Source organism: Hippoglossus hippoglossus, chromosome 19 (genome assembly GCF_009819705.1).
Source record: "Hippoglossus hippoglossus isolate fHipHip1 chromosome 19, fHipHip1.pri, whole genome shotgun sequence".
Taxonomy (NCBI): Eukaryota; Metazoa; Chordata; class Actinopteri; order Pleuronectiformes; family Pleuronectidae; genus Hippoglossus; species Hippoglossus hippoglossus.
Window position 1 is genome coordinate 14,107,944 of NC_047169.1, and position 103,810 is coordinate 14,211,753.

Sequence of the window (103,810 nt, forward strand, 5' to 3'; positions counted from 1 at the left end):
ACACACAGTACAAGTATGCAAAATCCGGTTGGTGACACTTCCCGGTCAGCTCGCTCGCTCTCTCTCGTTATTTGCGGGTTTCTGTTGCAGCCAAATATAGTCAATAATCGGGGAGGCACCGACTCAATATGTATCATTAAGATTATTTTGTAAACCCCCTCACACTTCAGGATTATTTTGGCAGATAAACGGCACAGAGTGACCTCCAGTCGGGAACGCCCCTGCGATTGTCGGTAGGAGCAAATCATTATCCTCTTGTGTGCAGCAGGTGATGGTGGAAACACTTCCACTTTTGTCAACAGAGGTGCCCAAATCAACGAAAATGAAAAGTTCTGTGTAGGACCTTTAATAAGGTGTATTAAAATGTAGGGCCCCAGCTGGCCCCCAAGAAAGTTAATCCGGCCATGCTCAAATCAACAGAAGTGAAACTTTCCAAAGAAAGAAAAGTTTTCTTTCAAAAACAATTCGGTGCTGCTGTAAAGTGTGCTTTTTTATAACACCCTTCAGTAATGTGTAACATATATCTTCCGTTATAAATCACGTCTGTGTTTAACTGGGTCAGTGTGATCAGGCCTCAGATCCAACACTCAGCAGAGAACGGTGTTAATGGGCCTCAGGGTGGAAACGGTCAGGAGTGGATTGAGTAACAATACATTTATCTCTAAAATATTTTATTAACCAGAAAGTTTGAAAAGAATCCACACTGACTAATGAACTGTGAGAACTTTTTACGCGCGGTGTAACTGTGCGTAACGGAGAGGTTATCACCGACACTTACCTATTGCTGCTTATTAAAGCTTCCTCCTCTCTTCCACGGGACTCACACGTCACTTCAATGTCCCCATGGCCAGCGTCTCGGAGTTGAACTCAAACTGGTTGCTGGAGGACGCAGACTTCCCCCACGAGTAGAGGCTGGGCGGCCGCTGCTTGAAGGAGGACGTGTACCTGTAAAAGCTCCGGTGCCGGTTCTTCAGGTACTCCCTGTAGTTCTTGGTGAGCAGCGTGTAGAGGAACGGGTTGATGCAGCTGTTGGAGTAGGTGAGGCTCGCCACCAGGTAGTTGATGCAGGTGTGGGTCTGCGAGGCCAGTCTCAGCGGCTTGGTGTGGTACAGAGGCAGCAGCTGCCAGATCCAGAAGGGCAGGAAACACGCCCAGAACACCAGCACGATGGTGAAGATCATGATCAGCACCTTCTGTTTGGGCGAGCGCTTGCTGCCTCTGCTGATCACAGAGTTGCGCTGGGACTCCAAGTAAGTGCGCGCCAACTTGACGTACAGGTAACCGATGATGAGCCCCGGTGCCATGATGCTGGTGCCAAACAGGACCGTCACATACACCTTGTACGCCAGGGGCGCCCAGGTCGGCGCGCACATCCTCTTCATGCCCCCGTCCGGCGTGTTCTTGGTGGTCTGTGTCACCATGACCATCATGGGCACGGTGAGCACCAGCGAGAGCAGCCACACGCCCCACGCCAGAGTCTTGCGGTAACTCTTGGAGCGCCTCACCGTGTCCAGCGGCTTGATCACCGCCAGGTAGCGCTCCGTGCACATGACGGTGAGCGTGAAGATGCTGGCGTGCATGGTGAGTAGGTCCAGGCTGAGCAGGATGCGGCAGCCCACGTCCCCGAAGTACCAGTCCTTGAGGAAGTACGTGGACACCACGAAGGGGATGGTGGAGAGGTAGAGCAGGTCCGCCAGGGCCAGGTTGATGATGGAGATGTACATGGAAGTGGCGAAGCGGATCGAGTGGCACATCACCACCAGCGTGTACACGTTCCCCGACACTCCGATTATATAGACGAAGGAGAGAAGCGTCCCGAAAGTGGAGGTGATGGCGAGTTCATGGTCCACAGTCCCGGAGCCGCCGCCGCTGCCACCCACCCGCGGCTGACTCGTGTTGAGGGACTTGTTATTCATCGCTCGCCCCCGGACGATGATCCCCCTCTCCCGGTGTTTTTGTTTGGGCTCCGCGCTCCTGGTCAGTGCCGGTGAAGTTTGGAGAGACGCGCACCGGCACAGGTTGTCTCGTCCTCCGCCTCTGAGCGCGCTGCCCGCGGCTCTGTGCTCCTGACGTCACCACTGTAACACTCACACCGGAGAGACCTTTACATCAAACATGTGTAAGATGTTTCATGTGTGTGCAACTATTGTTCATTCATAGGAGGAAACACGACCCATGGCCCAGAGGAGACAAAAAGGAGAGGGAAGCTGACGCGCTTTTACGCAGAAATCATGACAGATTCCAATGTTTTATTAAAAGTTTGCTGATCATACACCTGAGGGCTGCATCTGAAACAAGGCTACATCTTCAAAATCAATTAAGGAGTTTGTTAAAGCCACATATAGAGTGAGTTTTACGCACAGACTTGCTGCATAAATGATTTGAAAAAACGTATTTTTATCTCCCAATTAATGTCCAATGTGTCACGTTCTCGCTGCAAATGAGACTAATGAGGATGAGTCGAATCAGCGCAGACGAGTAATCTTCCCTCTGGCTCTGACCACACAGTGAAAGCTTCAGATCCAGTACCACGGATCCAACCCAAACGAGCTGGATCTTTAGAATCAAACACTTCTATGACTGTTGTGGAGTTTAAATAATTCAATGATGAATTCATAATTACTAGCGCAGCGCCTGTTCTAAACCTGCCTGTTCTCTTGTCCTGTGTTGATGCTCTGGAACTACTTCAGAATTATTCTTTGTCATCAGTGAGTCCTCCTCAAACAGTTCTACAATATACTGTCACTTTTTATTGTTTGTGTGCTGGACGTTGTGTGCAGAGCTTTTTATAGTCTATGGAGCAGAGGGATGTTAGAAAACTGTGTTTATCCTACCATGTTTATCTGCAGTGAAGACTGTAAAGTCAGTGTTTTTTATAAAATCTAATTGAATTTGCTTTATTACTGTTATCTTGTGTGGATTATATATAAGTTTGAATGATTTACTAAACTGGTGGTTTTTTTTATACATTACATGGCAGCTATTTCAGAGGTCTGTTAACAATCCATACAATCTTCAGAACAAAGTTCATAACTTCAGGTCGATGTGAAGCATTGCAGCAACAAAATGTATGTTGTGATTCTACTTTGAAGAGAAATTTATAAAGAGGAAGTAATTTTTTAAATGTTGATGCCATGATGGAGATGCAGCACCCATGGCACCTGTTAATGTCTGTGTCAGGCAGATATTGTGAAATAAAAATGATCAAATTATCTAAATTGATCTGGCGGCGAATTTGACCTGTGGTTTGAGCCAGTTGCAAACCACTGCTGTAGTTTATCAGAGGACGGAGAACAAGTAGAACAAGACACGTTCAACTTGGTCCACAGACTGAAGTCACACCGCCCCACCCCCACTGGCTGCTACAGTGTGCGTGTCACCTGTTTATTCCTTTTTTATTAATATTGAACATATCGAATGTCCAAATCGTACCAAACTCAACACTGCACTTCCCCGGGCCATTAACAATACACATGCCAAGTGTGAAGCCGATACGATACACATACAGACATTTGTGGAATTTGCTCTCTCTTCTTCTGCACAAACATTTATTGATGCTGGAGCTTCAACAAGTTAATTTTGACCTAACTTCAAGGACAAAACTCAAAGCCACTTTGCAATCAGATGAGTTATTTGTTGCCAAGATTAATTTCACTCCATCGACTCAGCCTATTGGGAAGCGAAACACAGAAGCAGGCACATACTGTATGTTCTTTTAGTGTTGACAAACAGACAGCACCAACATTATGTCCCCAGCATTATCCATTAAGTCCTCGTATTGTCCCATGGATATTTCAGTGTTGGACTCTGCCCTCTTGCAGCCCTTCCTCTCCTCTGAAATCGATATGTATGTTCTGAGCCAGCGATCGTGAGCCAATAATCTTTCCCAGACTGCATAGCTGTTCTCAGCCTCATCCATCCACGGGTGATTGATCTCTGAGTCTGGCTACGATACCCTACCATCCATCCTAAAAGCTAAAAAAGACTCTCTGGCTCTTTGCTCAGAGACGGACTGAGTATCAGTCACAGTTTTTGTTTCAGCTGATCAGAGCAGCACTGGGGTCAGAATAAAATGAGATGTTCGACTGGAAGTGCAGAGGGGTTCAAACTGTGAAACCCTGTGTATAGACCGTGGGCCCTAGTTTATACCTAGCACAGCGTTGAGTGTGGCGCAGAGGCGGATCGAGGATTGATCTAAGTTAAGGACCATAAAGCGGCCACAGTTTACACAGAGGGGCCAATTATAGTGCATGTCCAACATCCATACACAATTCCTGATCGAGCAAGGTGCGCATTAAAGTCAGCCCTTGTTTACTTTTAGCTCTATAGCTTTAAGCAAAGCCACACTTCAAAATGTTGTTCCTTGTTCAAGCTGATTTTGTTCTTCAAAAAAGCTTAGAATATATAAATTCCTAACAAATGTAATATTTATTGTCAGTATTGTTAGTAAGTGACTAGTTTATTTAAAAAAGAACACTGACAGGACAGGGGCACTTCAGGGGCCAATCAGATTACAGCTGGATCTGCCGGGTCTTTGCTATATTCAGATGGATGCAGTTGTCATTTTTCTCTCCATGTTTTAAAATAAGGTGTATTCAGACGTATTTGCTATGAGAGTGACAGTGTCAAGAATCAATGGCATTTTTCTGTTCATAAAACTAATGTTGCTTTGACCGTCACTCTGGCGCGGCGTCCTCCTTACATGTCGCTGGGTTGAGCCAAGGGAAATTTGGATCTTGTGGCCTTAACAGCCATGATTCGTTTTGAGACAAAGTTCAACCCTTTAGAACCACACACGTTCTGCCATCCACAGTTAAACTAGCTAATGTGGATGCGGAAACAAAGTGTGCTCGGATCACGACAATGAGCCCTATATGTCTCTAGTGTGTGTTTTCCGTTGTTTGTCACAACCTCCACACGCACAACCACACATCCTAGACAGATGACTGAATAAGATGCCACGAGACAAATATAAAACTGAACAAGCATCCGTGGGCTGTTATAGTAAACACATCGCAGGAACACTTGAAGTCAGATTCTTAAAGTTGAAAAGACAAATGATATGATAATAAAAAAAGACTGACCCTTTTTGATGTGTTACATAGTAGTAGTCCCTGTCCTTCACATGCTGCTGTTGCAGATGAGCAGGGCCATTATAATGGTGAGTATGAATGTGGAGCACAGGTGTGAATATCAAAATTGACTTTTCATTGAAAACATAATTTTATTCTTTTGAGCGGTTGTAAAGCAGGGCTGTTGACAAAATAAAGGATATACAGAGGTGGGAAATGCTGTATCTCACGATTATGCTGATCACTGCCAGCTGACTTAAGGAGTGTTAAGATAGAAGGTGAGGGGGGGTTTCAGTTAAGGTGGAGACATGCCACAGCAAGATGAAACTTTTGAAATTCTTTATAAAAGGTATACATTTTATTAAATAACTACTGGTTTGTGGATGATCCGCCCTTCATTAGTCCTAATATTGTATTTCATTCAGTTTTGTATATATTATACATGTTAGTTATTGGGATTATGCAATAAGTACTGTATGGATTTCCATAAAACCTGAGTGAAAGATGTGGTATGGGTCAAGGAAGAAACTATTACAATCTGGTGTGGATCTGAATCAGGGGGTGGATCCAGAATGTTTTTTCCCACTTTCTTTCAAGTTTTGATGATAAAAGCGAACTCCACACCCTGCAGTGCAGGAAGTAGATCCCACGGCCTCACAAATGTGGGGCACGTATACTGTATTTTACACAGCATGTCACTGCAGCTGAAGCACAGAGATCATGTGAGTGCATTTTTGCCACGTATGGACTTAATATGCAAAGGACTGAATTAACAATAAGCAGGATTTGAATGATAGGAATAAGGGTGACAGGTCAAATGAATAAAGGAAAGGAAAATGAGAAGCTGGGTGCAGACCAGAGAATGTCAGCCAAGTAGAAATATCAGGTATTTTTACTGGTGAGGAAGACGATGCAAAGTCACCTCGATCTGCATGAATGAGAAGACAAGGACACAGTGTATCCGTCTCTAAGCAGAGATGGTTTGCACTGCTCTATTTTCAGCCCTTATAATCTTGAGAAGTCTGATGCAAAAGGAAATAACATTCTGCAAGTTACACCCAGGAGCAGGAGAGTGAGGGGGTGTAAATGATAGTTGTGTAATTATGTAAAAAAGTTTTGCTGTATGAATAGAAAATTAAGTTTCTATTGAGAAATTAAAAATAGTAAATGACTTCACTTCAAGTGCTTCCTCTGAACTATAGTGACTGTAGAAAAAGTAACTGCTGTTTAATCATGCAGGGTACACTCAGTGTTTGACTGCCAGATATTAAAAACAACATAAGGTTTCTGATAGAGTATGTGCATTAAACTAGTTTTGTTTTCTGTAGTCATCAGGGGGATGTCCTACAAATACATATGTAATACACATGTCAATCGTGACGTTTACAACTAAAACAAATTTTATGAAATAATTTAATCAAGCATACATTACTGTGATGAGAATGATCTAAAATAGCAGAAACCATCTTTGAGAAAAATGTACTTTGTCATTTTTGTTTGCTCCATGTCCAATTCCCTAACATGGAGGAGCCAACTTCTATGAGCTATACCGCAGCCAGCCACTAGGGAGCGATCAAGACATTTTGGTTTCTCTTTTGGGGAGCTGTCTTTATCAGTCTACGGCAGTGTTGTGCATGAACGCGTTGAATAAACACTGTTCATGCACAACACTGTTCATATTTTTGTGAACGATGAACTGAACAAATCAGTTTACATATGATGAACGTGAACATGAGCGACGTTCACTCCAGCCAGAGCTCACGTTCACGTTCATTTTTTGATCATCAATTTAGGCCATGATGTGAAATACCAGGAGGGGACGAAAATGTGTGTGTGTGTGCTCCCAAACAGCGCGCGCACACACACACACACACACACACACACACACACACACACACACACACACACACACACACACACACACACACACACACACACACACACACACACACACACACACACACACACACACACACACACAGGCCCCGGGGCCTGCCATGTATGGCTGGACCGTCTGTACATTCACCGTTGTTATGGCTAACAGCCTCATTTGTCCCATCATTGCGCCTTTTGGTGAGTAGTTAGCTCGACACAAACATGCACCTGTACACATTCAACTCACGTCATTCTCTTGATTACTCCATTATATCAGACCAAACACCTCAATGTCCCTGTTTCACTTTCATGCATAAGACATATATCCAGTCATTTCCATGGTGTGGTTCTTAATGGTGTGTGTGTGTGTGTGTGTGTCAGACTCAATCAGTTCAACTGTGCATGCTGCTGAAGCACATTGTGGACTACCTGCCTCCCCGCCTAGACGGCCATGTCTACCTGGGGGCTGCCAGTAAAGCTATGGCCGCCGCCAACAATCTGCCTAATATGGCTTTACTCAGGTGTTAGAGTGGCCGTCCTCTAACCAAAAGGTCAGTGGTTAGATTCCAGTCGCATGCCGAAATATCCTTGGGCAAGATACTGAGCTTGAACCCTTCTCATAGAGAGAGGGCTGCACATAGATGCACTCTATGAATGTGTGTGTGAATAATGTAAAACTGGACTGTAAAGCGCTGTGAGTGGTCATCAGGATTAGAAAAGCGTTATATAAATACTTACCATTTACCATTCTTCTCTATCCTCAGAACAGGTGAGAAACAAACGTGGGATTAACCTGAAAAAAGTAATCAGAGTCTGTGTACTCGTCACATGAGCTACACAAGGGCTGCATTGGGTGGTTTACTTCCCCTCACCTCAGGAAGCATTGCCACGTTGTGTGCTGTGTATTGCTATTATTATTATTATTATAAAGAGACCCGACTATCGATTTCTAAATTAGTGAAATCCAACTAATTGATTAGATAAATTAATTAGATAGCCCCACTCATTTTCTAGTTGACCTTGCACTTTGTTTGTTTAAATGTTAGTATGTCTTAGTCTATCCCCCTTTGTGTTTGAATGGCCTGATCAGCCACTATATACACGTTTCCCCTGTGTCTCAGTTGAGGAGCCAGTTTCTGCCGTTAAGTTCTCTTCAGTTGGTGCCTGAGTTTAGTTCTGTAAGATTGACCTTTTATGGGCCCAAATTTATTGTAAAGACTATTTTTGCCTTTTCGTAAATATAATAAAAAAATGATCAGGCCTTTGATCTTAGATCACTTGCCTTCGATGATGCTTCTTGACTTTGATGGAGGATAACAGACATTGTGTGTACACTTGTGTGTACACTTGTCAAAGGATTTTAAAAGATAATAGGATTGTCGTAGAAGGAATATCCCTGAGCATTTCCAGACTTACTTCAAACCAAATTCACAAGTCTACTTTTAATGAACCAGTCAATCTTCAGAGCTTCATCTTTTAACCAGTGCTTAGACAACGTAAACAATTTGGAGATTCCACCTTGGACTCTGTGACCCACATTTAATGGAAAGAACTGTCACACAGTTCATGGGTGAAAAATAACAACATTTTTATATTTTTCTTCAAGAACAGTGGTTGGAGCAGTTTTGGCTCTGGGAGGTCATTTCTCACCATTTCTCCTATTTCCTGTCTCTGTGTATATGTTCTTCTGCTTGAACAGCAGGTTCCACTCCAGTGATGCCCCACATACAGTGGTCGCAAAATGCCACTTGCCAGGTGCCAAAAAATAATAACCCTCTCATCCCACAAAATGGCCCCTGCTACTCACATGGCAACATTATCAGTGGAATCCCCTTTGGAGGAGTGCCGGTCATTTTCTTGCTCAATTTTGGTGGCGCTCTGGTATGTATCTTACTTCTGATGAGGCTCTGATCAAATTAATATAAAGTCCTGTGATCCCAGTTGTTTGTATTTTTATTCTGTCCTGTCTTCAGAGGCTGAAATTTGTCTTTATTCGTACCAATAAATACATCTTCAAGTATAAAGAAAGTCATAGAAAGAGACAGCTATAATGAGCTATCATGACTTTTCTTGTCATCTACAGCTGCTGCTATTATTGTTCTGCATCATCAGGAAGTCTTGGGACCATGGACGTAGAGCTATGGTCGCAGACAACGAACGGTCAGTTTACAACTCAACAAACATGAGGCTTGAGCTACGTGTGGTAGACACAATGACAAGTATTGTAAACCAATTGAACTTTGTGTTTCAGGGTCATGGAGGTAGAACAAGCCAATGGAAACACTCCATCTGGGTCTACTGAGGCTGAACAGGTATTTTTTCCCAAAAATTGTGTGTTTGCTATAACTTCTGTGGCAAACAATGCATGGCCAAGGGAAAACACACTGCTAGACAATTAGCCAGACGTCTATCAATCAGTGGTGGGAAGTAACGAAGTACAAATACTTTGTTACTGTACTTAAGTAGATTTTTCACATATCTGTACTTGACTTGAGTATTTATTTTCCTGACGACTTTTTACTTTTACTCGATACATTTGAACACAAATTTCTGTACTTTCTACTCCTTATATTCTCAAAACTGGCTCGTTACTTGAGCAGCGGAGGTTGGCGCAACGCGCGCCTTTACGCACGGCGCAACTCTCTCTCGCTCACTCGCATGCCCCCTGCCTCGGGAGATGCGCATGGCCCGGCGGCGTGTTTTTAATTTTTTTTCAGTCAGTTGAAATAAATCCTGAAGAGAACAATTTGGGGTTGTTTTGTGTCTGTATAGACTATAAAAGCATTTTGCATTTTTTATTTTGGTACTTGTACTTTTACTTTTGATACTTAAGTACATTTCAACACCAGATACTTTTGATACTTAAATACATTTAATATGAGCTACTTTAAGACTTTAGCTTTAAATGACTCAAGTCATTTTCTTACGGGTGACTTTTACTTTTACCGGAGTCACTTTCAGGTAAGATATCTGTACTTTTACTCAAGTATGGCTTTTAAGTACTTTATACACCACTGCTATCAATATTATTGTGTGTGATCAAAATATCTGTCTTTGTCTTTAGGGATTCTTCTCTTGGATTTGTTTCACCATGAAATTGACGTGAGTGACTATGGTTTGATTCCTCCTTTGTTGATCAATGTTTCTCAACTTGTGGCTCATCTGTTTTATCATCATTCATATACAAGATGTGTTGGCTTCCTCTAATCAGTGTCTCTGTGTGTTACAGTGATAAACACATCGAAGCCAAATGTGGTCCGGATGCTGTTTACTACTTATCCTTCGAGCGTTCTCTGATTCTCGTGGGGTTGATCATGACTACGTTCTCCATGGCATTCATACTGCCTCTCAACTGGATCGGATTCGTACATGGTGGGTTAGGAATCACTGTCTCTGATTACAGCTCAAACTGTTTACACTATGATAAATGACACAATGATAATAATAACCAGTGTCTATTAATGACAGTTCCTTTACATATGTTGTATACTGATTCAGGTGTGTATTTACTAAATAGTTCCTGGTGGCTTCAAGTAAATCAAGCAATCAACATGGAGGGGTTGAACCGTGTCCACTTCCTAATCAGTGTCTTGTCTCTAGATTGTGACTTTTATATTGTCGGTGGTTTGGACTGAGCCCTGGCTTAGGTTGCCTGTATTTTTCTCTTCACGTTCTTGTATCAACCACATATTTATTCAAAATGTGCTGTTTATCTCTTTCAGATGCCGATGCATGGAATTTCGGAAGGATAACTATTGGGAATCTTCCAACTGGGTAACTGCTCTATCAGAGTATGAAATAAAAAAAATTATGTATAAGGATATATGAGTAAAGGTTTGTATTGCAGAGGATCTTTGTGGTTTGCTCAAACCTAAATGTTTCTCTGTGTCTTCTGTTTGCTTCTAGATCCGTCCTGTTATGGGTGCACGTACTTTTTGCAATGATCTTCTTGATCGTGACATTTGATGTTATGCAATATCGCACACTTCACGTAAAAGACAGAAGCAAAGAGACGGTGAGTCTATGACTACTCAGGACTAGACTGTAAGATTTGATGTTATTATTTAGAACGATCTGATTATCTACACTTGATCTGGATCTCACTGATACTTACATTTATAGAATCCAGAGACTTAAAAACATAAATAACGTTTTCTATTAATTACCTCTGCCTAGGACGTTATGTCTGCATGTTATTAAGCAGGGTGAAGCAAAAACGACCTATTTACATTTTATTTTGCAGAGGGGAGGGGCATGACTCAAAGTAGAACGATTGACTGATTATAGTGTCGTGAATCACATTTATTTGATGTCACTGACCTGTGAGGAAACGTCACTGATGTGTCTTTCTGTTTTTCACTTTGCAGACCAGAAACACCTTGTTGATTCGTTCGGTTCCTAAAACAGCGACAGAAGAAGAAATAAAGGCCCATTTCACGTGAGTGGACTGAACTGTTTCCTTCCACATCCTCCATCTTGTATAAAGTTTATATTTTGTGTGGATGCACTGCACTTGCATGTTACTATCAATAGTAGCCACCTTCTCCTCTCCTCAATGTCCTGTTTTTCTACAGAGAGGCGTACCCGACCTGCGAAGTTACCGCTGTGACCCTGGGCCTGGATGTGACTAACCTCTCAAATCTTGTTGAGGAAAGGTAAGAAATACCAAAATAACTAAATAAAAGAAAAAATGTCTCTTGCCCTCAATGGCAATGAGAACATACTAACATGTTTAAGTGAGCAGGGAAATATTATTAATTTTGATAAGGAATGTGTGAAATTGGTGGCTTGCAGCTACAAACCCACATAGAGAATTGTAATAGATTCCGGCAACTCTACTGAACGTTGTAGCAGTATATACTGTTCAATATTTACATATATGCATGTGTGCAAAGGAGATTGTAGCAAGCACCAGCAGGTTGAGAAGTATGTGTTTAAAACGGTTAGGTTAAGCCAATTTCTATGTGTTTGTTTTTTCACCAAGGATTGAAGGAGAAAACCTGTGCTTCTACAAGGATGTCCTAGAGATAACAGGAAAATTGAGGAAGATCAACCCTTGTGTGTGTGGCCAGCTCCGGTGCTGTCGCAAATCTGAGGAGGTGAGATGGAAAAGATTATAATACTGTATTTTTCTCGTTGTCTTGATGGTTTTTATCTTTTTTACGCCATGATTTATGGTAAAAAATACATTGGTCTAAAGACAGTTTTTGTAGGTTGTATCATTGTTTACTTATCTACAGGCACGGTAAGTGAAGCAAGTGTGCAAACTACACTGATCAAAAAATTAAGGTAACACTTAAATCACACATGAGCTCTTGATGAACGGATTTTTCAAGTTGAAAATCTTTACTGATCTGTACATTCTATAATTTGTTTAGAACAAAATGAACGGTCAATGAAAACCAAAATCATTAACCCATTGAGGGCTGCATTCAAAACCACAGCCAAAATCAAAAAGAAAAACTTAAATCACATGGTGATCCAACTTGCGTGACTTTTATCACAGCAACTCTTAATGTTCCGGCCCATGTTTTGTATGGGCCCCACGTGCCTGTATTCCCCCCCAACAACATCTGGGCATGCTCCTGATGAGTTGGTGGATGGTGTCCTGGGGGATTGGATTCAGGTCAGGGGAACTTGAGGGCCTGTCAATGGCATCAATGCCCTTGTCATCAAGGAACTGCCTACACACTCTGGCCACATGAGGCTGGGCATTGTCCTGCACCAGGAAGAACCCAGGGCCCACTGCACCAGCGTGAGGTCTGACAATCTCTCTGAGGATTTAATCCCGGTACCTAACAGCAGTCAGGGTACCGTTGGCTATAACAGGGAGGTCTGTGCGATCCTCCAAGGATATGCCTCAGGCCATTACTGACCCAACTCCAAACCGGTCATGCTGGATGATGCTACATAACGTAGCATAACATTCACCACAGCTTCTCCAGACTCTTTCACGCCTGTCACGTGTGCTCAGTGTGAACCTGCTCTCCTCTGTGAAGCAAACCGGGCGCCAATGGCGGACCAGCCAATTCTAGTGTTCTCTGGCAAATGCCAATGCACTAGAGGTCGTCGGGCCCTCATGCCTCCCTCATGGTGTCTGTTTCTGACAGTTTGGTCAGAAACATGCACACCTGTGCTGGAGCTCTGGCAGTGCTCCTCCTGCTCCTCCTCGCACAAAGGAGCAGATACCGGTCCTGCTGCTGGGTTGATGCCCTTCTACGGCCCTGTCCAGCTCTCCTCATGTAACAGCCGGTCTCCTCCATGCTCTTGAGACTGTGATGGGAGACACAGCAAACCTTCTTGCGACCTCACGTATGGACTACCTGTGCAACCTGATCGGGCTTCAGATACCGCCTCATGCTACCAGTAGTGACAAGGACACTAGCAGAACACAAAGCTAAAGAAGAATTAGTCAGTAAGGATAAAGAGAGAGCAGCTGTCTGGCCACCACATGCAAAACCATTCCCTTTTTGGGGGTTGTCTTGATTTTGCTTCTCCATTGCACCTGTTGTCACTTTTGTTTGCACGAAAACAAGGGAAACTGATTCACATTCACTTGTGCTTCCTAAATGGACAGATTGATGTCGCTGAAGTTAACTGACGTGGTGTTATTCTGTGACGATTAAGTGTTCCCTTCATTTTTTGGAGCTGTGTATTTTACAGAAAGAGATTATGTGAAGTTGTAAACATTTAAATCATTGTGTCTTTGTGTGTTCGCTCAGGTTGGTGCCATAGAGTTCTGTGGAAATAAAGAGCAAGACCTGCTACAAAAGATGAGGGAGCAGCTGGAAAAGGAACCACCACGCCCCCTGGGGATGGCCTTTGTGACCTTTAAGACCAATGCCATGGCCAAATCGTGAGTGGCTATTTGTTTGTTTGATCCAACTCCATTACTTATTTCTTTGACCATTCTACTGTGCCACTGTTTCCATTTTTCAAATTAGCTTTGCTTTTTTGGAGCAACGCACAGGCTGACTGTGCTTGTCCTCTGGCCTGATCAGAACAGTTTTACGTCAGTTTTATTGTCACAGCATGACTTTTTACTGGAAACAGACCACAGGGTACATGCTAGTGTTGAGAGTTGGTTAATGTGTATCACCGACTGCTGTCGTTTTCTCACCATAGAGTTCGAAAAGACTTCCACGCTCTCAAGTGTAATAAATCAATCTTCTGCTGCGGAAGGAGGCCCAAGTCTTCATCCAGAAGCGAAGGTCTGAAGGTGAAGAAGTGGAGAGCCGAATTCGCATCTTTGTCCAGATCCATCAACTGGTAAGCTCCTCCACACCGACCCCTCAGTATGTGCTCCATGCACTCATCATTCAGTGAAAATGATCATGCTAATATATTAGTTACTGTGAATAAATGTCATCTGCAAATGTCTAAATCATCTTCAGCTAAATATCAATATTAAAACCTTGTGGTTAAGTTGCCTGATGTAGAGGAATAGAGAGGAATAAGAGTTTTTCTATATGTTGTGCTGCCTCTTTGTGTGTAACTGTCCTGTTGCTTGTGTTTTTCCTACAGGAAGAATCTGCCAGTGAAGGGTTTCAAATGGATGGGGCGATTTGTTCTAGTCAACTTGGCCCTCTTGGCCGGGGTCACCTTCCTCACAACTCCTGCCATGATGGCGAACACCTTTCACATGTTCAATGGGACAGCACCCATCACTGACCTCATGGTGAGGCTCGCACATGCAGACACACATTTGTCATGAGTTTGTGTTGAAAGCTGTGAATCTACAGTTTGTTATGTTTTGTTTTCACCTTAGAGCCCCATTGTCAGGCAGTTTGTCCCGAGTCTACTGCTGTTGAAGTTGTCTGCATTGCTTCCTGCCATAGTTCACTGTTCTACAGATTTCGAATCACAATGGAGCAGGTATCACGCACACACGCACGCAAACACGCACACACACACGCTCACTCACACGCTCACATGCACATGGTTCCTGTTAGCTGAGAGGAAAAGTTTTGAATCCAGCTGCTTCTGTCCCCCAGGTCCAGTGAGCAGCTGAGCACGATGCGGAAACTCTACTTTTCCCTGATCTTCATGGTGCTCATCCTCCCCTCACTGGGACTCACCAGGTCATTTGTGTTACCATCAGATTAAATAAGCAACAGTTCCCAGCATCTACTTATAATATATAGTTCATAGGTTAGCAATTAGTGCATTTTTGCAATGTTTTGTTGTTGTTGTGTCTTTTCAGTCTCCCAGGCTTATTCCAATGGCTGTTTCAACGCTTGTTCCACGGCGTAGGGACACTGAGGCTTGAGTAAGTACATTTCTCTTTTCTGCTTCTTGCTATTTTAAGCTTTAATCAAAAATGTTGCATGTAATTTTAAGCAGACAGGAAGATCCCTTTCCTTCCTGTAGCAGTCAGGTTTTAAATCAAGTTTCATATTTTACATTGTCTTCTCAGGTTTAGTTGCTCATTTACAACAGTTCTTCTACAGTTGTGCTATTCACACGATCAAAAAAAACTGTTTTTCTTACATTTTACCTGTTGGTGATTAATGTTTGTGAACATAATTCAAGTTTCTTAAATGTTCTCATTCTCTTTCATGCATTTTTGCACTGTTTGTTTTCCTTTCCTTCCTTACACCAGGTGTTTGTTTATGCCGGACCAAGGAGCGTTTGCTGTCAACTATGTGATCACAGCGGCTTTCATGGGCTCTGTGATGGATTTGCTGCAGTTTTCTCAGTTACTGCGTTGTATCATTCGTTGGGTATACCCACGCTCTGCACCTGTAGGGAAATATGTCAAACAGGTTTGTTACAGTATTGTCCACTAGAGGAATTTTATACGTGATCTCTTAGGGAAAACAGAAACGGGTATCAGTATATAACAATTACAAGTTATAGTTCATAACTTATTGTTAATTGTATTCTAAATGTTACCATGTTCAGAACGGGCTTTTTCCATGAGGGCATGTAGGCATGTCAGGTGTTTCAGGCTGTGCCGGACGTGTATATAGGCCTGTAAACAGGTGGGCAGTAATGTAAACATCTTCAATTATTAATATTATTCTAACTAGTCAGATTCATGAAGTATTTTTAAAGAAAGTTTAAACAAGAATGGAATGTTTTTCTGTAATTTACTTTATTCTCAGCCTCATTTTAACTTTCTCTTACAGAACCAGGCCAACGAATTGGAATATGGACCCATGTATGGCTGGACCCTCTGTACATTCACCGTTGTTATGGCTAACAGCCTCATTTGTCCCATCATTGTGCCTTTTGGTGAGTAGTTAGCTCGACACAAACATGCACCTGTACACATTCAACTCACGTCATTCTCTTGATTACTCCATTATATCAGACCAAACACCTCAATGTCCCTGTTTCACTTTCATGCATAAGACATATATCCATGTGTGTGTGTGTGCGTGTGCATGTGCGTGTGTGTGTGTCTGACTCCATCAGGTCTACTGTGGATGCTGTTGAAGTACTTTGTGAACAAATACAACCTGTACTTTGTCTACCGTCCCAACCCCATCGATATCCGAATCCACATGGAAGCTATCGACATGGTAATGGCGGCGGCCATCACCTGCCTATTGTGGCTTTACTTCACCTTCCTCTTCACAGCAGGTGAGAAACAAACATGGGCTTCACCTCAAAAAATGAAACCTCAAAAAATGAAACCTCAGCACATTCACTAATGGAAGTTAAGCACAAGTGGTGAACTGTATCTATTGATGTGAAAAACCTGATGTTAAAATTTAAAAACAAAGCAAAATGTCCATTTCTGGACGTTGCATGTGGTCATTCTACATTAGTTTAAAGAATTTTACATCCACAGAAATTATACTCCTTCAGCTTGATACTGAAAACAAATAGTATTTCTTCCTCCATTCATTTTAACTGTGGACCAAATAAATGTAATTAGAATGTGCTGTTGTGTCCTGCAGCTACATAATGAGGGAAGTCCTCATGTCAGTATATCTGAATGCCTGTGTGGTGTTTTAAGGTTTCTGGAGCCCCATAGCTATGTCCACCATGGTGTTAGCGTTGATCACGTTCCTCGCCTGCATCGCACACAACTTCTTTGGCTGTTTAAAATACAAGAAATATACGGTGAGTGTTTGCTTGTGAGTGCATATGTCAGACACATCGTCACCATCCCTCAGACCGAGCCAGTCCTCATATTGTTTGTGTTCTTATGCAGGTGACAGAAGAGGCAGCTGAGAAAGACTCAGAGGTACTTGTTCTTTAACAAATTCCACAGCATTAATAAATATAATACTTTAACTTATCTCAAACAATATCCACAGTAAAATAACAATGTTGCAATATTGCTTAAAAAACCCTCAGGGGAAACAAAAGAAACCACAAAAGTGAGTATTCAGAAGCACAGTTTAGTTTTTCCAGTTCTCATTTCTCTCTTTTGTGTTGTATAATTACAGGTCTACCTTCCCAGAGTGCTTCATCCTGAAGGCCCTGCCCACGCCATGATGCAGGAAACCATCAGATCCAGTCTAATGGCAACTGATTCAAGGGTAGTCATAATTCACGACATTTTTCCAGATGCAGAAAACGCCCTGACCATCCGAACCAGTCCAGTGGCGGAATGCATGTCAACTGATTCAGTGGTGGTCATGATGCAGGAGACATGTGAAGCTGCAGACAACGGTCCAGTGGCGGAAGGCAGAGTCCTGCACGGGTCCAGTTTTGCAAACCCACAGCCGCAGAACTCAGTACCAGAAACAACCTGTTACCAGCAGTTACCTCAAACTCAAGTCCAGACCCACACAGACTCATTAATATGAGCCCCCGCGACTGACTATATATTATACGATTATACACAGAGGCGAAACAGTCACTCACTTCAAACTGTTTTATTTTTACTTGGATTGTAAATAGCACAGAGGAAAAGTGCGCTGTCTTTATGTCTTCAATAAGACAAGAGAATAAACATTTGTATCAGTATTTCAGGATTTTTGTAAATAAGTGTTAGAATGTTTCACCATCATGTTGCTATATTATTTTTTATTGTTGTTCATTTTTTTTCTTTTTGATGTGTTTGCAACTTTATTGTTCATTTTAACAAGAAATAAAACCTGAGAGCAAAACTGTAAGTGTTGGGTGGTTGATTGTTTAGATATTTTGTATCTTAAAATGCAGCTGCACCGTTCGGACTCCTTCTTCTCATGTTTTTGCAGCTTTTTTAAATGTGCATTTGAAGGGTTTGGAACTGATATTAGAACCAGAGAGAACTCGGATCACTAACCTACTACTTGGCATTACATTTGGATTGTAGACTAGAGAAAACAATTTGGAGACACAATGTAAGTCTGCTTAACAACAAAGGAGTCATACAAGAAGTTTAGTCTGAAATTACATTGATTGGTGGACTAAATTGATCTTAATGACAATGGGGAGGTAAACCCAATTACACTATGGGATGCTTTAAAGGCGGTTATCAGGGGCAAACTGATGTCCCTTGGTACAGCAATCAAAAAAGAAAAGGAAAATAAACTGACAGCTTAAAGAAAATTCAAAAGAATTGTAAAGGGGGGGGGGGGCTCCTCTGGTCTCTGCTTGTATCTGGCAGTCTCTTTCAGTCGATAGACAGGTTTTAACTATATCTTTTTAAAGGATCTACAGGTGTGCAGTTGAAACGGTTTGCCTGGCTCTGACACAGGTAAGAAAATCTGCCTATCTATCACTTATTAAGATTTTATTTCTCATTTGTTCCATTGGAAAAAAAGAGAGGAAAGTAAAAAATGAATTCTGACCAAGAGATAGTCACCGAGCTGCAGAAATAAGTCAGCTCCAGCACTCATGGAGATCAGATTGTTGATGTAAGTGAATGTCAAATACCAAGAGACATCAATCCAGGCACGTACAAGTCTCTATACCCAGAGGTAACTGCATTCATTCATATGTGGATGACACAAATTCACAAACACCACTTCTGTCTCCTTGAAAGTTGCAGAGGTCTAGAAACAGACCTGCACTGACTCTCCGTACAATCACATCCGCTGTCTCCTATTTGTTTTTCTATTTTCTTTAAAATCGGCTTAAATATAATGATGGAAAATAGAGAGGGATAATAGTGACGTCCAAATTCAAATAAAACAACATGTCCGAATGCTTCAAAATACAATTTCGTCAAGTAATAGTAAATAATGGACTTAAGCTGTAAATCAGGAAATAGAAATAAATTCTTCAATTGAGATGACACCAAACCTAGATCGAGCGGTTTTCTGAACACACGGCCACAATCACTTATCGGCTACGAAAGAGTTTGCAGCTTAATCCATGTAACTCTGATCACCGCTTCCTGACGGACCTGGCATGGTGATTACATATGAGTAACTAAGCAAATGTACCAAAAGCAAATGTTGCTCATATGATCTGCTTTTTGAGGACTTCTGGAACTCCCCATCAGACTCTGTAAAGTTATCAGATCCAGCACGTCCGAACTTTAAACTGACTTTAAACTAAGTGGATGCAGACTCTTTCTAAAACCTGCATCCAGCTGGAGGTGCCTTGTGAATGACGATCAAATAATCAGCTGCAGAGCTGAAGCCGACACATCTTCACTCATCTCGCTCTTCACTCATCGAATATGTGGCCTTGATGTGCCAAGTAGCAACCCTGCTTCTCAGCTCCTCAATAAGAATAATTGTAGATTTAATACAAAATATTTTTCTTTCTATGTAAGGCATCACTCTAAAACCCAGCAGGAAACCCTGATTACTATTGTGTTCGTCTACTATAGGCGATTACTCCAGTATTACCCCTCCCTGTCTGTAGCCACCACGCTACAGTTTCAACAAATGTCCCGTCCACAGCACCACCTGACTGGTCAGATGCCATGAGTAATGAGCCTATCAACACCGAAGGCATGGACACAGACAGATGCTATTTGCAGACAGGAGCAGCTCCGGTGAGGAAGTGGAGCGGTGTGCCAGAAACTGAGGCAGCAGATGTTACCAAAGACGCAACAAACCCCAGGATCCTCTACGCACAAACACCGACATCATATGAGCCAGTTCATTTTCATTCATTTTTCAGTGCATCAATCACGACTGAGCTCAAGGAAGTAGCACATGTGAGCGTGTAAACAACTGTGGGATTACAGTGAAAATGTTTATTAAGAGAAGGCAGGAGCTGTGAACAGCAGGAAATCGACTGCAGGCAGAGACAGAGCAGCAAAAAAATGTGTTGTTTACAAGTGAAATTACTTAAGTAAGAATGTACTCAGATTAAAATACAAAATACTAAGTGAGTACTCTGAGTTACTCCTTTGAAATGGGGGGTGTTATAAAAATGGTATGTGGTAATAATAATGTATAATAAAGATATGAAATTAAAGTACGACTACCTGGTGTAAAAGCAGATGTATTGGTATTTTATATAAGACGAGGTGAGAACCTATGAGAACAAGGGTCATTCATGACTTTATTCTGGATTCTCCGATTTTTTTCTTCCCATTTCAGTGACCGTAAAACTACAGCCAGTGCCAGTCTGACACTTTGCCGCCTGTGCACACGACTGATTATTACTAATATATGTAACTTGTGCAGGTTTGTGAGCAGTCATCCTCCTTTCTCGTCTCGTCTTCTCCGTGTCTTTCCTCGATCTGTCCTTCCTGGTGGCTTGATGCCGCACGTCGTCCTCTCAGTCCACTTTCCTCCTCTCTTTAACACCTGTAGTGCCTCCTGCCAGCTGCCCTATTGGTGGACAGGTAGATGGCTTTGCATGTTCAAATCATCACATCACTAGGGGAATGCCCCGGCAGGCAGTAAACAAACACATAGTTCACAATCAGATTCAAATTAAAAGCAACACAAGATATAGCATGCAGATAGAATATCATGCAGAATATATATGTATACATACATGCACACCTATAAATAGAAAAAATTTAACTGCCATGCAACATTTACACTCAGTTGGCAGTCTAATGCAAAGGTCCTGTAATAAACCCACCCTTCAGAAGGTTACAATGTTCAGTTTTTATTTAAAAAAAAATTACATTTTACACAGGGATTTTAGAAGATATTTAAATCGACCTTCATTGATACAAATCAGGTGAACAACATAATAGAGCCTGGACACCATGGCAGCTGTCAGTAGATTTTAAGTAGCAATATTAAAGGTACATAAATCAAACGCTCTCTCCCTGTCTCTCTCTCTCTAAAACCCTCCTTGCTGATGGATGTGCTGAAGAACTAAAGGCCTTTGGGAAGTTAATGTGTCAGCATTGGCCGCACTTCCTGCTACGACCAGGAATGAGGCTCGCTGAACACTTATTGCAACTAGTGGTGAATGATGGTCTGTCGATTCCTGCTATGCCAAAGCATGTGTCACCCGTTTCCATCTCAGGGACATTCAGAAGGACCTTGGCCTTCCAGGATATGAGCTAATCCCAACAAGGGGCAAGTAAAACCGGAGGAAAAGTTGCTACAACCTGATTTGTCTTTTCAGCAAGACAACAACCCTGAAAATAAAATTAATCCTGAACAGCCATTTCAGCTTGTATTCTATTTCGCCATCATAGACTGTATATAAAGATGGATGGCATGACATTATGTACACAACTCTAAACATTGTATATTGAAAGGCCCATTGTGGTTTTACAATGCATGAATGCAGACATCATCATTCTACTGGGTTATATAAAAGAGCATTGTCTTGCTGTCCTTGACTTCAACGCCAACACAAACTCATGTTGAACTCCTCACACCTGAGTGGGCTCAGTTTGTTTCTCAGCGGAAATGTTCTCCACACATTAATGTCACGGTGAAAACACATTGTGAGCCTGTCCGTGATGTGAACACTGAATACAGCGTGAAGCTCTGGACACACACTCTCCCAGTCACTCTCAGCCCCGGGGCGAGCAGCAGGGGATTTGTGTTCCTCTCCACCCGAGGGAGTCTCCCCTCTATGTTTTATTCGTTACCTGACGTGTGTTGCTGTGGCCGAACTTCTCTGATGAATCACTACTGTTCACTGGAATGGAAAAAGTGACTGCTGCGCTAGAAGGAAACGACAACAAGCCTGGCCTTTGAAAATACCAATAGTCCATCATGTGCGGAGGACAACAATTCTTGAAACGTTTGTAAGGAATATAGATTTTTCATAAATTGCTCAGCTCGTAGGAAATTATAACAGATCAAGGATGTTGTGTTCATGTTACTTTTTTTTTTATATCTCCTGAGAAATCGGTGCAACCTTTTCACTCACCCATAGCGAATGTGTGGAGTGTCCTGGACTGGACTGGCCACCGGGCCCGTTCCCGGAGTACCGACGTGCCTTTTGGGCCAACACAGTTTTTTTTTTTGTCTGATCGGCCAATAAAACAGCAAAATCGCCCCATTGTTGTTTTTTCACAATTGAAACTGGGCTGGCCAAATCACATCATTGTTTGGTTGTTTGGATGAATGGGCAGGTCTGGGCCAAAATGCCAGGGCCGATTAGTTGTCCCACTCCAGCCCTGGGAGCATATATTCTCTGGGCTCATGGCCGTATGTTGAAGTAAATCTGTGTTGCCTCTGTTTGATTTGATTTATACATTTCTACCGCATACATATTGAATATAACCAAGAGTTCAGAGTACCTGTTTTTGTGAACTTTGTGTTCAGAGAACTTTTTCTCTTCAAGTCTGTTCACACGTAAAGATCAACGAGGAAACAGCGATACTTCAAACTGAAGTCGAAACTCTTGAGCGTCTCAAATTCCCAACAAACTGAATAATGATTGAGCATCTCAAACTGAAGCAAACAATATCATCAGGGCTCCTCAGGCTTCTATTATGAGAAGTAAGACAAATGTTGGAGGTGGATACGAGATGAAATGGAATCATTTATAGGCTGCATCTTGAGTCGGTGCACCTGTCTCAGTGATGCATACTCTCCTCAGGTCAATCAGCAGGAGAATGTATTATTACTCCTTTTGGAGTCTTAAGTTTTATGGTTTTGACAACTCAGAGTGAACTGTCAATCACCTTTTCTTTGCTCTGAATGTCTTAGCAACCTTCCTCAGGTAGAACCTGGCATCACTGTGAATCACCAAAAAACATTTCTGTCAGGAGCTACAGTAAGTGCCTAGAAAGAGTCGGGTACTTTATGTATAAACTGTATATCAAATAGAAATGGCTTCTCCACCACTTTGGTGCAGGCTGAAAGTTATTGAGGAATTTTACTTCACTCAATATGTGGCATATTTGAAGATATCTCCAAAGCTGTGGTCTAGAAGAACAGCACAGTTGTTTTCAAATTATTTAAGTTGATTATCACAGTATCTAATGTAACAGTATATTGTGCATAAATAATTGGCTGTTTATTGCTGTGTAGTTTTAGTGGAAGCTTTGTGTAGAAAGAATACAAATACTGTACTTGAGACTTCATGTTTAGAGTACCTAAGGAACTGGTGGTGTACAGTAAGAGACATAAAGGAGAAGCATAAAATAAAAATGTGTAATATCATTTAAAATATGTTTTGAAAATGACGATTATTATTTCTGTATTTTCAGTAAATCATGTTTGGCTCAGACTGTAGGGTACCGATACTTGTTGAATTTAAAAAGTGCTGTTTTCCTGCAAGGTGCTTTTCTTGTAGATTACATTCAATTCAAAGATGTTTCTTACATTTCTGGTTGTATACGGTGGCTCTGAAGTCTCTGAATTCGTTGTGAATTGATGCACAGTGGCAATAAAGAACCTACCTACCTAACGACCCACCCACCCCATGTATTTCCTCTCCTTTATGGTGCAGCAAAGGTGGACTTAACCATTAGGCAAAGGTCGGCAATTGCCTTGGGCCCTGAACTATCAGGGGCCCCATAAAACACCTAATAAACCTATGGCTAAGATTTTTTTTTTTACTCTTCGTTAATTAATTATTTCATTCTAAAAATCCATACGCTAAAATGGCATCAGAATGCCTATTAAGGGTCTCAGCAACCCACTGAGTCCTGCTGTTCACGTCACGTCTTGTGTTGTACTGAGAGAGAAACTCTGTGTGTGTAAGCACACACGCACACACACACACACACACACACACACACACACACACACACACACACACACACACACACACACACACACACACACACACACACACACACACACACACACACACACACACTTTCATTCGCTCCTGGTATTTGACATGATGCCTTATACATGATGATTTAAAAAAAAGTGAGCGACTTAAGAGAAAGACATGAAAATAAAAAAAACATTCAAGGGAGAGAAAGAGAAAACAGGGACAAATGAGGAGAGTAAGAGAAAGACAGGGACAAATAGAAATGGTAATCATTTTTTAAAGTATAATTCGTTACTATTTTCTTGTCTGTTATCTTCTCACTTAATTAAAACAAGATATAAGATAGAGGCCCATCATCAACATCAATCAGATATCCTGCTGAAAACCAAGGTAATAGATGACAGATCTTCCATGTGAATGGACAATACGGTACATTCTTATTGTACAGAGATCATATGGTTTATGAAAATAAGATTTTAATGTGAGTGCATTTGTTAAACTATTAATGTGTTTTGGGGGTTGGGAAGATTTACAAGTAGGACCTTCTTAGATAAATAAGGATTAAAAAAGGTGGAGAACAACGGATGCAGAGGGCCCCATGCCTGTGTTCGCCTTGGGCCCCCAAATTGCTAAATACGCCACTGTGGTGCGGCAACATTTTAGAGGGACACAGATACTTTTTGGGGTCAGTCAGTCAACATTTGCATTCCAGTGCACCTCAGCATGAAAGTAAAAACAGTGAACTTGTCTACACCATCATCCAGAGGTTGTCGTCCATCATGAAGCTGGAATGGTTGTGCGTGAAATGCTTAATGATGTGTATAATGTCCTGGGATCTGTCAAAGTCATTTCCCCCTCTCAAACAGGGTGAGCTGAGCAATCACTCACTGTAGGAGATGAATTTGACAGCAAGTCTATAAAAAATGTAAAAAGCTATAAACTGAAATTGACCTCATGTCTCCTTCCTTGTGAGCATTTCCCCCAGAAAAAAACAACACAAATAAACAGCAGCAATTATATGCAACCAAAAGCCGAAGCAGCTGGTGGCACTCACAGGGTCTTCAGTGAAGTAAGTTTCTTACACAAACTCTATTCTCTGTCTTTCTGTGTGAAGGAATTTTTGAGCATCCTAACAAAGCACATCTGCTATTCTTCTGCTATTTTCTACCATTTGGAGAACAGAGTCCACCTCATCCACATGCACTCCCTTCTCTCCTAGCAGTACCTAAGGCCAGGTTATTGCTTACCAGCAAACTAGCGGTAAATACTGTAGTAACGTCTACGCGCAGGGACTTTCATATCTAATTCAAACGTGTCCGGGAAATAACGAAGGGACACAACACGAATTAGGTACGTGTGCTTTAGGTTTAACTATCCAATAAGATGCTGACACATACATGTAACATGGAGATTGACAGCAATTCTAGCCTTTTATGGACATGTCACTGGAATGGGTGATGTGAGGTACGGAGGGAAGGAGAAAAGTTGAGGTGCTGTGTGAGACTTCTTCAGACTTGGGGGTTTCAATTGCTCATGTTAATCTGTTAATGTTGATATATTGTACCGCCTTCTAGTCTCCTTGGTGCATCAAGTCTACATTAAGCTCTTCTGCATAAGACATCGGCTGCAGCCTGAACTCTCCTTCACCAGCTCCAGGAAAACCTCCATCACAATCTGTTCTACTTGAGTGTTGATGTCACTTATGTTTAAAAGTTTTCCTTTTCTTGCAAATGGACACAAATTACAAATAAAATGTAAGAAAACTGGTCTGGTCTTCAGCAGTCGGTAAAATCCACCACAGCAGAGACCCTGGGCCGGATTCCTGATGCTGTAAAGACATAGCTATGTATTCTGGTACATTTGATTGGTTGTCTTTGTGGACAGGAAACAGGCAAAGGGTTGTAAACAACAGACGCCTGTGAGATGCAACAGATCAGGAAGGCAGCTGTCACGCACTGCACATACACCTAGTGTGGACCAGGCATAATCACAACACTGAGTAGCTGTTAAATGTTTGGCTGCCGGCGAGAGAACTGTGCGCATGCTAAATAAGGTGCAAATCAGTTTCTACCCCACCCACTTACCAGAATGTCCACATTATTTTTCACATTCATGCATCTTTCAAGAAATTGCATGTTGACTAAAAACATCGTTAAAGAGAATAATTCTGTTGTCAGGTATAATTCAGTTTCATCTGACACGAAGAGGAAAAACAAGACCGATCATAAAGATTACATTACAATAATTACAGTGGTCGCTCACATTGTGGAAAGTACTTATAGAATAGAGATTGTGTTAGTGACATGGTCATTACTATTATTAGTGTAACACAGTGAGAACTTGGCTCCACCTGGAAATCATATGATGATTGTTAACCTCCCTGTCCTCCTGTCTTCATATCATCAGTCAGAATAGAAATAGAAATAAGGCATTGACTGTCGCTGTACTATAATCTGTCATTAAACAGTCCCACATGCTTCATCCCCATGACAGGACCACTCATCACTCTTTGATTTGACTTCAGGAAACAGAAGACACAATAAACATACATAAGGATTCATCATGTAACAAAGCTATAAGTGATGTGTTGAGTTATGCAGGCAGCTTATCAGCCAATCAGAGGAGGGCACGGACGGTTGAGCGTGATCGCAAAGGCACGATGAGAATCTTTTTTTTTCTCTAAGAAACGTATCTTTTGACGTGCGTTCCAAAGTACCTCAGATGTTTTATTCTGCTTTTATTGAGAATGTTTTGATGTTCCATATCATGTGTTGGTTTGGTCATGCTAATGAAGACCAGCAGGACTGTTGGAAAAGCAGTAACAATAGCCAGTTATCTCTTCGGATTTAAACGACCAAGTAATGTATTTACAGAGACATGAACAGGGCAAGAACATCTGCTGCTCCCATCTGTCCGACCCTTAAAGTAGTTGATCTGGAGCAAATATCTACTTCTGTTTATCTTTTTGTGGTTACAATGTCCCAGTGTTAGCTCAGGGTTGACAGTATTATTTGAAAACAACATGAGAGTGTGTGTGTGGTAAGTGTGTGTCTGTTGATTTATATGTTTGTGTTAACAAAGGAAGAAGGAGGACAGTAATTACTGCATGTGGCAGGACATTATAACCTTTATCCTCTCATGTAATGATCTTGGGGAAGAACATGAACCTGAACTCCATTAAGACTCCATTTTGCAAGTCATTACTTTGATTACAATGGAGGACAAATTGAGAAAAAGCCTGGGTCCTGAAGAACTAGGTCTTGTCCATAATCATCAATTTACTGTCACAAAGCTTCACATTCAATAAATATCCATTTATTAGTCTGGCAAATCACAGCAGCATGACTATGCTGAGCAATCATCGATATTGAGATCGGAGTCTGCTCTTTGGGGAGATGGATACTGCGTGTGCTCTTTAATGACCTTGAAGTTAATCATTAAGCCAAGTATGTAATTTATCTGCAGTGGCGCATCGGCTGTCCTGATGTCTGCATTGGAAAAACATTTTTTATGCATCATAATAAATCCTCCTTAATCCTTGCTGTTATAAGTGGCATACTCCTATTTGTGAATGCAGATTTGCCAAAATAATGATGTAAGCTTTACATAATTCTCAGTTTCTGTGCCCGAATTTCATGCATCAAGAGAAACCTCAGATGCAGGCAAATTGTGGTCATTCGCAGGTGAATGGAAAGTCATTGACGAGAAGAATTATTTCGTTTTTGGATGTGACTTTTCTTTATTGAAATCCTGGATCGGTCATTGTATGGTATAATTCTAAAATTCCATCTTTTAGTGAGTGGTGTCGGGGTCAATGTCCCCTTGTGAAATTTAAATGGACTTTCTTTAGTGCTAAATATAAAAGATAATGACTCTCTGAGTACTTAGTGTGTGTGTCCATGTGTTGCTCTCTGTGGTCCCACCGATCAGTCATGTTGTACTGAGTGTAGTCTCATTATCATTCCCCTCACTCCCCTCTTCTCCACGTCCTCTTTATAGTTATCTCCTTGAGGGAGGTGTCCGTGGTTTAAAAAGAGAGCTGCACCAGTGCACCTCCATTGATTTAAATGCTCACCCTGGCTAACCTCGCTGTCAGATAGGTTTCCAGTAGATAATTTATGGAATGGACAAGTAAAGGAGACCTGGCGTAGAATGAGGACAGAATGCTTGGTACAACACAAATTTAAGATGTGCATCACACGTGGCTTGTCAGTAGTGATGATGACTTAATTTAGATGGAGTCAGGAAGGTGACCAGTTTATTCCCCACCTGTCAGTAGGAGATTAACTGATAATTGTGTCCCCTCTGCATCAGAATATGAACCATGGATTAACATGCTGCCTTTGAGCAGTTGTGCAGTGGTCGGAGGGAGCTGATGGACATTTTCAAAATGGCATATTTCACAAGAAAACACTGCTCACAGATACCAGGAATAACATCAACACCAGTTTAAGCCTGTCAATCAGTTTAATCTTTTCACAACTGGACCAAATACTAGTGAAAGAAGTCATCCTCAGCTATGTTTTGTGCGCATTAGCATATGTTAGCATGCTAATACGATAAACCAAGATGTTGACCATGGTACATATTAGCTGTCTCAGTTAGGGGCTGCATGCTTCAGAGGACGCACGGACCGCAAAGGCCGAATCAAAATGAGACGGTCTGGTCTAAAGAGGCTTACTGTGATCGGTGTCACCTGCTCGTTCTGTTGCGTAGCGAAAGAGCTGAAGTTGGACACGCTGGGAAAGTGTTAATGCCGATAAGTCGTCTTATCTCAGGTATGTCTGCTATAATTTATCGGTTTCAAACAATTTGTAGAAGCTCAAGTGAGGACGGCCACCAAAGTCAAATGCTTCGACATTTTTCAAACCAGAAAAAGGTTCATCCGTAATAGTTTCTCTTGGTAAATCCAAACTCCTCTCTCCAACGCTCTCTCATCCGCACAGTGCTGCCAGACTCTCACCAAAGACCCAGAATAACAATTTGAGTCTTTTATTGGCAAAAGAAGTGGTGGACATTTCGTGGACTGTTGCAGTTGCCCCATTAGATTACATGGTGGCCAATGTTGCCATGTTGTGACTGCTGGCAGAGGTGATCTACTAGTCCCATTCCAAAGTTTTTTGTATGTACCATTCATTTATAAACATATGGTAAACAGTTTGTATTTATATAGCGCTTTTCTAGTCTTGATGACCACTCAAAGGGCTTTATAGTACAGTTTGCCATTCGCCCATTTACACACACATTCATACACTGCAGCACTTTTCTGTTCTATGAGGGGCAATTCGGAGTTAAGCATCTTGCCCAAAGACACTTGGGCATGCTGATGGGGAGGCCTGGGGATCGAACTGCCGACCACACCTTTTATGTCAGGTGATATCTTGTGCTTGTGGTGCTTCTGTAAAGTAAGACATACCGCCGATATGCACCCAGCCCTGCCATGCTCCGTCTGAGCCCTCTGTTTACATCCTGCCTCTTTATCTCTTGTTATCAGATTCTTTAAGACCATTGCTTCGACAGTACCTCCCTCCTCTATCAGATGTATTAGATGATGTTTTGAATGGAGAGATTGCCTTGAGCTTATTTTAAAACAAAAGCAGCAGTCCTCTGTGGACATCGTTAAAATACATTTTAAACACTAAGGGATCAGATTGGAATGAAAAAAGTTTTGATCTTATAGTTAAGAACTCCCACATTAATAAGTCCTACTGTAATTGACCCTCCCTCCAGGCATAACAAACAATTTGAGCAGTCCTTACATTGTTTTATCAGAGCAATATATGTTACTTACCCTCTTTCCAAATACTTTACAACAACTCTGTTATTGTACAGACAAAGTGTTTCTTCTCAGTTCGTTGAATCTTTTTTATCTTTTGGGAATTGGCCTGAATTTTTACCGAAGTCATCTTAAAGTCACTAGTCATCTATTTTACCTTATACCGCCTGTGAAGTATTCTGGATATATGTTCAAGAGGAACCTAATACCTGGTTGAAGTTCTCACCTTGCTGCACGATGTAGTTTATTTTTACAGGGTTTTGTAAGTACATTGTGAGCCTGGCTATGTCCAAAATGAAAAAAGACCACTCAAGAGTTCATGTCTGACAACGGCTTAAGCATCTAGGATCAGGAGAGAGAGTAAGTGGGAAACCCACTTCAGCAACTTAGCATGGATTGTCCTCAACAATAAGGTGTTGGGACAGAGACATCTGTGTTCCTCTGTTGCCTTCTACACTGCTCACAATGCAGCATGGCAGCAGCTTATAAGGAATGTGTGGCTGTATCTCTCCCCTTCCTTCCCAGACTCGGTGAAGAAGGAGCACATGGGTGGCCCCATCTGCCCAGACGGGTTGCTTTGGCCCCACCTCCAGTCCGCCCTGAACCAGGTGCAGAAGCCATCAGGGGAGGCAGATAAGATTAAAAGACACATGGGTTCTCTTACAGATGTGTGAAGGTGGGACCACCAGGAGTTGAGACGCGACGCCACAGCTGCATCTCGTCCCTCTCCTCCTCATCGTCGTCCACAACCTCCTTAGCCAGAGTTTACCTGTGGTGCTGCAGCTGCTCTTAGTCTTACCCTCCTTAGGCTGAGAAATCCAAGCAAGAGGCTATGACCTCTTGAGTGGGTTGTGTGTGGTTGTGCTTGTGTGCATATCAAATAGCCTGTAACAGGCACAACCAAACTTTTAAGGGCCACACACAAGCATCTCTCAAAGAGCAAAGTTCCTGTTAATACCAAATCTGGCCCCCTGTCTGCTTAACCAGCTGCAGCTGTTAAATACATAACCCTCACACTCTGTGAGTTATTGGCCTTTAACCTCTTGGTTAGTCGTCAGCACACACTCAGAGTTTCCCCCCTACATTTCACTTTTGATATATGTGATGATGATCCCACGTGGGTGATCATTTTGCCTTGTGCTCACAGCTTGTCTGTGCACAGTCTCTGCTCTCCTCACCTTCAGCGTGTTTGATTCTGAACGATCCTCAGTGTCTCATTTATGAGTGTTCTCCTTTTTAAATGGTAACTTTATGATGTTGATTACGCATTGCCTCCCTGGCAGAGTCTGGCTGCGGGCCATTATGTATGAGCTCTCCAGAGACTTTTACTCAGCCCTTTTGGCCCAAGCCGCCTTTGGCAAGAGTCGTAACACGGTCTGAGTAATCCCATTGAACCCCCCCCTGGTTCAAGGGGATTCTAGAAATAGCCCTATCATCCCAGAAACAGTGTCTCGCTCTGCAAACTGAGCTGCAGGAACTCTTGATGAAAAGGGTTCCTCAGGGACAGAAGAATCAGGGCTTTTACTCCTTTTATATCTTGGTTGCAAAAATAGACGGGCAGGTTGAGATTCATTTCAAATCTGTCACTGTACAACAAATTGTTATTGGAAAGATCAGAGAAGTTCTGGAGTGGGCTTACCAGGACGACTTGTATGGTACTGAAGAGGCGCATTCTTTCCACCTCTCCATCAATTCGAAACACAGGAAATTCCTGTGCTCCTCATTCCAGGGGACTCAGAACCGGCCATTCTGTTGTACCTTGGCTCCCAGCACCTGTTTGTTCACTACAGAGAGTCATTTCAGAGGCCTCCTCTGTCGGCACAGGGCCTGTCACACCAGCTGTGTTAAGCTGTTTCACAGGCAACTCTCTCCTCTGGCAAGGCACCCCCAGAGAGTATTAGGGGCGACTCCACCATGGGGAACTTCATCCTCTACGGCTTTGCATGGTGATATTTCAGTGGAAGACATGCTGCAGCCTCTTGGTCTTGCCCCTGCTCTTTCATCCATTTTAACCCGCAGCATGTCCCCTTTTTTCTCTACGACTTTTGAGTGTTTTGTCATAATGAACCTTTTCAACGTGTGCTCTTCCTCCTGCCTGTCAGCATATGGAGATGGGTATCTCCCATCATGCTCCTCCCAATGCGTAACATGTCTCTCCATTTTCTTGCAGTTTTAAGGTTTATTGTTCCTAGTTTTTCAAGAATTGATGTGGTCAGTGTCAGTGTGGGCACATCACTGCCCATCTCCTCCACCAAATGAACGTTTGGACAAATTCAAACATTCCCTAATTCTGAATATTATCTCAAAATATAAATGAGCCTGCAGAAAATCTTTTTGTGCTTACAATGTCCCAGTGTTTGCTCGGGTGAATAATCTAGAATAATGTTTTTCATTCTACTAAGCTGCACCATTAAGACACGTATAAAACCCTGTGGTGTATCATCACACATAACGCAGCGGCTTGGCGTGGCATGGTTATGGATTTGTTCTTGTTCTTCTTTGTTCGGTTAAACTGAGGGTGGCAACCAACACCAAGGTGCATTACCACCGCCCACTGCCTCCTGTGTTTCCACACAGCATGTTCAGATATAAATGGTCAGCCTTTGGACGTGAAACCACTGCTGCTCTGTTAATATGATATTTGCAGCTGACAGGACTTTTCTTTTCTCCACAAACTCCTTTAGCTCAGAATGTCATGGAGCATGTCAATGTCGATTCCCATGACACCCCCCACCCACCACTTCCACTTCCAAAAGGTGAAATGAAATGATGCCCTTGAGGGGTTCTATGATAATGCCGCTGTTTCATATGATGTCAAATTGCATGTACAATATAAAATATGCTAATTCTGCCCAGCTGCTTAAGAACTAATGCATATCATCAACAAAGTGGACGGCACCAGCTCCTCTAACTTCCCCTGCACTGTTCTCAATTATCAAAAAAAGGTCCATTTTCATCACAGTGTTGATGAGCTCCACAGGAACTTTGACGTCTGCCCTTCAGACTGCAGTTAGGAGCTGCGGTTGTTTCTTTCCTCTGATATAAGACTTTTAAATAGTCATAAATAATAAATCAGTCGGGCCGAGTGGGTGATGCACCTTTGATTGATCTACAGCATCTCTGCTCACGTGGGTATAATCAAATCCAGGCATGGCAGGCTATAATTAGTGATTTTCCATGCTGACAGACTCCATCTTGTTAGTGCATGTGAATGGGTGCATGTGTGTGTCAGAGAGAAACAGAATGAATGCAAACTACATTGGAGTAAAGTTACACAGGTCATAGTTAGTGCATTAGGTCTAAAGAAATACGTATGGATTAGATAGGTGTCTGGACACACCCTAGTATTAGTTTTCGCTCCACAAATGGCACCTATACGTCTACCCTGAGCACCCTGATATGAACTTTGTGTAGTGAGAGGAATTCATACTGTACTAGTGGGTAGCTAATCCCACATCTATGGGACTTTTATGTCTCAAATAAAACCGCTTCTTTGTCTTTTAACCTTAAATTTAATTGGTTAACAATTTTAAACGACCCCTTTAGTGTTATGTCACTCACCAACAATGTGCTCCTCATTAGGGGAGTAATGACGGCGTCTTCAAGCCATTTTCCGAGCAGTAAACAAAAATAATATCTAATAGCTTAATCTAACGAGGAGTTAATGGCATTACATAAGCAGAAGGATTCAGATACGGAGGTGGAGTGCTGCAGATGTTATGCATGTAGACGTGTCCTGATTCCCTCTGTGCCTGGGGCTGATTGCCTGCAGTCTGCCATATCAAGGTGATGCACTGGGCCTGACAGCAGGCACAGACTGTTTAATTGATTGGGGACCAATTAACCGACTGATGAGGGTCTGACTGTAGGAGACGTGATGTTCCGACACCGTGTTTCCAGACTCACCGTGCGACCGTATCCACCAAGGATGCTTATGATCCTTGTGTAGCTGATCATAGAGACGCAGGGAGAGCTGCTTCTACAGAGATGCCTCTATAAAGACTGATTTACTGTGGCCTCGCTGACGGCCACACTTCTGGCATGATTGCCCTCAGGAGGCTGGTGTTCTTGTTATTAGGTTGCATTTATAAAACATAATAATGACTGTATTTTTTAAAACATAATTATAGCCCTACATCATGAAAAATCCTATCACGCATGCAGCATTAGCCTATAGTGATATTATAACAATTACAAGACAAACATGAACAGCTTTAAAGCTACATAAAGTAGGTTTTTGAGATTTGAAGGGAATGGGTAATCTTGGTAATAATAGTAATAATAATAATAATAATAATAATAATAATAATACAGTTTTACTAATATAACATCTTTCTGAGGTGCTTTTCAAGTAAAGATCAAATAAAACATTGTGAAATGGTGATCATGGTAAATAAAGTGTAAACCAGCCCCTTTCATAATCCACAAGCTTAAAAATGACATCAATTTAGAAATAGTTTAAATGATATTGAACAAAATACAGAAACATCTCCCTGCCTAGTTTTGTTTTATAAGCCCTGTTGAAAAAACGGTTTACGTGCCGGCCCGTATCTTTGCAAAATCTTTGTTAGATTTGACTATTAACTTACCAACAGTCCTTGAACCAATCATGTGTGGTGAACAAATGCGTTACACACTTGTGCTTTATACATTTGATTGATTTTGAAGGAATTTTGGTAAATTGGAACTAGTGAAGTCAAGTTTATGTCTGTAAAGTGCATTTAAAACAGAGTTGACCAAAGTGCTGCACAATTTACAAAGTAAGTAAATAAATAAAATAAAATGATAACTTGTACTTGTTTGACAAGCCAAACAACTGAGACCCACCACAATATTCTCATAAATAAATTCATAGAAAATCTATTACTTTTCATCTACAATAGCGACTTTAAAGCCGTCTTTGAGGAAACTGCAAAGACGAAGCAGAGGAGGGAATCTAAACTCTTTCTTGACCTATTTTCTTTTAAAATATACAGTATTGAGCCATATTTGCAGAGGTTTAGGAGTCAGCCCATGAAAGACTAAATATGCACATATAAACACAATAACTTCTAACCTCAAACATGACAGATCCAGGCATGATCCAGATCTGACAGATTGACGTCAGAGGACGCAGGCTGTAGTGTCAAAATATAACCCCAAATCCCACACCTCTCTTACTTCCTCCCCCGTTCCCCTGATGAACAGTTTTGTGTGGCTGTGATCGAAACAAGCTCGGATGTTTTTTTCCAATCTTATGTCAATTTCCTGTAGGGGAGTGCATCTGCTGAGTGGGTGATGAAGCAGGTAATTGCCAGTCTGACTGAGTTACAGTGCAATGGGTCCTGTTGCTGGAATCAGTTCTGACAGGAACTGACAGCAGCAAGGAAAAGGAGACATATAGTCCCAATTTTGTCAGCATGCAACATGCAACATGCCTATCTTTAGACTGCTGGTGATAATCCACCACTAAGGGCATCATGCAATATACAACCATTCATTAACAATAACTCTTTCAGATGATCCACCACAGATGTAATTCTGTTATATTCAAATCTGCAAAAATGTTCCGTTGCACATTTAATGATACAAACCTTATTTCCTTGTCATACTTACTATGGCCACTAGAGGTCTCTTAAAACCTTACCCACATCCCACACACATTGCTTTTTATTACTCCTGCCAAGGAGTTTAGGTTGTCGTTTTGTTTGTCCGTCAGTTTGTAGGATTACGCAAAAACTACTAGATGGATGGAACTTGGGTCAGAAAAGATCACTGGAGATCTGAATCAATGGGCAAATCAAGTAAATGTTTTTTAAGTGCCTCGGCAGCATTTCCCACAGAATTCATCCCATCTTTGGCAGTAACGGGGGTGCATGTGCATGCGTATGAATGTCGTTCTCACACATAACAAATTCGGAGTGACAGGTTTATAGATTGAGATAAAAAAAAGATTAGAAAAATGTATTTGTCCCACACAGGGGAAAATATTGGTTTGTTAGCAGGATTACGCAAAAAAACTAGCCCTAAACTAGTATTTTTTTAACACTTTCTTTAACATTGCGAGATAGGGTGTTTTTCAACATTGTCATTTAGAGAGAATTTCTTAGAATAATTCCTGGCTCTTGATGAAAAGAATCCAGCATGTTCAGGAGACTGATATCTATGAAAGTTAGTAATTTGGTGCAGCTTCAAATACAAAATCCAGATCAAGTGAATTTAAATGTGATTTTATAAGTGAACTGTTTGAGTGTAAAAATGTGAAACTAATGATAACATTAAACACAAATGTTTAGGGTGAACCTATTTTCTGTACTGTCAATATGATCAATAACGTTGATCGCTCGGGAAGTGTTGTAAATACGTTTGTGTCATAGACAGATGAATAAACAGAGAAAATTATATTTCACCTGAGTGTTTATCTTATGTCACAAACATGCATTTTAAAATGTTAAAACCACTTTCTGTATGCGTTTCAAAATAAAAGCACTCCAGCGTTTCTGTTGACAGAATCCAATCTTTTGTTTAAAAAGTTTTTTTTAATCGTGAAATATTTGCAGGAGCAGAAGACGCACGGCTTCATACTGTATAGTACTTGTATTTATTTGAGTACAAGGGACTACTTTCATACAAGGAAAGAGTCACATTTATGGCCATATTCAAGTCAAAGCCCATTTAACACATTGTGCTGCAGGAGCAGCTCCTCTGCAGGACATATTGTTGAAATGAAGCTAAATATTGTGCACTGAACAGATGCTGTAAATATGAATTGATATGAATGTGAAGATTGTGCATTGAATAGATAAAGTTGCACAACTGACTTTCTTTGTGTATATTTATGCTCGTACATTCAGCTTTTAAGAAAATATGCAAAAAACTAAGTGGGTTTCTTGGAAGATATCAGGGTGGTAGATCTCGGCTTACGTTTGGAATTAAAAAGTGATTTTGGGCTCGAAAAGGTTGGTGATCACTGCTTTAAAAGAATCACAAACTCTCGGCAAACACAACTAATCAGACTTTGCTGTGTGGGTTCATTTCATGAGCAGTGTGATGTTCCAGCTCACAGATTTCAAGGATGTAATTACAGCTGTAACTGTGATTAACCCCATGGGGGAAGTAAGGATGACCGGAGCATAAGGTCAAATTGGACAGTTTAACTACACAGGGCTTATTTTCTCTCCTGATGAGTGAAATTAAACCTGTTTTTTTTGTTTTGCTAAGCTGTAAAACCACATTTACAAAACTGCTTGTCCTCATTGGTGTGACATCACGTCGGTTGGTGTGACAAGCATCAAACAGGGACTTGACCCTGCAATTCATGAGTTAAGAGTCTGTGCTAGTTTTTTTCACAAGGTAATTAAGTTGGCATAGATAATAAACCTTTGATGGAAACATGAAAGATTTACTACTGCAACAAAATTAGTTTAAAAAAAAGTTAATATTCTGTTTCTATTTTTGGAATCGATAGCATGGTTTTGTGTATAAATTAAAAAGTGCTAAATATATGCTTACGACTGCCATGCAATGATGAGATGTTCTGTTCCAATCACACAAATGTTACCAAAAAAGGGTTTGGGGTCATTTTACACTTAAATGTATGCCACGCCTCCTTGGAATATGATATAGTTTTCTTTCCTCCTCAAATAGACAGGTAACATCATCATTACTGCAGAAATGTATCGGATGTTGGTCTGTATTTTTATTTAAATCATTGGCAAGAATGTAATGAGACGCAGGCCCTACTTCTCTTCACCATTTCCAGATCAAATTTAGATAGGATATAATGCACTTTCATTTAATTAACTACAAACCTTTTATGCATCTCTATTGGCCACAAATCTGATTGCAATCTGGCTCCTTTCCTGGGCTACAAGCGAATCTAGGTCGACTCTCCTCCGGTACCTGATAACAGCCATAGATTGCAAATGAATAACTTCGACACTTTAGCAGTTTAGCGCCAACTATAACAGGGTATTGTTGGCTAACAAACAGCTGTTCACTGTCACAAACACCTGATATGAGACTGAGGTTGTGTTGTGCTCTCAGGCTCTAAGTCACGCTGTCCTCTCAACAACACAGATCATTCGCTGGTTTTGAACTGATGAGGAATCAGATAATCGCCAGAGTAGCTGCCCCATGTCTTTTATCACATATGTAGAATTCAGTAATTCATCAATAATGTTAATGTTAACGTAATTTGACTTCATTTGATGTATTAAGAAAGTGAAAAGTGAGTGTTTGCGAATTTTGATCCCTCTCTGGATAAAACAATGTACTTTTTCTCACTTTTTATCTTTCCTGCACTAATATTACTGGCTTGTGAAACCACTTAATGGACTCTTACTGCTTCCAGCTCAGCCTCTGAGTAGTGGAAATGAAGGTCTTGAACCAAAGTCCTCTGTCACAGCCATTTTTTCCTCCCGTCTCTGACCTCCACAGCATACTGTAGAGACCCACTCATATCATTATCACCCAGCCATGACCAGACGGAAGCTGTGAGGAGGAGGTCAGTGCAAAGCTCAACACTCATCTTTTTAAAAGTAGCTTGTAATCCCAGTTGTAGACGTGGAACAAATTAACATGTAATTATATGAATCTGACAATTAATATATGTCTTGTCAGGCTCGAGCAGAACACGGTGACCCCTTCAACACATACATAATTCCACAATTCCACACAATAACACAGCAAGGCAACGGATTAAGTCATTAATAGCTAATGAAGTGAGGGCATTAATGAAAATGTGTGTGTGTGTATGTGTGTGTGTGTGGTACACAGGAGGGATTTAATGAGTGTCTATATGCTCATAATACATGACTATATTATACAGTCAAAGGTAAAATGACATAACCAATTCCAGCTGAAAATGTGTTTTGACAGAGTGTTTGCGTTTCACTTCACATGACACATCACTTTGTTCCACTTCAACCGTCATGTCAAACGTTTGTCACGCTGACGTTCTGCCAGATTGATTAACAATGAAATTCATCATGCAGCTGATTTGTACTCATCATACGGTGACAAATTTCTTGGCCTATGTTGATGCTCCAGAGCCACTTCAGAATTATTCCTTGTCATTATCAATCAATCAATCAATCAACTTGTATTTGTATAGCCCATATTCACAAATCACAATTTGTCTCATAGGGCTTTAACCAGTTGTGACACCCTCAACAAGAGTTCGTAAAAACTACTGAAAGAAAACCTCAGTGAGAGCCACATGTGAGGGATCCCTCTCCCAGGAGGGACAGAAGTGCAAGAGATGCCACATGTAATGGAGAACATCAGAAAGATAAGGGCATTTAGGTTATTCATCTCAATGCAAAGCATTGCAGCAACATTTATTATTTGTTTTTAGTATATTTTTGGGGCTTTTAATTTACTTTAGGAGAGTGAGCTATGAAAGGGGGACAGAGAGAGAGAGTGGGGGAGGACATGCATAAATGGCCATGGGTCGGAATCAAACCCGGGCCTCTGCGGGTTTACGCCCTGCCTTGTTGGAGCAGCTCTACCAGGTGAGCAATACGCTGCCCCAACATTTATGATTTATGATCATCTATGAATAACGTTGCCATGATGGACATAGATCTGTTAATGTCTTTGTCATTTTCATATGGTGAAAGAAAAATAATAAAATTATCAAAATGATCGAGTAGTGATTTTGTGCGACGATTTGATCCAGTTGCCAACCACTGCTTTAGTTTATCTGAGGACGCAGAGGAAGACATGTTCAACTTGGTCCACAGACTGAAGGCACACTGCGCCGCCCCCCACTGGCTGCTACAAAGCACTGGTCACCTCTTCATTAAAATTCTATTGATATTGATCTTAATGCGTGTCCAAATCAAGATGTGGAATAAGTAGGTAGGTGATTTGTCACAATAGTCATCCTCACATAACCAGTTTTTTCTTTTGTATGACTCATTATATAAAGAACAAGAACCTACAATTCTGTAGGTCGGTGGTTCGATACCCAGCTCCTCCCATCCTTAAATCGAACTGTCCTTGTGGGAGGCACTGAACCCCTGGTGGCCATGCAGTCAGTGTGTGAATGAAGTGCTAAATATAGGAGCACAGTAAGAATATGCGCATTAAAGGGTGACTCACAGTTTAAAGAATTGGTCCTTCAGATTAGAAAATCACTGTGAAAATGCAGTCCAGTTGCCAAAAAAGTAGTTCAGAGTGAGAGGGAATATTGTGATATAACTTTGAGAGGGATTTGTTCCCTCAGAAATTAGCTGTGGCTAAATATTTCCATCTGACTGTTGTGCCCACTCCTTCCTCCTCGTGCTGAAATATTAGGATGCTGTCAGAGTCTGAGAAAAATAAACCAAATTCATACAGTTTTTAATGAGCTTTTTATCCGACCCATCTACAAACACAAACCTGTGATACTGTTCTGGAAACTACAACAAGCCATGAGCTGGTCTCCAAATCACATGCAATTGGATGAGATAAGATAATCCTTTATTAGTCCCACGATGGGGAAATTTGCATCACCACAAATGTGTATATGATAGTTTCAGTGCACGATGAGTCATCGTAAATATAAGAAGAGCAATGACAAAGCTGTTTGGATTATTTAGAAAAACTGAAATAGCTCTTTCTGCAAATATGCCTGACTTTATAGATGAACAATTAGACCCAGCGGGAAGAAGTTCTGCTTCATTATTCATTCACATTCATCATCCTCTGAGAAATCAACCCGCTCATCCTGCCACGTCCAGCCCCGTCTTTGTCAACTGCCTCTTCGGATTGTTGATTCTGCGTGTGCAGTGCGTGCAGGCTGCGTCGCTGATCTATTCTGTCTCACAGGCGTCTGTTGTTCACACAGGTGTGTCTGCTGTGGAGCCGCTACAAGAGGTTTCTGTATAAAGGCGTGCTGCAAATATTTCACTAGAAAAACATTGTTAAAACAAATTGATTCGGTCAACACTGGAGTGCTTTTTCCTTTGAAACAGGTACAGGAAGTTTGAGTAAATATTTATGTTTGTGCCATATTCAACGGATAGACATTGAAACTTCGCTAAAAGCTCATTTTAACTGTGTGTTTAACTCTAGACCCCGAGAAAATAGCCGAGACTCCCTAGAATAGCAGCGCCCCTGAGACACATGGCTGACGCAGGCAGTGTGGATGCCTGATAACATGGGTGGCAAAATGAAAAGCAAGATGTTCTGCAACACACAATTACCTCACACGTACCCAGTGTGGCCCAGGCATAAATCCAAATCTAAACCCCAACCTCCCCCAGCCAAGCCACAACCAACTACATCTCAAGTTGCAATGAACTGTCTTTAAGTCATTCCCTGACTCCTTAACTGTGTGTGCATTTGAGGCATCTTCGCCCAAGGGGTTTTGCTGTGATAACAAGAGCAGTTACTATTCGACAGCAACTAGAGAATGGTAAACCAAAAAACTTTCACGTCAAGTTCCTCTGCTCCATCAGTCTCCACTGTCTCCACAGTCTCCACTGATCCATGCTATGGATCTGGAGCCTTTCTCCCATCAGTCGGACAAATGTTGAGCTTTCCTTCTGCAGTGTGAAATTGTCTTCCAACAGCCCCAGGCTATTCATTGAAGTCAGGCTCAGGGAACAAGGTCTTATGGGGACTTGTTAGCCCGTTCAATGTTGGAGTAGATGCATCAGAAGCCGAGGTCGGTGCACCGAGTGACTCAGACAGAAAACTTTTGGGAGTGAAACTTTTAATAAGAGAATGGGCAGAACAGCCATTTGTGATGTGGCTTGTTGGGCGTTATTTTTCCGTAGGTTCAATTTCACCCTCTCCTATCTCCCTCGCTCACATTATGTAAAAACTGATGCTCTTGCCTGTCACATTACATTTCATATCATTTAGCTGATGCCTTTATGCAAAGCGACTTCCAATAAGTGCATCCAACTATGAGGGTATAAACCCAGAACAGCAAGAATCATGTTAGTACAATTAACTTCAAAAAAGTCAAACTACGAAGTGCAACATATAAGTGCAACTGCCTTTAAAAAAAAAACGTTTTTATATACCATCATCTTCTTAACCAGAGATGTGTCTTTAGCCTGCAGTGTAAAATGTGTAGACTTTCTGTTGTCCTGATGTCAATGGGGAGCTCGTTCCACCTTTTGGGGGCCAGGACAGCAAACAGTCGTGATTTTGTTGAGTGGCTAGCTGTCCCTTGCAGCGAGGGAGCAGCAATCCGATTGGCTGATGCAGAGCGGAGCGGACGGGCTGGGGTGTAAGGTTTAACCATGTCCTGGAAGTAGACTCGGCCTGATCCGTTCACAGCACAGTACTAGTACGCAAGTACGCAAGCCTGTCAATACCAAAGACCGTAAATAATGACAAACAATAAGATAGCTTCCCAAAAGTGAAGCCAAATCATCTTGATCGCCCTCTAATGGCTGGCTACAGTATAGGTCATAAACCCCACCTCTTCTATGTAATTTTAGGTCAGGGACGCTGGAAGTAGGCATGCTTAGGGTGCTTCAGCAACCCCTACTGGTAAGAAATTGGAACTGCGAGGCTACAAAACAAATCAGTAAAAACATTACATTTATAAAATTTTCTTGAATTGCCGTCGCTTTCCTACATTCCTTCATAACTCTCAGCATTGAATTTTATTTCATTTTTTCCCTCTGATCTCTGGATATCATCTCCTTCTGTCTTCTTTTCTCTGTCTGTCAAACACGCTGACCAGTTTCTGAGCCTAAGAAAACACCACCTGCTGTTCTCTCAGAGACGTCCTGTCCCCCACCTTTCTCATCGTTCATTAGGGAAACCACAGGGTCCTCACCGGTGTGGACCATATATGTGGTCTCCTATATATGTACACTCCCTCACATGTATAGTGGGGTCTTAGACCAATCTCAATTGTTTTTCAATAAACAATGTGAACAACAGCTTATTATCTAATCTGTCATGGTTCAATTTGTGTTCTTCATCTTTAGTCATTTGAAATTAGAAGACTTTAGAAGGTTTATAAAACACCTAGGAGTCCATAGTAGTTCTAGCAAGCTGACAGTTGTTTGTCTGTAGTTTGAAAATGAGACCATGGGTTCTTCAAGTGAACCTTCTGTGTGTTAGTTATGCCGACCACATGTGGCCATTACAGAATAATGGTACACACAGCACATTTGAGAAGTCATGAAGTCTTTTCCATTACACAGCAAAATGGTTTTTACCAACATAACTTCACATTAACCACCACAAGCTGGTCATAACAGGGTCCAGCAGTGTATTGTTTCCACTTATAGTTCATTTTGTTGAATAAAAGTCAAACTGTGAAAGGAGACTACGTTTATACTGTAGTGTGTATTTTTATCCAATGTACAAAAGAGGATCAAACTGTTTTTGGTCCTCCATTGTTATTTTTGTCTTCATGGCTCTAAGTGTTGCTAGGAGACATGCTGTCAACTGACTGGAATAAATAATTTTGTCACTGAAGCCCTTAGACTGTACTATATAAAAGGTGGATGACGCCTCTCCTTATCCTCCCACCATCTCGAAATCAAGCTAAAATATCCTGGATACGAACGCTGCCATTTTGTGCCAAAAACGTAATTTGAAGCCAGAGTATGCGCAGTAGTCATTACACACGCTTGACCAATCACGAGTCAGTCTAAACTGTCTATCATGATGTTTCAGCCCATTTTTAAGGCATCAAAAGGTAATCCAAACCAAATTTATGGGGGGAAAATTGCACCTGAAAAATATCAGTGTGATAAGAACTAACCAAAATGAAAGTAAATTAAATAAGTGTACTATGACTTTTCAGTTTGGCCCATGTCCCATCTACTAACAGGAGGGGGGCAGGGTTTATACTGTAGCTAGCCCCCAGGGGGCGATTGAGACACTTTGACTCCCCCATCATGTCGTCCATCTTTATATACAGTCTGTGGTATAGCCTATTGGTCCAGTATGTGTATTGGCGAGACCTTGATATATAATCTCCACTGCACCGACTCTGGCTGTGAATGCCGACAAAAGTGCAAAATGGTGACACACAAATCAGGGATATATAGACATATAGTCTGTCTTTATATACAGTCTGTGGTGCAGCTCAAGAAATTGTTGTCTTATTTGTATCAAGAACACACAGGGTTGTGTACTGTTTGCAACTTGAGAGAACCTACTGTGCTGTTTGGTTTGTTTTCCACTCAGGAAGTTGAAAGTGTTTAGCTCAGCTTGCAAACTGTAGATGTTTCATTCATGTATTTCAATACCTGCTGAGTCACAGTCATCTGCTGCACACTTAATGCTGTGCTCAACCACCACTAGACTAAAGTGGGGTCCTATTAGCATCAGTCATTGACCTGACTGTCCAGACTGTCAAAACTCACAGCAGTGAGTGGTCCTGTACACCCAGCACTCCACACATTATCCTATGATTCAAATCACAACCCAGAGGAAGTTACGTGTGAAGTCACAGCCTTGGGTAGTGCTGAACTCACAGGCACAGAACAACTTCTGTCCCCATTGCATTCACAGGAACTGAAATGAAAAAGCCTGTGCGTCTTTCCGGCAGTCGCAGCTCTAGTGCTGTTGGCTACACATGTTTGAGTTGAAGTGTAAAATATATGAGGAACACACTTGATGCAGATGCAGCATTACAAACTAATTTTGGTGATGACACAGATCATCCATTGAATGAATTACAACTACGAACCTCGTCAGTCTGAAGCGCGTCCGGAAAATGTATTTTAATTCTAGTTTGACTACTTTTCCTTTGTAAAAGTACATGTGTATTTCTGTTTTATTCTAAACATTTACAGTTTTTGAAATATACAACATTTTAATTTTTCCATTTCTCTAAACAGACATCTTGAAATACAAATATACACATACAAATTAAAATATAATATATAATACCAAAATAAATGACTACTATTGATAATAATAATAATAATGAATAACTTAATAAGATCTACATGCAGAGTAGTTAAGTCCTCGACAGCCTTCATAATAGTCATAATAATCATCAGTTTTAGTCAAACAATTTACATATATTACAGGAACATTGTTAATTCACAGAGACCATGTTTCATCAAATTTCCAATATAATCCTTGCACAGCAAAAGGACATGTGTATTTCTTCTTTAAAAAAGTTTTAGTGTCACTTTAAGGTCTTCTTGCTCAATGTAACCAAATCTTTAGCAGCTAATCTTGCTCTACAAGGGTTAGAAGGTTCATCATTATCCTTAAAGTGAATCCATGGATTAACAATTGCTGCAGATTCAGGCCAGAGAAAGTGTTTATCTGGTGTCAATGATGCATTGTTGCCTGTTATGATATGTAAGACATGCAATGTTCTCTATTACAATATGGTAATCACGTACTGATCCCACCCTGCAATTACATCTCTGATTGGATATCTGTCTGTGGAAAAAGGATGAAAGAATGGGAGGAGTTTTGCATAAAAGAAATGTTTTATAGTAGTTTTTTTCCCTGAATGTTCAGAGAATGATAGATTTTCCTGAAACCGAGGCAGCATTTTGTTCACTTGGATTATGTGCTTATATTTAAGTTTAAGTATTTAAGTTGTTTTATCTTGAGCAAATGTGATTATGATGCAGATCAAACAAAATACTTTACCATACTCGATACCTCATGGCATAACACTGATTATTTATAATACACTCAGCTGAAGGATGACATATTCATCTTTTTTCTTTGCTGCACAAGACAATTTCTCCCGCCTTGAACTATTTCATACAACGTAAAACATCTGTAACCTAATGATTTGAGCCAATTTTTTTAATTGTAGAACTCACTTACTCACTCACACATTGACCATCTGTCATAGTCAGACTGACCATTGTCAGCAAGGGGAGATATCTCACCCCAGTTGGTGGCCCGTTAAAACATTCATTAGGTTTTTACCATCCTCTGGTTATCAAGCATAATTCTGCGTAGAATCTATTGATACCCTCTTTCGCTTTGTGTGTTTTGCCGACAAGCATACAGTTCTCAGCAGGCAGGCAGACCTCAGCTTCTGCTTCTTTCCACCTCCCGGCAGGCTATTGAAAAGAATGGATTTCAGTGTACCAGTGCCACTGTCCTGTAAAAAAAAAAACTGGTTTTACTTGTGACGTACAGCTTTGTCTTTGTTCAGGTCTTGGAGTTTAAATCAGATCTGCTGCTCTTTGGAACTGGAACTCATATCTTAAATCAGTAAGTCAGTCTAGTAACAACTGCAATGAGGCAGTTAATAATGGGTTATGAGAGTTTGACATTTTGAAAGATCTGCTGTGATCTGCTGTTTTAAATTTTAGTTTCCAAAATACAGTTTTCAGGTCAATTGTTGCTCTGTTGTGTTAGTGTCATGAGGCAACGTTGGCAACATACATTCAGCATGTGACTGCTTCATCAACATCAAGGCTGTAATTTCTTAATTTTGGCTAGAACTAAATTGAGTGAGAAAGTCAGATTGAGCTTATTTTGCTGTGAAAAACCTACACACACCTGAAGATAATCTTTTGGTAAAGCACTGTCTCACATTTTATATTAATTTTACTTGAAAATCGAAAATAAATGATGCAATTATCAAGGGAAATCTTTTTTTTTTATTGTTTTATTTAATGTTTCAAAATTGGTAGTTTTTGCTAAAGTCTAACATTTTACATTGAAGCGACAGAGCAGCTGAGAAGTGGATTTATGACTCTTGTCTGTCTGGAGAACATTGACTTTATGACTTTAGGAGTGAGGTCTATCTAGACGATGAATGGGACACTGGCTCGACCACTGCATCAAAAATAAGAAAATTTATAAATAAAATCCAGCACTCTAATTCATCATCATAGGAGCCAGTCCACTGGCACAACAAGGGCAAAACAGTTGAATGTGTTGACATCTAGCAAAGTGCTGCACTGGCAAAATAAACAACGTGAAAATTTGTATTCCTGGAAGATTAGTTTGTAATAAACATTGTATTTACAGATTCTTGCAGTTCTTGGACTCCCCTGGTATAAACAGTTTTGCATCTGATAACTTTGAAACTCATGGGTTCAATACATGCACTGGATTTCTTTGATCATACAGATGTCTCTTTGTCTCGCTGCAGGTTTTAAAGCCACCTACACCTACTCTGTATCTTTCACTTACTCTTGTGACAGAATGGGAGCAAACCCCTGCAGCTAGGTAATCGGAGGTGAGTCTGTTACAGTAGCAGATTAATAAACCCACGGTTTTGGAATGAATAACTTTTCGTTATGGTAAGTTACAGATTTCTTATCGAATGAAGCCCCTTTTCCACTGGTCAAAAAAAGCACTAACACCCAATAAAATCTGGCTTTGGTCTGCAATGAGACTTGCAAATGACATTAGACACATTTGAGCAATTAACCTTTTTTACATGTTAGGTACAAAATGCAACATCGTTTATTTTTTTCTCATGTCCTGCAAGATACAAACGCTGGAAAGACAGCGAGGTGGGAGAGATTCTTATTTTCCGCCACGTTTGTGATGGCGATCATAACACACTGGGGAGCATTGCCAACTGCCTTTTCTAGCAGCTTCAAAAACATCTGCATAAATAATTGTGGTGTGAAAGAGTTCGATGCAAGTCAGGCACCCTCCTCAACCAAACTCAGATGATGATTCTTGCTGACATCATATTAACAAACTATAACTGATAATGAAAAATGTCACAGGAGAATCTGTATATTTAATCTTGGTAAATGTGGAAAAACATAGACTAACTTAAAGACTCGTTCAGAAAAAGTTAAAGAGAGGCTGTGGCACAGCACCTAATCTGTGTCCTACCACATGTTCAGCCTGTCTGACAGCAACTTGTGCCTGAAAGTGAGGGGAAGTAGTCAGCTCTAATTTATCCAGGAAAATAGCTTTCAAGCTGTTATTGGCTTCTTTTCTCAGAAATCACTGACTAAAGCCAATTTCTTTTCAAATAATAATACATATAAATGCTATGTAATTGCTTCGGTATCGACTGGAAGAAGGAGCGGGATGTCATCTACATAACTATCAAGCAACCACTTAGCTAGGGTTAGGCTGTGCTGGAAATGAATGTACTGTTCATCTCTGCACAGGTGCTTGACACATCTCTTCTTATTTGTGTGTGTGTGTGTGTGTGTGTGTGTGTGTGTGTGTGTCTCTCCAAGTGGAGACAACTGAAAGCAGTGAGAAGAAAAACAGATAAGACAAGAAGAAGTCACAAAAAACAACAACACAGATACTAACAACAAACAAATGGAAAAAGAAAGGTGCTCGGCAGATCTGCAGCTTTAAGTTTAGGATTTTCATCTAATTTCCTTATGGAACATCTTACGACTCTGCCAAGGAAACAGGGGAAAAAAGGCAAGGTAGAGCCTAATATTAAACACCACATCTGAAGCGTAGCCGAAGTGATTTTCCTGCTTGGCTGCAAAACTGAAACTGAAAACCAGACATCCACAAACAAAAATGTGCATGAAGCTAAGTATTATTTTCCTGCTCAGCAATGGAAATATGTCATAACTGTCCAGAGCTCACAGTTTCTTTCCTCAGGATGGGTAGATCGTTGCCTACAGGAGGCTCTGACTTGTCGTTCTCTATCTTGAAAGACAATTTCGATTCAAACACAGTTAATATGGTCTTTGATGTACTGTAGATCCATATTTCGTATATGTTGGCTAATAGAATAACGAACTGAGATGATATCATGAGATGACATTCTCAAACCTACTTCGTGACTCCTGCAGGTGATGTTGAATCTTCTAGACTCATAGGCATTGAAAGGTAAGGTTGGTTAGGTATTGCTAAAACACTCTTCATGTTCCAATAGCCATCAATAAATAAAGTCGTCTAAAGAGTAAAAAAAAAAAAAAAGATGGTGACTGGGGCCCTCGCAGGACTGTAATAAGAACGACCAATCATTTAATTCGGTCCAAATGCGATGGTTGGTCAGTGTACCTCTCTGCCTGCGTGCACCCTGAACGTGCTCATGACAAGAGTCTTCAGCTATGAGCTTCTCGTCATTGGCCTTTAGGAGTTGTAAGGCAGTGTGCGTTCATGTGTTTTGAGGTTGTAGCTTTTGAGACTGACTGATGGGAAATGATGGGATGTATCGATTTCAATTTTTCCAGGATTTCCAACCCTAGCTTTAAGACAAAGAGCAAAGAACTAGACCCAGATTTTACTTTCCTTTTGGTGGGGCATTCCTATTTATTGCCTGAAGTGATAAAAATAAATATTTCAGCTTTAACCTATGACTTTTCTTACAATTTGATGTATGTGTCAAAAACTCCATGAAGTATGAGACTGTCACTACAGAATAATTAGTTATAATAATATAATAAGACCGCATTATGAAGTGTACATGAAGGTACCTAGAAACCACATAGCATCTAATAAGCAAATATTACTAATTAATTTTTGACCTCAGTGGAAATTTTATTAGTAGGTCAACTTTTAATTTCCATTTAGATCACATTGTACACAAACAAATTAACCAAAGAAAAAAACAATCTTTGTAAATATATATTAGTAGATGCTAGAATTTTTTCCGTCTCCTTGTCACCTCTTTATTTCCTTTGCCTGAGATGAGAAGATCAATTCCACCCAGCAGACAGGTAGCTTAGCATAGCATAATGACTGGAAACAGTGGGAAATAGTCCACCTGTAAAAGCAGGAAAATCCAAGTGCTAGCAGCATATTAACTTCTGTAATGGACTGGCACAAAAATCCATACACAGGAGTACAAATTATAAATGATGGCAACAACAAAACAAAAAAACATATTTTGCCTTAACAACTCTTAAAAAATTATACTGAATATATTCATAAGTGAAAAAGGCCAAAAAGGCTTTTGGCTTGGGGATCTGGCTGAGTGTGGAGGGCTGAGCAGGTGAAACTGAGGCAAACACAGACAAAAGAGTGTTGGAGTAAAAGTGAGCAGGTGCAAAAAAAAAAAAATAAATGAATCCAGAAGGTATCACACACTGGCAGAAATTTGGCCATATAAATATGAACCAGTGTATAAATATGAACCGGCTGAACTCCACCTACGGTTACTTCTACAGTATCACCATGGCAACTGCATCAGCATCCGAAAGACGACATGACAACAGAGCCAACATGGCTGCTGCTGACACTGGAGTCAAATCTTATCTATACAAGACGACCTTCTGGCAAGACAGAGGTGATTGGTCTGGACATTCATATCTGAAGCCCCAGTGGCCTAACAGATAAGGCACTGGCCTCTTAAACCAGGGATTGTGGGTTTAAGTCCCATCTTTGGAGGCTCAGGGGGTAGAGAGAGTTACCCACTAGGATCCACATCACCTCCAGTCTGCATTGAAGAGCAAGAATAAACCTCAAAATACCCAGACGGGTGTGTCAGATGGTGGTTGATAGAAAAAGCAGTGTGAATGTGTGAATGTTGAATGAAAAGCAGGTGCATGGAGGAGTAGGTGGGAGGATCCAGACTTCAGGCCTAGCCAGTAACACACACTATCAAGGGAAACCCACAGGGACAAGGAATAAACACATGATCCATCCAATTGAACTCAACCAGAAAGTTCCCCAAATTCCACAATCCGCACAGTTTACACAGCATTTACGCTCCACTCCAGCTGTGTGTAGGTGAAACTGACATTGGTGACACTTCAGCCTCTTCTGCGTAGTCATCAAAGCAGTGACAGTGTTCCGCAGCCAGGTTAGTTACCTCTCGGCTCCTGTGAGCCTGTTTTAGGAATAATTAGTTTTCCATTCAGCCTCCATCCTTTCCTCAGTCCCTGCTGGTATCTTTCAGACCCACACTGCTCTTGAGTCCATTCAGACAAGCTACAATTCATCAGCTGTCCTCTCCTCCTCCTCTCTTCCTCCTCCTCCTCCGCTCGTCATCTCCTCTCCTCTCCTCTCCGCTTCTCCTCTCCGCCTCCTCACCTCTACCTCTCCTCTGCTCTCCTCCGCTTCTCCTCTCCACCTCCTCCTCTCTTCCTCTCCTCTCCTCTGCAGGTAAATCACTTTCCAGCTCTCTCACCATGTTTAACAGATGCAGGTGCCTTGGTGATTTGACACATCACACCTGTGCAATTCCACCAAAAGCTCCAGAAAGGAAGGTCTCTGGTTAATACTGATAGATGAGCGCTGTCTCCATTGTCCTGTGCAGCTTCGCTGTTCATTATTTTTCACGTCCATCATGCCAACTTTCTCTCAGTGGGTTATAACAGGAGCGGCAGCCGAACCTGTCAGTTATTTCTATAGCTGCTGTATTGAGGTAGCTTAGTCGATATCGAGAGGTGTGAGGTGAAGAAGCCGTGTGTGGTGAGGAGACGGGAACATGCAGGTGTTCTAAAAACAACAACAGGTACTTAGTTATTCCAGTCTGGGCTGCACATCAGCACGGTGCGAGTCATGACTCAGTCAAATTACAGACATGACACGTGTATTTTTAGATAATATGTAGATGATGTGCGCTTTTGAGTTACCTCCGGCTATCTCTATCGTGCGTTGCAACTGTATGCCCATAAATCAAAAGCCTATATATGCCAGATTGTGAAAATATCAATGAATTCATACTATATTTTTCTTTTCAAAAAAACACATAATGAGATACTGTTAAAGCCCTTTTAAGTGGTTTTCTCTGCTTTGCTCCACATGATTCGTAAAATAAAGTGTGTTACACTGAATAAAACATGCACCGCTGAATAGAAGTGTAAAGCTTGTCGGGCTGGGTAATCGATAGTTTTGCTGTGTGCGTGTGTGTGAGACTTGGTAATTCAGGGTTGATAGAGGTGACAGACCGCTTCAGAAGGAAAATGCGCCACTTCATCACAGTGTGTGACAGGTGTCAGGAAGACAGTGATTTACAAGAACGTCTGTTCTCGTGTTTCCCTGCAGCTGAGAAGTAGTTTTTCTCGATCCAGTATTCACAAGGTGAAGTGAGTGAAGCTATGAGTGAAGCTTTGCCTGTACACATCAAACTCTGTGATATTTTTGGGACAGACATGTCACTGACATATTTTCTGGTAACAGTCGAGATTGTCAGCACTGTGTTTAGTTAGTCTAAAGGCAAATTCATATTTTACGCATCTGCCAGAGCGCTTGGGTTCACTATAGACTTTGTGACATAAATGTATTTTGTTGTTCAACACTTTTCCAGTTAAGTTGGTGGTGCGCTCTTGGTTTGTTTGCAAAGAAAAGAAGATGAAAACAAGGAACCTGCGTGTGCTGGAGATCCGCCAGTGCCCACATTTGTACGACCCATCTTTAAGGGAATGTAAGGACACACATCTGGGGGCGAACTCGGGTGTGAAATCGCAGTTGGTTGTGAATTTTGCATTACCACCACCTAGTGGAGTGGAGTTTGGGGTCAGGTACACATGCGTGGAAAGCCAGACCAACGTGGACCCTCGTTTTAGTATGAATGCATCCGTTGGTGTGGACGTCTGACCGGAGAGAGTGCACAACTCTCAGCAGGTATGGAATGTGGAAGCAAACTCAGAAGTTGTATTTTGCATCCTTGAATTTGTATCTGAAGTAAAAAAAAAGTAAAGTAGTAACTTAAACAAAGCAACCAATTCAAAGTTTGAAAAGGATGATCAGTAGAGAGACAAACTGACGACATGTAGCAATCTATGACCTTCATTCAAAATATGATATAGACATAGAACTGAATGGTCCTCCATGGATAGACATGTGTCCGTCGCTGGACCCTTGCCTTGCAGATAATATAATCCCCAGTGGATCTTCGATTTTTAACCTAACTAAGACAGAGCCAGGTAAAATGCTTTCCCTTTCTCTGTCCCTTTGCTAATCCAGGTGATAACCTCCTCCGACAGTTGCAGCTCATCAGAGTAGCATCGCTCTTGTCATCTCACTCTCAGAATGCAGATAACTGTATTCTCCAAACATCTCAATAGTTTTTTACAATTAATACAAAAATAAGTGCTCCATTTGTAAGCTTGAGACATAACCTGTGTGCATACATGTGCTTGTGTTATGATTTGCAGCTGATCGATCAAAGGGAAATAAAATGTTCTGAAAAATAAATATTTCCAATAATAGACTTAAGCTTATATTGATCCAAAAATATTCCCTCATCGTCACAAAAAGTCATGATTACATCATGCATTGTTAAAAAATTCATTTTCCCATGTATCTGTGCATCTTGTAGACACGAGCTGAAGCTTATATAGATCCAAAAATGATTTGTGATCATATGGTGGGGATGATATATCATTGTGATTTGATGCATCGACTCTTGCATCCAATAAGACATGATCTACAACAGCTTATTCGTACCAACCAATAATTCCTCATCAAATGGTAGAGACATCAGCATGATGTCGTCATGAAACGGCATTATTACAATATTAAACAGCTAGAATTGCCTGATTGGGGTGTATACAGTGCACAAATGATATGCATTGCCAAAATGCATTGCAAACAAACTGATGTGCTCGCTGATACAGTTTCTCACTAAAGTTCCCAGAAACACTGCTGCAAATAGAACTTTCTCCCTGAGTCTTGCATCACTGTTTACTCCTCTCAGTTTTGCTGTGTGAGTCTCACACTCCAGTGCAAAGTGGAGGTGATTCAGCGCTGCTATTTTTAACGCATACTGCATCTCCACACATTTATTGGGTTGTGCTACTTTTAAAAGCTGCATCCTGCAGTTAGTCAACAAAAGTGTGTCAACAATTCTTTACTTTGGCCTTCTCAAATAGAGAAGCTATGTTCCCTGCAGAATTTACAATGGCACTGTGCCCACACGTTCATAGATATAGGTAAATATACAGTATAATATTTTTGTAAAGGAAATAAAATAAATTCAAATTAAACCAAACAAAGAATGTACTCCATTTTAATTATTTAACCAAGCATATTATTAATTAATGTCCTACATTTTGTCAGTTTCAGGGCTCCATACACTGGGATCTGTTTTATTAAAATGTGACAGCAGCAACAACAGATGTTTCAAGGTCCACAGGGATTTCTTTAGGGTGATGCTAGGTCGTTAAACAACTCAGAGATGTAATGACAACATTTTTCTCTATTAGTTCCTCAGTTCAGCACCATTGTTTAAAATAAATACACATTTTGTTGTTCAATTGTGCCTTTTGGTCCGTTTTGGACTACTTCACTAACCAGCTAACTAACATCTAGTGATTTACAAAATAGCTTCATGTTGAAAGGACACAGTTGAGGTGGTTTGGGCGTCTAGTCAGGATACACCCTGAATGATTTCCATTGGAGGTTTACTGGAGGAGAACCTGGGGTAGACCCAGAACTCTTTAAAGGGATTACATATCCCACCTGTCCTGGATGAGAGATGACACGTTTCACTTAATCACATGATGTAGCCTCTACAGTTTCAGTTTGACACACACTGTCTGCACTGACTCTGAGGACACACTGTGGTGGAAACGTCGTTAAGGGGCGGGGATCAACTTAACCATCCAGACATTGTTTTAAACATCCCTTATCCTTCCCTTTAAGGAGAGTGTGCAACAGTGCAGTGTCATTTTGATGAGGGCTTACTGTCCTGGAGAGAGAGAGGGGAAGGAGGGATGGGGGCTGTCCCAAGGTAAATCTGTAATTTCACAGGATAAACCTACTTAAAAGGGAAGGATAAAAGTATAAAACTATGTCTGGTTATTCCCCCGCTAACACACCCACCCTCAGTATAAGTAACTCCCACGAGTAAAGAAACGTAGGGTAGTGCAGACAGTCTGTGGTACTGTGAACACGCTGCTCCTACCTGTTGTGTTGGTTATGTTCGGCTTCATGCAGCTGACAAAGGTTTATCATTCCCTCTGATGAGAATCTATATCTTTCATAAAGATACTCATCAGAGTAGTCAAAAGGATTTTGTCGATCACGGGATCCTCTCAGGACGGTGATGTCATGTTTCGAAGGAATTGATTGGTCAGTCGGCGGAGCTTTTATACTGCTTGATCTCATATCTCCGACTTAACCAGCTCCGGAGAAGGTCATTCTGCATACGTTACCACGGTGATTTACCCCGATAAGAAGGAAACGAGCTTCGTGGGACCCGAAACCCTGAACTGAACCTGAAGTTACCCTGATAACTGCAAATCCTGCTTTGTAGTACAGGCCTCTGGAATACTCTACTTTCCCAGCTACCTCCGCAGCCCAAGCCATGATAAGCGAAAGAGAATGGATGGATGGATGTTAGCGTCAAATGAATTACAGTGCTGGTTATGAAAAAAGACATTTGGGTCAAAGAGAATCACATCTGTATAATTCCTTGTCTGGTACATGTCTGCTGTGCATGTCTTCTATTTATGTGGTTTCAATCACACCTCAGAGACAATGCACAGTGTGTTGAAAAATGCAAAATCCAATCAGTCTTCCAAAGCTGCAGAGATCAAACCACTGAAATGCCACACGTCTCTATTCCTCTCCATCAATTTGTGCAGAAAACACTGATTAGAACCATCAAGATTCTGGGTCTCTGTGTGCGTCTGTGCCCTGCTCACTGCCGGCGCCTCATATTAGACCTGAAGTGATCCATGACAGCATCAGCCGCTGTGTGTTCATGAGACAAATTGCTCTGGGGGGTATATCAGTAGATGTAGACATGCACTGGCTCACTCAGTGTTAACAATGTATTGGCTCTTTGGACATAAAAAAAAAAAGACTTGTCTAATAAGTGTTACAGCCGCAGGTCACAGTGATCAAAAGCAGAGGCCAAATGAGCTGCAGGGCTCCGCGCAGCTGGGCTTTGATACGGCAGCACAGTCCGGCCTCATCAAGTTTAAATGAGCTTCACGTATATCGGCATTCATTGTGGAATGTTTCATAAACACTATGTGGTCCAGTGTATTACATAGTTCAAAGGGCTAAGTCACCGTGGAAATTAAAGCAATTTGAGCGAAGCCAACAGTCCCACCGGTTGTTCTTTTTTCAAACCCCACCCACTCTGTGTTCTTGACCGTCTTCCGATAATCACGTCCCTGAAAGAAACACTGCATCTCCACTTTTTCAGCGACATCATTACCCACCTTCCCCGTCTTTATCTTACTCAAACACCCTGTCGCTGATCACTCTTTAAGCCCCGTCAACGTATTCATCTACTTCCCTTGTCTTTATCAATAGCTTAATCAGTGGATCAATAGCCACCATGAGCCGACAATAGCGATTAAGCATTGATGGCAGTGAAATGTGGTGGGTCCCACAGTCTTATCTGGAGCATTGGTGTTAAATTGAATCAATATGTCCATCTTTCTTTTCTATCGTCTTGTCTCCCCTTTTCTTCTCTCTCTAGCCTTTACATCTTATATACACAGGAAAGCCATGCGCTCAACCAATGCGCACACACGCACATGCACAAATAAATGAGCACGCGTGTAGGCCAATTCAGCAAAGCAATAAAAAAGAAGACCCAGGCAGTTCAACTCGCTGGCACAGGCAGTTGTCTCAGCAGCCCTGTGCACACTTGGTATCCACATGTAGCCCCACATGCGACTCGCGATCATAACTCTGATCGGATCACACTTCCCCACCCTGTATGCAAATAAACACGTAGCCTGCATGATTTCTGTTCACGAAGACCAAGTTATGTTGTGTCCGATGTCACTCTGTGTGGGTGTTTGTGTGTCCGCATAACCGAGCGAGCAAGAGAGAGGAGCTGACTGAATTCCGTGCAGCTGCACTGTGAAGAAAGATTTGACCAATTTCAGGAAAGTATCGATCATTATGTGGTAATCAGTGTTGATATAAAATACGTTCGATTCATGGTGAAACTGCAGCTGCTCAGAGGACGTCAGCTGAGTAAGAGGTCCTTCATATTAGGCCCAGAACCGATTAGCTGTTTATACCATGTGTGTACGGGGCCAGCCTGCAGTTCAAACAGTGTGTGTGTGTATGTGTGTGTGTGTGTGTGAGAGACAGCTGAGGGCCAGGAGAGGATGGGGGACGTCTCTGAATGGTAGACGATTTGGTGGATTAGGGGTTTGGTCCCAACATTGATTTGAAAATGAACACAGTGTTCCAGATTCCCACTCACAAGCAGTCGTTGGTGGCGGGAGCCCACCTTTGTTTAAAGGGTGGTATCCTTCTCAAATATAAATATATATATCATGACGTTCCTACATGTTCACTTTATGTAAGCATTAGCCCTGTAAATGAGCTTGACCAGTTCATAGTATGTGGTGATTCTGTGCCTCATGTGACAGGGCTTTCAGCGGGTTAGGTGTTGTGTTTAAACCGTAAATCGAGGTGGTTTTTGGTGCTTGGGTTAATCTTACACCAATATTTAGGTCAAGAAGTATACTCTGTCGCCCTGTAGACGATTAAAGGCTTAATGTGATTTGAAGTGTTGCAAGCTAGATGTGACCTGGATTGATAATTTTGTGTGAATCGGGGGCCTCAGCTGCACTGGAAAACATCCGGGGCTGATCCCAGAGCCTGGGGGCGCTGAGTTTATCCAATATCGATTTCAATATTTTGCCCCTAGTTGCTTGTTACTTTATCAATAATTCTATTAATAAAAGAAAATCCAATTCATCCAGGCACCGCATAGGATATACATGATAACTCTTCTTCTGCGGGCTGGACACTACACTATGCAAAATCACAAATAATGTAAATCTCAAATATTTATTTTTATTTCAGAACATGTATGTACTTGTACTTTAGTATTCTCACTTCATGCTACTTCATACTTCTGCTGGTACATTTCAGAGATCATTATTATATTTTATACTCCATTACATTTATTTGGCAACTTTAGTAGTTAAAGACTAAACCAGTGGTTTAGAAAATGTTTCGCTTCTGAAAAAGCAAGTCTTTAGTCTTTTCAAATGCCTGAGTTGTTCAAAGCTTTTTCCCTCTGAAATCTCTTGTTTTCTCTGCTGTAATCCTTTATTTATCCAGTAACTCACCAAAAATGTGTTTTGCTCTACCTCCACTTGCTAGTTACACAGCTGCTTCAGTATTAATGATCTGATGGTGTCATACAGCTTAATAAAATAATATAATAATCGGTCAAACAAGTAATTTTATGTTAAAACTTTAACTACAGTTAGCCAGCCTGTATCTTACGGTGTCAGGTGTTGTTACATTTAAATGTTTCAGCCCAGAAACCGCAGCAAAATGCTGCAAAAACTTTTTGAGATTGAATGTGCCCCTGGAAATGTTAGTCATGTGACCAGTTGCGCACACTGGTACAGTGTAAACAGGAAGCAGATTGTCTACTCTGCAGTTGGTTGATTAGTAACAATGAATGGACGCTCTCATCTAATTACTCTGGCGCTGAAATGAAAAGCACACGCATCGCTCACAGGGCCAGTGTGACCAGGGGCATTCCCTGCTGGATGAAGAACTGCCAGCAGCAGAGCATGAGAGGCAGTGTAGCTGAGCAGGGTTAGGAGGAGGTCGTATTTTAATGGATCACTCTGTTGACAGAATGGGCTGTGATTGGTGAGTGACAGATGAGTAAACCTTAAAACTCAGTAGCTGACAGCTTATGACAGCTGAGCATATGACTCTGTGTCCTGCATGAACTAACGCGACGCTTCATTTATTCACAAAAAATAGTGGGGCTGTCTGTCATTCAACAAAACACATGTGCGAACAATTCTGCAGTTAAAGTTCTCACCATGAATTTAAGAAAAGTCTGAGGATGATATTGGTAAATGAGGCCCATTGATGGGGAAGACACAACCAGAGAACCTTCTCACGTGCAATTCCTGAGGGGGACACAAATACCAACCCTAACCCTGTAAAAATGATTATAGTCATAGTTCATGCTCAATACTAGAGAAGCAACACCCATATACTGAAGTACAGCTAATATCACTAATTTGATTTAGTTTTATCAAAAGTATAAGATCTCTAATATTTGTCTGAAATTTCTATGTTTCTAATGTGTAAAAGTCCAGAACATTATGAAGCCTACCAGACACTGAACATATATTAACAGTGTTTGTTGTATGTATTTGTTTATGAATTAGGTCTTCATTTATTTCCAAAATTATACAGGAAATTACACCATGGCAGCCATTTTACATCAGGCCATTCTACATGCAGTAATAATTTTACATTCACTAATAATGATTTCCTACATTTATCCTGTTTTCCCTCCCTTGTGATCGTCTGCACCTGTTCTTAGTGTGTTTTTCTGTGTTCAGTGTTGCTGGATGTACGATAATTAACGTATTTGTGCGAAAATGTTGCCCCCTGTAGGATCAATTATGCATATGTACAATAACTGGATCATTTTGTGACACTCAGTTGTAATCTGGATGATAAAATATGGATCACATCTGTGTTTATGCATCTCTTCTTTTTAGACAATCATGCTTGTGATGATGAATGTCACCGTCACGTCGTGACACCGTGACTAGCGAGCTTAACACAAGTCCTTCCTGTCTCATATTTTTAAATAAGAGCCTTGTGCCTTCTGTACTCCAAAGTGTTTCGGAGTCTCGACACAGAGAATTGGTGAATTGGAGAATTGGTCGAGCACATTCATCGGTGTGTGACCTCACTACTGTGGCTCCACCCCCTGATCACTGGCTCCCTCTGCACAAGAGGTCAGCGTTTGGGTCCGGGATATTTTGGCTCAATTTCCGAATAGTGGGAGGAGCTATTTTCAAATTAGTCACCATTCAGCTTGTTTCATGTTCTTACCCTCCTATTAGTCTAAACGTAAATTCATAACAATTTATATGAAATGATATATTAATATTTCATGTGGCTCTGAGATTAAGGACCAACTACAATTATTTCATGGCAGGTTTCTGTGGCAGAAGCAAGTAGGTTGAGGTGTGATTGATTGGAACATTATTATTTATTTTGACTGTGTATTCAGTGATGGATGTTCCCAGCGTTCTCCTGGAGGCCATTTGGTCACAATGTCCTCAGGTGTGGAGATGTAGTCTTGCAGGACAGTGTGCCCTTAACTCTTTATTTCTTTGAGTCATGTCAGAAGGAAAATCATTATGTGTTTTATAAGATTGTCTAAGCATTGTTTTTTTGAATGGGCTCCAGCGCTCCCCAAGTTTTTTCTTATGCCTTTAAAATCACTGATATTTTGGCCTGACTTTCAGATGGTTGAGGTCGACATTTTTCCATCTCAGGTTTCTAGAGGGATTTACAAAACACTTGTTGGAAATCTTTTATTGGATCTAACGTATCGAGGTGTCAACCTGCTCCACTCAGTGTGTGTGTGTTGGGGGGGATAAATAACATAAATATTAGATTTAGTTTTTAGATTTTGAAGGATATTTTTTTCCTCCTTGGTTTCTAAAGGAAACAGGGGTCCTAAGGTGGAGAAAGGAATAAGAACCCCAGTCAGTGCTTATGTTCCAACTGACATTTCAATAGGGAGAGACTTCAGTATGATGTAGAACCCCATGGAAGTGGTCCTTTAAATTCAGTGCTTATTAGGGGATATAAGGGAGACTTTATATAAAGGAGACTTTCCCCTGGAGCCTCCACCCTTGTGGTGGTGATGAGGAATGGAGCACAGTTTGAACCTGTCATGAAGGGCTCCTAGTCTGTTGTGCAATCTGGAGTTGAGGTGGTGAAGACATGGAGATGGGTCATGCAGTGATGAACAGAATTTAAGAAATCCTGATCCATTTCTGCTGTTGATTTGGCTTCAAAGAAAATGAGATGTATTTGATCTCCTCCTGACGGTTATTAATTAATTAATTTATATGTGGCCACTTTACATTTTTGATTTAAATTTTAAAAAACAGTTAAGCTCAGGAGTTTGTTGTAAAAAATATTACAATATTTTGTAGATATTACATCTGGGACTTTTGTTTTCATGTAACAGTACTTTAAATTTGTATGTAAGTCTGTCTTGAACACACCTTATGACTTGTGAGGCATTTGTATAGAAGACCGTCTTCCTTACGGAACTTTCACCAAGTCTCATTTCAGCTGCTTGCAGTGCACATTTAACCTTCATCAGAAATTTCAACTACTTTTATCACTGACATGTCAACTGATATTTCAACTGCTTCACACTTTTCAAGTTACAGTTGAATTGCTTTTATCTTCTCCTCCAGTGATGTTTCCCCTGTTTTCATCTTTTACTCTTCTAATGTTACTTTGTAACTCTGTACACTTTGACTGACCCTTCAAATCCTTTCATGTCTCCTTTCATGTTTTTGCCTTCGAACAACAACAAAATTCCACTTCAAAAGACTTCTATTCCCACTGCTTTTAGCATTTATATCCACAATGCTTTTTTTCAGGAGGTCAACATCTCCGTCAGAATACACGTCACCTGATTTCAGCTCCTTTCAATGCTTGAACTTTAACTTTAACCTTTTCCACGACACCTTTAAGCACTTTCACTTCAATCAACACTTTGCTCAGAACTTACACTTAAATTCACACTTCAACTTCCTTCACTGTTTTTACTTTAATCTTTTCACCACTTCTGTTTTAAACTCCCCTTCAGCTTCTTTCAGTATCTGTATTTCAGATGATACTTCAACAGTTTCATTGTTACATCTTCTTCATCTAAAACCTCACAGACAAAGAACGGCCTGGTCCTTTATCTAGATATAAATCTATTCCGCACAGGGCTGATAAACTGGTTTGTGCTCTCTTCTTCCATAATTTACGCACTGATGTGCATTCCAGTTACAAACAAATAGCTGGAAATTAACATCAGGCCAGACTGTGGCTTTGCCTTCAGGTCATTTTCTCAGTAGGCCTACTGAACATGAGGTACTACTGGCTGCCAGATGTGAACATCTGTCTCATCTGTTTCCTATAATCATGTTGTCACTTCTTCCTGACTGACAGCACTAGTTTCAGGTTGTTTCAATACCTAGACACTGACTTTTTTTTTTCCTTTTTACCTCAAAGTCAGCTCTTTATCTACATGAGCCAACAAACATTTGACCTGCGTATGAAGGCTTATGTCGATTGGCAATCCTGTTGTCTATCAACGGCCGAAGGATGATGCCAATGTTAACTAACTATTAGAACTAAGATGTTATCAAGACAATCTATTGGCTCTGTGCCCAGCTGCTTTGCATTTAAAGACGTTTCTGGTGGAGCGGCATGTCTGCACCCTAAGCCCCATTTACCCATTAACACCTGGCGCGCCTAATACAAACGCACAAGGGTCGTTTGAAAACCGCTCTCTAAAACCTGAGGCTTTTCTTAAGAGCTGGCAGAATTGCCAACATTTAAACAGGGCTCTCACCATAGCAGCCTGAGACACAACTGTTGCTTTTGAGCATACTTTATTAAACTTAAAACATAAATTCAAGAGTCAAACTTAAACTTCCTGGGCTTTGCAGCTCAGTTTCTGTGTCTCTTTCCTTGTGACTCTCTGCGTCTCTGAGTGTTCCCTCGAGGCTGCTGCCTTTTAAACGTGAGGATCGATCAGCTAACAGCTCTCACCTGAGCTGATTGATCCTCTGTGGTGCAGGTGGGGGTGCTCTCCCAGTATTTTATCAGCCACATGTCTTCAAAATGATGACTTCATAGAAGAGACTCACATGGGAGAATGGGAGAATCAGGCAGATGGGAAGGAGGAGAAGGCCTGGCAGAAAGAGAGAGACGAGTTCTGTATATACGTATCTGTTATTTGATTTATCATGTCTCAAACTGATGAATTAATATGTGTACATTTAATCACAGACATGCCACATCAGTCAGCTCAGTCCTGTGAGGCCCAGGCTGCTGCTACAGCTGCTGCTGCTATCGCTACCTCTGCTAATGCCCTTATTGCTGCTCTAGAATCAGCATTATTAGTGTTAGCTGCTGCTCCTGCTCCGTCCTCTCCTGTTAATGCTCTTGTGATTCTCCTGCTCATGCGGCTGCTGCTCAGTTTGGAGTACATATACCCACAGGTGTGTACATGACAAAGGTTTTGTTGCATTTTTTAGTTTGAGTACAATTCCTGCAACAATATCATTTTAACTATGACAAGTACTGAAATCATTCATGTCTTTTTTCTGCATTGCATTGACGGAGTGCACTAGCAAAATCTGCTTCTTCTCGAAGCTTCAAAGATGCTCGCTGCACCTGCTCCAGTTCCCCGCTCTCAGGATGAGCTTTTCCTCTTAAGCAGCTTTGGAACCAGTGGACTAAGTTTCGGGTGATAATCTCTGCAGGGAAGGAACCTCTCCCCCCATATTCTATATTTTCTGTGTTTTTGAAATGCCAATAAATATGTTTCGTCTGTAACTCAATGACTATGAATAATTGATGTGTGTGTGCACAAGCAGATATATGATTTTTGGTGCTGATATACAACATAGAATATTGCAGGTAGTTCGCTCTTAAATGTGTGTGTGTCTTTAAAAGAGTGTGTGTGTGTGTGTGTGCGTGCGTGTGTGCGTGTGTGTAATCACTACACGCCACAGGACAGCTCCCTCTGCTGAGAAGAAGAATATGAAGGCCTCCTGCACCCTCATGGACTTGCAGAGTTGTTGTCCTCCCAGACCTGGCAGTGGCTCCACCTCACCACCAATGATGCTCCTCACTGCAGTCATCTGGGTTGTCCTCCACAGGAAGTTGTGGAGAAACCAATTAGCCTTCCCACCTTTCTCTGCAACCTCTGGATGGACTTCAATTGCCTGTCTTGAACTCCTCTAATTGGACGAAATAATCCCAGAGTCACTCTCCTACCACCAGCCAAACTCGGGACAGGTGGTAGTTGAAAACCCTTTGCTCTCGTGCCGGGTCATACCCAGGGAATGACCTCATTAGGTTATTCACAGTGGAAAGGCCTCATCAGCAACAAACCCGTGTAGCTGGGGTCCTTGGTGCTCAGCTCCTGGTAGTGGCAGGTCAGCGGGCAGTTGGAGACTACCAGATCTGAGGGCCTGGCCAGAAAATGGTGAGAATCCGACCATCACTGGTTCTTCCATAGCTGCCAACATCAATCACGCAATACTGGGCATTTGCAGGTGCCACGAGAACTAAGACATTAAAGACAAAACGGAAAATGACACTAATATTGTTGCACAAGCACAGATACAGAGGAGACATTGCTATTAAATAGATAATAAAATGACATTTTAATGTGAAATGGGATCACCTCCGTCGTGAGGTATCTTGCAACAGCTGTAGTGCATTCTTCCCATTTCGCACTGCCATGCTTGTATTTGGAGCCTTTGGCAAAAGCTGCAAACATCATGGTCTAGCAAGGTCTGGATAAAAATGCTAGCTTGAGGCAGTTTCGTGCAAGTGCAAATAAAATTGTTGTCTGCATGTCCTTTACTGGCCCACATCTTTTACATAGTTTGCAGAGCTGTGGCAATATTACTCTGACGTACATGGACTGCCCCCGGTCCATCAAATAGTCTATTGGTGACCTGCAGTACCTCGATTTAATGATAGAAAATAATCAACAATCGCCCACGCCTAAAAGCGTAAAGAGTCACAGCTCAGTATGTCTCTCAGATGTCTCTCACACAAGCTCTAAGTAAAGTGTGGCAGTTTCTGGTGACATGAATCCAGGCTAAAAATACTTTGAACTGAGGTCATTCAGCAAAGAGTGAATGAAAGCTTTGCAATCTCATTCTATTAGATCACAGTGAAAGGAGCTTCACCTTGATTCCAAAACCATAGACACGCTCAGAAATAATCAGTTCATATGTATGAATCAGAGATGGATCATTGTTGAAAGCTACATATTTGGCTGCTTAAGCACAAAGATGTGAAAGAGGGGATACATATACAGATCCGATTTTTACATGTTTTGGTCATTCTGATCTGAGTGATTCTATCTGCTTTCCCCCTCTCTCAGCAACACGTATCGCACTCACTCAGAAATACGGTTACCTTACGTTATTTGTGTGTGTGTGTGTGTGTGTGTGTGTGTGTGTGCTGTGAAACTGAAGGACAGTGTAAAGATAAAAGTGAGTGGTCTGAAGAGCTACTAGCCTGACCCAGAGTAACCTCCTATCTTCTGACAGAATTGGAAAGTGTCAGAACCACGTGATGAGTCCATCAATCACTCGTCCGTGCCTTTTTTTGTTTTGATCAATGGCGGTTAGACATTATGTAGCACTCAGCGTACATTATACAAGCAAATATTATCCACTGCAGTATGTTAAAAGAGTGAAAGGAGTATATGAGAAGGGTATATTCACAAAACACATATTTACCCCTCTTGGGTTTCAGTATTGCTTGCTAGCAGTGTGGAAGGTTGTGGTATTCATTTTTAAACAAAGCAAATCTGCAACATCGAATTTTCCAGTGCAGGTTTTTGAGATCATACACAGTCACAGCAAATAAGTAGATCAGTGGAGTGCACACCTCCGTCAAAGCCCAACAGTCCCTGTAAAATAAATATAACTGCACCAAATTACACACACTCATTATTATCAGTCATCTAAATTTGGCTGCCGTTTTACATCGAGATCCATGAATTATTACCTGGGAAATTGATGAAAAACCTAAAAAAAAGGGCAAATCTCACAATGTTAGAGATTTTTGTGGTGATCACATGTTTTCGTGGTTACCCATACAGTAGTTATTGTGGAATGTTGCTAACTAACAGACAAACACAGATGAAAACATAACGGCCTTGACAGAGATAATAATCATAATAATGGGTTGTATAATATTTTGGGTTTTTTATACTTTAAAATAGAAAAGTACTGCTCTACTTTAGTCAGCTTCACGCTGATAATGTGCATGTATAAGTTAGAAGACACATTATGCGCGTCTGTAGTGCTTCTCTTGAGTATAATGAATAACCTGTGATGTGTTGTCCACTTTGTTAAGTGTAAGTGTCACTGCCTCTTAAACCGTGATTTATGCTTGAGAATATTTAATTGTCAACGTTTCTGACAGACTTTGTACACATTTGGCCTCCTCCTCCATTAACATGTTGAACATAATCTGGACTATTACTGAGGGTGATGTACTAATATGTCTCTGTCATGGTGCTCATAATATAAGAGCAAATTTATCTCTTGAACCGTGCTGCTTTTTCTTTGGATGCTAATTTGTATATCAACTTGCCACACACACCGACCATTTGCTGTCAGCAGAGGGAGGGAGCTACACTGAGTCTGGGATCATCAGTCATCTGTACTGATTTGTCACTGAATGTTTAAAAGAATAGCTGTTAGTAAAAAACAACAGCTGCAGTAACCTTTTAAAAATACAATGTTTTTTATTGTGATATAAACGTGCAATAAAAACATTGCCTGCAATGCAATGAATAAGAGAACAATAAATGTTATTTATATACCCCATGCATCCACACAGGGTTTTAAATATATTAATTTATTAATTTAATATAGAAGACTTGGGCACAGCAAACAAAAGAAAACAAACTAAACTAATAATTTACATGATTACATTTTTTATTCAGCTACAACTCCTTTACACTTGGTGGCAATAAAAACAACCAGAATTTACAACAGCTGTAAAACAACACAAATACGCACTGTTTCACAGTAAAAAGTCAGCCACACATCATTCAATACATTGTTCTTTTTTCAAGCACTGTGTACTTGAATAAAGCTTAGAAAATCTGACACGTTTAACACATTTTTATATAGATTCTTAGTGTTGTAAGTAATTGAAATTATTTCATTTAATTAAAAAACTGACAGGACAGGGGCTAATCAGGTTTGGAGCCAGTGTCCCCCCCCCCGGCCCCGCCCCTGTCTCATGGGCTGAAGGTCAGGAATGGGTCATCCACTAATGACAAGGTCGGTGGTTCGTTCCATGTTTACGCCAGTCCACAAGCCAAAGTGTCCTTGGACAAATCACTGAAAGGGTTTGTGATGGAAAAAAAGGCCATGTACAGAAATACTGTGTGAATGTGCTCGAGTGGGTGAATGTGACTTGTACTGTAAAGCGGTTTGAAGGGTTGATAAGACGAGGAAATCCATTTACCATTAATCCTCTGGGTTTTCTAGCCAGAAGCCACACTGTTCAATAATGTTTAGTTATAGATAAGCTGTAACTCGTTAGTCTAGAAAGGATAAAGGATATTAAACAGTGTTCCTCTGAGCGCAGTTTGAACCTCCCCAAACCGCAGACAAGATTGAAATTCCTCAGTGGGTTCTGCCAGTGGTTCCAGGTGTGCTGGGTGTATGGAGTGCTGCTGTTCTTCCAGCAGACACAGGGGTTTGGAAAAGTAATGTGGCCATGAAGGCTCCACATCTGGAACAGCAGCTGGACCTGGAGGAAAGAGTCTTATTTTTCAAACTTCTACATGAATTAAAATAATCACAACCAAGCGGCTGATGTCCAAATGTGGCTGTAGACTTCAACTCCATGTGACACCAAATGCAAACAGGCAAGTGCAATTAATGCAATTGGAGACTGCAACTTACAGGTTGTATTGTTGAGTCTGTAAGACTGGAACATGTCAACCCGACTTTTTAACAGTGCTGCTACACGTCAAGGACAGAGACCAAACCTATTAAGATACAATGATTTAACACTCACTGCTACTGGACGACTGTTTTTCATCCCTGTAATTGAAGAAAATCTATGAAGAGGGAACAGAACAAAGAACGAGGGTCTAAAATCATAGACTGTGTATTTTAACAAGTTTTCTCTAATACCAATAGAAAAATGCTCAGACCATCGTCTGGGTCTAGAAAGGGAAGCCAGTGTGGAAGTGCATAAAATCTAGATTTTTTGTCAAATGACCAGCAGGGGGCAACTCCATTGGTTGCAAAAATAAAGTTGGCTTTATAGAAGTCTCTTAGAAAATGACCCTAGTACTCACTTGATTTATAACGTTTGTAGTTTAATACAGAGTTTGTGGTCTCAGGGGCTAGTTTAAAGTCTTCAATACAGCTTGATGTTAATACCATAAACTGTGGTCCAATATAGAGTAAAATATAGCACAGAATGGGGCGTGGCTACCATGTGATTGACAGCTGGGACCATCCCCCATAACATTTTGTTGGTCTCTGATTTGATTGTTCAGCACTCGGTTCTACTCATAAACATTTTTTTGGAGTCTTCTGTTTTTTTGTGGGAAATACATTTTAAACCAGTTTGTTTCTCGATGTTTGTGTCTGGCACACATTACCCAGTCCCAGTGTGTTGTGTAAGTGCAACTGCTACATTAATGTAGTATATAAAATTGTGAAGTGACTCCAAATCCATAAAACTGTATGCAAAGGACGCAGTGACTCTTAGGAAGGCTTTGCTTGCTCGCGTCCTCCATTTCCACAGAAGAACAACAATGGCAATGACAATTTGTGGAAGTGAAAATAAAGAAATTGCAGGTGATAGAGAAAGTGATGAAACATGAGCAGCAGATATTGTTAACAAGTATAAAATTCCACAAAAATCCATTAAAACACAAGGACTGTTGATTTGAGTTGACATTTACAAGACGAGCGAGCAGCGCTGTGACGGAATAGCCACTTGCTGCTATTTCACGGAACTGGTCTTTTCTGAGAGGACAATTAAAGTGTCAACGTTTGTAATGTCATTCTTGTTAGCGAGTTAGATAGTTGCCACGTACAAGCTTGGAATCGCAGATCTGACATTTAGTCGCCCTGTTGGGAAGCTGAAATGAAGAGGGGGAGGGAGGAGGAGGCACTGCTACCGGGGCTTGTCGGCTCAGGAGCGTCTTTCATCCGAAATAATTACGGTATTCAATCCCCATGATTGATAATCCTGGTACTGGTGCGTGGAGCCTTGGCTTCTCTTCATACTAAGAGTGATTGAAGGGTGTGTGGGTGCATGTGTGTGTGTGTGTGTGTTTGGGTCGGTCATGATTTGGCAATAATGAGCCAATTAGAATTGGAGTCTGCCCCATGCATTCCTTCTCTGGAATCAAAGCACACACAGGGTGTTCTCCACATCTTCATTTTAGTTTTTATTTTCCTCCTCCACCGCTGTTCTCTTCACTAATTCAAAAGCCTGGGTTATGTTTGAACAGCATACACCACAAACGAAAAAAGCTCAAGTGAAGCTGATAACATTAAGTGGCCTATTAAATATTCAACAGTGAGTTTTCCCAGCACAGAAGCACAACCCTGGAGACGCCCAAACTGCTTGAGATCTTGCCATTATTAATGATAGTAATCACACCTTTCACAGCACGACATGTCAAAATGTCTGCTGTGAGAAATGTCTAGTGAATCGATTAGAGCTCTGTCGTCTTCCTTCGCTATAGCCGGAAAACTGCAACAGTGAAGTGGCCACATATATTGCAACATGCATGGTAGGGGTCCATCTACACCACTTATCCTCTGAGGGTCGAAGGGGAGCTGGAGCGAATCCCTGCTGACATTGTGCGAGAGGGCCAACATAGAGACTAACAACCATTTACATTCACATCTATGGGCAATTTCGAGTAAGCTACACTCTTCCTTAAAAAATAACAATAAATCTCCCTCGCATCATAACACGTTTAAGTGTTTAAGTTCATGTTGCTGCTAATGCTCCTATGCTTTAACTTACAACTTAAGTAAAATCCGGACTTCTCTTCTACGGCTGCACTTTTTGTAACATCATCCACCACCTCTGTTGTCTATGTGCCGGCACAGCCGTCGGGGCCAATCTGAGGTTCAGTACCTTGCCCCAGGAGACATCAGCATGTGGAAGGGCGGATTATTTGTTAAGTTTGTCCTTATCTGCTTCACCGGTGTGGCTGTGCAGGGCCTTAGGGTCAGGGTTAGGTCTCGAGGGCATGTTTTTTTTGTTTGTGTTTGGAAGCAAGAAGCAAACAACACAAAGTGACATAGTGACTACTTGCAGGGCTGATAAACTGCTGTAGCTACCACGCTAACTGTCTGCAATTAATGTCTAAGCCATATTCACTGTGCCTTTTCATAAAGATATCATCCTACAACACAGACTGACTGAAGCACTAAAGTACGGTGGCCCTGAGGTCTTGATCAGGATGCGAAAGCTACAATACGAGTTACATTGTGTCCTTTTTGTGACTTTTGCTTTCGTGTCGCAGCTTTTGCATTTGTGTGGGCCGCTGTACTAAAGCCTTTATTTTGAAATAAACTTTGAAATGAACTGAAAGAATAAAGTTAATATCGTCATACACACCATAAGTGTACATCTAAGCAACATGTTAATTTAACGGGATACACACATGTCTTTATAGTCTGTGTTGTTCTGGGTCACTCTGGTTGTGGGAGGGTTTGTCTTTGCCTTGTCCCCACTCTGTCCTCTCCCCCTGTTGGTGTGTTGCTGCTGCCTGGGCATGTCCTCCGTTTCCTGCGCCTCCCTCCAAACTCTCTCACTCGGCCGTTCCTCATTCAGCTTTCACCTGCACATCTGCCTGCCGTATTGAGGACCAGCTCGATCACCACTACTCTGCCAGAATGTCGGCCCGCCTTGAGGTATTCACGCCTCAGCCAACACCTGCTATAACTCTTGCACTTTTCTGGAAAGATTGATCCTGCATGTGCTCTAACTCTTGTTTTGCCTGTCTGTTTCAGGATGTTCTGCTCCTCCTCTCAATCAGTCCATCAGACGGCTCCACAGCCAGACTCTCCCGGATTCCCTCACTGGAAACAGTCTGGCACCCTGGCACCCTTCCCTTCCCTGAAGGGTGCCAGAGTGCAGAGGTGCCCTTCCCTCTCACACACACACACACACACACACACGTTCATTTAAATATAAAGGGCTCATTCTAGGGTAAACAAAACAACAATTCGTTCAATTTAGATGAAACACACTGAGTGAAAACATCACTAGGATAATTTTATATTCAATTTCTGCCAATAGATCCCTTTCACCTAAATCTTACACAATGGACCTTTTAATTTAATGAATCACTTAATCTACCTTGTATTGAGACCATTCTGCGATTGTAACAGTGAGATCTACTTTACTACTTGATGAGACAGTGAACTTTACAGATTCATACAGTTGGTGATTTGGCAGTTGAAGCTGTGTTGCTGGTAGCCTGGTGTGGGGAGCCTGACCAGAGTGGCCTTTAGAAGTTGCCAGAAGCAGACTCAGAAACAATGTTTATGTGTCAAATGTGTCATAATAAAGCAACCAAAATAGCCTCATATGCACACTCTGATGTCCTTTGTGTCTGCTTATACAGCTGCTTCCTTCAGCAGGAGCCGACGCAGACTACACCATCCTCGCTTGCCGCTCCTCTCCTAGAAACAAGCTGGTGAAAGTTATCTATTAGAACCAACTAAATAAGAAATTAGAAATTGACCCTACACACCAAATAATTACAAAACGTACTTCACATCACTGCTGATGTCGCCAAAGGTATAAATACAGGAAATGTTGGGCCACTTTCTCCTTTTGTTCCTGTAACACATGGCGGGGAAGGTGAGTAGCAAAGAAGTAGAGATTAACTCGTGTAAAGCTGAACCGATAAACACTAACTAAACTTATCAGTCGTAAAAAAAAAAAACTTGCCAGGTAATGTATGACAGCTAAGTCTGTCAGAGTGGAGTTTATTTGAGACTAAAAATCTGTTTTATTCTTCAGATATGTTAAAATATACATTTGGGATAAAGACGCTGTCTTCACATTCTGCAGCTGAGACTGAAAACCACAGAAGGGAATTGAACCGGACTTTAATCTCTGTACTGTAATTTGCTCCAGATGTGGAGGCACACTGCACTTTTCAGAGCGTGCACTTCCCCATAAATCAACATCTTTTCTTTTGTTCTTTGATGACAGTTATGTACATTATATCCCACAGCTACTGTGTCTTTAGCTGGTAGAGAAAGGTTCACTCATGTTCTGCCTCCGAGTAACAAGGCATTGAGTTATTTGTGTCCTTTGAGTATAGATACCACAAACACCAGAATTTGTATTCAGCCGTGACCTGAGGTTTAATAATTTCACCGAAACCAAACGGATGAAAAAGATAAGGGAATGGATGTTATAAATCATTCATTGTAAAAACCTAGAGGGGGCTGAGGAGGAAGCTTCAAATTTTGAAATGATGTCAATTCACTGCAAATGTTTAGGTTGCAAAGAATTAAAAGGAAAAAAATTCTTTGAGGGATCAATTCACGAATGATGACACACAGATGTCCTCAGAGCTCGTTGGACACCAGGCTCCTGCTGTGATGGAGGAATCCTCACAGACACGCAAATAGATCGGAAAGCAGTACTGGGAGTGAGCGTGTGGCGCTGCCTTGCGCCTGCCAGGTGCTCACTGCTGCAGGCTGTGAGGATGTGCATGTGTTTTACTGGAGGCAGGTGGACTGAGGTCTGACACTCATTGCCTGTGTTTATACCTGGCCTCAAATGCCTGCCTGAATCACTCATCTCCTGGAAACACTTTGTTCTGTGCCTTCGGGCAGGATGTCTTGACGTGGCTGTAAATGAGAAAAGAATGTGTCAGCGTGAAATGCAGCCCCGTGGGGAATGAAGCGTGTTAACTGTAAGTACAGTAGTGGCCATGAATGTGTCCCAGATCATTTTATGAACGTTAGGGAAGCTTGTCAAATTGAGAGATGACACTTATTTCAGCTGCATGCGGCTTACAGAGGTACAGGGAGGGTAAAAGGTCTTATTTCCATCTGGGAAAGCAGGCACGAAATGAAACAAGGTTCTCCAAATATAATAAGAAGGGCTCAGAGAGCACATCTGCTCATCTATCGCTCCACGGTAAAAACAATTCCTGCATCTGCATCCGTCGCTCAGCCGGAGGCTCGAGTGAGGTGGCGGTTGCGGATTGGACCAGAGACTTCACTCTCTTGCCTCTCCTCCTCCCACCTTCCAACACGACCGTGCCTTGTTTCATATCGACTCTTGGTGGATTTATTGTGAGCTTGTTTAGTGGAACTGAGAATCATCTTGGGTGACTTCTGTCCTGATACTTATATATTACTTTTATTAAGTTTATGGTTAGGAAGGCAGGTAGGATCACCTGCCTTTTCTTTTCATTGTCTTTTAGATGTGTCAGTGCCGATTGGTTATGGCTTGTTTTGTTTGTTGTTTTGGTTGTGCTCATAAAAATAAAAACTTTTGCTGGCACTAGACATCCTTGGGAGTGAGAAACGGTAGAAGCCATTTTTATATTATGCTCAGGTTTCCCCAATGCCAGGTGCAAAATTACCTCTTAGGCAGAGGTATATCAGTCTCCTAAATACGCCTGATATTGTTTCATCATGATCCAGGAAATTATTCCTTGGGAAATTGGTGAAAATGTCAAAAAAGCCTCCAACATCTCAAAAAAGTTGTTTCTATTTAATTTATTGTATACCTTATTTAATACGGACAATGAACTGCAGCTGTGGTAGAATTAGCAACAGTGAAGTGCTGCGAAGTTTATTCTTTGTTTATTTCATGTGTATCATGTCTGTTCCTCCAAAAGATGTTTCCTTCAAGTTTTCTTTCAATTTCTGCAAACACCCAGCAACAGGTTCCACAAGTGAACAAGTATTGTGTAAAATTAAAATAATATTAATATCTTTGATTCATAATGTGCCTTTCAAGGTACCCAAGGCTGCTTTACAGTGTAAGAAAATGAGAATAAAACAAAACAAAGGACAGAAAATATTAGTAGAAATGTTAGCGTGGGTTATTAAAACTAGAGTGAACAGATGGGTTTTAAGGAGGTTTTTTAAATTGTCTGGAGATGAGGCATTGTGTTTCATTCTAGTGCAGTGGTGAGATGTAACCAAGTTAATTTCTTTGTTATTTTACTCAAGTTCATTTTTCATGTATCTGGACTTTGGGTTACTTTTCACTTTTTTATCTATCTGTACTTTCTACTCCATATTTTTTTATGTATTACGTTACATATTCACATTGTTTTGTTTTCATATGTTTAAAGGTAATCCACAAAAAGAGTGGAATTGCTCCACTGATCCAATCAGAGCAGGCAGGGAACATTGGCCGACAGGGGCCACTGCTGGGACTCAACCACAGTGATGGAACAGACTGCATCAGAGAATAGGCTACACTCAATTTTTACTTTTGAAATTTAAGTGTGTTTAAAGGCAAGTACTTACTTTTACTAAAGGGGAAAGGTTAATGAGTACTTTAATTTGAGCACATTTTTGTCTACTTGTACTATTACATAAGTATAATGTTGAGGGCTTTCTCCACCACAGCTATGGGGGATGGTGAGCAGATCCGTATTTGAGGACAGTGAGTTCCAGGATGGACATGTAGGGCTTTATAGGTGAGGAGGAGGATTCTGTAAAGGATGTGGGACGTGACCGGAAGCAAGAGAGGATGGATCAGGGGTGATGTGCTGCCAGGGTTCGAGTCAGCTGAGAACATGGAGTGTTGTGCTGTCACCGCGTTGTAGTGTGTTAGCGTTTGCTCGTCTTCTAGGTGCCTCGACTTGCTTGTTTCAATTTGTGCGTAGGTTGTGGACGTGAGTCACAGTTAATGTCCCAGTTTAAACTCTGCAGCACACGAGGAGCGATTCGACCCGGCACCTTTGGTCCCGAGAGTCATTAGACTGATTTTATCTCAGGGCTGCACCTCTGCCAGATGTTTGGAGCACATATTTGGCTTCATGCATCTGAACAACACTCAATCTAAAAAAGTGAGTGCATGTTTTATATTTTCACACAGTGTTGAGGGAATGTATTGCGTATCTTTCCAATTAGTAGCGCATGCAAGAGTGCATACATTATCACTCACCAATCAAGTGGGCATTTATTCCAGTGGTGTGAATAGAGGCGTCTATAATAATAATTAGGGCAATAATTGTAACTAATTAATACCACTGGGGATGGAGAAACTTTCTATGCAGAGAGCATCATAGAAGTTGGAGGTCTCTGTCGGCTGAAGCCAAGAGAAACGGGAACGCTCAGACGATAGAGACTTCTGAATCATAGTGATGGAACCAGGCAGAACGGGACTACAGAGCAACAGCTTCATCCCACTGTTCACTTTCCTTTTCAAGCTTTTTAGTGTCAGAGGGTGTTTTTCAGAAATCTTTAAAATACAATTACATTTACCGAACAAAATACCCGAGTGATCCGTGTTGTAAAGAAGCAGACTGGATATACGTATGCAAAAACATTAATAGGCTACCCTTGCCCTTTCTTTTGTACTGCAACAATCCCTCTGAAATACCAAAGTCGGGTTTTCAAAGAAGCGAAAAGGTTAGAATAATAATTAGATGGATGATTCATTTGCGGAGACCTGCCAGGTGACGTGGGGCTTCGTAGTGAAGAGGGCAGAGAGCAGCGGGCGGGGGGCAGCGGTTCAGCCGACTGCCGGGCTCGCCGTGATTACATCTCACACTTCGCAGCCTGCAGAGACGAAGTGAGGAGAGGAGAGTGTGAAAGAGATGCAGGGAGATTCCCCCAGTACGCATCGCTTATCCATTTGAGCTACAAAACAGCCACAATCCCCTCAAAATTAAATATGTGAGAAAAACTTTGCCGTTAGATTAAAAAAAAAAAAAACTGGTACAGGCTCTGCCCTTCTTTCTGCCTTAAAGTGGTACATTCATACTTTATGGATTTAATTTCTCTTTTAATAATGTTGCGGATCAAGATTCGTAGTTTATATGAGGTAGTTTGTATTGTGTGCAAGTTGTTACTGATAAAGAACATCCTGTACCACATATCGGCTACTGCTTCACACAGCTGAGATACTCTGAACCAGACAAACATAGATTGCCATTCGTTCTTGTTAATTATTTCATATTTCTTTCTGTTATCTTCATTTTACATGTTTCATCCTTTTTGGCGTAAAATGTTTGGCCAGTGTGAGTGAGTCAAATCCTGACCAGGTGTCTTATGCTAAATGTTGGTAATAGGTGCCTTCTTCGTGTCTTGTGCTCCACAAATAAACAGAGATTAGAGTGTACAATGCACACCTGCCTGGATGAATTCACATGTATGGATGTTTGCCAGTGCTCTATTTAAAGTGGCTGTACTGTGCGCCACATGAATTCATTCCCTATATTGTTTATTAATTCTTGGATGCTGCAAGGCGGAACATCGTGTAGGTTCCGGTTGACACAGGTTTACCCTTGTTAAGTCTCAGCCTCGGTCCTTCTCTCCCATCACCCATTGCTCCACCTTCCCTGCTCTCCAGCTGTGTGCGCCTCCTTTCCCGTATCTCCCCCCCGTGCCACACTTTGTCACCTTATCCCCCCACAGTCCTCTGATTCAATTTGTCCTCTTCACATGACCTTTGTTCAGATTGACATTGTTACACTCCACCACTTCCCCTTCTCCTATCACTTTCTCCTTTCCTGTTTTATTCTCCATTTCACCTCACCGCTCTGACCTCGGCAGACCTCGCCATTTATCGCTCTCAGACTTGTAAGAGCCAGCAGTTCTTTATTCCCGAAGTGCGTTTGCCCTTGAGCTCAGTGTGATGTTTGGACGCCGTGGAGTTTGACTTTCCACGTTAAGCCTTTAAAACGGTAGTGTTGTGATGTGATGAATTAGGGTTTAGCAGGAGCTGCTGAATAAGTGTATACAGCATAAATACAACCACCACATACAGTTATTCCATTACACACCTGCTGGTCAACAGTGATATATTGTTCTGTGATGTAACGCAATTAAACCAGACTCAGGCGCATGAAGGTCCAGCCAGGAGAGATTTGAAGTAGGAAACATTAGCGTGGCTGGGTCCAAAGTGCCCCTCTAAAGCTCATTAATAAACATATTTCTAATTATTTGAATGATAAGATGGGGTCAGACAAGCTGTGTCCTCATTAATGTCAAGTATTCAATTATTTTCTGCGAGGATTGTGGAGATCTGGCTCTTTTCATGGTCCGTTTGTTTACGTGGGATGTTATGTGTTCTCCGTCCCCACTCTACTTTCTCTCCCTTCGGTGCGTGCAGCTGTGACTGTAGGTTCCTCTCTCCACACACCTCATCCTCATCTCTGCATTTAGCTCCAGTATAAAGACTCCGGTCTGATCGTGGCCTCGCTGCCAGAACGTCACCTCGCCTTGTGGCTGAGCTTGGCCCCTCGATCAACCTTTTTTTGTGTCCCTGCCTTCTGCCCCACTAACCCTGTCTGTGCTCCTCTTACCCCAGGATCATCTAAGCTGTTTTCAGACATGAACTTCAGAGAATGTCCGCACTATTGGGTCGGGACTTTGCCTTTTACATATGAACAAGACAGCAGGAGATTTTCTGCTCAGACGCATTTACAACAGAACATTTTCTGGAGCTTTCAGGTGCAGGAGAAGGGATATAACGTATAAATTCTGCTGTTGTGATCACATGTGTTTGTTCAGAGCACATCCACACCGGCTTTGGTGCGCGTCAACAAAAGCTCTCACATGTTGTTGTCTTCTCAAGTTGACACCTTCATCCTCACCCTCTACATGTGTTTCCGTTTTTGTTAGTTAAAGATTTGAACTAGGGGCTGGCAGGAGAAACTCCAGGGAATAGCAGCAGCAACTCACTTGGACTTGCGCTCTCACATACAGGCCCTTTGAACAAGTTCAGGAGTTCAGTGCATATCTTAAAGCAGCTCTATTTACCTGCTCTGCTCCTTCAGCTGCCTCACTTGTCCCCGGACGCCCTCATTCACACTCACGCTGAGCTTATCCACTGGATTTCCCCCCCACCTACACTCTCTGCCCTGCAGTCTGGATCCCCAGCTCCTCCCCTTCGGTGCCTACTTCAAGTTTAGTTGCTCTGGGTCTGTTGTGGTTAGTCACTCTATTGCACAAATGTTTGTATATGTTTTTCCCTGTAATAATTATCATTGCTGAATTCTACTTCATCTGTCTTGGTCTGAATCTGCACATTAAGTCCGGAACCTTTTGCCATCCTGACAGTTTCACTTTCAGATGCAGGAATTCATTTTTCATTTTTCATTTTACTCGTTATTTATCTATTTGTTTATTACATTTTTAGAGCATTGCATCACAATCATTATTACTGTGTTGGGTTGCGTACTCCTCCCCTGTCCACCAGGACACCCGCAGCGTGCCTCACACCTGCAGGTCATATGCTTCACTCTGATCATCCACCTGCGCTACATTTACAGTAAATGTGTGTCTGTGGGTGTGTATAAAGTGGGCACTTTTGCGTGCTGTTTGCCAGATGTTGTTTGCTTTGTTGTCTAAACCATCCCTGTCTAAAATCTGTGACTTTTACTGGCTGTTTAAATGGCAATGGGCTGTATTTATATAGCCCTTTTGTAGAATTATCGACTACTCAAAGCACTTTACCGGTGCAAGTCACATTCACCTGTTCATGCGCACGTTCACATGCGCAGCACTTTTCTGTTATATTTATACATTGCTCAAGGAATGTGGAATGAAGGAGTTGAGGATCAAACCGATGACCTGGTTCGTGGACGACCCTCTCTACCTCCTGAGCTTACAGCCACCCAAGCTTTAGGATGCTTGTCTGCACAATTCTTGTTTATAAGCTTCATATGCTGCCTGCCAGTTGCTGTCTGTCTGCCAGCTTCAACTCAAATTAAGGATACCTGCATTTAATCGTACCTGCCAGGTTCCTTAGCACAGTGCCCCTCCTACACCTTGAAAGGCTGTTTGTTTGGCCTGTGGCGATGCTGGTTGCACCTTTCTCTCTGAAACTGCAAAAGTGACCTGCGGTTATTGAGCAAGTAAATACTGGCTGCAGTTCACCGAACCCTGAAGCCGGTTATATACCTGTGGTTATTGAGCAAGTAAATACCGGCTGCAGTCCACCGAACCCTGAAGCTGTGTCACACAGATGTAGTGCTCATATTTCTGGTGCATTTGGTTTTAATTGGTTATTTGATTATATTAAAAAAACAGGGTGAGAAGTCATGACTCACAACTGAGACTCACAATTGGCTTATTGCTCCAAATGTGCAAGATGGCACTGTTCGTTATTTTAGTGTTCGGGGCGACGCATGGTCCATCTTTATACACTCTATGTGATGACCTCAAACAACCTTTAAAACAGGACCGAAGTATGATGGTTTAGATAGAGACAGAGTTTGTGTGCGTGTGTGTGTGTGCGCGTGTGTGTGTGTGCAGGAAAGAGAGAGAGAGAGCTGTGCACTGTAACGTGATGAATAGCTGGATGTTCCTAAACTCCAGGAGTTGAAAGTATTGGGGGAGTGTGAATGATCAACATCACATAATATATATTTTTGTGTGTGCTGAGACACAGGAAATTGGCTGAAACTCGTCCCCTGAAGGCACCTATAGGATGATAAAATAGTGAAGATGAGTCTGTTAGCTGCATAAATACCTGAGGAGCAAATGTTTTCGAGCAATCTCTCTCTAATTGGGTCCCCACTGGATTATATTTGGATAATAACATTGATGCTTTTGGCATTAAACAGATACCACATGACCATGTTTGAGTTTACAAAATAAAGATACATTTAAGACACTGTAGATGTGGGACCTAATTGTCAACCGCTTCATCATCACTACAGTCTGTTTGCCATATTTATGAAGTTAGTCTTGCTTGACGTAGGTTGCAAATCAGTGAATCCCATGTGAAGCGAATGAGCTTCAGGAGCAGACCAGGTCACCTTAGTGACTCGTTGGCTGTAAACATAGATTCTGATGCTGTGTTCAGGTCACATGAGACAGAAGTTACAGATGTTAACAGCTTGATAACATACCTGAAAATAAGTTCATGATTATGGAGTTGGTGTGTGGAATTAAAATACTCTGCCTTGATTAATAATATGTATATATCTATATTGATAAAATCCAAAAATGTCTGTCTGTCTGTTTGTTTGTATGTGGCTCGAATGTCTCAAGAACTATTCATCTTATCAACTTCACACTTGGCATGTGTGTTGTTAAGGGCCCAAGGAAGTGCAGCCTCTAATTTGGTGCGATTTGGACATGGCATATGTTCAATATGAATAAACTTAATATAAACAGGCGACCAGCGTTCTACAGCAGTGGCCACTGAGACTCATCAACGTAAGTGACGTTGGGGATGACAACAGCAGCGTGTTCACAACAACAGCAACGACAAGGGTTTCTCCAGTTCGGGGTTCTGCGTACTGAGTCGAGCGTCACTAGATTCACAAGTGGACTAAGTTAGGTGTAAATGCACCAAAGGATGCTTTTGAGATCCGATCACTCAGACTACATTCAGAGAAACATGTGGCCACATCCTTTTAGCTATGAAAACGCAAATGTGTCCCGGGCAACATATTCACCTACTCAGCTGACGTCCTCGATAGTTACGCTGGATAATTCACGTTATTGTGATGCTGAACAGTTACAGTTTCTCTTGTAGCCCCAGTTGCGTTTGTTTATTTGCCTTCGGCGTATCTCATGCTTATTCATTGTGGAAATGATCTGGATTCATTTCCTAGTTAAGTTGTTTGGGCCAAAGCACAAACCAGTGCCTGCCTGGTGTTTAAGTAACATCTGAGGCTCCTGATGTCATCGACAAAAGGCTAATGGCTTACTAAACCAAAGCTCCAGCTGTTTGTGATGACTTTTGTAACAGTGAAAGAACAACCACTGATTTTAAACAGCCATCAGTGAATAAACTTTACAGGAAGCCAATGAGTCAGCAAGGAGCGTAATCTCTGCGGAAAATTTTCCAACATCTGCTGAATACACAGCGTGTGGAATTCAGGCTGTCAGACTGCAGCAGTTATAAGATGGTTTCATTTGCTGCAGGACAATGAGTCCCCTTGGCTTCCAGGGCTGCATAAGCGCCAGTTCAAAAATATAAAGTAGCTGTGACTAAATGTGAAAGTGTTTGTGCTACTTCTTGGAAACAATGTGTAAGTTGCGTGTTCGCACAGCGTCGCACCCTGATTCATTCTCTCTTCTTCCATCTCCATCCTGCTTATAACCTTCTGACAATCAGAGAACTGCTTTTGAAATGTTGGTGGCATTTCTTGGCTTTCTCTCCCTCCATCCGCCGGCAGCCATTATTCTCCTCTCCTCAAAGAACGTTATTAGTGGTTCAATTTGACCCCCACATACAGCTCCCCCACAATTATTCAAAAAGCAGAACTACGGGGACGGGGCAGACATAATGAGGCTGGTGAATGTGGGAAGACAACATGCCCTTTATTTGTATTTCAACGAAGTCACATCACTTACAGAACTAAATCCAGAGAGTCAAGCACCATCTCAACAACACAAAACTCTCCCACAGACTGCATACAAAGATGGGCAATGGGTCTCCACTTCCTCCTGCCATCCGCAAATGAACCCACAGTATCTCTGTCAAGAGCGCTGCCATCTTGCATCGAGGCCGTCAATTGGACCCTATGTGCATAGGTCCCGCCGACCAATCACAGGACAATCGTGACTTGTCACACTGGTTTATTAGTGTGTTATGGGCCTTGGCTGTTGCCTTGTGCAATGTTTTTTGTTCTCCCTTTTGTTAACCACTCCTCCGTCATATGCACTTCCAGGGAATCTATGAACTATCTCCATCAGTCATCACGTGGGCTGAGAGATCTTGGTCTGAGATCAGCTGGTGTCTGAAGAGCTTTAAAGAGCCAAAGGAGCGAGAACAGACTGAACTTTTGGGAGTGTTTGGCAATGAAAAACCTTTTTAATGAAATCTTAGCCCACAACATATCATCGCCATCCGTCCTCTGCAGCTCATCCAGAATGCAGCAGCTCGACTGGTCTTTAACCAACCTCAGTACACTCACACTACACCGCTCCTCCACTCCTTTCACTGGTTACCAGTGGCTGCCCGCATCCGTTTCAAAACATTATACTTGCGTACCGTGGTGCGAACGGATCGGGTCCAGTCTACATCCAGGACATGGTCAAATGTTACACCTCAGCCCGTTCACTCCGTTCTGCATCTGCCAATCGACTTGTTGCTCCCTCACTGCGAGCTAACCACTCAACAAAATCATGTCTGTGCTGTCCTGGCTCCTAAATGGTGGAATGAGCTCCCCAATGACATCAGGACAGCAGAAGGTCTATACATCTTCCGCCGCAAACTAAAGACACACCTCTTCCGACTACACCTTGAATAAAAGTTTAAACTAACAATTTAGTAGCACTTAAATGGCACTTACTTATAGCACTTTGTAGTTTGGGTTTCTTGAAGAAATAGTGCTTTCTTGATTCTTGTTGTTCTGGGTTTGTACCCTCATGGTTGAATGCACTTATTGTAAGTCGCTTTGGATAAAAGCGTCAGCTAAATGAAATGTAATGTAAAATGTAATTGTCACACTGGTTTGATAGTCTGTTATGGGCCTTGGCCGTTTGGTGCAATGTTTTCTGTTCTCCCTTTTGTTAACCACTCCTCCATCATATGCACTTCCAGGGAATTCCTCCTGGAGCGCCGCCCTTTTTTTTTAATGAGCTCACTATATAGTCCTCTACATAAAAGACCCTATATAGTAAAGTAGGGGATAGTGAATAATTGGATGATTTTGCACACAGCCATAGTCTATCTGTCAGTTTGTCTGTTTGTCTCTTTACCCTAACAGATTTAACTTTTCTTTATTAAATTCACCTTCACCAGCCTCTGCTTCTGCACCTGCATTTGGGACCTGCTTTAACACCTACCAGTCCTTGGTCTGAGATCAGCTGGTGTCTGAAGAGCTTTAAAGAGCCAAAGGAGCGAGAACAGACTGAACTCTCACATGATGTTTTTGGAGCGTTTGGCAATGAAAAACCTTTTCAATGAAATCTTAGCTCATAACACATCATACTTGGGTAGTTGTGTCCTCTCATGAGAACCATATGCCCCTGTTGCAGTCAACAAAAAGCAAGATATTGAGATTCTTCTTAACTGAGATGATATCAGTGTGCATCAGGAGCAATGTTTGTTAAAAAGTTGTATCCCTCAACCACACCTTAACAGACGGTGGGGTGGAAGAGGAAGAAGTGATTTGTTTTTTGTTACTCATGTAGATTAAATACTCACAAGACAAACAGACAACAAGGAGACACATGCACAAAAGGATGCAAAACAACTCCGGAGGGACGCAAAACGACAACAAGGAGACAAAAACAACCACATGATTATAAAGTGATGCTACAAAACAGCACATAAAAAAACCCCATCTGGCAGGGACACAAAAGAAAGTTTGAAAAATATATGCAAGAGTTAGTCAAGAATTCCGAGTTTGGGGTGAGCCAATCACTCATAGCTGAGCTCAGCTAGGGCTTTTTAGAGTGAACAATAAAATACTTATTTCCTCCACTGAGGATGTTGTGTTTTCATCCGAGTTTGTCCGTTAATTAGCAGGCTATGCAAAAACTTTTTTCCTTTCTTTATCATTGTGAAATTCATTTCATAGAATGATTCATGGATCATTAGTGCTTAAGTGCAGATTCATATACAAAATCACGATATAGTGAATTTAAATGTGGTTTCATCAGGGGCCTTGGCAGAACTCTGCTAAGTACCATTCTAGTTTCAAATGTTGTGTAATATTTCTCTTGTTGTCAACTTTATCAATGATGATGGAAACCCCAATGAAATAGTTCATGTAGCAGACGAAAACAGGTTCAATGAGATCAAACAGTTTGCCCCATTTTTTTTTTTTTTTTTTTTTAAATGGGGATTTTCTTTTCTATTATTTTCAATCCAGCCAAAGTATGAGTCGACCCCTTTACTCCATGATTGTAGTCTTTTAGCAGACCTAGTTTTCCAATTATGGGGGCTTTGGGATTCTTTGGGGATCTTTTCCAACGAGCTATCAATGACAGCTCTTCGGCTCATTGTTCGAGACCAGGGGAACTGTGAAACAGCGACTTATCGGTGTGATTGCTTGAAGATCAATCAGTCTGTCTGGGTTCTTAGAGAGCTGCACTTGATGGAGGGTTTTCTATCCTTCGTCTTCAATGCACCACTGTGTCTGTCTGGTTCCTGGCTTTGCGCAAAGTCGAAAGTGAAACAGCAATTTAAGCTTTCAGTGATTTCAGTCACATACACTCAAGCTTTTTCCGTTAGATTAACATTAACATTACATATTATATACATCGTGACGGCCCCATATAGTGTTGGCCTTGGTACTTGTTTTGCTTCGTCTCTTTCATTGGCCCAGAGAAGCAACGGGGCTAATTCTAATGAAACACTATATTAGTGTCCTGTAAGTGCTATTATTTTTGTTGCTTTGCATTAATGGCAAACACAACCTCTAATTGTGAAGGTAAATACCATCAAACATGACAACAGAGAGTAATAGCCTAATCAAAACCCAATTCAGTGTAATGTTAGTTACTGTAGCAGTGATAGCACTGACAGGCTGATCATTTCACATGGACTAGAATTTAAGTGTTTCATTAATGGCCTATAAATTGCCTGTAATAACAACAAAGCATTAAAGCTGCAACATTGTCATAATGGATGTGCCTGATTCACCAAACTTAGGCCCCGTTCCAACCTTGTATTAACATCCATGTCTCCATGGCTCTGAATGTGTGACCACATGTGATCGGACCTCTGCAAATACAAGAAAATGTCACTTCTGCACACGGAGACCAAATTATGTAGATTTCAGCCAGTTGGACTTTACAGATGTGTCTTCTGTCAATGTGACTGTGGGTGGGTTGGTGTGAGATGGAGAGACGGACAAAGAGAAGGCAGGTGGGGCTTGACAATTTTCATTCTACAATGAAATTTAAAAAAGACAATATATGGTCAAAACAAATCAGTCAATGCACGTGAAACACTGAGAAGTTAAAAAACATTTTCAGTTCATTGCGACACTGTACCAGGTTAAGAGGACAGCAGCTGAGTAGTCGCTCCTTGCATGTGGCGCAGGACACACTTGTGTTCACGGTGTGGCCACATGCATCTGGTGCGTCCACACTTATAGAGCTGTCCACTTGTGATCACTCTGGATGGGTGTTTAAACCAGGTCTGAACAGGGTCTTTAGCTCACTGTCGGGTTAAGGGTTAGGGTTAGGGTTACAAGATCCTTCATCAGCCAACTGCTCCCAAAAGAACGACACAGAGAAAAGAACTAACAAAAGAATCTCATTTCAGTTTGTTGCTAAAAGTAAGCAACTCTGTGTTAACTGAAATGATAAAAAATAATACACCTGCATGACATCATGAGCATGTGAGCTTGCTGATGTAAATGTGTCTAAGTACAGCCATCTTGTTTTGCTGGAAAGTTCATTACAACAAACTGAAGACTCAGGGAAATTGAGAATGATGCTTTACTGGAATTATCACAGTGACACAAATAGGACCCAAACGCACGATTTGATAGGCTCACACGTTTGTAGAAAGGCTTTTACTGGTTCAGCCAGGGTTCGGTACACAAAAAGCCAGTCCAAGTAATCAGGCAGAGGTAGCCAAAATCCACTGAGCAAATTCAGGTCAAAATGTAGAAAAAGCTAGTTGTAACACACGGGCATACACTGGGAGATAATGGTAAAACGCTGACTGGTAGGGAACAGACAATCTGGCACAGAATGAGGGGAGCATGGGATTTAAATTCCCAAGGGAGGGGAGACAATTGGACATGAGGGCAACACATTACGGAGGAGCAGGTAATCACAGGAGCTGGAAACACAGGAGGGCAGGACGGGGGGGGGGGGGGACCTCAAATGAGACAAGAGGTGGGTACTACAAAATTAAACAGTATAAAACAAAACATGACCTGAACTATCCTGGAGACGTGACAGGAATGTGTTATGATCTGTTTTTTAGCGGACCCAAAATGCAGAACACGAACACAGCAGGTAGATGGTAGTAAAAAAAAAAGGTTTATTGTTCAAAGCTGGAGCTGGGGAGGTGGTGGCAGGCAGTGGGGATCCAAAAGTCCTGGCAGGGTGAGGCCGGAGCAGATAGAGTTGAACAAAATGGAAGGTGCGCAGCTGATTCTGTGGCAAAGGGAGCACGGGGTAAATAAGTATCACAAAACAAGAGACATGTGGTCACAAAAGCCGAGATAAGTTACCACACTGGTGAACGGACGATGTGGCGACGACAGGGGAGATGAGGTGAGGTCTTATAGGAGGGAAAACACTGAGCACAAAAGGAGGTGGAAAAACCTGGTCCTAACAGAATGTCCCAAATAAAATGTAATCCTGTAGTTAATATATATATAAATAATGTATACTATAATTTCAATAAAGTATTAAAGTACCAAACGAAAATTTAATGAAATTCCTTTTTCAGAGAACTTTTCAAAGCTGTTGCCTGCTGCGGTCATGCAGCTTTTAACCAGCCAGCCACGACGTGTCAGGTCAGCCGCAGAAACAAATCACGAGCAGATTTCCAATCAAGGGGTGTGCCTGCCCGATGAAAGACCCCTGTCCCCTCAGTGATGGCAGCGCTGATCGATTTCTGGGTCGCACAAGGAGCAGGGGCTGAGGAGAGATGAAATAGGGAGGGAGGGTGTTCTCATATAGCGAGGCAGAGACACTGAGCCTCGGACACCAGAGAGAGTTTTGGATAGATTACAGAGATTACAGGGAGGCTGCAGAACGGCTGCGGAGGGAGGTAAAACATTTGTATGACAACATTAGCAACACGGATGATGAGAAACGATGATGGTGGAGACTGGGAGAGCCAGGTGGCCAGGAGAGAGCTGAGAAAGGCAGGACGACATCCCAAAAGCAGAGTTGACAATTGTGCGAGGAGCATTGGCAGATTCAGTTTCACCTCCTTTGATTTTACTGAACCCATTTAGAATTAATTGATTTCGTGGCCTTCTTTTGGCCCCAAACAAAATGGACGTGAGCCAAAGGTTGCCCACTCGTAAAATAGCAAATATGGCCCAAATATCCCAAAGCAAATTTGGTCTTTTTTTGGCAAACATGCGATGCTCTCAGCAAAGTGTAATCTGGAAATATCTAAAGTTGCCTGTATGGTAAATGGTCAATATGGCCCAAATAGCATAAAACAAATTCGGGCCACCTTTGGTACCTTTGGTTGACATGCGGTATTACCAAGAGCCATCATTTCATGTGGTCTGTGGGATGTGTGGGATATGGGCCAAATTTGGGCAAAAATCATTATATTCTTATTTTTATTCTTATTCTTAATATTCGTATTATTATTATTATAATTTTAATTCAGACTCCAATTAACAAGCCATAGGTCCCAGTTGGGTCTTCTATTATTCCACAGTGCAATAACCCAGACAACACAGACCTACTCTTTAAGCTTTACTCAATGTGAGACAGGGGGGAAGAGAAAGATCCACACGTCAATTCATGAAAAAACAATTTTTCTTTTCCCAACTGGTCATTTGCAGTCAATCTATGAAAGATTTAATTAGTGTGTTTTTTCGATTTCTTGACATAAATCACGTGGCTGATTAAATACTCTGCTCTGAAATGTGAGCTCCTGTAAGTCTGTCCCGACCTGGTGGGATTCAGGATAATTGTTTTTCAGCTCTGCTAAAGACTCAGATTCACTTTTCCTGCATTTTGTAGCTCATCCTAGTCACACACACATGGCAACAATAGATCCAAACACCCACACGCTGACAGAGGCAGTGAGCCGCGTTCATTTTGAATGAATGTATAGTGCAGACTTTTCAGCCCTCATAACAATGAATCATACCTTTTTTAATTAATAGTCTAAGCTCTACTGCAACAAAACAGAGTCAACACAGGAAGAACAAAGCTAAACCCCTAAGTTTCTTATACCTTCATTTTCCAATTGTTTTATTGTCAGTAATAACGGTTTAGTCTTTCTGTCATATTCGATATGTATCCCCTGCAAAAGTTTGCTTTATCTGCTGTCTGCATATCCTTTGCAAGAGTTTCACAAACGTCTGCATTTGTTCTTCATTCCTAGAGAAGCTCTTCAAGCTCATACTCAGCTCCTTTTCTCTGGGCCATCTTTTCTCTTTTCTTCTGTCTCATCCTCTAATGCATTCTGTTCCTGTTGTGTGCTGCTGCTTCACCACCTTAGTCTCAAGTAGCCATTGATAAGTCTCAGGTTCCTCTTCTCCACGATCTTGTTAATGCAGTACCCACGTTTCACGGTTGTCCCTTAGAGGGAAGCAATAACTTTTCTGTGAGGATACAAATCTTTGTATGCACCACTCATGTGCTTATGCAAAAACATGTCAACTCTGGTTTGGCATCTGAAACACTGAAGGTCATGAACTCCTCATTTCTGGCTTCACTGGAGAGGAACTTTTCAATTTGTTGGGTAATCTCATCACCTGCATTTAAAGATGGATATCAGTTGTAATGTTTCTTAACCACAGAGGATTTATTTACTATGTACTTTCTCCGTAATTGCTTAACATTTAGAAAAGATGCACTATTTCAGCATGTCCTCTGAAATGTATTTCTCATAAAAACATGATGGAAGTATTACAAATCTGTTTCTCTTGATCGCTCCACACATTCATTTTTTTGTCTCTTCAGTGGAGGTTTGAGACACATGCCTCATGTACGACATGATTTATTCACACAGTCTCTTTTCCACTACACTTAGCATTTCCTTAAAAAGAGTTGGATGGAAAAGCAATTCGTGTGTCAATCTCTGAGAGGAGACACACAATTATTCTATCAGTAAACAGACACAAAGTGGTGTCCTCCTTTCCAGGTGACGTTCATAGTAAAAAAAATGAAATGATGATAGATTCACTCTAGTCTGTATCTAGTGCATCATCACTTTAAATGGACAGTTATTATTCACAACAACGTGTGTGTGCGCCGTGTTTAATTCTTTATCCTCAGGCTTTATATGTTTTATTGACCATAATATACAGTGCAGATGTATATTCAGAGTATTTAAACATTTTAAACAGTGACTGGTGAAAACATCTGTGTTGAGCAATGTTTGGCTCCATTAAACTCGCCCTTGTTCTTTTCCAGGTAAAGCAGAATAAAAGCTTCCAGGGACAAACATGAGGTTGCTCTTTTAAGGGAATGTGTTAAAGCAGCAGGGTCCACATTCATTATTTAAAAAACATGTATATCATACGTGAGTCTATAAGAGAACATCTGGATAGGTTAGATGAAATGAAAGCTGCCTGGCGTTGCTCCTGGGTGAGGACATGAGAAAGGATTGTCTCACACCACTACGTAGTGAAAGAGTACCAGCTTCTACTTGATTACACAGCCTTTTATGGGATTATGTGTATGTGTGTTTCTGCCTGTTGAAATAACAGATGATAAAACCAACTAAGCATGAATCCAGACGTCTTTAAGGATTCACAGCCGGCCTACAGCTAATGATTAATGGAAGAACTCTCATCTGATGCCATCCCCAATAAGAATCTGCAAAAGCCTGGAAATCCAAAGAAACTACCCGGCACGAGGTGTGCGACCGGTTGCAAGTGAGCAGAGAGGAGCAAGTAGGGGCCTGTTGTGTTATTAATGAGATGCTGTACCCCACCAGACACTGCACTGCGCTTACAAAATAAAAAAGGACCACAGTTGATGTGGTAGACAAAGGTGAAGTCATGTCCTCCCTGAGAGTTTACACCTGACGACTGCTGTTCTCTTAGCTCCAAATACGATAAGGAAGAGGTGGAGGTGCGGTGTTAACACCCCCCCCCCCCCTCCAGGTCTGGAGTCTGAACTATTATTGATTGGATTTTGTGAGATGAAGTTTGGTGAAGTGAAACCTACCAGCAAACTGCTTTAGGGGCGACTTCCTACTCACCTCCGTAGGCATTATTAAAATCCCCTGGGCTGTGACATCAGGGGGAATCGGTTTAATGACTTTTAATTTTTACATTACATCACATTTCATTTAGCTGACGCTTTTATCCAAAGCGACTTACAATAAGTGCATTCAACCATGAGGGTACAAACCCAGAACAACAAGAATCAAGAAAGTACAATTTCTTCAAGAAATTTAAATTCTGCTTTGAGTCAAACTTTTTTAGAATAAAAGCAGATTGTTTCCAGTTTTAACTGAGATTTCAGCAGGTCAAGTCTAGTAAATGGAACACAGGTAGGTGGTAAACTGCCCACTGTATAAACACGTGTTAGTTAATGCACAGCTTTTTCATAATTTCGACAGTTGAAACTGTTGCTGATGACTCAAACCCTATGTACTAAGACAGTGTAGGAACAAACTGTTTCCATGCAACACCATCTGAGAGGCTATGAGGATAACACTGCACTACAGGAAACTGATGTCAGAGGGGTGAGAAACGGCCGAGTAACAAAAGGAGACATCAGAGGTTCTACAGCAACATAATGAGCCAGAATGTTAGAACAGAAGCCGACAGAGGCTTCAAATGATGAAGGGCAGCACAGTCACCAAGCCGTGGAGCTGCAACACGCTCAACACATTTGTGGGAGCTTCTGGAGAACTGTTGGCTCGGACCTTCTGACAACGTTTGATTTACAAACGCATGGGAATGAGCAAACTAATTAACTTTATCGTGAACAAAAGGGATTTACTTTGGCACTCAGACCCCAGCAGTATGTAGAATTATGAATTAGGTGCTTTGGATATTAAGGAGACTTTCCATCGAAGCCTAGACACTGTGGTGGTGGTGGTGATGAGGAATAGAGCACGAAGTTGGGACGTCTAATGATGAGCCTCTGATTGGACGTTTGAAGGGAGATGGCCGGGGATCAATTGAGCTGATCACTCAGCGATCTCGGTACTGAAATGACGGCTGAATGACATGAGGGAGGGAGGACATTTTTAACTCTGACAGCTTAAAGCGGATTGGCTCAGGGTGAGTGAGTCAGGTTGTGATTGGATGAAAAGAGAGAACAAGCTGATGGATATGATGTCACTTCCCCCGGGCACAGGAACAAACTGCTGGTAGATTATCACATCCTCCTCCACCGTCGCCATGTTTGCTGTTGTCCAAAACTCTACACTCTGCACTGCCCTCTCATGAAATGCAAAGGAAGCATGGAAGTATGTAGGCAGTGATGGTTGTATTGTTTGAAACGGACATAGCTTTAAAAAAGGGATAAAACATAATGACAATTATATTTTGTTGTGCACTGAGCTATTATTAGTGGCACAAAGTTGCTCCTTGGCTTCTCTACTTTTACTTGCAATGTTGTGCTCAAGCATTTTTCAAAGAAGCCAAACACACAAACTTAAGTGTGATGGATTGGGATGGTGATCAGCAATGAAGACAAAGATCATATCCATTAAAAGTAGTTAGGTTTTGACGGTAACAAATTGCAGACCTCAGTCTGGCCAGGTACAGAAGGAATGTGAGTTTCATCAAAACAAAGGCAGGCTTTCTTTCTGTAGCTGGTGGGAGACAGACAGGCGAAAAGAAACACAAGGGATCCAAACTAAATGTTGACTCAGGCAGCAAACACACAAAAACTCAAATACAGATGCAATGAACTAAACCATGTGCAGGTAACATCATAAAGAAAGGCTGGAGCAAAACAGGAATCAAACAATCCAACCGAACAAACAAAGAAGACTGTGGAGCACAGAGACTAAGACGAAATGAAGGTCTGGTTATTTGAACACAACAGGGCAAACAATCACATAGGGGTTAAACCAGACAAAGACGAGAGACAGGAAACTTCTCAGTAATTGTCCTAAGTCCAAAAGAACTGAAGCGCAAATTCAAAGTCCAAAACCAGGAAGCGAGTCCCAAACAGAAAGTTTCAAGAAAAGTCATTTAAGTCCAGATCAGTGGCAGATCCTGACACGACTCACAGATAGGAGTTGATACAGAGCCACTTCCTCAGTGGTGACACCAGTGGCAAGACGTAAGGACACAATGTGATTTAGTTATGCATGTTGTAGGCTTAACTATCCAGTAGTATGCGCACAGCAAGGTTATAAAGCAATTCTTACCTTTTAAGGATGTGCTGTTGGAATGGGTGTCACAGGATGAGGGAGATAAGTGGGGGATGCTGTGTGAGACATCTTCAGACTTGGGGCTTTCACCAGCTTCCAGAAAACTTCCATCATAAATTATATGAGGTCAAATGGGATGGATATAACTGTAGAAAAAGTTCTGCCATTAACTCTGCCTTCACATTTAAACTTTAAAACTTTATTTTTAACGATGGATCCTGTCAGCAAAGCAGGTCCCATCTGCATGATTAAAGCCCTGAGGAGGGAATCAGTGGGATCAGGGCTGGATGTTTCATGAAGATCACTCACTGCGGTTTCATTACAGACACAAGACATCCATTTGTCATGTAGCTTTGAGCCCGACAGATGAGACGGTGTGCTGTCCAGCGGATGTCAGCGTTAAAAGCACTCAAAGCACTTGTAGGTGGAGGTTACACATAAATTTGAAGTGTATCATCTGCTCTTGAACCAGTGCGTGCATGAATGTGAGATTTAAGCTCCCTGCTTGGCAGGTAGAGCTGTTTCCTGTTGTTGCTGAAAGAAAACATTCTAACAGCTGCTCCCGAATGGAATCCTGAACCACACGAGCAATTAAACACTCCACAGGCCAATCTTCTACAACCTGCAGGTCTCCTACCGACTCATGAGAAGTTCAAGCTTTGCTAAATACATACTTTTTTTTTTAAACACAATTTTATAAGTGTTTTTTTTTTTATATACAACACGAACACAACAGCACAGTCTAGAACACTAAGTCAGGCACAGTGACAACCACATAACAGACATAATGTATTACATATTATGTTTTATGATCAGAGGATCACTATATATCAGTACATACTTTGTAAGTATAAATATAAATGAATGATGGTACACATATCAAAGAGCAGATGAAAGGCATCTTTTAAACTGCAAGGATGATGATCTACAAGCCACCAACCATCCTGTTCCAACAGGTATTTTACCCATTTTGTCCTTCTTGTGATGTACAGATCATTTCTCAATCTTAATTGGAGAGTTAATCTTTCCATCTCATGAAGCTCTATAACGATTTCGAGCCAATTATCTAGGTGGGTCGAGTTTTAACCATTTACGTGTGATAGCTTTTTTTTTGCTGCTACAGTCAGTACTAAATACTTACTTTTGGAACTGACTTTAAAGAATTATTTTATTGAAACTATTGACAATTGAAGTAATGACTCATATTAAACCTCTGTTAGCTCCGTAGGCAGCTGTAAGTCACAGTGAGACAGAGTGGGAGGCTGTGGCTCAGAACTTGAGGGAAAGGTGACATCACATTGCACGCACACACACACACACACACACACACACACACACACACACACACACACACACACACACACACACACACACACACACACACACACACACACACACACACACACACAGCTTTATCCACCAGGCTGAAGGAGGCTGAACTCTCTCCCCTCGCCTTCAAGGACTGTACCATTCCCCCACCCCCCAACTACCTCCATCAACAGACCTATAACCCCCCCATCTCCATAAGCAAAGACCCCAACCCCCCAGAAGCAGGGACTGCAACCCCCCCAACCCCCAGTTAACAAGGACTGCAAGCCCCCCACTTCCAGATAACAAGGACTGGACAACCAATGCTGTCTATAGTAAATATCGCAGAATTGACATAAAGTTGACTTTGACTTGGCAGTGCGCAGTGTGAATGATAGAGACACTGAGAGGACACTGACTGACAAATGCCAGAAGCTGACTTTACTGTGACTCACTCACTAACCTCTGGCTCTGGACTCAGTGATGTTTATCTCTCCTGCTTGTAAAGCACAGGTGTGTGCGCGGGCAGGTGGCTAGTAAAAGACAAGTACGCCATTCGGTCCGAAAGAAATGATTGGTCAAGTTTATTACAGTCCTGTGACGGCCACTGACACTGGCTATTTTTATTTGTTTTTCAGATGACTTAATTTATTGATCGATATCAGGAAGTGAGGAGGATTTCGACAAGGAAGATGAAAAAGGTCTCAGAAACAATTTACCATCCCTAACTTTAGAAATTGTGGCATAACTAACCAAACGCTGTCAAGCTAACAGGCCAATAAGCACTGAGTGTTCTGTATGACTCAGCTTCATGGACAAATCAGATGAGCTCCTGCAGCTCCCAACCCGTCTCTTCAGTGTTCGGCATGAACATGAAGTGTGGAGGGCGGAGAGCACAAGAGCTGGTACCTGAGTGGTGTCCTGTCAACAGGTCCAAAAAACTCAGCGTCAACTTTTTATTTCTAATACACTGGACACTAATGACAGTACAAATAATAAAAATACCATAAGATGTGGATGTGGTTATCATAACACAGATTGTATCACAAATCTGTATATGTGCTATTTTCTGAATAAAGGAGGATCTGTTATGGTATTTGCTCAGACAGTGACTTGAACCCTTTTAGCTTAAGTAGCTGTTAAGTGCTTCACCACTTATGGTTGACATGTGTGAACCGCCATGACTTTTCGTTTGCTGGATAAATGAGTTCTCTCGATTTACACAATGACACCTATAACTATGCTGACTCAGTGTTTGCAGTGTTTCCACAAGTGCATTCATGAATGCACCGTGCTGGGTTTGGGGATTCAGGACAAACACATTTGTTTTGTAATTGTGTAAATGGTTTGAAAGTGGCCCTGCATTGACTGCCTCTGCTGCTGCTGTGTGAATGTGGGTGGAGACGGGGCAGCTCTGGGGTGTAACTGCATCCCTGTGTTCTGTAGCCGGGGGCTCGTCTGCAGAGAAATAAAGACATGGATCCAGCAGATTTTAAACTGAGCCAGGAACAAAAGAATGATGAGAAGCTTTTGCTGCGTTAGTGACTTGTTTTTATTTCGTTAGCTCTCAAGGCATTAAAGAATAAGCTATAAGCGTTACACAACACGGCCATCTCGGTTACGGTTTCTATGACGACTGCATCCAAAGTAAGATTCTGAAGAAATTCCCTTCATCACTCTTTTATAACCATGGCGATGGGCCTTTGAGCAATGGGTTTGGTAGTGTCCAGTCTTTGCTGTCACTCATTCACTTTGTTCATCTATGATTTATCATCTGATCCACGTCTGACCCAGAACCTCTGATGTCAGTACTTCACTCACCTCTGGATTACTGGCAGCCCTGTTATAAAGCACTGATGCACAATGGACTTATAATGGATAATAAGCAGAGTCAGAATGTTATATCTACTTGTCGGATGTGTGTCTTTCAACTCTTTGAAGTTCAAAACATTTCAAGATGTATGGCTGCTGCAGCGACTACCTGTTGAATACTGAAATAGATGAGCATGACACACATTTAAAGTAGATGTTCAGATAAAACTGTCAGTTTTAAACAACTGCCTGAATGCTATAAAGAACTGGATGATAATTTATTGCAGTTAAATGCAGATAAAACAGAAATCCTCATTTCTGCCCCTCCCAGTCTTGTCCTGAAGATAAGGGATGGTCTTGGGTCTCTTACCTCGATGGTTGCACCCTTCATAAGGAATCTAGGTGTCACTATGGACCAGGCCCTGACTCTGGACCAACGTGTCAAATATCTGATTCGCTCTTGTATTTTCCAGCTGAGAAACATTGCAAAACCCAGGCCCATTGTGTCTCAAGCAGAGATGGAAATTCTCATTCATGCTTTGATATCGTCCCGTCTTGATTATTGTAACTCACGTTTCACCTGCCTCCTCGAAACCTTCTTGGATCGTTTACAAGTGGTCCAAAATGCTGCTGCTAAACTCCGTACCAGCTCAGTAAGTATGGTTTCATGGAATGATCAGGGAAATGGTCTCTCTGCCACAGAGGAGCTTTAAGTGAACGACTTATTACTTATTACCGAGCATCAGCACTGATGTAAATACACTTAAAGAAATCCCTTCCTTCACCCTGCGGAAATGTATAGGGCAGACCTGGAAAAACATTTCTTCATTGTTTCTGGAATAAAATAAAATATTAATAACTAAAATAAGTCGAAAGAAACTTGACCGATGTGATATATCATAACATAGGTATCTCTGAGGTTTCTGCTTTTTATTTCTCTGTTAAAAGGGTTTTGTTCTGAAGGCAGAGGATGTCGCATCTTGTTAAGCCCTATGAAGCAAATTGTGATTTGTGAATATGGACTATAAAAATTAAATTTGATTGATTGGCATATGTTTATAACTTGTGTACTTATATTAATGGGAGTCAAGGTCTCTTGCCCATTTAGAGCGAGAGTGGAGCAGGACAGATTTTCAGACACTTTTTGTGTGCCCTAAACTGCTCTCAAAGCAACAAATGGAAGTTGTCATACATGATTTTTTTTTAATCAAAATGTAGTTAGCTTTGCAGAAATGTCACTATGAAATCTATCAGAGCTAAACTTTTGGCTGTATCCATTTTTTTAACTTTAGTTCTCTGTTGCCTCTCTCCATTGGGTCTAATGTAAATTTTGAGAGGAAATTTCTGGAAGGAGCACATCAGTCAAACTTTTCTAACTCGCTCCCACGGTCCCGTTTCTTAACTCTAACCAATAAAAAATATATCTGTAGGTTGGCAAAGCCTTGGAATTCTCACGGTGTTATTTCACAGATAGGACCTATAGTTTTTGAATAATCGCACGTTGTTCGAGGGCTTTTAGAGTGTAGCTTTGATGTCTTAGATGTTGCGATTCAAGCAGCAGCACGTTTTTTGAAGGTTAAAGAGGTATTGAGGATGACTACTGGCGATCTGTAGACAGCCCTACAAGCCAGTCGGATTTATCTTTAGCCTTTGCGTTCGTTACCATTTTCTTTGTTTGTTGTTTTGCTGGCTGTTTGGATTGGCTCTCTCTCGCTCTCTCTCGCTCTCGCTCTAATTTTCTAGTTGTGTAATTGCTTTACCCCGAGGCTTTGTCCATCTCTGGTATAGCTAGTGTTATAATGCTGAACATGTCAATGGAATAGATGTGTGGTAAATATTGTTAGTGATACCTGTGGTTTCCCTGCTCACATCTGTAGCTGTGATGGTCATTGCATCACAAATGGCTAAATACTTAAAGGTTCAGTGTGTAGAATTTAGTGACATAAAGTGGTGAAGTTACCTGTTGCAGCTGAACACCCCTCACCTCATCCTCCCCTTCCAAACATGAAAGAGAGAGAACCTGTGGTAACCTTCAGTTTTCATGAAAACTCAAAGGGTGTTTAGTTTGTCCAGTCTAGGCTACTACAAGAAACATGGCGGCCTCCATAGAGAGGACCCCCCCCCCCCCCCTTATGTAAATATAAAGTACTTCAATATAAAGGGTAAATAAAACAACAATTTGCATGAATTAGATTAAACACACTCTTGAAAACATCACTAGGATTATTTTATATAAAATTTCTGTCAGTAGATCCCTTTCACCTAAATCTTACACACTGGACCTTTAAGAAATCTCAACATCTCTAATTCACGCTTCACAACACATTTATGTTTTGCACAAGATGCCCGAAGAGAACAATATACAATTCACAGGGTAAGATTTACTATTGATTTACACTCGAACTTCGTTTCACATATCTGGTGTAACACTGCAAAGCGGCTTTTCCAAGAAGAGGTCATCAGAAAGAACAACAACAATTGTTCTGCACTGTAAAATAAACACATCCACAGGCTGAATTACTGAGTAGACTTTTATTTTCAGTCCAGATTTCTCATGTCAGGTGTGTTTGTTCCTCTAGATTGGTTTTCCTTAGAGGCAACTCACTTCCCCCAAATTTTGAATTATTTTTATATATGTTAGAATTAAGACTGTGTTCTAAAAAAAAAACATAAACTGTCATTTGTATTCTATTGATTAAGAGTGTATATGTTTATATATTCACATAAATTGTCCCTTTCAGCACAGATGAGTGAAACTATATCTACTGGGATATTGTGTTTTGCCATCCCCCCTTTCTGCTTTGATTTATATAACACAGAGTGGTACATGGCTTATATTTGCACCCACATGGCCATGATAGAAGGCTTTCCTTTGTTTTCATCAGTATGCATTTGTTACCAAGGTAACCATATCCGAGCAGATCCCAACAGAAAAAAAATCTTCATTCATACACTCTATACGGAAAATATAATATATAATAGCCTGTCGCAGCTCATTCAGTGCCAGAGGAATGTGTTGGTTTCTTTGACTACCATAACACTAGATGTCTTTTACCTCTTCTCTATACACAGCGACTGCACATCGTTACTTGACTCATCCAAGGGCAGCGATTTTTGGAGATCACAAGCCAATTGCGTTTCCCGCAGGCAGCTGTGTGCTAATTAAATTAATGGAGATAAGAAGGTACCCTCGGGAACTCCTGATTTAGAGCGAGTGATGTCAGCTACATTCCTTCAGTCTGATATACTGAGATGTAGGGACAAGAAAAAAACCTGATGACCTATGTTGGCAATTACCATTTAGAGGAATTGCCACTGCCTTCTGAAGTGGTGCACCAACATGCTGAATACTCAGGTGGTGGACTTCGGACGGAATTTTGGTGTGGATCTGGATTAATTGGGTGTATCCAACATTTTACCCTTTTCCCAGGGAATAATTCATGGATCTTCATTTAAAAAAGTAAACATTTGGGGAAATGATATGTCCGAGTGTGTGAAATTTTGTTTGAGATTTAAAAGGGACTGTTAAGCCTTGGTAGAGGTATGTGCTCTACTGAGTGTAATTCTACTTTTCAACTGCAGTCCTACAAACAAGATGTTCTGAAGACCAATAAAGTGGCAAATGTGAAATAAACTACATATACTACAGTTCAATCCACTTTCTCTTGTTTAAATAATGGAAAGAAATAATAGACATTGTTTTGGGGCCAAATGGCCACATAGTGAACACAGTTTAGTGTTACCCCTGCAAATACTGATCCAAACTATGAAAATAAGACCCATTTTGTAAAGTAAACAGCCGTTATCCTTTAATAACTTTGGAAGATAATTCCCAAAATAAAGATTCTCATGTCTCTGAGTAGTTTTGATTATTATTATCATTATTTGTTATTCTTATGACTTTCTCATACTTTCACAGCCATGCCAGTCTATCTTTTGATCAAGGTTTACCTTGGCAGTAGCAGTTGAAGGAGTGGACACAATTTGTCATTTATTTACTTAGCTTTACTTAACATCTTCTTAGCTCTTACACCTGACCATGAAGGCCAAAGCAAATGCCATGTGGTTTTGATGTGTGTCGCTGCAAGTTTAACACTTGAGCATACGAACGTATGAATATGTACAACAGTCACACATGTGAGAGAATAGAGTATTAGCCTTTTTGTAGCTGGCAGAGTGGGGTGAATCTGGACAATGATTTATAGCAGCTCATTAGGGTTCGCGCTGAGCACTTTTTTCATCTCTACTGGGAATCACGGTCGATATTACAAAAGTATACATTCGAGCAATATCATTTTTAATTGCATTTCCTCACTTTCATAGTGAAACTCTCCGTGGAAATGGAGGTGTTGAGTTCAATATGGCCAAATTGTTTTTTTTCTTAACTTTGTGCTATTTTCTCCCGCATTGCCGTGAAGTGGCCTGGAGAGCGCGCGTCGTCCTGAAATGCTGATCAGCAGTGGATCCCTCTGGACGCCAGTTAAGAGACTCCACACTCAGCAAAGAGAGAGAGAGCGAGAGAGAGAGACAGCACTCCGCACTTTGTGCTGCTAAGGCAAGTTTACACTTTGCATGCTGTAAATTTAGCTATTCTTTTTTGTTCTGCTACTGCCCCTGGGATAAAAGTGGGACATTTGAGCTGGTAGGTTAGTACAGCTTTCAATATGAATTATTTCATTACCGTTGGCAGGGGAAATATATTGTATTTGTCACACTCAATCATAATATAAAATCCAACATTTAATGATATTAAATTGACAGATTCAAGAATGATTTCATGCTGCCTGCTTCAGGAGGAAGTTATTACCATCACAACCAAATCGTAATTATTGAAATCTAGGCTACAGGTATAAGTATAGTGCCAGCGCTCTGAGATCAAATGGACATAAATAATGTTAGAGCTCAAGGTTTATATTTCTGTATCAGCCCGTCCACTCGATCCATCCAAACACAACATCAAGGACGGCAAACCCAATGTTTACAAATTGAAGGTGGCTGATGCGGGGAGATGGGGATGGTGGGGGTGGACTTTGACTGATAATCAGCCCACTCACTCCCATCGATGACGCCATTTTTATCCCTGACCGTTTGTATATTAGTTTGTGTGTGAGCAGTATTACGCAAAACTCCAGAAAAGATTTCCAATAAACTTGGTGAAAGGATGGAGCATGGGCCAAGAAAGAATTATTTACATTTGGGCATTTGGCAGTTTGGAGTGCCATTCTAATTCTTTAAACTTCTCACATTCATCTCCCACCCTGTCTTTTCTTTTGGCTTGTTATACCAACCTTCTAAAAGGAGAAGTAATTATTTCGGCTGGATTAGGTCACTTATGTTCTCTTGTTACCAGTAGGTATGAGGCAATGTTACTGTTTGTAGACTTAAATATCCCTGCTGACAACAAGAGTGACCAACTTGCACCTGGGCTCCTTGATCTGATTCTTGAGTCCTGCAAATAATCAATAGGTTTTTTTTCTTTTTCTGGAGGAATCAAAGATGAATGTGCAGTATCTTTAACGTCTAAATCAGCCGAGTGAAAAAGAAGTAAAAGCCTATGACCCCACCTTTGACCCCTTCATTTCCGCTCATATAACTGTCAAGACCGACATCAAAGCATCAAAATAGATCATGCTCAATAGATCAATGGGAGGGTTGCCGGTTATATTTTAGTAGTTATGTTTGGAGCGTGACAACCTGGATTTCACCACAGGATTACACTGCCGGTTACGTACAATAACCACCCCCTTTTCCCGAAACACTGGCTATTCGCTGCCCACTCACCGCCACAATTCAATTGACGACGGGATATATTTCAGTAAAGTAATGAGGAAGGAGAGAGTGGGACAACGTGAGAGCCGGTCAGAGCAACACGCTCACCTTGCGATAAGAAAACACAGTGACGTCATAATTCCCTTCACCGCTTACACCCGTCATGGACCGCGTCTCCCGATCGCTTTCATATCGTCATCAAAAATTGTTTATTTGGGTTTGCTTTTTCATTTCAGGACTGAATTTTTCTGCAGCTACAAGCTAAATTGAGCTTTGTGGGTGCAGGACTCTGTCTCATAAATACCTTTTACTGCATCCACCAGGTCTTTGGTCATACCCCTGATCTCTTCATTTCATTTGACTTGCTGCCAATAAATCTCCATATTAACAACATGCATGTGTCCGACCATCTTGCTGTCCTTTTGAATGATCCTCTGGTGCCTTTGCTCCCTGATGTGAAAGGCCCTTGACACTTGGTGCCAATCACTTCACAGACCATTGAGAATGTTTGGAATATCTCTCAGTGTACTCAGCAGCTTGACTCATTCAAATCTCTCATGTTCTCCGGAGCAGATGGCCTCTCAATTCATGAAAAAATGTGCTGCCACTCTGGACAAAGTGGCTCTCCTTAAAACTACCTGAGGCTGTCCTTCATTAACGGGAACCACTACATTGGGTGGAAGGTTGGTTTTGAACGGATATGTAAAGCTTTCATATTAAAATTGAAGGTCATTAAGAAGACGACAAGAAATACCTCCCAGAAGTTAAATCACTGCAAATTCACACAAACCCAACTTGCTATTTAGGACCAAAACACTCCTATTCATTGCTGTCCTGACTCCCCTGAAGTGTATTCCATTGAGAGCTGTGAGGTATTTCTTTCCTTCTTTGTTGAAAAGTTGAGAATCTCAGTTTATATCTCAGGTTTGTAGCTCATTTAAACTTATAACTCAGTCACACATATTGAAGAGGATTGATGAAATCCTCTTCTCCTAAATGTTTAACCAGACAGATTTTTTAAAATACGTTTCTGACATTTTTGCTTTGTCTATTTGACAAGTCTTTATCTTCAGGGGTTGTTTCTCCTATTTTAAATCAGCCCCTGGTAACCCCTCGGCGGTGTCTTGACAAACATTTTAACAACAACACAAAGACTATATGTTGCCAGTCAAATCAGCAACACACTCATTTATAGATGCACAAACTCTCATTCGTGACTTTGCCTCTAGCTGTCTAGATTAGTGCAACTCATTTGCTGGACTGCCCCGAGAACATTACTGCTATTCCCGATAGTTTCCTTAAGAATACATTTTAAAATTCTGCAGCTATAGACCGGTAGAACAAACTTTGAAGGCACCTTCTTACTCTTTGGTCCGTGCATGAAGTACAGTTGATTTGCATTTGTTCATCTTGTGTATGTGTTTACGCTCATTGGTAATTTACCTACAATAGGTTCTGAGAAGAAGAGACAGAAATATAAGTGTAAATCAGTTATTATATTTACTACTGCAGAATTTTTCCATCTCATTAGTGAGTCCTATATAATAGTCACTTTTTATTGTTTGTTTGCTGGACAGTGTGTGCAGAGATTTGTATACACAGTCATTGGTGCAGAGTGAAGTTAGAAAACGTTGTGTTCATCCTGTCTGGTTTATCTGCAATGACGACTTGTTGTGCTTATACTTTGAAGATAACTATGAGTGATGTTGCCATAATGGAACCCCACGAAACTTTGACTTTGAAGGTGAGCGAGCGGTCTGTGTTTTCATCTATTGATATCCTTGTTGAAACAAGTTGACTCTTTGTTGCATTGTACGTCTTCATTCGATGTGACAACAGCACAGGCAAATGTTACACAGATCAAACCCATTAATATTTATTTACAAATGTACACAATAGACAGTGAAAGTAGGAAACATCCCCTGAAAAGTGGCATTTTACAATACACAACGGGAACAACTGCCGATTATAACACTCCATGCAAAGACCCTCATGCACTGCTCATGTCTCAAATCTGCCAACAAATTGTCGTTGTCAACCTCAGTGTCTCTTTCATTTTAATAAACAAGTATTTTTCAATATTTAATTCTCTTAACCTATTCATGTATTTCTGTGTATCCTCTGTTTGTATATCTTGAAAAGTGCAGTTTAAATAAAGCAAAGACAGGAATCAATGGTCAGAGTGACCACAAAGCTCCATTATTAACATACTATTTAATGAATTGTAATAAATGTTGTTACATCCCATCTTCAACATCTCTTATTCTCTCTATCTCTTTCTCTGTCCTTTTGATGTGCATCTTTTTGTCTCATCTCTGACTTTAAAATTTTTTCCTCCAGCCAGAGCTCAGCACATCTCGGCAGGATGCAGGATAATGGAGAATGTTTCATCGGAAGCGTTCCGTCGCTGTTGAGCTGTTAAGCGGTTTGCTTCAGATAAACCTCAGTGGTACAATGTAAAATGGGAATTAGGATGAACCCAATTAATTACACAGATTAACATCTATTCTAACAAGGACACAGAGGCAATGAGTGAGAGAGGTCAAGCTGTTTTCTTTCAAAAAACCGGAATGTACATAAACCACATCACTCAAATATCCAGTTGCTAAGTTCTGCTCTGTGGTGCATAACCTGTAGCTCCTGGGGTTCTCTCACCCACAGGGAACCTGTAGAAACGATACAACAGCTAAGGGCAAACAAACCCCTCATGGCTCTACTGTGTGTGTGTGTGTGTGTGTGTGTGTGTGTGTGTGTGTGTGTGTGATCTCTTATTTTATCATAACAGCCTAATTAAGTGGATTGTGATTTACGCAGTGTAGTAAACCAAGGTCAGATACGACCCTAGCAGCTTCCAACACTGAATTTCCCCAGTGGCCACATTAACATACATGGAGGAGTCTGAGCCTCACCATGTAATTACTGTATTCTAAGTGTGATCTGATAGGTATATATATATATAAACCATACAAGCAGGGTCAGCCTATGACATTTATAAGTACCTTGGAGTAAACCCTGTCAGGAAAACAAGATTTTTCATTAATCTGCACTTTTAAGACTAAATGTTAAATTGTCTTGAATGGAATTTCATTTGAATTTAGCTATAGTGCAGTGCCTGTTTTAAACATGCCTGTGTGGACTGTGGATGGATGGATGCATGGATGGATCCTAGTCTTCGGTTACTGGCCAACATAGTATGATTGAGTCTCACAGCTCTCATCATTGCCTGTTCTGAGTTAGGAGTTTTCTTCACAACAAGTAAACTTATCAGGATTAATATGTCAATCTTTCCATTATCTGTACAACCAATCACACTCACATATACACCTACAGTCAATATAGAGTCTCTAATTAACCAAACCCCATCTTGGATGTGCTAGGACTGTGAAATGATGTACCTTGGCAAACAGACACGGGGAGATCATGCAATCTCCCCACAGGAAGGCCCTGGCCAAACAAATGGACGTGTGTGTGAAGCCCTTACACGTCTTACCATATAACTTTACGTGTTTGACTTACACGCTTTAAAAGCCATAGCTCAATTATCGGGTGAGCAATGGGGCCCAGCGCTGCTATGATACACTGGTATATTATTACTTCTGTGTTCAAATAACCTGCAGCTCAATCAAAGAGGATATAAAGCAACAAAACCCTGTCAGGCTTTTTGGTTCACAGGGAGTTCTATCCCCAGGCAATCAGTTGGTTTATTTATGACATGAGGGACTCAATCAATGTGGCTTCACCTCACTGCATATTGGCATGGCCAGTGTTG

The 103,810-nt window shown here is 41.4% G+C and overlaps 2 protein-coding genes across 2 annotated transcripts; one reads left to right on the forward strand and one right to left on the reverse strand.

The window, feature by feature from the left end:
* Window positions 1-783: 783 nt before the first annotated feature.
* LOC117752539 (urotensin-2 receptor) lies at window positions 784-2,020 on the reverse strand. Its single transcript, XM_034569935.1, has one exon. It carries the CDS (start codon window positions 1,914-1,916, stop codon window positions 828-830), a length of 1,089 nt encoding a protein of 362 aa, XP_034425826.1. The 5' UTR covers window positions 1,917-2,020; the 3' UTR covers window positions 784-827.
* A 5,329-nt stretch (window positions 2,021-7,349) lies between these two features.
* On the forward strand, window positions 7,350-70,738 carry LOC117753416 (CSC1-like protein 1). The gene is made up of 27 exons (XM_034571493.1): window positions 7,350-7,468; window positions 7,712-7,716; window positions 8,647-8,828; window positions 9,031-9,107; window positions 9,199-9,259; window positions 10,012-10,049; window positions 10,177-10,319; window positions 10,670-10,721; window positions 10,854-10,962; window positions 11,315-11,385; window positions 11,522-11,602; window positions 11,932-12,046; window positions 13,670-13,803; window positions 14,073-14,216; window positions 14,472-14,625; window positions 14,716-14,822; window positions 14,942-15,028; window positions 15,151-15,216; window positions 15,550-15,712; window positions 16,079-16,184; window positions 16,368-16,535; window positions 16,915-17,021; window positions 17,113-17,145; window positions 17,351-17,641; window positions 69,853-69,932; window positions 70,032-70,152; window positions 70,649-70,738. Exons 1-27 carry the CDS (start codon window positions 7,350-7,352, stop codon window positions 70,736-70,738), a joined length of 2,904 nt encoding a protein of 967 aa, XP_034427384.1.
* Window positions 70,739-103,810: the final 33,072 nt, after the last annotated feature.

Coding starts and splice junctions, on each gene's coding strand:
- LOC117753416 (XM_034571493.1), top strand. CDS start 7,350: ATGCTGCTGAAGCACATTGTGGACTACCTGCCTCCCCGCCTAGACGGC. Junction 9,108..9,198: donor ATGGTCGCAGACAACGAACG/GTCAGTTTACAA, acceptor TTTGTGTTTCAG/GGTCATGGAGGTAGAACAAG. Junction 10,963..11,314: donor AAGACAGAAGCAAAGAGACG/GTGAGTCTATGA, acceptor TTCACTTTGCAG/ACCAGAAACACCTTGTTGAT.
- LOC117752539 (XM_034569935.1), bottom strand. CDS start 1,916: ATGAATAACAAGTCCCTCAACACGAGTCAGCCGCGGGTGGGTGGCAGC.